This window comes from Micrasema longulum, unplaced genomic scaffold (assembly GCF_059751315.1).
Source record: "Micrasema longulum isolate JH-2025_06_02 unplaced genomic scaffold, ASM5975131v1 h1tg003183l, whole genome shotgun sequence".
Lineage (NCBI taxonomy): Eukaryota > Metazoa > Arthropoda > Insecta > Trichoptera > Brachycentridae > Micrasema > Micrasema longulum.
The window spans coordinates 1-133,244 of record NW_028280274.1 but is presented as its reverse complement, the minus strand read 5'-3'; the positions used below and the strand labels follow the sequence as shown (position 1 = coordinate 133,244).

At 32.2% G+C, this 133,244-nt stretch overlaps 3 protein-coding genes across 5 annotated transcripts; 2 read left to right on the top strand and 1 right to left on the bottom strand.

Moving 5' to 3' along the window:
• The first annotated feature begins 40,953 nt into the window (after positions 1-40,953).
• Positions 40,954-94,097, top strand: Tsf3 (Transferrin 3). Of its 2 annotated transcripts, XM_088241945.1 has the most exons (11): positions 40,954-41,239; positions 79,198-79,306; positions 80,756-80,883; positions 82,323-82,456; positions 83,362-83,506; positions 84,094-84,251; positions 88,379-88,515; positions 89,408-89,611; positions 91,283-91,510; positions 92,679-93,079; positions 93,573-94,097. In XM_088241945.1, the coding sequence occupies exons 1-11, from the start codon at positions 41,134-41,136 to the stop codon at positions 94,037-94,039; spliced, it is 2,217 nt and encodes a 738-aa protein (XP_088098071.1). In that variant the 5' UTR covers positions 40,954-41,133; the 3' UTR covers positions 94,040-94,097. The 2 variants fall into 2 exon arrangements, with proteins under 2 accessions (XP_088098071.1, XP_088098072.1); XM_088241946.1 differs by lacking the exons at positions 79,198-79,306; positions 80,756-80,883.
• Positions 94,098-96,900: 2,803 nt separating this feature from the next.
• On the top strand, positions 96,901-102,892 carry LOC148270993 (uncharacterized). Of its 2 annotated transcripts, XM_088241942.1 has the most exons (5): positions 96,901-99,698; positions 99,860-100,121; positions 100,229-100,892; positions 101,940-102,337; positions 102,639-102,892. In XM_088241942.1, the coding sequence occupies exons 1-5, from the start codon at positions 97,219-97,221 to the stop codon at positions 102,759-102,761; spliced, it is 3,927 nt and encodes a 1,308-aa protein (XP_088098068.1). In that variant the 5' UTR covers positions 96,901-97,218; the 3' UTR covers positions 102,762-102,892. The 2 variants fall into 2 exon arrangements, with proteins under 2 accessions (XP_088098068.1, XP_088098069.1); XM_088241943.1 differs by lacking the exons at positions 100,229-100,892; positions 101,940-102,337; positions 102,639-102,892 and having other exon boundaries at positions 96,901-99,141; positions 99,860-100,027.
• A 6,347-nt stretch (positions 102,893-109,239) lies between these two features.
• On the bottom strand, positions 109,240-127,290 carry fw (CUB and Sushi multiple domains furrowed; the record flags this gene model as incomplete). The annotated part of the gene is made up of 16 exons (XM_088241944.1): positions 109,240-110,268; positions 110,600-110,888; positions 111,369-111,734; positions 112,367-112,606; positions 113,027-113,206; positions 113,491-113,664; positions 115,149-115,383; positions 116,033-116,331; positions 117,715-117,891; positions 118,592-118,741; positions 118,829-118,955; positions 120,968-121,131; positions 121,500-121,622; positions 121,701-121,796; positions 123,787-124,005; positions 127,114-127,290. Coding segments are annotated over 16 exons (3,317 nt in total), but the record flags the coding sequence as incomplete, so codon positions are not given.
• Between the last annotated feature and the right edge of the window lie 5,954 nt (positions 127,291-133,244).

The following is a 133,244-nucleotide window of genomic DNA, read 5'->3' as shown; positions in this document are numbered from 1 at the left end:
ATCGGGTCAATAGCACTTGTTCGTGCAGGGTCCTGGTTATATTTCAATATTTAAAAATACAGTAAAAATCAAACCACCATAATTTTACCGTGGAAGCGTGGATACGTTAGACCTTTGTGAAATAAGCCATACCTACCCTTTAAGGAACGAATTAGACCAAAATAAAATTTTTGGGGGTAATTTAATTTTATGATACTCCTTACTTATTTAAATCGTTTTAAATGTAAGAAATTTTATGACAACTTATGATGTTTCATGGTAACTGCAATATATTTAAAGTGTAAATATTAAAATACCTACTTTCTTTGGAATAGATTGACAAGAAAAAGCTTGGTAAACTTTTATAATTTTGGGTAATTTAGTAATCTGGTTTATTGTTTTTATTCATCATCATTCCCTTTTTGCACATAATGGTACATAGGGCACTGCATTGGTACACCAATCGGAGAGTATCTTGATCATTTTTGTTACATGAAGGTAAGATGATCAGCCTTACGCTTCAGGTATCAGTCCAGGGACTATGAAATATTTTAGTGTGAAAACACCCTTTCAAATAAATATTTCATATCAACCATGTCGGGAATTTAACCCGAGACCTCTTGCATGGCAGGCTAACGTTGCATTGGTAACATTGCACCACGAGGCCGACTAAATATAATATATATATATATATAATGATTCATTTTATATTTAATTCATAATTTGTATTTTATGTTCCCAAATTTTACAATTATTGTTGTGATACTGAACAAATTTAACAAAATGTATTCTTTTTTAAAAATTTAGTTTACAAGTTCATATGAATAAAATAAAATAAAATGATTGAATTGAAAACACTTTATTTACACTTCTTGAAAACCCTAGCAATTACGAGTAAACACAAAAATAATTATTATTTAAATACATTTCTTCAAAGTAACATTTTACAATGATAACAGTTTAATTAGATAATTAATAACGTATATTGCTTGTAAATGATTTATTGTTTTTGTCGGTTGAGCAAAGTAATAGAAAGTATTAAGTCACAATCTCGCTTGTCAATGACCAAAGTTAAAATTGTGATTCAGCATAAAATAATCACGAACAACTTTGTTATTATTCATACATACAAATAGCTTACTTGATTGTTTTTTAAGATGCATAACCGTTGTGCACTATGGATAAAAAATACAGTTCTCTGTGTGAAATAGAACAAAACTCTGGAAGAGTGTTTTCGACTCGATGGCAGCTCTCATGTAAAAATCCTAAATGAGAAAACCGAGTGAAGAAGGGTCCACCTCGTCTTGTAGTGGTTGGCGCGTACACCTACTACTCTTGAAGTCCTGGGTTTGATTGCTGTCAGGGTGGATATAAAATATAGATTTTAAAGGTTGTTTTAACTGCAATATTTCATTGCAGTGACCTTACCTTCATGTAACATATTGAAATACGCTGTATTTGGTTTGAAGAGTCTGAGCCCTATGCACCACTGGGTATATAAAGGGAAAATATGATGATGTAAGGATCGCATCTCGGTCCTTTGCTTTCAGTCTTGTTTGTTGAAATAGAAGAAAATATTTTCAAAATAGACAGTTATTTATTTAACACGGAGATCATACAAAATAAATTTTTAAACATACTCCATTACAGATACTGTAACGTTTCTATTATGGCCACGCTTAAGCGAAGGCGACATTTGTCAGATTTGGTATTTCGTCTTGTTTTTTTTATTTTCTTTCCTTAATAAATTTATTACCACCAAACTCCCTTATCACTGCATAATTTGACTCACGGGTCCTGTCCTCGTGCAAGCCTCCTAAAAGATGGAAGGACATCAGTGAATTCACCTCGCAGAAGAAACAACCACATAGGTTTATAGAAAGGAAGAAGGAGAAAAATAAATTTATATGCATCATTACACCGTACAAGACAAAGGTAAATACGCCTTTGTTTCTAAACCTAAAAAATATATAATCAACGTTTTAAAAATAAACGTAAATTTGTTGGTAGAAATTTTCCCTTCTGGTGTACAAGTCGCTTACGTAGCGCTGCCATATTATTTGACATTTCCTCTCTCGTAACGTATTGTTACTCATCCCTTGCCAATAGTCACCCGAGTACTGGGATTGGATAAGTTAAGATAAAGGCCAAACTAAGGCTGGATCTGAAATCCCACCCCTAATTGGTTATTCATGAATTGGAAGTGCCTGAATAAGAGAACGGACTTTTGAAACTTTTGTCCTAATTCGTGAAGTTCTCTAATGGAAAGAAGTTTTCGAGTTGTTTGATTTATTTCAAATATGTCAATGATTAGCTCGTCCGTAGTTATTAGTACTCGTAAATGTATAGAATATGAGATTTTGTGATTTTCCAGCATGTCCCATAGCAGCATGTTGTAAAATAATTAACTCAATATTTGTTTCTAATATTCGATTGAATATAATTTTGGATAGATGTTATTAGGCGCATGGTGGTTTAATTGATTGACTAGTTTTTCTGGGTTAGTGTGCCGTGTGAGAATATTTTATACACATGGGTAGGGCAAGTTGTCTTCTATTTTGCCTGTATTCGATTTGGATTTATAATATGTTCTAAAAATCCCTAAAAAAATACGATAGTAAAATCGTTTTTGGCACATCGCTTCGACAAAAATTAGAAATCATCTAAAATCAGCTATATTACAGGAGGTTACAATGAGAAGTTAACAGAGTTGTCTTAAATTGTTTTAAAGTAAAATCAAATTTTGTGCGTGAAAAATTTAATATTAACAGGATTTTTTTTTCAGACATGTTTAACTACAGGCAATGGTAGATGAAACTTAAATTTTTCAAACAAATAAACACATTTTCAAACAGAACGTTCGATTTTACTTTATAGACAACTGAAGATAATCTTGACTACTTACCTATTGTAATTTGGAGCCAGGAAACATGAAAATAATTATTCATAGATGGCGCTTTTATAATTTTTATTCAAAAATGGTAATAGCGCCATCTATGAATAATTAATTTAAACTTTTTGTTTAGAATCCAACGGTCAAATTATAAAACCTGACCTGAAATGTCCATCGGGCGGACTGCCAGAAAAAATACAACGGGAATAAAATAAACAGAACTGGGTAATATTTTGTAGAAAAGAATATGGAAATCTTGTAATTTATAGGGCTTATGACCTAATTAAAAGTCTAATAAAAGCAAAACTAAAATAATGAAAGAAACCAGAATCGTAACTGGCAAAGTTATGTCAAGGTAATTGATAAATATAACTTTGTAGCTGTAGAAGACATATTGTACCTGGGCAATGATTATAGTGCAGAGATAAAACGAAGAATCATAACAGGTAATAAAGCATTTTTCTCTCTGGTATTAGAGTTTAAGTCTAGAAGCGTTCATAGAAAAGCAAAAATCATCCTGGACAAAAATATCATCCGAACTATGGTTTCATACGGGTGTGAGGCGTGGACACTAACAGCAAAGCCTGTTGAGATGCTGGACATCTTTGAGAGAAGAGTGCTGCGTAAAATCCTGGGTCCCGTGAATGATGGAGTCACCTGGAGAATTAGATATAACGATGAGCATCTACATAAGCACTCAGGTTCTCTATACACATCGGACTAAATAGGCTGAGATGGGCCGGACATTTACTGATAGTGCTGTCACAAGTACCGAAATGAGTCTTAGATGGGCACCCAGGAGGGAAAGTCGGCAAACCGAGGCTGCTTTGGGAAGACGACACAAAAAACGATGCATCCCAACTACCAGAAGTCTCTTAACCGGAAGGTTGCAGCAGATGACGGAAGGAATTGAATTGGATAATGGAGCTGTAATGTATAGTGCCATTAAAGAAAATGTCATTATTATATTAGTCAAAATTCTATTACCAAACTATTAATTTAAAGAAAAAAAAATGCACACTGCAAATAAATCATGCCTTCGTCATATCAGCTTTTGTTATTTGGTTTTTCTTTTATTTATCTTTTTTTATCATGTCATACCGTATTTATATGCTTTTTAATAATTAAAAAAGGAATAGCCCACGCTCAGACGTTAAAGTGTTTGTGGGCATTTTTTATGATTTATGTTATAGCTTAATTTTAAGATGTATTTTTCTAAAGTGTATTTTTGTATTTATATTTCTATGTAAATATGCACGGAAAAATAGTCAAATAAAAAAAATAATAACTTAGGAAACTATTTATAAATAAATAAATATTTTTTCCTGAATCAACGATCAATGTCCCATATTCATTCAATATTAAATAGAAAATAAATCAATAAAAATGCACTCGTAGGAAGGTGTCCGATACATTTGGAATAACTGCAGTGCAAAATGATTTTCTAATTAACTATTGAAAATGTCTGTCTGGCAATTCTGTGAGTAATTTCGTACTAACTAAAATGTACGGAATTAAAACCAATGAAGTTGTTTTGAAACTAAATAAATAGAAGTGGAAATGTTTTATGAGGAGTATGTTTTGGTACATGGGGTGAAATGTCATGTATGTACGAGTATGTACCTAGTACCTACGTGTATAATCTCCTCAAGGGAAGTAGATACTCGCCCGGTATACCGTGATACAGGGTCCCAGATATTTCTCAAACACTTCATTTTTGACAATGTTTTGATTTTGTCCAAATTTTTGTAAACAAAGACTGGATTTCACCCCCTAGAGAGTTATTAATATTGGAATATTATAAAATAGATGAAGAACATTTCATAGCAGGGAAAATATAAGTCGAGTAATTTGCAGGGCTTATGAAACATAGGCAGAATGGTGAATGTTACGAAGTGTGTAAAATGGCTACTTAAACTGGTCAACGACAGGTCATAAGCGTTGTAAATGCCTAGACATCCATTTTCCCTTTGATAAAATGTTTTTCATCTCTGTTATACGTTAAACTTAATTGTTTATCAATTAAATTTAAGATCTAGAACCCTATCTCTCTCACACACAAACCCTGTTTTGACATACCTAGTAACGAATTCGGGCTCTATAGGAAAATATCACTTTTTTTACATTTTTAAAGTAATAAATATCTATGAAATACTGTCCAGTGTTTTTTTCTTATCATTATAAGCATTAAAAACACTTTACAATTTGTAATTTTGAATTCCCGCAAAAACTGTCATTACATTGGCCACGCCCCTAATACGTCACGATTCATGTTTATTTGTTCCTGGCCATTGGAATATGTTCAGAACAATATCACAAATCTTGACGTCACAACAACCAAGGCCAAACACGTCGCATTTTTCTAGCAACGTTTTTTAAATTAATTTATTTTTTACCTTTATGCATGAAAACATTTCTCCACAATATCCACATTGATTTTGAAAATACAATTAATTATTCTAAATCCTTTTCATACATTTTTATCGGTATTCGTAGTTTGTGATATTTCCTTATTGGTATACAACTAAAATGTCATTTTTACATAATAATTATTCTCTCTATGTTGTGTTTATTTATTTTAATGAACAATACACCCCTTCTGCCAATTACAATGTACATAAATTATATAATTAACAAGAATATAATAACAAAAACGTGGTAAAAAAAGAGAAAAGAATTAATAAGGTCCATGAAAACAATAACGAACAAGGACGAATTAGTCACTAATACGCATTATGATCCATAGTTTGAGAGGAAGAGTCTAAAGCTGGTAATCCCAGCATGGAAAAGATCCACCTCTCTCGGTAGGCTGTTCAACAGACCAATCATTCTCCCACAGGCATCAAGAACGGTAAATTTGTCCGGCATTCTGGAAAAACAAATGGTCTGTGTTGCCTAGCTCTTAAATAGTTGCATTCTGTTACCTTTATAAAATACGTAAAATAAATAAATCAACTAAACGAAAAATTTAATTATTTCTCTTTGTCTGCCTCGTGGTATAATGGTCAGCGCGTTTGCTGACCACGCAAGTCTTGGGTTCGATTTCCGATGTGGTTTACATGAAATGTTTATTTTAAAAAGTGTTTTAACCTTAGAGTCAATACGCCACTGGCTAATGGAGTTGCCCATACGGAGTCGATAAAAACCATTCTATGACTATCAACCATGAAGTTAGCTACAGTTTAAAGCAATACAACGGGCGCAGGTACTCAGGTCGAGAATAACAAGCGCAAACTAAAATCGTCCGTTACACATTTGTTGTTAAACTAAAAACTAAACCAAAAATTTTGTTTTAAGAACGATTTTGTTTTATGCAATAGAGCTTACGGGCTTCTATAGTGAATTATTTCTCTGAGGTTTTAAAACTAAAACTTTGCATAGGCCCCCGCCTAGCACCTAAAATGACTAACCTTGAGACAAAAATGATCAAGATACACTGCGGTTGGTGTACCAATGGAGTGCCCTATGCACCATTATGTGCAGAAAGTAAAAGGTGACGAATTGCCCTTAATTCCGTAAAAAAGAAATATATATAGGTACTATACAGGTATATTGTGTATTTAAAAAAATCTGTATACGAGTTCTTGAAAGTTTAACTGATAAAGATATTTTCACTCGGGAGAAATAACGGATTAAAAATAACTACTGTATTAAGGAGTTTTAAAAGACACTTTTGGTATCTAAAATAGCGCTAATACTCGTAATCAATAGTTTTATTCGTAAATTTCATTTCCAAAATTCGCTATCTCAGAAACGGCAGTTTCGTAAGTTGGCAATAAATTTAGTCACACAAAAGGAGAAGCTTTTCTGGACTCAACCGTGACGGGGGATGAGACGTGGATATGTCACTACACCCCAGAATCCAAGAGACAATCACTTCAGTGGCGACATTCATCTTCCCCGTAAGGGGGTCTTTTCGGTTGATTTATGCCCAAAACGACTACCATTAATACAGAGGCTTATTGCAATACTCTAAAAAATTTGAAAAGAGTAATAGAGAAACGCAGAAGGGGAGTACTAGCCCGGGTAGTAAGCCTACTGCATGACAACGCCAGGCCCCACACCGTGTGAGTTACACAGGAGCTGTTGACATCGGATGGGATATTTTCACCCACTCCCCCTATTCACCCGACTTAACGCCTTCGAACTGTCAATAATTTACTAAACTTAAAGAGTTTTTATGTGGCTAACGTTTTTTCGACGATCATCACTAGCATACAAAAACTGGTGCCTTGACCACAGAAATGTCTCGAACTCGGCAGAGATTACGTTAAAAAGTAGTTTTATATATTTGTAAGTTATCATGTGAATTAAATGCAAACATTTTCGCATCCTACATAAATGTTGTAACCTTATTTTGTGGATGATCCTCGTACATTGTCTTTATGTCACAGATTATTGAAATAATCTGCATTTTGTTGACAAATGCAGTGTCCAATGCACCACCGAGTGCGGAAAGGGAATGATGAAAATGATCAATATAGAAAATCATAGAGGTGATTTCTGTTCGCGAAAATATTATTTTATTAGTATATGCCTTCCAGTTAACCCTTTGTAATGTAGGAATATTTTTAGCATATTATTGCAAGCTCATGTAGTGTATATACTTGAGAACTACATATTTACCTACATATTATTACATAAAGCAAGTAGCAGCTGGCGTACAATGAGGGCGCAATATAGTATAAATAACAATGCTTTAACGATTTCAACCGCTAACCGAGGCGAGGAACAGGACTTGAACAATATTTACGAACTCGTTTTTTCTCTCCCCTGTTGAGAGGTGAGCCTTATTTGGCAAGTGCAGCATCAAATAGTATGAAGGCTGTCTGGTGATGGTAACTTGGTAAAAACCGAATGCCGCCTATTGCCTGCATAACATATATTCTCCTCTACGGATGGGAATCGCGACAGCTCACTAATGACAAAAAAGGCAAGTTATTGAGTTTTGTGAAAAGGTGTCTCAAAATAATTTTTGTTTGACTATAATATAATAAGTATTGAAAATAAGATGAGAAACAGATGCAGCAACCACCAGCGGCGCGGCAGCCTTTATTAAGCGGAGGCGGTTTGGTTTAGTAAGCCAGAATGGGAATGCTAGTGAAAATATAACTACTACTCTTATAATTCAGCGTAAAGCGATTTTTAATTTAAATTTAATTTACTGTAAACATCAAAGAAGTAAAAAAAATTAGGATGGGCATAAAAAATAGGGCTAATTACAGATTTCAGTTATAATTATGATTGTTATAAAAGAAGAAAAAAGATAAGGGAGAAATAGTTTATAAAAATTAAAAGAATTACTCTGTTGCATTCATACATCTTCGAATGCTCGCACGACGATCATTTCTACTTTTAACCTGTCCAATTTCGAGTGTCTGTTGGATTTGGTGGTGCCATGTATTTATTTATTTAAACACGTTATCTACATATGCATAAGGGCGGCCATATTGTTTTAAGGCGATTTCTTCCAACCTACCCAAATCCATTTATTTTGAGAAAACCTTCCTTATTTTCTGCATCCATCAATATTCGCAGAGTAAATCCTTTTAGTCATCCAAACCAACGCAACACTCCTTTCTTAATTTTGTCAATAATGCTAGTCTCAGCTTTAATAATGCACGGATCTCGACATTTGGCCACCTATCATGCATTGTTTTACCACACATTCACCCGAGAGATCGCATTTCGTGAGCACTCAGCCTATCATCATTGTTTTTTCAATTCCATACATCGCTTCCAAACTTAAGGTTCGGCACGAGAAGGTAGATTTAAGTGACCGTTCACCTTGTTCCCGGCACTCACCCTTTCAATATCTTTCCCAATCTTTCCATCCTTAGTAAACATACTTCCCAGACACAAAAATTCTTCTGTCTGACTCAGAATATCTCCGTTCACACTGATCTCTCATTTTTTATACTTTCACCCCCTTCGAATAACGTTACTTTCGATTTATCCATATTCGTTATCAAATCGCTTTTCTCGCGTGCATCGTAGACTTTTGTTACCAAAAATTTCAGATCTTCTTTGTTGCTCGCAAGAAGCACGGCATCATCAACATACAATACTATAGTATGTCTATAGACAGTTAATTTAGCAATTTTTGCTCCCATTCTTAAGCCTTTCAGTTCTTTCTTACAGTTATCGATGTACCTGAAATAATTATTTTGCTGAGGGTTAGAGCTCCTACCGCAGTTAGAGATTGACAGAAGACACGAGGTAGCTGATTAATTTATTGCATGGTGAATAAACAATGCATTGAATTATGTTATGTGAGTTTTACGCCGACGAGGAGTTGAACTGTGTGACTGCGTCGAGCTGAGTTGTTGGGCATACTGTTCGGACATTACCACGCCCTGTGGTCTCTTTATAGACCACGTTACTTTGCTGTTGTCTCTCTGGTAGGAACGATGTTAATGTTCTGCAGGACGTTGCTCTCGCTTTTGCAGAATATAATGTATTATATTCAATAGAAAAAGATGACTTGCTTCATCGGTCGTCAACCTATATTTCAGGTGAAATAATTGTGCGTGTGTTTGTCACCGATCGATGGACTATGAATCCCACACACCTTTACTTTGAACAACCATAGTGACATTACACACTATTGATAAAACAGTTAAAATTTATGGAACTCCCTTTACATTTCTCTCTTCTTCTTGTTTCCATGCACATGTTTATTTATACCGTATAAAAATTCACAAACAAATAATTGAAAGTATTAGGTATGTATAATTGAACTGGTAATTAATAATTTTTAAGACTTCTTTTATGGGCTTACTAAAACCGTAATATTAATAACAATAATTATTCTAATGGTGCACTGCATCGGTACACCAATCGCAGCGTATCTTGATCATTTTTTATATCTGAAGAAATAATGATCAGTCTTACGCTTCAGGTGTCAGTCTAGGGACTACGAAATATTCTAGTGTTAAAACACCGTTTTAAATAAATATTTCCCATCAACCATGTCGGGAATCGAACCCGAGACCTCTTGCATGGCAGGAAAACACGATGACCACCACACCGAGGCCGACTTGTAGATGATTTTAAAACTGACATTAAAAGTAGCCTAAATTCTTTTATTTTAGTGTTGTTTTTCATGTAATTAGTATCCGATCTATGAACATATTTCCGGTAATATGTGGGCTATCAATTTGATTCGTTACTTACTTACAGTATTATTGAGAAAGCTTATGTTTATCTATCATAATACTCTGAGTTGATGATGCCTAGATGCACAGATAATGTGGCTGGCTACTGACCCTATTAACATATAAGAGCATCTAGGCCTAAAAATTTTGCCACAATAAAAAATAAATTTAGTTATTATTTTTTTTCCATCTGTTTTGCTTTCTTTCTGAGTGTACGAATCGAGATGTTCAAAGGGCCGGCTTTGTAATCGCTTAGCATATAATCTTAGCAACTGTCAAAAGTCATATAAAAATCATGTTCAAGCGAACATTTTTTGCTTGATTTGGGACTTATCGGAGTTTATAACCACTTTGAAGTAGCCACTTTTTATCACAGAAGCATATTTAAAATATAAATGAGAATCTTTAATTAAGTAAGAAACGCGGAATTAATTTCCGGGGTCGTTCATTGGTTGGATTCGATCACATGATGTTGAAATGACAAGTCGGTAGAATATACTGAGATAGAAAGAGATAGTACAGAAGTTAATTATACCGTATCGGTATGTACCGATGACGATAACCTTTATAGTCGCGGCCAAGTGTACTTTTTTAAAGAGGTTTTTTGTCTCTGTTAAAATTTATTCTAAACTTTAGAAATTATCATTTTATGAGAGTAACCCTGTAGAGTATCGCGGAGTATTGGAAAAATAAATACTGTAGCAAAACTCTCTGCTCGCGTCCGACATAACCTTTCGGCCCTCCTAAGAGGCCAGATGCCACCCCCGGCTCACCTAAGACGGTATCCACCCCACTCACGCCCATCGCTCGACGCAGACATGTCCATTAACCATTAACTGTCGCCAAGCCCGTCAGAGAGCGAAAAACCCATAGGAACGAACTAGAATTTCTTACACTTCATAAACTTTGACATTTTTGAGCAAAAATTACTCGTATGTATCTACGTAATGCTATAAATAAATGATATTTGAACATCCAGTTTTATTTTGTTTTTTTATAATACTAATGCAACTATACATAACACATTTACCCAAATAACCAGTGCTTTTTTATCATTAACATAACCGGAATAGCGTCTCTGTATTTCTACGAGTTTTGAAATAATGTATAAAATAGGGTCCGAAGTACCCATTGAAGGAAACTGGGGTGCAATTATGAATCTTATCGCGGAGTAGAGAAGACAGAAATTTTAAGATTTTGATTTTTTTGCATACGACAATACTTTGCATCGTATATATTTATTGCGCACTGATAATAGAACGTTAAAAAAAAAGTGAGATCAAACATGATAATTTTCTAAATTTGTTGCAACAGAGGGAAAACATTTTTGAGAAGGAAATATGAAAGTCTTAGCATTTACAGTGAGTCAGTTATCGTGTATCAAACAACGGTAAGTAATTTTTAACTCAACGATATGATTATTTTATTTATTCATATTTTTCCATTATAAACTATAATGAATAATAAAAATAATGTGACCTCACTGGGGTTACCCTTGCCGAGGACACTATACATTTTACATTTTAAAACATATTTTTACATTTGAGAATAAACAAAGAAGACTAATTTAATAAACAGAGATAATTAACATAATGTTCGGACAGTTTCAAACACTACGTATTTATGTTTATAATTTGTTAATGTACATCTATCTTATATTACAAAACGCACAATGAAAGAACAAAAACATAACATAAGCTATACATTTGTGGAGCAGTTGATTCTTATAATAATATACATTTATAGTTAGAAAGTTAAAGTTCATAAAGCGTACATTAAAGAACTGTTACTTACAAGTTTCGGGCCGAACCCGGCAATGCTTTGCTTTTGCTAGATTTGAGTACGTACACACATATATATATATATTTAATGAACATAACCGAAAGTTTGATTTTAATTATTGTATTTAGTTAAAACTAGATATGTACATAAGCATAATTATTATTTTTGAGTTTTGGATAACATAAATTGTGAGGATATGCGGTGACAAGAAATTTTGATAAATAGGTATTTGAACATTGTTTTTCTGTCACTGTCTTGAAGATACTTCCCGATGCTATGTGAAAAAGACAACTGCATTTCGGACCTTTTGTGCCTAACTAACAAAATCAAAATCGATATTTCGTTGTCCTATTTTCCGCACCTCAAAACACAGAGTATCAGAATGAATTTTTATGTATCGGTACGTTTTGTGTTTTTCGAAAATAGTTATTATATTTCTATACCGTGCGCATGAATGCCGCAGGTAAAACTGGAGGTTTTTATGGGTTTTTGAATGGTTCTAGTTTCCATAGTAAACTATTCATCAATAAAGATAAACTATTGAAACACGCCGATGGTAAATATTTAAAGTGCCATAATCCAGGGTGAAAATACGAGAATACGTTTGTATGAAGAAAAGTTAGACCGCATTTCTTCTCAAGATAAAACATTATTAAGTATAACCATATTTGAGTTTGTCCAAATAAGTTTAAACATTGAAAAATTGTTTTCAGGCGTTGCCTAGTATGTGAAATAATTCAGTCAGATGAATCTCTTCGCAAAAGTAAAGGTTTCAGCTCTTTAACTTCACTAAAATCAACAAATGGTAGAATTGAAGAAATATGGATGTTCAAATATAGGCAAAATGGTGAATGTTACACATTGTTTAAAATGGCCACTTAAACTAGCCAATGAAAGGTCATAAGCCCTGTAAATGCCTAGACTGCCATATTCCCTTATTTAAGGTATTCTCCATCCCTGTTTTAATTTTTAAATTATTAAGTATACTTACAAAGTTTGCTTCATTATGATTTTACGTAACCAAAGATACTGGTTGGGTTTTCTTAAATAAAACCATTGACCAGTTGACACATAGACGCTCCTGAGCCCCCGAATATTATGATGCTTAATTCATGCCCAAACGCTCAGTCATAGCCAACGCGTATTTAGCCGTTCTGTAACCGCGAGCCAGTTTTGACGTAAGCTTGATATATATATTTTTTTAAACCGAAATGCCTAATTGTGCGTGAAAGTGTAAAAAAACTATTCGGATAAAACGAAAAAAGATGGTCTAACTTTTCGTTGATATGTAGGAACCTAGGTACTTGTTTGATCAAAAACAAGAACGAATTCCAAATCGAAAAATAATGAGTATTCAAATATACAAGTATGTACCATAAGGTATATAAATAGGTACCTTAGTTATTTGAATTCCAAAACCAAAAATAATTAATTTTCAAATATGGAATTCTTTTTGCAAATGTCAAACTCTGCTCTTCTACCAACAAAAGCGCACTTTATGAAGGAATGCGATTTTCAAAAATGTATACAATGTCAGTTAATATTATTTTATCATTTCTGAAATTATATAGAATTTAAGAAAATAATAATCTTATTGGGATCCATAAAAAGCGAATGTTGTTTGTAAACATTCGAAAACAAACTTTTTTATGCACAAAAAACAACATCCATCTATTTTATTTGTATATGCACTTTCGTCGAATGCAGCCCTGGTGAACTATGAATTTGACATTTACGCTCCCAATTTTTTTTCTACTTAACAGATTGAAGGTTTTAAAAGCTGTAAAAATGCCTATGGCAAAGCTCATCATTTTGCTGAAAACCGCTCGTAAATCAGTTTAGTAGCTATTTAGTCTATCAAAGACACACATACGAACATTGCGTTTTATGTATATAGATATGTACGAGTATTACGTAACAACCAACCAAAAGCGCAAAAATTTTAAGAAATAAATCACATTTATTTTAATGAACTCGTAATGTTTGACAATAAAAACGCCTAATTTTGGGCGTTTAAGTTTCGGTTTCGGCCGAAACTAGAACATAATCCGAAATTCCGTGTCGGTTTCGGCTGTAATTCTTGTTTCGGTCGGTTACTACTAATTTGTCTTCCCTGAAAAGTTGAGTTTTTGGAGATACAGTGATTTATCTTTCGCATGCAGATTTAAGTTGGTACAAAATTGCGGAAAGGACTGTTTATTATGCATATACAAGATACAAGTTTCACACTTTGAGTACCGGCCGAATACACATAGAATTTACCCTGTTCCCGGCCCATTTTTGTGAAATTTCAGGCTTTGTGAAGGGTTTCTTAAAAGTGTCATAATTATGAAAATACTAGGTTAAATCAATCGAAACTTCTCAGATTTATTTTAAAAAATTAAATAAGTAATTTTTGTATGATAGTTTTGCCAACATTAGCCTTTATGGAGAGCCACATTGCGCGTTGCAATGTTCGCACATATACAGCGCCTTACTCCTTTTTTTGTGCTTTGTATCCCGGATCCGTGTAAACACGTGATTATAATAACCATGCGTTGTGTCCCGGTCTCGTGATTTCACGTGGTTTACCAGCAGCGAAAAATACTTATAAATGTAACTAGATGTCAATAAAATGCACTTTTTTAGACAGCTGGTAAACCACGTGAAAACACCATACCGGGACACAATGCATGGTTAGGTTATATAATCACGTGTTTACACGGCTCCGAGATACAGAGTGTTAATGCGTATTTATGACATGGCGAATAAACGATGAATTGAATTATGTAGTGCGAGTGTTACTGTATGTAAGGCATGATAATATATGTACTCCATACACAAGGATTAGGCATCGTTATAAAGGATTGATTGGATGCGGTTCAGCCTAGGACAACGTAATTATCATTCAATTGAAAGAAATTCAAGGCCTATTCACGGAGTCATAACGATGCAAACAATATTTTCAGAGTTCCCGTGTTTTTAATGATTTTCAGTATAGCTGTAAAGTGTATCTGTGACAAAACAAAAACATAGGACTTGACCTATCGTAAAAAAAAACAATATTTTGCTTGTATTCGGCGGAAATTATGGACGGGACGACATGGGCAGAGGCATGAGTGCTAGCTGATACGACGATCGGGTCTCCTGGGCCCGTATTACAACGGAAAATTAACAGTTATTCTCAATTTCATCTATAAAGTAAAATTATGTTTTCTTTATGAAATAAAAGAATTTGCATACAATTACGGACGACGATAAATCAAACTCCATTTTCGTACAAATATACACATTTTCGTTTATAAATTTAAATTTTTCTTTATAAACAGTCGAAGAAAACTCACTTAACTTCCCATTGTAATCGCAGCCCTGGAAGCGTTTAGTGATTAGAGGTGGACATTTCGGTTATTTAAAAAGTATCGTTTATCAGTTATCGAACAGTTATCGTTTCACAAATAAAACCGTTTTGTAAAACTGTTTCCAAATAATAGTTTAAAGCAGCATGTGCAATAAATCTGGTACAAACTGCCGAAACAAAAATTAATAATCATACTGTTATTTAAGAATCAGTTTCATATTAAATAGTTTTATTTAATATCTTGTGAGGCTGTTACAGCTGTTTACGAAAAATACCCTTTGTTCAACGGTTTTTTTTACCAAATAACCGTTGATTTTTCTGTGAAACCGTTTTCATGCTGTTTCGGAAGAATCAAAATTTTAAAATAACTTTTCTGATTTTTTTACCTTCTCTACTATAGGTATTTACCTAAAGGTATCAGAAACATAAAAAATAATTGGAAAAAAACATGTATATGGCAAATCAATATGGTAAACAGTAAACTCAAATATTCGGAAAATCATCAATTATCTAAACATATTGAGGGCATACTTATTATTACTTGTAAAAAAACTCAGACACACTGGTATCAGAGAAAAGGCGCTTATGTGGCTAGAAGATTTTGTTACTTATAGGTCACAATCAACAATACTCCAAACACCACAGGGAGTTGTACGAAGTGAGGATTCCCATATCCTTTATGGAGTTCCACAAGGAAGTGTCTTGGGACCTGTTCTCTTCCTTCTATATATAAACTCTTTGTGTGATTTGAGTAATGGCGGAAAAACTAGCGTTTAAAAACTAGAGTGATTTCCTAGGGAAACGGTGTTAAATGGTGTTGATAACACCGTTTTCCTAGGAAACCACACTCTAGTCACCGTTACGACAGCTGTCCACCGCATCACCGTTCACTACGGCCGTTAAAATACGGGCACCGCTGTCCTAGGAAACTCTAGCTTTCAACCAGTATTTTCATATTTTTGTATATTTTATAAATATGTATGCAACCATTTTCATTTTTATGTAAAAACCAGTACAATACATCGAGATTTTCAAGTATCAGGAATGGTAAAGGTTATTCAATCATAGACTATTCCAAAATAATTTAAAAAGAAACACAGAGACCCGATAAATAACAGTGACACACTATTTCACTAAATGTTAAATTGTTATTAAATATTTGTATATAACTACTTACCAACTTTTCTATGTCTACCGATTTTGGGACATACCCGTCTCTTCGTTAGGATACCAATTAAACTAACATGCAAAACCCACTATACAGCTTAACCATAGTTGATGCACAAACATGTAAAACCAACACAACATGCATTCAATGAGCACATACACTGATTAGGACAAACACGCACTGATTAGATTATGAACATATTTTATGTTGTTTGAGAAATAGTTTGAAAAAAGGAGAGGAGATGGAAGGAGGAGTTTGAGTTGAATAGGTGACCATCACAAAAACTTAAAACATTTTCATAATCTAATCAGTGCACGTTTGTCCTAATCAGAGGATGTGTTTATTAAAATGCAAGTCGTGTTGTTTTTATATTTTTGTGGAACAACTATGGTGAAGGTGTATAGTGGGTTTTGCATGTTGGTTTAATTAGTGTCCTGACGAAGAGACCAGTATGTCTCGAAACCAGTAGACATAGAAAAGTTGGTAAGTGGTTTAATACAAACATTAAAAACATTATTCAAATGTTTGACCCCAAAGTTGCTGCTTTAAATATTAATAACACACTATTTCATTTTTTATCGTATAAAAATATCATCACGCAGCGTAAGTAATTGTGTATGTAAGGAAATTATTTCATTATCCGACTTACGACCAGCGCTGCTATTCCGAACGCTCTCGCGCCTGTAGAAAACACTTTTATCTCACGTATTTTGTATGTAAACACGCTAGAAGAAAGCTTTTTCGACGGCCGCGAGAGCGTTTGGAAAAGCGGCCCAAATCGACTTATTTGACCATTTTGTCGGAATTGATCGCGGTCGTTAGTCGCCGAAGAGCAATAAGTAATTTTGAACATTGTATATCTTAACATTTTTTGATAAGTGGAACTTTTTAAAAAATAAACCTAGAAAATAGGTAAATGAGAAAAAACCTTTACAACTTAATATAAAATCTACGTTCTACAAGCCAGGTCCCCAGGTTAATATGCGCCTCTTTCTTGATAACTTTAAACAACCGCATTGCATTGTTATTTTAATTGGCATTCGATGCCACTTGCGTATTTTTTGCGTTTTTCGTATAGGTAAGTACTATACACAAAAGTACTTTTGTTACGTATTTGTCATTTTTCTATGGAAGAACTAGCCTATCCACGATGAACATTGTTTTCCATACATTCCAATTAATCTATATATACAGGGCGTCCCAAACTTATGGGACATGAAGGGGAAGTACCTTAAATATCGTAGATAGTGTATTTTGCTGAAAGAAGACCTTATGTTACTTTTAAAAGTTAGTAATTCTGCATTCATAGATTTTCTAAAAATTACTTGCTTCGTCTGGGAATCGAACCGACTTAAATGTCAAAAAAAAATCACCCTACTTTTATGATGCCAATCGAAAGAATAGCTAAAAAATAATAACTTTGCTTAAGTAACATAGTATTTTAAAAGGAATGAACAACGTAAAATGATTGAGTCAAATTTCAAGAAAGTTATTTATTGCCGACGACGAAGTTCAAAAAGTAGGCTTGCTCGAAGATCCAAATTTTTTGGATAATATTATTTGGACAGACGAATCTAACTTTAGCAATAACGGTATGTATAACCGCAACAATAATCGTATTTGGTCTAAAGAAAATCCCCTACGAGTCACTGAAACGAATAACCAAGTGCGTTTTTCACTCAACTGTTGGTGCGGACTTTTAAAAAACCGGGTTTTCTTAATCCACTTTTACCAAGGAACCTTGAATTCAGAAAAGTGTTTAGGAATACTTCAAATTTTAAGGGATGAGATAAGAAATCATTCCGCGGAGGAGCAAGAAAACTTAATTTTCCAACAAGATGGAGCTCCGGCTCATAATAGTCTGAGAGCAGCAGATTTTCTAAATGAATGTTTTCCTACATGGATTGGTACAAATGGACCTATTAGATGGCCGGCCAGATCCCCGGACCTTACACCATTGGATTTCTTCTTTTGGGGATACGTGAAAGATATGCTATACAAAAAGCGATACGAGAACTTGGGCGAGTTGCAAACAGAATTGATCCATATCACATCGAGTGTTCACCATAAAATGATAAGAAAATCAACAGGCAGCGGACTCATTAAAAGATTGGCGATTTGCGTAAGACAAAAGGGATCACATTTTGAGCATTTAATTAATTAATTTACAAAAATACTTACTTAATTGACTACGGCACTTTCATGTATGTTTTTAATTTGATTAAAATTATTAATTTCATGTTGTTCCTTTTTTTTAAATACTATGTTACTTAAGCAAAGTTATTATTTTTAGCTATTCTTTCGATTGGCATCATAAAAGTAGGGTGATTTTTTTTGGACATTTAAGTCAGTTCGATTCCCAGACGAAGCAAGTAATTTTTAGAAAATCTATGAATGCAGAATTACTAACTTTTAAAAGTAACATAAGGTCTTCTTTCAGCAAAATACACTATCTACGATATTTAAGGTACTTCCCCTTCATGTCCCATAAGTTTGGGACGCCCTGTATATATAAATGAGTCGCTGTTATTTGTTTCGCAAAAACTCAAAAACGGCTCGACAGATTTACGTACGGTTATTTGCAATTTGTTTTAATTTACGTCCTTAAAGTTTACAAATAATAACATCTTTAATATGTTGAGTGGAAAAAAGTTAGAAAAATATATATGTGTTTTCATCGATTTTCCAGGGTTGCATTAGTCTAAAATGCATGTATTAAAAATTCGGAGGATTGTTGTTTTTTGTATATTAAAAAAGTTTGTATTTTAACTTTCACAAACAACGATTATTTTTAATGGAAACAAATTGATTAATTTCCTCACAATTTCTTAATTTGTACATATTGACTTATTTTAAATGGATTTTTAGTGATGCTTAAATAATTTTAACTGATATTTGATACATTCTTGAAAAACGGATTCTTTCACAAAATGAACCACTGTCGGTAAGTATAGCAAAGTTTTTTCCCCTTTATAGGGCTTTCTATCAAAACATGATAGCATCGGCCAAAAAAAAAATTACATAAATTTACAATAAATATAAGAACATAAGAATTTGACATTTACAAAAATAATTCTATATTTGAAAATCAATTATTTTATGTTTTGGAATTCAAACATAAACAAGTACCGACTTCAATATAATATTTGAATATTAATAATTTTTAGTTTTGCAATTTAATCATACACAAGTATCTAGGCACCTACTTATCAATGAAAAGTATTTTTTCTTTTTTATTGCGATGTTTGCACGATTTCGATTTGAGCACGACGAGGCCTCTTAGCTAATCATATGGGGAGATAAAACGAAAAACAAACCCCTATTACGAATATATAAATAGCTCAAAAAAGACAAAAATGAATAACGTGTGTCCTTATTTACGAAAAAACGTTTGTTTAACAAGCTTATATTGGTAAGCTAACGTTCGGGCAGGACGTCGGCGTCGGTCGGGTCCGCTAGTATGAGATAAATAATAGTACAAAGTCGGATCAGAATTTACGGTGTTTAAGTTTATCAGACGGGTGCAGAGTCACTACCAAGTTCGACAAAAATCCGTTTCGAGTATTGCTCTCTAAAATCTATGAACATTGTTCCTAAATTTTATTATATTTAAAACGCGACTATAGTTTCGTACTAACATACCCATTATAACATTAATTTGTGCGTTACTTTTTGTTTAGAATATAATTGTAATAACGTTAATTACGATATGCGGTGTCAGAACAATTTGATGATTAGGTATTTGAATTTCTATCATTCTCGACAACTGCACGTCGAATTGATTATACCTGACTAAGATCGACAAAATTGACATTTGTTCGCATTTTCTGCACCTCAAAACTGAACCAATTTTGTTGTTTTTTTAAAAGATAGAGTTGAAGTTTTCTGTCAGCTTTTTAGTATTTCAAAATTAATTATCATATTTGAATAACGGACGTCCAAAGATGACATATAAAACGGAGTTTCTTGGATGGCTAGCTCCCATAAGAATCAATGTATTAAAAACGCAAGACGATAGAGACATGCCAACGGTAAATATCAATATTGTGTAAAAAATACTACTCTTGTGTCATAATTCAGAGAGAAAATACGAGAATACACCGTATGAAGAAAAATCAGACCGCGTTTCGTTCAATTTTTTTTAAAATAAATATTTGCGTTCCTATGTTTTACCTAAATATTTAATTTTGTAAGCCATTTTCAACGAGTTGTAAATAACTCACCATTCGAAACTGGGAATCAAGTTGGGGTAGAGTAGGATTCGAACCACGGTCCTTTAGTCCGCGAGTCCGACACAATAGCCACAGGACCACATTCAATGTAGTAATGTTTTGTAACTATTTATAAAATTAGTTTTGTGACACCCATCGATGGGAGGAATACTCTCACGAAACTATAATCGTGTTAAATGTTAGTAAATAATTGTACATAATCTCTTTTCAATTTTTTATGCACACCGGTTTCGAAACGTACCCGTCGAGGACGCAAATTAAACCAACATGGAATTCTCACTATGCGTCTTCTCCATAGTAGTATTTAAACAAAAAATGTAAAACCGACGTGCTGCCAGGACGACTTTTATTCGACGGAAATTTCATCTGATATGCAGACCTTTTTTGAGAAGGGAATATGCAGTTCTAGGAATTTAATAGGTTTTTTTTCCTGAAAATGAGGAAATTCGGTGCTACGAGATATTGGATTTAAAAATGATTTCTGTCAAGCGGTAAAAATAAGGGTATTGAATTGAACGTCGAAGTTTATTGAAACGTATGAAAAAAAATGTAAAACTATTTTCGTAAAAATAAACTACTTTGAACTAGGTCACAAATTTTTACTAATCAACTAATTAACAGCGTTGGATAGATTTCCAGTTTTGGAGAAGCCAACTTACCTATCAGGACAACCCACCGACGACAACTGGTTAAGCGAAATACGGAACTTTAAAAAAATATGGCAATTATAATACGAAACACAAAAAAAAATTGGATGGTTTGATAGTCTTTTATATTAAAAAAACTTCATCAAAGACATGTATTCTGGTAAATATTAAATGAATAAATAAATGTTCCATTCTTATGGACGAATGTTTAAGTTCTATTATTGCGATTACAAGGGCTCTGTGAAGATTGCATACTGCAAAAATGCAGTATTACAAAGCGTCCTATTATAATATTTTTTGCATCGTTTAGTTTCACAAAAGATTATTTCACTATGCGGCTGCGGCTTGGCGGTGCGGCGGGTAATGACAAACGCCTCAATTCCTCTGTGATTAAAAGTCGTCGCGAACACTTTACAAAAGATAAAAAAATAAATAGAAAAACGCTTTTAGTGCTATTAACTATTATTACATTTGGATAGTTTTTTTCAGAAACCCGTAAAGTCTTTTTTACAGGAGATACAAAATAATATCCTTTTGAAAAAAATGAAAGTCTATATTTTTTATTACGATTTTATCATACATTTAGACATTCGGATGTATTGTGTGTTTAAATAATTAATTTAAAAATGGCATGAATTATTAACGACAACTCTTAAAAAACCTAAAAAATGAAAAATATGTGCCGAAATAAACTTAATTTCAAATAATATTACACAAAACGTCAATGCTGATGGTAAGGGCCAAGACACTAATAAGCCCGCCGCTGCCATAGGTATTTTAAGTACTTACACAGTCTTATATATTTTTTAAAATACAATTCTACCTACGTTCTATCAGCTCGACTTTTATCTCCGAGCTGTCGAACCAAAAAATCAGTACGTTGGTCCTGCCGTTCGTAATTTGAATGGAAACATACATTGATTGCATAACTAGTAATAGTTCTACATTATCTCTGGATTGCATTACAGCAAATAATGAATTATTTGGAAGAGGTTTTAATGAATTCAAAGTATTTTTCAATTGAATTAATCTGGGATTATGGAAGAATTTTTTAATAAAATGTCTCTAACAGGCGCATGAAGCATGACAAAAAAGGTATTTTCGCAAATTTATTTATCATGGAACTTAAAAAATTTCAAATTGGGATTTCTATAACCGTATACCTTGGATATTTACGCAATTATCTTTAAAACATTAACAGTTAAATCATTAGTAACATCCTACTTAGGGGATTTCTCAATAAAAGATAATTTTTCATTCGCAATATTTCATATAATTTAGCTGATATGAAGGGTTTCTCTGATAAACCAGCCGCTGGTCCACAATGGCAGCACTTGTCGGTAATTATCGACGGGATAAAAAATTTATATTTATTGAGGGATGGTTAAGGATTTTTAATCGATGCGGTAAACATTGTGATAATCATCTGCGATTGAGCACCTGGGGTGGAATTCTGGATCTTATCTACCCCCTAGAGAGTGATTAATTTGAAGATTTTTATTTTTTTGATGCGATGACACTTAGCTTCATATAATGGCCACACTGATGATTCATCGTCAAATGGTGTATAAAACTGCTTTGAAAACGGAAATAAAACTAATACGGTTTGGTCAATTCAACCAAATGAAGTGTTTTGGGTAATGCTTAAATTCGCAATAATGTTCTAAATGAAAATCATCATGATTGATTTCACGTGTTCATATTTTTGACGTTTAATCACCAGTGTGGCCATATATGAAACAAAAATTAGCCGCTTAGAAAAAATAATTATCCCCAAATTAACCACTCTCTAGGGGATAGAGAAGATTTATAATTGCACCCCTAGGCCCGTATTCCAATGGGAAGTTAACTTCAATTTTATCTTCAAGGTAAAATGAAGTTTTCTGTCTAAAATGAAGAAAATGTATACCCTGTTTTTTTCTAAACATGTTCAGTTACAGGATACTGAAGAAGATATCTTAAATTTTCATACAAATATACAGATTTTCGTACATAAATGTCGATTTCACTTTATACCGTCTCTATATGTACTGATGAAGATAGAGTTTATAATCGCAGCCCTGATGTTAATAAGTAGTTAAAACACGAAAAAAACGTTTGGCCCAAATTAATGACTTGTGGGGTTTCTGAAACAAACTATTCATTTACTGTATACTATAGAGCACGGCAGGAGCAAATAGTCTATATAAGCGATTATGCGCAACTTACTATTGTATTTGACTATCCATAACAATGTTTTACGGTAACTTTATTTATAGAAAAAGAAACAAAAAATATTATTTCTTATAAATCATTGTCACCGTTTGTATTTTTCTCCAAATATTATAAAACGCGCCCAGCGCCAGCAGTCGGCCATGAAACTCGCCGATTATTCCATCTTATTTCTTCAAACAAATAAGTAGGTATACTATATTTTGAACATCTAAAGCCCAGTTGCGGTTTTTTCTCCTGGAACAAGCTTGCAGATTACACAAATTATTAGAAGATTTTCGATTTGAAAAACGGTATTTCAAACATTATTTCTTAAGGGCTATTTTTCCTTGACTACCATTACTTTCATGCAGTCGTATCGTAAGAACTCGACGCGGTTGTTTTTGGCTTTATTCATTTCTGGAACAATTCGGCCGCTTGACATTTCGAATTTCAACCTAATCTCTACTGAATTCATTGCGCTATTTTTTATAAACTTTTATACAAATTATGTATTAAAGTAATGAATATATAGCTATATCACATCACCAAGTTAATAACAATCGTCGTTAGAGTTGATTTCTCAGATAAGAGATGTTGTGTCACACAGAACCACCGAAAAATAACATTTTTCTAGCACAATTTATATTAATCATATTATATCCACTGTGTAGGTACAAATTCATGAAAAAAAATGTGCAGCTCTTTTCGTCAGGACACTCACTACAGCAACATGCAAATACTAAAATAAACTGTCACCTTTACCATCACTGTAGAATTTAAGGAAAAAAAAATATATTACATACAGAGTTAAAGAGGATGCAATCACCACCATATCCAAACATGCAATAAAATTAGGTAAAAAATATTCAGTGTTATATTAACGAACGGGCGGGGGTTGATGTTTGGGAAGAGGAGGGGCTAGGAGATTGAAAGTTAAGCAATTGGTTAATTTCATTAATCAAAAAGTGGGCTTTTTTAAACGATTATTTTTAGATTAGGTATCTATTAAAGGAATATTATATTGAGTTTATGAGTTGATTGGCAAACTCAGAAAAAATATTATTTTTTATACATTTCATGTGTTTTTTAATGCGAATATTATATATACATACGTGACGTTCTCCCAATATACCTCGATGGACACGTATTGCCTGACACCTTTGAGTTGTCAAATATATAACTTTTATCTTTACTATTTACTAGTCATTTTCCAATTTTATTTTTGTGTAAAAGCAGGTTTAATGTGTTTAGTTTTTTAATTCAAAATTAACACTTTGATCGCTCTTGTAATTACTTTGATAGTATTAACTCGTTTTACTAATTGGCCTGTATTCTTTTTAAGTAACTGCAAAATTTATTTACTTCAACTAATTAAAATGTTTTAAAATAAATCTTACTCGAGTACTCGGCCATTAGAAATAACACAGATATTATTTCTTCAGTCTATTTATTTATTTATTCATATTTTTCGCTTACAAACTATAAATTAATAATAAAAATAATGTGACCTCACTGGGGTTTCCCGTGCCGAGGACACTTAACAATTTAGTTTTTTTTATTACATTTGAGAATAAACAAAGAAGACTCACTTAAAAAACAAACATAATTAACAAATATTCAGACAGTTTTAAAAACAAGGTATTTATATACATCTATATTATTTATATTACAAAACACACAATGAAAACAACAAAAACCTAACATAAGCCATACAGTTGTGGAGCAGTTGATTCAGCATTGGTATGGGCGAATGAGACAATCCATTTTAATTCTACCTAGCTCCACTATCCATTTTTACAGTCTATGGGCATTAAATATTCATAAATCTTGAAACGTGCCTGAACGAATTTTCTCCAGATAATAATTTCAATGTGTTCACTTCAATGAACACGTGACAAAGAAATACAATTCAATTATTGATGATACTCGATACCCAGCCTGGTTATGATTACATTAAAACTTGTTTTGAATGCGCAATCATTTTATTTTTGAGATATCTATAAGACCTATGCATTAGGAAATATGACCACATTTTTGATTATCGTAGGCAACTGAAATGGCTCAAAATTAGACAGCAGAGAGACTATCACTCCCTCTCACTTCTGTTTAATGTACTTCATAGTCTCAACGCTCCTATATACCTCCGTGAAAAATTTCAACGCTTATCAGTTCATGGTTTTCCTCTTCGTTCTAATTCTCAAGGCACTCTCTTAGTACCCATCCACAATTCCTCTTTCTTCTCTAACTCATATAGTGTGCGACTTGACTGTGGAATCATCTCCCATCTACCATCAAAGATATTACTACATTATCTCTGTTTAAATCACGTCTGAAGAAACATCTTCTTTCTCTTCCTTAATCTCTCCTCCTTTCCTTTTTCCTCTTTTTTCCTTTTTCCCATTGAGTAATAGTTTTGATTTAAGTTAATTTATAAACAAATACGTTTATTTCTAAAAAAAATTTTCTATTGAATATGTTCTGTAACTTAAATCATAAAAATAAAACATTTATTTTATTAGTTGGTTGGAAAAAATTGCCATTTAGCAATAAGCCCGCCAATGTACAAAAAGTTAAATAAATAAATAGATAAAATTCCAGGGCTAGTATTCCGAACGCAATTATCGCGCGTTTTTACGTACTAGCGCGTTATAGCGCGCTATAAATGCGTTCAGAATTCCAGCCCAGTGGTGGTATTCCGAATCTTCTCTATTCCCGAGAGAGTGATTAATTTGAGGATTTTTGTTTTTTGCATGCATTTACACTTTCCTTCATATCTGGTAATTAAACGGCGAATAAATATAAACATGAAATCAAACGTGATGATTTTCATTTAGAACATTATTGCGACATTAAGCGTTACCTAAAACGCTTCATTAAGTTGAATTAACCAAACCGTATTCGTTTTAAATCGTAAAGTTTTATCCCTCTTTTGACGTTTTATTATCAGTGTGGCCATAATATGAAGCAAAGTGTCGTCGCATTAAAAAATAAAAATCCTCAATTTAATTACTCTCTACGGGAATGAGAACATTCGTAATAACCACCTCAGGGCTGGTATTCTGAACGAAATTGCGCGTGAAGAGATCGCTCAGTTAGCGTGTATAGTACGTAAATATGCGATAAAAATGCGTTTTCTACGCGCGATTTTGCGTTTAGGATACCACCCTAGGGGTGCTATTCTGAATCGTATCTACCTCGAGTCGTAAATTTGTTTTTTTTTTTTTTACATGTGACTACACTTTGCTTTATATATGGTCACACTGATGATTAAACGTCAAATGATGTGTAAAATCGTTTAAAAATCGCAATAATGTTCTTAAATAAAATCATCATGTTTGGTTTCACGTGTTCGTATTTATTTGACGTTTAATCATCATTGTGGCTATTTATGAAGTCAAGTGTAGTCACATGCAAAATAGACCACAAGTTTACCACTCTCTGGGGGTTAGAGAAGATTGAGAATACCAGATTAGATGAACAAGCTGATGTTACCTTATTACTTATTTTGTATTATTTAATGTATTTCATTTAGGATAATTTATAAAGCACCATTTATAGGAAAATCGTCTCAAGGGCACCGTATAGTAAATATCCTAACGCGTCTTGCAGCTACAGAGTACATAGGCGATTGGAATTCTAATTCCCCATTTACATTTATGTTCATTTTATATAATTACTAGCGGACCCGGCAGACGTTGTCCTGCCCAAACGTTGGCTTGCCTGCTATAAGCTGGTTGAACAAACATTTTTTTCGTAATTAATTACACGCATTATTTATTTTGGACTTTTTAGAGCTCTTTATATATTCGTAATGAGGGTTGGTTTTTCGTTTCATCTCCTCATGTGATTGGCCTTGTCGTGATCAAATAAAAAACGTGCAAAAATCAATACTCTCGTACCACAATCCATGGAGATAATACGGGAATACGTGTTGATAAAGAAAAGTCACGTGAATTACAAATTTTTGCAAAATACCGCACCTAAATCTGTCAAGCCATTTTTTATATTTAATTTTCCGTAGCAACGAGCTTCCTCACTCGAGCATGATGAGACTAATACCCGTATGCAGAGACAAAACTTAAGGTGAGGAAAGTACATTCTAATCTCATATGCAGAGAATAACCCAAAGGTGAAGACAATAGAATGTACTTACCTCACCTTAAGGTTTGTCTCTGCATAACGGGATAAGTTTAGTCATATATCTACACTAACTCGGGAATAACATTAGTTATGTTTTCCTCAGGGAGCGGATTGGCTTACATATTTTATATACTCATACCAGTCACTCTACAACTCTTCCTTGGAATACGTAAAATAACAATGCATTCCAGATGAACTGGCTGACCGACGTCTTACATTTAGACTAGCTACATCTACATCTTCGGCGATAAAAAAGACACTTTACCTGTACGCAACCAGCGTACTAAATTCGGTGAATGTGAATTTGCGGTCGCAGGCCCTATGGCGTGGAATATATTTAAAAAAAATATTAATAAATTTTATAAAAGGTACATGTTTTACAAAATTCTATACATATTTACTTTTACACATCGAGTAGATGTTATCACTGTAACTCTCCAAAAAAAGAGACTAACTCTTGTGCTTGGAGAGTGACTTACACTGTTCTAGTTGTTTATTTATTAGTGGTTATATAATTTTTAATACGAGTACATGAGAAAAAAAATAAAAACAAAGGATTTATAAAGAAAAACATAAAACAATAATACTAATTAAAATTTAATGTAGTTTTTATACGTGTTCAAAAAATTTGTTTAGGTTTTGGTTCATTGGGAAGCTTATTATAATTTTTTACACCTTTAAAGACAAAGCTATTTTGACCATGACTTGTGTGAAATTTAGGAATTTTAATATTATGTTGGTATCTGAGTGACTTATTCATCTCAAATTCTTTTATTTTTCCTTTTTTATAAATTTGTATAATTGAATTTTTTTTATAGAGTGTCTACTGTATGAACCTTGAATATTTTATGTAGACTTTCCGTATTCAATGTTGAGGGTTTCTTAAGAATTACTTTGATAATCAATCTTTGTACTATTTTAAAAGGGTTGAATATATTGGCGTATGAACCACCACACCCTACAATACCATATTGTAACAAAGATTGTACAATTGAGTTATAAGCTAGTTTTAAATTATTGATTTTTAAAATATTCCTTAATCAAATAAATATGTATATACATTTTCAAATTCGTTAACTAGTTCACTAATACAGTTTTTCCATTTTAAGTTTTGGTCAATATTTAATATCCAAGATATTTAATTGTATCTGTTGTATCAAGTACTGAACATGTAAGATCGCAGTTGGTTTTGTTGCAATTGCTTTGGTGAATAATTATTTTTACTACTAAATCTAAATTTGTTTTTTTAATAAAAAACGGGGTGATTTTTGCCTTTTCATTCTTAAAGATAATATATTTTTGTCAAACCATAATTTAAATTAAAACAAACGTATCATCGGCATATGATATTATTTTTTAATTTAAATTTTGACAAAATATGTCATTGACATAGAGAATAAATAAAAGCGGACTTATCACTTTTATCTGTTCTCCAAACATAAGTGAAACCGTGAAAATGAAGTTTAAGAAAAATCTTAAAACTTGCTTTTATTTCAATAATTTTAATGAATCCATAGCATGTAATGAAAAAGTCAAAAGCTTTACATACATTTTTAAAAAGTAAAGTAAAATAAGTATTCATAGAATCACTTTGTAAAGCGCCCTTGAGGTATATTACGAAAATTATACTGTATAGTTATGCATAATATTAATAATAATAATTAATTAGTTAATCATCATTAGACATGGGATTTAGGTATAAGGGGTACATATATTTACTGGTTATTTTAAAATCTGGAAGTAGGGTCGCATAAGCATATTCTTACTTGTGTTTTTATAATAATAATATTGTCAAAACACTTTTTGTTTTCACCAAAATAGGCCTCGAGGCCCAATCACAGTGGTACAGGTGGCACAGAATACCTAGGCTTGAGAATAATAACAATTTGGTTTTTGTGGTTTCCTCGGAAATCGAATCCAGAACTTTCCGTGCCTGAGTCAAGCGTCTTAACCACTGCACCACTGAAGCGCCCAAATCTCTTTTGTAAATAGTATAACACATGTGTCTTAACGTTATGTCTTAATTTTTATACAACATGAACCTTTGCCTTATTTATTACTATACAATTTTAATAAATTTTTAAAGGGTTTTTCTTTTGTTTTTATTTTACATTATTTATAATTTAATCACGCTTTAAATATTAATTGTAAAAATAGAAACACCGATAAAAATGATTTAAAAAATATAATGTAGATAGTATTTATTATAAAAATATCATTTTTTAAATGGATATTTACTGCCTTAGCAATTCCTAATTAAAAGTTATAATATAAGAAATCAAACACTGATTTTATTTTATTTTTACAAATATAAAAACAAAAATTTCTTTACAATTGTTTCGCTTTGTTAAGTCATCTTCAAACGAATGTGAAAATTAGATGGATTGAATGTCCTTATATAGTTATATAATTCAAGGTACTTGAGTAACGAATTAAAATAACCTTATGAACTATAGCATGTACATCAATCATAATTGGCGGCCTCCGTGGTGTAGTGGTCAAGACGCTTGACTCACGCACGGAAGGTTCCGGGTTCGATTCCCGGTGAGAATACAAAAATTAAAATTTGATTTTTCTCAAGCCTGGTTGTTCTGTAATGTAATTCACCACTGTAATTGGGCCTCCTGGCCTGTTGTGGTGCAAAAAAATGAAATGAAATGAAAATGTTCAATTGCCGGGAAAATCAATAGTTAAGGGTAAGGCTAAGTGTTTATTAGGTAATGGGGAATTTAGGTATTTATATTTAAATTTCGGAAAAATTTATAACAAAGTAAGTATTTTTTGAAATACATGTATTTATTTTTGCTTTATTAAGTTAGTTTATAACTTCTTAAGAACTAATATAAACTTTTAATAACATTACAACTTTTTTATCAAAATTTCTCAGTAACATATTTTTTCAAAATAATTCGAAATATTTTGATCTTTTCTATCTCCTTTATTTCTTCAGGTAACTCATTGTACAGCTTCAATCCCCTGTACAATGAGATTTGAGATTCTGTTTTTCTCCTCATTGGTAATCTTATCTTTTTTTTGTTGCTTGTTTCATATGTATGACATTGTTGCTTAAATTTTGTTATTGTATGTATTTTAAGAGAATAAATGAAGCTTTATAGTTTTATATCTTTAGATAATTATGAGTTAGTTTTATATCTTAAGATGAAAATTAGGTAGTTAGCAATTCCTAATTGGGTGGTTTTGAAGACTCACTCGCAAAAAAAAACAAATATACTCGTATATTTTTACTACTCATTAAACCTATTGTATGTATAACTAAATATAAATGGTTGTAATAATATGCAACCATAAATGAACAACAAAGAAATATTTTTAATTTACTCGGTTGCATTTTTCAAATATTATTGAATACTGAATTGAATACTGTAGAAACATTAATTTATTAGAAACATTTTTAATACTCTTGCACCCATTTTAAAAGAATTTATTTCATTTTTTTTTTTGGAAGCTTATATTATTTTTTATGGCCATGCATATGGGCCCTCTTTATATAAATAATTTTTTCGCAAATCAAAATTTTAATTTATATGTTTCTGGTGTTATGGGACTTTTATCTCGTTTACTCAAATATTCAGGTATGATTTAACAATAAGACGTTAAATAATATAAATACCCGTCAATATTGATAAACTCAATATAATAAAGTAAATTAAATAAATTACGTCATGGGATAGGATGCGCAGTCCATTGGTCACCTGTACATTCATTTTTCAGGCTGCTTTTGTATGAAAATTATTTATGCTTTGGCGACCAAACTGAGAGAGCATTCGAGTCGTTTATAATACAATCGGTCAAACGTAACTAAAGACAGTCGATGTTTACCGGAATTTACGGTCAAAGGATTAATTCATTTTGTAGGTAGGTGTAGTTAGTACAATGTCATTTTGCAAGTCACACCATCTGATCACATAATAAAGGATATACATATTTTTATGGCATATTGGAATAATGTTATTTCGGTCAGCGGGTTTTGTCGAGTTATTATTTATTTTTATTATTTTATTTTTGAATCTTAAATTAGAGCACACGTAAACATATTCTTATGTCTGCTCAAATAATTAAAATGTACACATGTCCATGTTTATAAATATATTACCAATAAACTGTTTAAAACATATTATGTCTTAACCATATGTTTGAATTGATTTTTTTATATTTTTTTTTCACATGTGTTTTTTCCCATATTACATTTTTTTTTTCTAAATGGGAGTCTGATTTATTCCTTATCTTTGGAATTATGATCATGTTCTTATTGGCTTTGACAATTGTTTTTCAAAAATTCTGTGATTTTTTTAGAGTTAATAATTTTATCCACAAACATCATTGGATTGTAAAATATTATTTGTCTCTATTTCAGTATTTTTAATTCATTTAGCTTTATCTTTGTGTTTGTATTTTTAAATTGATTCTTAAAAAAATATTTTGTAGGTTGTGTATTATTATGAATAACTTACATAGTGACATTTCTGTAAAATAATATTGAGTTTGATTTGACTTGACATTTAACTAAATTTTTTTTTTCAAAACATAACATGCTACGGATTTATTCAAATGATTTTTTAAAGTTTTCTTTTGTAACATCACTTCACGTCAGTTTATAAAGAGGTATAATTTAATTGTAACATCCAAATAATAAATTTAATAAGTAAAATACGGTTTTATATTATTCACCAAAATACTTCAATAACTATGCAAGAAAATCAGAATCAACTTGTGGTAGGGCGGGGTCTGAATCAAGTACCTTTGGTTCGTCAGTTCACGACACAACCAGGGTACCACAATACGATTCTAAAATTTACAAGACATTTCTCTGAGAAAAGACTAAGCGATACCAAAATCGCATTCATTCGTTAAATTTATGCTAATCGAGTTTTGTGAATGATATAATACACGTCACATGAATAACACACACGTGTTACACATTTTAAAATTTTACTTTTGTTATTTGGGATACGAACGAACTTTTCGACCACTCGAAGGTACGGTATATCACGCACTTGGCATTTGCGTTCGTGCTCGTCTTCGGACTTTGGCTGTGTACGATTTATTTTCAAACGAAAACTCGTATGCTAAGGCAACAGAACCATCGACAAGTTTGTTCGGGTGAGTTATGTCGTAATAGTTGACATTACAAATTATAATTATTGTTAGACGAAAAATATCAAATGTCATGTTGTTCAGTCAATTAGGCCAGTACTGAATTTGTGAAACAGTTGTGTTAAATTTTATACATTTATCAGTATTATAGGTAATATGTACCTCTGTGAAATATGATATTGTAAATTGCGAGGAATGTGTAGCCATAAAATAATAGTTATTTTTCAATGAAACCAAAAAAAAAATATTTTTTTTTTGGTGTGAAAATTATATGTACAAATGTTGAATTAATTGAAATATAATTCGATATCATCGATACCATGAGTAGTCAAAGTTTTAGCCACCACGGGCGACCTGCAATTGAAATTTTTGGCGGGAGTCTACTTATACCCGTATGCAGAGACAAAACTTAAGGTGAGGAAAGTACATTCTAATTTCAAATGCAGAGAATAACCCGAAGGTGAAGATAATAGAATGTACTTTCCTCACCTTAAGGTTTGTCTCTGCATACGGGTATTACACTGAAAGTTGTAATTGGGGTTTAAATCGAAAATAAACATAGATAATACCTATACTAATAGACTTATATCTTAAAGAAAATAATAATTATCCATTCTTGTGTCCATCATTATTTCTAGCAGGGGTGCTGGATTACAACACCCTCGAATCTCGTCGTCAATTTTTTTTCGGGAAACATTTCTATAAGCTAAATTCTGGAAGAATATATAATCCAAATATACTGAAAGAGATTAGTTTGCGCGCACTGTTTTACACACCCAGAAGTCGTATCGGATAATATGGATCTATTTTCTGTACATATCGGCAATTAAGTAGCTATATCCTTTTTATTCATTAACTTTTAACTTATTTAACAGTCTGTATTACGTAATGGGTTAATCAGAACGTAAGTAATGCAGACTACAATTTGTCGATTAAATAAATAAATATAAAATAAACAAATTAAATAATTTCGCTAATTTATAAAACGGATCAAACTTTGAATACCCTGTAGTGAATGTGTGTATACTCATAATATCATAATGGACAATAATATGTGGAGAATATTGAGAAACAGTATACTTGATATTAATTACATTTCTAAGAAAATTAAACCGTTTGATGGCTGATTGTAGTTTACCTTGTCAGATATACATACCGTTATGTGAATGACAATTATTATTACTGTAATGCAGATTTATAACAATTAAACATTAACGGTTTCAGAGAAAAACACCGTAGTCACAAAATTGAAATGTAAATATTAATAAAGTAATAATGATTGTGTCTGTCATGTACGGGCCCGTTTTACACGTATTGTGCTAATCCACTCGGTCCGGTAAACTTAGGGTGGGTGGATACTTATTTATTATTTTCTATTTTGGTTTTATTTATTTAGTTTCGACCCGCAGGTGAAAGTTTTGCTAAAAAAATCGAGCAAAGATAAGTCGGCCTCATGGTGTACTGGTTCGTGTTTTTACCTACCAATTGATAAATGAAATAATTAAAAAAATAATTGTTAATAAATCCACCCTATGTTATTTATGGTGTGCCGTGCTATGTTGAATGTTCTTTTAAATTAGCGCATAGGATTTTGAGCTCTATTCTCTGAATAATTTGGATTCATTTTCGTACGTTAAATTTCGTGGTCTAAATCTTGAGGCAAAATTATCATACGCACGACGCGCGACGGCTTAAATCATTCGGTATAGTACCGTCTCTTTCAGTCTTACGGAAACAATGTGTATGAGGGAGAAATAGCTTAAATTCATCTCTAATAACTTTAATGGAACTTATTGAAATGGTCAAAATAAATTGAAATTGGCCCGATGGGCCGAATGAACTAGTATACAACAGTCAGCGATAGCTGACTTTTATTATTTTAAGTAACAGATCCTTCGCTGTTCAATTTTAATCGCTTATTAACCGAACCTTTTGCAAAATGTTTTTGTTTTTATTTATTAAAAACATTTTACATTTATTTATAAGAAACACAGACACAGTTTATAGGGACACAATCAGGAACGAGCTATGCCTGTGAACTTGCCCAGACTCCTTAGAAAATCCGTGTTGAGTCGAGGCACAGTTGAACATATTATATCTGTAATTTTTTTGTGGTTTCGGTAGCATTATTCTGAGTGCCAAATTCTTCTTCATTGCATTTAGATTGCTCTAAACAAAACAAAAAATGTGAGGCCCAAATGGGCGATATTTCAAGGTGCTCGAGATCTTAACCAAACGAGGCCCGAGGCCGATCAACTGAGGCCCGGAGTGCCGATTACATGAGGTCGGAAGGGCCGAATTTTCCAGCATAATCATTTACTGCTAGTATTATACACATCATCATCATCATCATTTCCTTTCCGCACATAATGGTGCATGGGGAACTGCATCGGAACACCAATGGCAGCGTATCTTGATCATTTTTGTAACATGAAGGTAAGATGATCAATCTTACGCTTCAGGTACCAGTCCAGGGATTATGAAATATTCAAGTGTGAAAACACCCTTTTAAATAAATATTTCATATCAACCATGTCGGAAATCGAACCCGAGACCTCTTGCATGGCAGGCTAACGCGCTGACCATTACACCACGAGGCCGATAGTATTATACAACGATACCTTAATATTTTCTACGTATTTTCTCAAATAAAACGATTTTGGTAGGTCCGAAAAAATTGACATGGATATAAATAATACATCGTGAATTTAAAAAAAACTTTTTTTTTTTTTTAGACTTTTTGGTTTTTTATTCTTCATTCTCAAAGGTTTCCTCTCATATCTTTTTGTAAAAACCAAACATTGGTTTAAAATAAAAATTAACGTCAAATAAGGTAACTGAACACCTATTGTGGCATATTTTCATTATGTAATATTATTAAAGTGCTTATTTATTTATTTTTAATTATAAATCATATTACACAAAGTATTTTACAAGTATAATACGTTAATTACATTCACAGGAGTTACAACAACTCAATTCGGGACAAAAATAATATTAACATTTAGAAAATAACACATATTGAGAACAACAAAGAAACAAAGCAAGTTTAGCACCTTTATAACTAAATATAGCACAACAATATATACGCCTAAAACTCTTTCTTACACAAGCAGAATAAATATATAGAAAAAAATGCTTTTAAGAATGAAAAAATAGTGAATCTACTAAGGGAAATAAGGTCATTAACAACACATGCCATGCAGATGATGCTACCATAGTGATGATGAGAACATATCAATTAGATGAATCTCACCAGCATAAATAAAGGTTTCAGCTTTTAAACTTCACAAACATCAACAGATGGAAGAATTGAAGGAATATAGATGTTCAAATATAGACAGAATGGTGAATGTTACACAGTGTCTAAAGTGGCCACTTAAACCAGCCATTGACAGGTCATAAGCCCTGTAGATACCTAGACTTCTATATTACCTTCTCTTAAATGTTCTTCATCTCTGTTGTAATTTATTTATTTATTTAAATTTTTATTCCAGTAAAATGGCTATAAAGTGCAGAGCCAATTCTACCATATAAACATATAGACATGAACATAAATATAAATATGAACAAAAATATAACAATAAACATAAATATAACAATAAACATAAATATAACAATAAACATAAATATAAACATAAAATAATATGTTAATATCCATCTCAGTTAGTAAACATGTGGATGCCTAAGAAATGTCGTATAGTACAATGAACACATGATTATTGGAAACATTATTCGGATACACAAAACGTGTGTCAGACCAAATCATGGTGTATACAACAGAGGATAGATAGAGAGAAAATAAAAAATACGAAAAACCTAGTAGAAAAACCAAATAGAAAAACTAAATAGAAAAACTAAATAAAAAAAATAATATAAAAACTAAATAGAAAAACTTAATAGAAAAACCGAATACCTTCCGAGAGCCTTGTTTACACATGCCAGGTTTACTTGGTATCAGATTTTCTAGTCCTGGACGTTCACTGTAAACAGTTTGTTGGCAGTTCATGTATGAGCTGTCTCTGTTATGCTAAATAATGTATTTCCTTAAATTCAATCCTGTGAAAATAAAACTGACCATAAAATAGTAAACAAATTTTTAACTTGAAAATCGTAATCAGGCCTCCGATTAAAATGAGCAGTTAGACAATACAAAAATGTGTATATTTGCATTATAATTTGAAATATCTTTGCCAGGAACCTGTCATTGACCATGATATAATAATGTTGATTAATATTCCATTTTTCGTAAAGAAAATTAAATTTCATTTCAAGTCTATTAACTTCCCATAGAAATAATACCAGCCCAGGATATGGATTATTTTTGCGGCAGGAGAAGTTATTTTTTTACAATTATAATACAGGAGTTAATAATTATTTCTTTATTTTTTGTCTTTTTCGATTCAATTTCAGTGCCGAAGAAATCGGCGATTATTTTAATTGAGTACAGCTTTATTCATACAATTAATAATTACAAATAATATGGTAGAAAAGGTAGGAGCACAATTAAACAGGTTATGCCTAATATAAAAAGATGTAATAAAATAAATTGTGAAAACAAAACATTTTTTTAAAAATAAAAATAAAATAATGTGAAAACAAATTCAAAAGTCATGAGGATTTTAAATAATTAAATCAGTGAAAAACTAAAATATATATTAATTGGTCTGGGTGTTGTGGTGTATTTTTCATCACCTCCTTCCATATCTCCTCATTCCCACCTGCTGACATGCCCCTAAACAGAGGCTTAGCGGGTTAATCCTTTAAAAAAATACAAAAAAAAAAAAAAGTATTAAATATTAATAGTATTATTGTATTCCGGTCTCGTGGTGCATTTGTCAGCGCGTTTTCCTACCATGCAAGAGGTCTCGGGTTCGATTCCCGACATAATTGATATGAAATATTTATTTGAAAGGGTGTTTTCACACTAAAATATTTCATAGTCCCCTGAACTGGTACATGAAGTGTAAGACTGATCATCTTACCTTCAGGTAACAAGTTATCAATATACTCTGAAATTGTTGTACCAATGCAGTGCCCTACGCATCATAAGGTGCAGAAAGGGAATGATGATGATGATGATATTATTATTACGGATGACTCATATAGCGCCATTTTCGTATTATAATACCTCAAAGGCGCTCTACAGAGTGATTCTATAAACGCTGATTTTTATTTGACTTAAAATTTAAGTAAATCGATCTTATTAATTTTCCCGTGCTACCGATTTATTCGAATGCTTTAGAGAACAGATCGGTTTTATGATTTTTCTGAAAACATCACACATCATTTTACTCTCACAGTTTCTCACTTCTGCTTGCAGAGCATTCCAAGTCATAGAACTGCGATCGCAAATGCATGTTCACCGAATTTAGTGCGCTGGCCGCGTACAGTTATAATTTTTTTTCATATCGCTATAGATGTAGCTGATCTAAGTATAAGAAGTCTATCAGTTAGTTCATCTGGATTGCATAGTTATTTTAGATTTTCTGTAGCAGAGGTGTGCAGTGACTTATACTTAATCCAATAAAGTTTGTATTCCACCCTCTGTGGAAAATGTAAAATGTAAAATCCCAGAATATTATAAACAGTCAATCATATACATTAGCGTTATATACATTTATAATTAAGTAGTTTTATTTTTTTGTCGGCGTCTGTAGTGGTCAGCGTGTTTGCCTACCATGCAAGAGGTCTCGGATTCGATTCCCGACACGGTTGATATGAATTATTTATTTTAAAGGGTGTTTATACACTAAAAATATTTCATAGCCCCTGGACTGGTACCCGGAAGCGTGAGACTGATCATCTTACCTTCATGTAACCAAAAAAATATCAAGATACACTGCGATTGGTGTGCCAATGCAGTGTTCTATGCACCATTGGGTGCAGAAAGGGAATGATGTTAATAATGAAGTAATTTATTAGATGAATCCTCATCCACATTAATAAAGGTTTCAGTTCTTTAACTTTACAATGATCGGGTTATGGTCCTGTGGCTAGTGTCTCGGACTCACGGAGTAAAGTGCCGTGGTTCGAATCCCACTTCAACTCAACTTGATTCCATTTTGTAATAGTTAGTTATATCATAAGAACGCAAATATTTATTTTTATAAAATAAAAATAAAAATATGTTACTGACAGTATAGCCAATGTGCTTAAGTAACAAAATATTATAATAACATTTGGGACTGTGGGAAAAATAATGAAGCATTTATTCAACAAGAAAAACAAGAACTCTGCGGGAACTGAAGCTGTTTACAAACTGAGCTGCCATGAGTGTGATAAAGTGTACATTGGATAAACAGGGCGCACAGCAAAGAAAATAATTGACAAACATAAAACAGCGTTAAAACTTGGACAATCTGAAATTTCTGCAACAGCGGAACACTTTGTAGACACAGAACATATTTTCGCCTTCGAACCAAATATTTTGCATAAACCTAGAAATTACAGTCCAAAAATAATAAAAGAGGCAATTGAAATACACAAACACTCAAAAACATAAACAATGACGACCGACGGGCTGAAATTAAATTAACGTGGTTCCCGGCACTACACATTACAAAAATGACGCGGAATGAGCCTACTACTGACTGCGACACGGTACAAATTACTAGTACATAAACACATTTTTTTTCTACAATATACACAGTTTACCTTGACGATGGCTCCTGCAATGTTAGCCGATACGTCGAAACGAATCCAACTTACACGGGAACCTCCTAAAATACATGTTTCGAAAATAGTAAATGCTACTTAGTGTCCATAGCGGCCACTTAAACGCTTTATAAATGCCTAGACTTCCTCCACATTTACTTTTACAAATAATGTTTTCCATCTCTGGTGTAATATGTTAATTAGTATATAATGTATAACTTTGCTATTTATGCTGTTTTGAGTTTATTTAAATTACTTCCAAATAAAAATAGAGCCTGAAAATTCCATGCGTATTCTTGGAACTATACACACATAGAGGTGCTATAATACTCGATCATATAAGTAGTATTTTTTACCCTTTCGGTCCGGGTGTTCATTTAAATAAACACGAATTTTAAGACTTTTTTACTCTCTAACCTGGAACCTAAAGTCACTGGAACCCTCAAGCACGTCTTTATTTTGATGTGTACGTCGGTAATCAGCGTTACACAGAAAAGTTAGTTTTTAACTTTGACACATATATTGTAAGATAAAAACACGCGTTAAATTAATTTTGTCAGTTGATTTATAAAATAGTGATTAATTAATTATTGTATTTGGTAAGCTTTGCATTTATATTAAAATAGTTTTAGTTTTTTTGTTGTTGTTATTGTCATATAAGTATAAATCTATTTATACTTTAAAACATAAATAAAATCTCTCTTAGAACAGGCTGATCCATTTTAGATGATGAATATGTTAACCAGTGTTTGCTCCGTATTCATTTTCTAATTCACTAGTTTTATATAGATTTCCTGGTATTAAATATGTATTCTTATATAAATCGGGCTGTGGTCTCGAGGTAGTATTGCGGACTCACGGGCCAAAGGTCCGAGGTTCAATCCCACTCAATCATAACTCGATTTTCATTTTTCCCGCACAATTTACAACTTTTAGGAAATGGTCTTTAAAAAAAAAAAAAAATAATTTTAAAAAAAACAGTTTTGAGTCCCACTGTTTACAAAAAAATGAACGTGAAGATTTTTTAAAGTATAAAAGATTGAAAAAAAAACGTTAAAAATACAAAAAAAAATACAAATAATGCCTTTAGTACACTAAAAATATTTTTTATATCCACAGGAATAGAGAAATAATAATACGAGTACGGTACTACGAATACCGATAAAAACATCTGAAATACATTTTATAAAAAATAATTCTAATTTAAAAATCAAACTAATTTTATTTTTGAAAATAAAATTGTTAAAAAATGTCTTTACCAAAACGCGACATATTTGGACTTAACAATTGTGAAATCAAGATTCGTGTCGATGTTCTATTTAAATTTAAATGGTAACAAACAACGAAAAAAAAAACGAATCATAACGTATTAGGCAATAAACCGTTTTCGTGTGAAATTTTAAATATTTTCACAGACCATTATTAATTAAAAATGGTAAAAAACAGCATATTTCTCTATTAAATTAGGCCTGAAATGGTTAATGGCGCAGCCATGACAGACAACAAGGCCGGATAACGAGTTTGAGACGTTTCAATGTATCGGGGAAAACCACTTATAGTACCTCAACGAAGACATGATGCTAAAATATAATCCCACTCTTTTTTCGTTGGCCGAGGCTTTACAGACACCTCTACCACCTTCTGACCACTCTCAGTTTTACATCAGAAATAGCCAGCGCCGGTGCTGGTCGAATTAGGTACAATACACCCAAATTATATTCCCATCAACATAATTGAGGCTTCAAACAAACCATTAAGCAATCGAATCTGATGACATCGAGTCAACAATAAGCTGAAACAGTGTACTTCTCTGTGTTCAAATAACAGTGGAAAATGACATTGTTAGTGAAAATATTGAGTGTTTTTTTGACTGTAGCTATTTTTTGTGGAAATTCAATTCAACAAAAAGCTGGATACGGTTCTGGAAGTAATGGAAATTGTAAGTTGAAATTATTGGATATTTTATTTTCATATTTAATTGTAGAAAATGCAAAATTAACGATTTTACGTAGAAAAACGCAAAATTCGCTGAATTAACAAATAATATTTTTTAAATGTATCAAAAATGCGATATTATAATGCATTTGTAAAAGTAGCTACGCGTGTTTTTTAGTTATGTATTTCACTCACTACAAGAAAGATCATTTTATTTTTATTTACAATCATCGGTAACCTTAGAATTTTCATTTTGTGGTTTCACAAAAAACACACAGAAAACTTAAGAAAAAAAGGATTTTACTTCAGGGTTAATTCCATTTATTTATTCGATTCCCGTCATAGTGGACATGAAATATTAATATAAATTTATGTTTTTACACCAGAATATTTCCTGGTTCCTGGACTGGTACCTAAAGCGTAAGGCTGATCATCTAACCTTCATGTAACATCGAAGTACGAAAGTAAATGATCGAGATACGCTGCGATTGGTATGCCAATTCAGTGCCCTATGCACCCTTAGGTGCGGAAAGTGTTTTATTCAATAAAAATTCCAAAACGTATGGCGAGCAGGTACATAAATAAATAAGTTTGTACATAAATAAATCATGAATACATACGGACTTTGCGAATTGCGGCATTCAATAAATTATTTAATTAGATACCTTATATATATTTTATTTAACATCTATTACATCAAAAATTCTAAAGACAGAGTTTTTATTTTCAATTGTAATGTTGGTTTGTTTAAGAAAAACATTGACAATTTAAAAATATATTATCACGTTTTTTTTCATCCGTTACTTTATACTATTTTTTTTATTTTTTTTTTGAAACCAACACAGGCATAGTAATGAACAATACATAAAGAATAACAATAAATAACAAGACCAATTTTGGGTTTCATATAGGAACAAAAATATAAAAAAACAAAACGTACAGATCGCTAGGGGGGAAATGAAGTGGGATGGGAAAATAAGGAAGGAAGAGAAAAAGGAAGAAGAAATAGTAAGTAAATATAAAACAATGAAAAACTAGTAAAAATTAGTATAAATGTACGCATAAAACATTACATATGGTGTAATACGTGTTGTAACTTACGGGTGGATTTATTTTCATTGCATCCTTTTTTATTTTTTAAATTTATTAATACGTTATTCTCAGGCAAAAGTCCTGCAAAAATAAATCAAGTGGAGATTTGTCGGCCTCGTAGTGTACTAGTTAGTGCGTTTGCCTACCATTAAATAAATTTAAAAAAATAACTTAACCCTACGTAAATTTATCGTGCCGTGCGGATTTTTGCGAACGTGTGAATCGGAATATCTTTTATTCTCGACACGGAAGGACACTTTCTACAAATATGTGAAATAATGGAGGTAGCAAATATAATTAAAATTAAGGAATTTTCGTGCATCTTTATAAAGGCTAAATACATGGATCGACTGATCGTATAATAACGACGCGTGTGATTTTCTTCGACTTTACACGAGGCGGCTTAATTATTTTCAACAGTGGCATTTTTTGCATATTCGTCGTTGTTCTGCGATAACGTTTGTGCAATAGTGACGGGGTTTCTTCGTGACCGGCATCGTCGCACTGGTCACATCTGATGAAGAAATAAAAAAATAATGAAACTGAAATCCCCAAATTTTCTTTAACGAGTATCACTCGTAATTTATTTACAAAAATTAAAAAAAGTATTTTGAAAATAGAGTTGAGCAATTTCAGGAACGTCATCATCATTGTTCCCTTTCGGCACCTAATGGTGCATAGGGCACTACACTAGTACTACAATCGCATCGTATCTTGATCATTTTTGTTACATTAAGGTAAGATGATCAGTCTTACGCTTCAGGTACCAGTCCAGGGACTATGAAATATTTTAGTGTGAAAACACCCTTTGAAATAAATCTTTCATATCAATCATGTCGGGAATTGAACCCGAGACCTTTCTCATGGCAGGCTAACGCGCTGACCATTACACCACGAGGCCGACAATTTCAGGATCGCCCTTTCAAAACACGGTATTTGCCCCAAATGGCGATTTGAATTAGATTTTTTAATTAAAAATTATTAGCGAGGCGTTTCGACAACCTGAAAATTTACCAAAACACGCTAATAATCAGGTTAAAAAAATATCCATGTCTTATAGTTTTTTTTAAAACATGATATTTTATATATCCCTAATTTCAATAATTTATATTCAGTGCTAATGAAATATAAATAAAATTATAAACTCAACATAAATTACAAATAAGATTATCTTCAGGCTTAGTCGTAAGGTGTAATTTTTTCTAAAATATTGTTCACGCGATTTGTCGCAAATCACCAAAAATCATCTGCTGAAAAATTAAGTTTCATGCGAAGGCGGTCTCAGTGGTTTAGTGGTCAAGACGCTTGACTAACACACGGAAAGTTCTGAGTTCGACTCCCGGTAAGAACAGAAAAATTAAATGTGATTTTTCTCGAGCCTGGGTGTTCTGTGATGTAATTCACCACTGCAATTGGGCCTGTTGTGGTGCAAAAAACAAATGTTTGTTAAAAAAAATGGTCCTCAATTGTGTTAAATTTGTGGATTACACAGGATGTGAATGATGAATCCTGTTATAAAAAAAACTCAAGATTTAATCAGTTACATTGCCATATGTGATCACCAGGGGCGTGCGGTGAGGTTTTCGATTAGGGAAGCAGTCACTTGTTTCTAAGTACATACATTGCTAAAATTGATGCCTACTGCTAACACAGAAATTCGGATTTAGTGCTTTTAAATAACATGAAAATTAATTTTATGCCATAATTTCAGCTTAGGAGAGTTATAATACTATCGCGTCTACCGATTTAAGTACTAAATTTATTATCAAACCGTCATAATATATAAAAAATATACATGGATTGGTTCGTTAGAATTGCTTCCACAGAGATATTAAAGATCTCAATTTACGACTTGTGTAATCAGTGCTGGGCGACCGTCAGACTTACTCAATTCTATATTCTGAAATTAGACGGAGCGCAGTTTATTTTACTTCAGTCCGCGCATAACTGCGTATTCGAAAGGTTGCGTGTGAACTTGTCGCAATATTTTAGAAGTTATTAATGAATGAACATTGAACCCATCTCAGGTCGCCACGATTAACAACTAATAATAAAAATATATTAGTTGTATTTACTTAAGTGATTAGTTAACTCACAGTTGATTTTATTGAATTTAAAAAAAAATAGGTGGTTTAGAAGTCAAATTTTTACGGGAGCATTGGTTGCATCCAATCTATGGATGGACTTTGCATGGTGATCACTGCTGTATTTGTGAACGTTGTAGGTTTTTTTAGTAAACGTTTTCTCGACTGTGCTGAATTAAAACGTTTATTATTTATTTATAAATTTATTGCAAAAAAAATAAAATATATATACATACTTAATAACAGGGAATCTATATAAAACCAATTAATGTCAAATGAAAACGGAGTGTTCTCTGTTTATGATAGTCTCCATCTAACATGGCACAGCCTGTTCTAAGATTGAGATTTTCTATCTTTAGAGCATAAGTAGTCCTATACTAATAAAACAATAACACAAAAAAGAAAAACTAAGACTATTTAATTATAAATGCCTAGTTGATCAAATGTAAGAAATTAAAAATCGTTATTATATAAATATATAGTAAATATATGTGCCAATAATACATGTTACTTAAACATAAATAATATAGTATAATATATAAAAAAACAAATATAAAGCAATGAAATACCTAAAAATATAAATAATATGTGTACCAATTATATAAAGTATTACGTTTTTTTATTTACATACATTTTTCAAAAAAATCTCCCGCTATACTATTTATATGTGCAGTTATTTTTATTTTAAAATTTGTTTAACATTTTGAGTCTATTATATTTGGCAATAAATTATTAAATATTTTTGGAGCAATTACATTATATTGCTTTTTAACAAAGGCGGTTGATACAAATAGTACAATACAGTTAATTTGTGTTGCTGAACGAGTGTTTATATTTTGTTGGGTTCTTTTGACCTCACTTAATTTATCATAAAATTTAAGTAGTAGGCACCTCACAAACAAATGTCTTACATCCAATGTCATATTGTAATACAAAAGGTTTGCTGGGGATTAGGGCAAGGGATTGGTGTACGAATTACTGGAGAATAATAAGGTGATTTTTGTGTAATAATCAAATGAACAAGCAAACGTTTGAATTCAACACACTCGAGATAATGTGTATTCAACAATCATTTAAAAAAAGTATAAATAGCATGCTACATCATTGTAATAAAAAAACAATTGATGCGTCAATTGACAAACAACCGCAGAGCATGTTTTTGCCTAGAGCAAAAATAAAAGATGTCGTTAATATAGTTTAAAAAAATTAAAATAGTAAATCTGCTGGATTTGATAATATTAGAATGTATGATGTAAAAAAACATAGATTTATTAGGACCAGTATTAACACATTAAATTAATTGCATTATACTTCAAGCGGAAATACCAGAATTACTTAAATATAGTATAGTGAGACCCATATATAAAAGTGGTAAACATTCAGACATTAGTAACTATCGACCAATAAGTATTTTACCTGTTTTTGAAAAAATATTAGAAAAATACATAGCTCAAAAATTAATTAATTATTTATCAAAATTTTCTATAATTGATCAAAATTAATATGGTTTCCAAAAGAAAAATAGTACGGAATTATTATTACAAGATTTTTCAAATGGAATAAATAATGAACTAAATGAAAAATATCATACCCTTGTTCTATTTATTGACAATTCAAAGGCATTTGATACAATTAACCGTTCAAAATTCACAGATACATTAAATGACATTGGAATCAGAGGAAACCTTTTAAAACTTTTCAAAAATTATTTAACTAATAGAAAAATATGTGTCAAAGTATTAAATGAAAATAGTGAAATAGAACACGTTTCTTCGGGGGTGCCACAAGGATCAATATTGGGCCCTACCTAGTATATAATATATGTGACAGTCATGAATAAACTATTTGACAATGTCAAACACTATGTATACGCCGATGAAACTGCTTTAGTTGTGTCTCACAAGGATCTCAAAACTGCAGAGAAATCATTGCAAGAATACTTTTTAAGACTATTTTGTAAATATTTTTGAAAAATAAAAAAAATTCACTCACACTCATACAGCAGTGATCACGTCTGACATTTAAAACGAAATTAATTAAATTTCCAATTCAACGTTCGTGTCGGTTTGTTTTTTGTTTTCCTCGTAAGTAAGTACAGTTATTTGGCGAAAAATCGGCGTTTACTATAAAAAATAATACTATATATTGCATTTGCAAAATAGTAAGAAGTATAATATCTAATACAAAAAAGTGAAATATAAATTACAATAAATTGATGTTCCGTTGTGATCGCGAATATGATAAACAACCATGGTGAGAAATTGTTATCACGTCGCTTATTAGTACGTCGATAGTTATTTGTGATTGAGTTACAGGGAGCTGTCAATACTAACATACTACAACAGAGATTCAGAACATGTTGGATAAGGAAATTTAGAAGTCTAGGCATCTACAGGACTCTTGACCAGTCTTTGGCTGGTTGAAGTGGCCATTTTACACCCCGTATAACATTCAGCATTCTGTCTATATTTGAACATCTTTATTTTTTCAATTATTTCAAATGTTGATGTTTGTGAAGTTAGACAGCTGAAACCTTTATTGATGTGGGTGAGATTCATCTGATTGAATTATTTTACCCACATACTAAGCAAGGTTTCTGGTCTTTTACTTCACAAACATCAACATAAATTGAAGAATTGAAGAAATATAGATGTTTAAATAAAGGCATAATGCTGAATGTTATACAGTGTATAAAGTGGCCACTCAAACAACCCAATGACTGGTTATGAGCCCTGTAGATGCCTAGATTTATTTATTTTCTAATCTTAAATGTTCTCTATCTCTGTTGCAGTATGCTTTCTTAAATTTTTTTATATTTTTTTAAAAGTAATAACCCGCTAAGTCTGCACCCAGACCAATTGAGAATAAAATCTTTCTTAATTTTTTTCTTGCTACTGGCGGGAATCGAACCCGCGACGCCAGTTTCACAGTTGGCCGTCTAACCAACTGCGTCACGGCGCCTATTATTTAATTTATTTATTTATATCTGACAATATCAATGAACCGTAACTTCAAGGATATTTTGAATGTGACAAAAAACTCAATAAAGCCCTAAAGACTCTACGGAATTTATCGAGATTTATAGGTGTTTCATAATATTGTCATTCAGACCAACACTCAAATTAAACTCTGAAGAGTCGGTGAAAAATGCCTCGCAGCATTAGTCTCCCGCCTACAGGACTTTTCAGCGAAGGCATTCACTGACTAATATTAAAATGGTAAAACTGTGTGGATACTATGGGACTAGATAAGATAAATTAAATATGTAGTTTTGGTACATAAAAAGGATAATTTTTTAACGCAAAACGGTAATTTCATTTCCAATACCTAATATTATGTAAACTTAAATCTCGTCATTATTGTGTCATTTAGGATTTTGTGTTTTTAAAATATGCCTGTAGGCTTTTATTTTAATAGAATATAGCGGGCGACGTCATTTAGAATTTAAAATACGACTGTATTGTTTTTTTTAGTAGGAGGGGCATCAAGAATCCTTGTAACTAAAAGCTTGAAAACCACTGATCTAGATAGTTAGCAAAAACAAAATAGATAGACTCCGTCGTAGATTAAAAATACAGATTTACCAAATTTAGCAAATATTTTCTTGGAAATAATATTAATACAGGTAATAATTGTGTTATTTATATAGGAAATAAGTGTGTGAGTAACTTGACTTTAGTTATTATGTGGCCAAAATGAGTGTGTGAGTAACTTGACTTTAGTTATTATGTGGCCAAAATGAGTGTGTGAGTAACTTGACTTTAGTTATTATGTGGCCAAAATTAAAAATGTTAATTCAAAATATGCATTTATTTAATAAGATAATTTTTTTACAGAATTCACGGTACAAGTTCCTTTAACATACACAAATTATTCTGATACTTATTCTTAGAGTTAGGGGTCAGCGTGGCGTCTCTGTGGCATATGACCTATTCTCGCCCTTATAGCCCAGGTCTATAAAGATCCTGGCTACTGTGTGGAAGGCGAAAGTTTACATTTTGTTAAATCTCCCCCTCCAAGCCCAGGTCCGTAAGTATCGGTCTATTAGGTAGGAAGCAAGCTCTTTCATTTTCCTCAGGTTTACCCAGTGGTCCCCCGAGGATGAGGTTCCTTTTATGATGCAAAGCATCATACTCACATATAATGTGTATAGGTGTTTCCTCATCTGCGCTGCATAACCTACATCTATGTAGAAGTTTCGGAAAGGTTCATTCTAGCAAGGTGTTTGTTCAATCTGCAGTGCCCTGTGAGGGCTCTACATACACACATACATATATTTTTAATATTATATGGTAATTTGATTGTTAAGGAAAATTTGATTAAAAAGTTATTAGGTTACTAAAAATACGTTGAGTAAATATTACGCTCGTAGAAAATGTGTTTCGCATTTAAAATACAAGAAAGTATTTCAAAAGTATTTTATTAATATTCATATAGGATCAAATTTAGTAGGTTATTTATTATTTTGGCAGAAAAATGTTTTAAATTCATAATTTAATTATATGTTTTATAAACATACACAATAATTAATAAATTTGAGATTATTACTAGAACAGAACCGTGCATCGAAAAACTTTCTCGGAAAAAAATATAAATGTCCAAAGTAATATTGTTTAAGAGGTAGCTCTCCCAACAGACATAACTATTATCAGGTTGGTGAATATATTATAAAAAAATTCTAATAATGGAGAACGTAGAAAATAAGTTTTTTGGACTTTTCTACTCCAAAAAACTGCGGAGAGATTGCGGATATTATACGTGCCCCTATTCCACCTACTTTTTAAGGGTATTCTTGAGTTCAACAGTTGGACTAGAGGGGTTGTGTATGTTACTAAGCATTTCTTTAGATTGTTGCGCAGTATTGTCGACAACCCTGAAATTATGCGTTACGTTTGTTTTTATGATCCTGGGCCGCGATTCCAATCATCATCTTCATCGGTACATATCGAGACTGTATAAAGTAAAATTCGTTTACTTGTATAAAAAGTACAAAAATGTGTATATTTATATGAAAACTTAAAGTTCCTTCATCAGTTACCTGTAATTAAAGTTTTAAAGAACATGTCCTACTTTTCATACAGAAAATTTAAAATCAAAGATAATTGTAAACTTTCCTTAGCAATGAGGCTTGATCACAGAATTTTCTACATTCCAATACACAGGACCAACATGCCTCTATTGAACAAAAACAATATTTGCGTTGATAATTTTCATGTCTCTGAGGATGTTTTCAGATGCAAGGTTCTCTCGCTCTTTAAACGAAACTTTGATGGTTATAATGGGCCTACCACACACTCGACGAGTAGCATGGGAAGTAGCGAAGAAAAGAGGCAGAGACGTAGTGTGGCAACATTACTCGTCATGCCGCACGTCATGCTCCTCGTCGTACCCGCCGCTCCCTATTTTGTCGGTTTTTGAGCGCGAGTCAAAGGACCGGCAATATGAGCGCGAGTAGCTGGCCACATAATCGTGCGGTTGCAGTACGCATGTGGTACGCATTGAGCGTTCACACAAGACACATGCGTCATTTTTGAATGATGTATATTTCTTTGTATGCCATTTTTTTTATTTTTTTATTCATTTTTTTTGTTTTTTTTATAATGAACATAATAATAAAACAGAGTATTAAAAAAATAAAGCATAATTACATATCAACGAAATACATATTAATATAAAAATAGGAAACAAAAAATCCCACTAAGGCATGGCCTGTTCGTGGGTTTACAAGAAAATGTTAATGAATTTTCGCTCCTATAATAAATAATGGACAGTTGAAATATTTTTGTATGACATAAGAAAGAAAAAATAAAATATTCTGGAAAAAATAATATGTTTTTTTAAATTATTTTTTATAGGAATTAAAAGAGGAAATAAAAAATATTTTTAAAAAACACCAAAATATTCCTTATTATTAAAGGGCAACAAAATAAATCATAGAAAAAAATAGTTCATATTTTCAGTTTGAATCCAGGATAGTGCATGTTTTTTAAATGAAGGCAAATTTTGAAAGTTTGGAATCAATGAAATATTATCAGTAAAAAAAGAATTAAAAATTTTTGGGCCTATAAAATATGCATGTCTCTGTGCGAGCCTCGTTTTGATATAATTAGCTATACTAAAAATGTAGAGCGCGCACGCTGTCACAGTTTCATCATCCATTGTATAGAAATACAAATGACAATTGCGGAGCGTCGCGATTAATTGCGCGAGTAGAGCAGTGTGTGGGCGGAGAGGGCGACATCGGGCGAGAGGCCGGCACATCGAGGAGCATGAGCATGAGCAGCGCAAGGAGCATAGTGTGGCGGGGCTATAAATATTTAAATTCCTGCTCGTCTAGGGGACAAGCTCATACACAACCTATGCGGGGACCCGAGGTGCATAGGGTGCTCGCCTTATCCGGGGAGCTACCCTCGAACCAGTGCTAACCTGCATGAGACCTCTCGGTGTGTTCTTTTACCTTATCGGCGGACTCTCCCAGGGTATTTTAAACGAGATGATTTATGGAATGGGCATTAAGGTGATTGAAACAGACCAGAATACAGTGTTGAACATATGGGGGCAGATTATACAGTAAAGTTGAATTGAAAACTTACCTCTTGGGATTCGCTTCTTTAGGCTTTTCATAAAATCGTAACCTACCCTAGGTCAAATTTTGGTCACTTTTTATTACAATTAATTAGGAATTTTACTTCCTGATAATAAATTTGTGTAAAATGTACTTTTGTCATTAAATTTCGTAATGTACGTAGGTCCATACTTTACGATACCAACGAGAGAACCCTTTTAATACCCTTTCAGCGCTCTATTTTTTTACCTCCTCTTTCACGGTAGTAGCTGCTTGAATGTGGAATAATCTACTTACTATTCTTTATTTACATTTAAGTCAATATTGAAATGTCACTATCTAAATATTTAAGTTGTTCCTTTATCCTTCTTTTTCCCTTCCTATCCCCTTTATAGTTTAGTGTTAATTTTTAAAATATATTTCTATTTTGTTAATCTTTGTTTTTAAAATTAGTATAAAATTGTAATATTCAATATGTCCATGTACTTGTAATTTTCTCAAACTGAACGGTTTGGGTAGGTAGAAAGAAATTACCTTAAGGCAATATACCCACCCTTGTATGTATATAAATTGTATATGTATATTAAGTTTAAAATATAGATGGAACAGATAAATAAAATATAAACAATATATAAAACAAAATATAAACTTACTCGTATACAGATATTGATACACATATATATATATATATACACACAAACATAAACTTATGCGTCATGCAAATACATACACATACATACGTAAGAGATAGACAATTTATTTAATATATGCGAAACTTCATGATTGCCATGCATTTTTTAAAATCATTCTTTATTTTCATATTTTATTTTTAACATCCAGTTAGAATCTCCAATCCGCGGCATGCATCAAACTCTCTGACTCCCACGACCAATGTCATTAAAGATAATATTTTAATATAATAAATTGAAAATGATATTTTTATAACATGTTAACAATACCGGCAAAAAAAAAACAGTTTGCACAGTCGTCTTCAAAACAGGATAGCGAAAGAACTCTTAATAAAATTTGGATTAAATGTTATTTCGTTCTGAAGGCAATTTGATAATTATGACCCCTCGTTTTGGTAAAATAACTTTCACCTGCCACTATGAAAATGCCCATATAATAAATTATTTCTTAATATGTAAGGTAAAAGTGACGTAACCCTTTCAACCTACGATTATAACATGCATATTGTATATTTATTACGTAATACCATAGGTCATGGTGAAATGGTCTTATTAATATAACCGGATTGTGTTGTTTTATTGCGAAATAAGCCCGGCGATTGGACATCTGATGGATAAGTACACGTTACAGAAGAAAGCAGTAAAAATGGTTACTCTTACTTTTATAACGGATTTTCTTTAAAAAGTATTCAAAAATCTAAAAGCAATGATTTTCTGTTTGTTATTGAGTACAATTATGAATCTTCTCTATCCCCTAGAGAGTGGTTAATTTGAGGTTATTTATTCTTTCCATGCGACAAATTTTTGTTTCATATATGACCACACTGATGATTAAACGTCGAAAAATAAATCTGAAGTGCTTATTTTTCAATTTTTATACTTCTTTGTGGACCATGTCATTGAACATTTATGTTTCTTCAACTCTTCTATCAGTTGATTTTTGTGAAGTTAAAAGGCTGATACCTTTATTGACGTGGGTGAGATTTATCTGACTGAATGATTTCAGCTACAGAGGCAACGGTATTTTTATCGATCTTCGTAAAGCATTTGATAGTTTATCGCACGAAAAACTATTGGAAAAACTTGAACACATTTGTTTGGGAGGAAAAAGTTTATTGAGGCTAATACCATCGCTAAAATTGTATTTAAAAGGTCTAGGACTTACCCTTCAAATTTGATTTTTAATGAACTACATATACCCTTAATTGATGTCATCTTTATTAAAGCATTTATTGTACAAACTTTTTAATAAAAAAAACCCACTCATTTACAAAATTCTCGAAACCCTAAATTTCAAAATAATTTAACTTTACACATATGAAATGCAACTGTAGCTTTAAATCATTCTTCATGTGCTGGGAAAAAAAACTTTAATAATCTTCCAAGAATCTTAAAATCAATAGAAAATATAAACACATTTAAATCTAAATTAAAAATACACACGAGGCCCACCCCATTCTAAAATCCATACAGTAGAAAAATATAATATCTGATTTTAAAGAATTAGTGGAATAAACGAAAATCAACATGGGTCCAAAAGGGCAAGGATTTTCACTTAAACCAGCCAATGACAGGTCATAAGCCCTGTAAATGCCTAGCCTTCCATATTCCCTTCTCAAAAATGTTTTCCCTCTCTGTTGAAATAAATTTAGATAATATTATTGAAAACAATAGTGCATATTAAAATAGGTTTTTTGCACTAAAACAAAGTGGACTTCAGATTTTTATTTCAACTTTAAAATGCATTTTTATTATGACAAAAGTGAACGTCGGTGTGTTATTTACGTATATAAAAGCTTATTGCGATAATTTCTGCATTTTTCCTTCACTTCAAGGCGGCAAAAAGTGGATTTGATATTACAGTACATTCATACGCGTAGATAATACAATAACATGTTATTCCTATCTTATACTTCTTAGTAAACAAGTAAAAAAAATATTATAATATGTTTACTGAGCACAAGTGTTATCACATTCATTTATTGACCGCTCGATACAGTCGGCGATCTACTAATCTTTAACCCTATTAAAGTCTGTACCTTCGATGAATGTTACAATTTGCGTTAACGTTCATTGAAAGGTCATTTATTTATTTATTTGTTTATTTTATTTTATTTTATTATCATAAGCGGCAAATCTGCCTTTTACAAAAATGTATAATACTAACATATTTGGCTTAATGTATTTTTTTTTAAACATAAATTTCCTCTTACCCAAGGTCTATAAAAAAAAAATAAACCTAAAAATTATACAAGATTTATATTTAAAAAAAATAACCTAAAATTAATACAACATATTTAGTAGAAAGTTTAAGCAATTCAAAATTAAATGTAAAAAACAAATTGATTAATAAAATCTTTTAAAGTAATATAACAAGAAAATCATAAGTACTGTTTCATACAGCTGAGCAAAGTGAACAAAAAATTGTGTTTATTATGAAATGCATAAATAAATAAATATAATTACCATCTATATATTTCTATTTTAAATAATAGAGGTGGAGCAACTCTTTGATAATATATTATGGAAGTCAAGAATCAACAGACATTATGATGGGTAAATGGTGTAAATCGAAGTAGAATAATTGAAAATTATTTTCGGGCGTTGCCCAGTAGGGGATATAATTGACTATCAAGCTAAACCTTTAAACTAATGATTTAAAATATTTCTATTTAGTTTTGTGATTTTGAAATTACTCCGCCTGGCACGTCTCAATTTGATGAGTTGTCCTTATTGGTGGGCTGGCTCCCGGTAACCGTAAATGTATCACAACACTCTGCCATTGGTTGATTCCGGATGACGGCATTTTTGATAAACATCGCCGCACAATTGTCTATGATCTGATTTTTAGCGCGCGTAAGAAAACATTATTTTATTTCCAATTTCCCTTCCTCATTAAACTATTATGAAAATCCAACTATATGCGTGTAAGGGTTATCTACTAGAAGCACGTGGTTTCAAATTAGCATTTTGGTTTTATATTTTTATTTTATGGTGAAGGTGTGTATACAATGAAAGCATCCACCCTTTTCCCGAAACTGTTCATGAAGACTTGAGTCTTTCTTCAGTTTCGCATATTAATATCATTTTTAAAAAAAAAACTAATTAAGCGAAAATTTAATATTTCTTTACAATCAAACCGCGAAAATATCAAAACAAATAAACTTTAAAAACTTTCATTGTACCCCTCACTGCAGTATTGTCAGTTTGTGATCAATCAAATACACATGGTCAGCACAATCACCTTTTTCTAATTTCTCACTAAGACAGTGGAGGAATACAGTGTTAGTTCCAAATTGAGACCGCGGCCGCACGCTCCAGATCCCGCATCGGAAAGGAAGAAGAACGTAGTAATAAAAACAAATCAATCAAACGACACGAAACCCAAATACATATAGGAAACATTGGAATAATTTACCCTATACAACATGCACTCAATCAACAGAAGAAAAACAATACGTATCTATAACAAATCACAGAGGAACATCAAATTATCAAGACACTACCGGCAAAATCCTAACACAGATCCTAACATGATCCCTATCGAACTCAGGCGAAATTACTTTTCGTCATAGTACTGAATTCCTCGCAAAAACCATTTTTCTAATACCAACAGTAGAAACAATCCTATGCAAAGACCTTAATCGTGGTAACAATCTCACAGACCTTAAAGCAGACGAAACGGGTCCTAGAGCATGGTCAGCGCGTGGTTCTCTTGAGTTAGTCCCTTCTATGTGACAAGAACAACACAGACGGACAAGAGTTCAGTTCAGACAACCAATGCTAGTACCCAAGTATGCATCCTTTCATCCTAAACTGATTTAGTACTCATGATAGGCCTTTACCCAGTTCCTCCCATTTTTCCACCCATTCGCTCACAAATGAAAAAATGCTTTAACGTTAGTTAGATTAGCCAATAAGCTTGGATTTCACATCGGCCTCGTCACCTCTGTCAAGCCGTTCAGCATGTTTTCCCTTTCAGTATCTAAAATCGGGCAATGCCATAGGATATGTTCAGCCGTCTGACGGGGCTCCCCGCAAGTACATTCGTGAAGGTGTGTATAGTGGGATTTGCATGTTATTTTAATTGGTGTTCTGACGAAGAGACGGGTACATCCCGAAACCGACAAACATTTAATAAAATATATGACCACAAGGTTCTTATTTTAAATATTAACAATATTGATAATTTCAAGTAAAACATTATTTTTTATTTGTAGCCAAATTGCTGATGTGTCAATAATATTATTGGTTAGTGTCGCGAGATACTATCACATATACCCGATTTTTGACGATCGAGATTATTTTTCGCAGCTTGACGATCGTCAAATGTTGGGAATGTCTGTAGGCACCTCGACGTCGGTATGGACATATTTATAATAATGACGTGCCTGTTGGTTACGATTGTTGCCGACACGACGCGACGCGATGTAGACAACAGGTACCTACGCTTGAAATTTGGCGATCGTCAAGTGGCGACAAATATCGAGTACGTTTGTAGGCACCTTTGATCATAATTATGTTTGTGCATATTATATTCAGCTATTTGAAGCGAGTCGGTGTGAATGTACCTGATAACCTACAACAGTGACTGGCTTTTGAACTCAATATTTTCGAAATACCTTGTTTATTTTTTTTTAAAAACATGCTAGGTTTTTAACCTCAGAGTAATAACTCTTAAGTTTTGAACACATATTTATGCCGATATTTTTTATTTATGTGAATGCAAAGTAATAACTTCTAGTTTTTCTGTATGAAAACTTTACTGGGCACAACGCACAACGCACAACCCGTGTCAAGGCATTTATTTGCACTATTACCATAATTTTATCTAGTAAGCAATTCTGCCGTCATGAGAAAAAAGAACGCATTTAACATTTTTTTCCGAAAATGAGTTAAATACGCATTCGGAATCAAGAATACGCATCTACTGGTACTTGAATTATCTTTCTAAAATAATCACAACCCTATTATTTTCACTAATAAATGAGACTAAACTTCAAAAAGTTTTGAAGATTACTAAATATAAAAGGCTGTTCTGACTTATATACTTATAAAAGACTGATTAAATGCTTATTTTTTCTTCTATTCCGTTTTTAAAAAACATCTGAAATGAATGTATCTACTCGTTTTCAATTAAATTTAAGATCTGCTGGTAATTTCGAAGTAAATTGATTATTAGGTCTGCGTTACTAGTTTGAAAAGCAGTAAATGGCCAGTAACGTCTATTTAATTTGGTTGAATAGAATCTATTGGCATATTAACACTAAGAAAGAAAGACATTTACTTAATTTACTAAATAAAAAGGGCGTTTCTAGCCAGAAACGTCTTTTCATTGCAGTATAACATATTTTCTTGTATTTTTACTAAAAAGAGCATGAAAATGTTAATTTTTAAATATATAAAACGTAAAATTGATTAAAATTAATGTATATATTCCGTTAAGGCAAACCATAATACATACTGTCGCATAATAATATACTTAATTTTTGTAGTATTTTTCACACAGCGAGTTTTTCAATTTCCGAGTTATAAAATATTTATTTTCTCCGTTTTTTGTTTTATGTAGAAACGTCCTTCTTTCTTATGACGATGACGGCAGAATTATTATTGACTGACCGACTAATTTAAGTATTATTTGAAGTGACATGAATATAAGATGATCAGCTTACGCTTAGTCCAGGGATGCGATTACAAACGCTATCTTCATATGTACATATCGAGTCTTGGTCAACGCGTTTGCCTACCATGCAAGAGATCTCGGGTTCGATTCCTAATACGGTTAATATGAAATATATATTTAAAAAGGTGTTTTTATACAAGAAAATTTCATAGTCCCTGGACTGGCACCTGAATCTGAATCCTGATCATCTTACCCTTATGTTACAAAAATGATCAAGATCAGGTCGATTGGTGTAGAATTGCAGTCCCCTATGCACCATTAGATGCGAAAAGGGAATGATGATGATGACTTCTATAAAATATATTTTATACATCTTAAATTATAGGTTTCCGATAACAATGCTTTGAATTTTGATACACAAACACATTTTCGTAAATGAAATTCAATTTTACTTTATAGTTAGTTGAAGGTAACTCCGTTGATTTCTGCTTGCATTTACAGGGTTTATGGCCGGTCGTCGGTTGGTTTAAGTGATTACTTAACACACTGTGTAACATTCACCATTTTGCATGTTTTCGAACATCAGTATTTCTTTGATTAGCAAAGCGGCGACATTATCGAGTCTTTTTTTAAAAATCAAAAATTTTGTTCCAAAAAGAGAAAAAAAATATGATGTATGAAGCAAAACTAAAATATGTTATATGCAATTACTACGGGGAATAGCAAATCAAAATGACATAAATAGACTACAAAGACAGAGAAATAAAATATGAAAGTTAGTATATTCGTATGACCTCCCCTAATAGCAAATAAAGAACTCTAACAAACTAAGCAATTAAATGTAACCAAACTCAGTAAACTAGAATCCTTAAAGTTTATTTATAAATTAGCCACTGATGTAATTGTAGAAGAAGAACTAAAACATGAAAAAAATTGCCGTAAACATGGACACAATACGAGAATATCAGAAAAATATCATAAACAACGTTCTAAAACGAGACAAGGACAGTCGAGACTAATAAACCAGGGACTGAAATTGAACGTAGTTATGTAGAAAGCAGCCAGTCCACAATTTCGAAAAAAATAGATATTTATGTTATCAGGTGCAGTAAGGTCCATTCTATGTTCTGCTAAAAACAGCCAGACCGCTTTCGTACAAAAAACTGTAATTATCACTTTCTGAAAATGGTGTCGATCACAAAAACGGCAATTCTCAATTTGCAGAAAACACCCACAGTATTAGAAAAATCTTATGGTATTTTAAAAATCATTAAAACTGATGAAATACATAGTAAGATTCTTCTTTGTTATAGAAAAAACTTATGTATTCATTGTTTATCATTTGGGAAAGTCAAAAACATTCCAACTGTTGTGTAGATTAAATAATTCACTCACTTCACAAAAGTGCTATTATTTCAGTTTCACTTTTCTATGGCTGTCTGCTTTCTGCATAACGACGTTCAATTATACAATTATACAATTAATGATTCATTGATTCATTAGCATTTTTTTTTTGCACCACAACAGGCCAAGAGGCCTAATTACAGTGGTGAATTACATCACAGAGCATCCAGGCTTGAGAAAAATCACATTTTTATTTTTTGTGTTCTCACCGGGAATCGAACCCGGAACCTTCCGTGCGTGAGTCAAGCGTCTTGACCACTACACCACGGAGGCCGCCAATAAACTACCCGACAAAACTAAACAAAAGATTCAGATAAACTTTTCAAAAGATGTAAAAAATATTTTTATCAACAACAGAGTATGAATTAGAAATTATACATTTTTTTTGTAAAATAAATGTAAGGGTCAATGAATAAATTTTCAAATAAAAAAAAACATATGTATTTATATTTCTTTAATTATTCCATCAGTTGACTTTTGTGAAATAACGCGTGAGATGCTTCCAATTATTTCGCTTTCTGGGAAATGTCTGAACACATCTGTTGACATTCGCACGGTTCATTCATACTTTGTATTTAACGGGTGTAGGTACGCAAAATTAATATTTTTGGGTTCCGCTCTGATATTGTGTGCCACCCGCCGTGCTGGCCTCATCAGGAGCTGACTTGCATCTGGAAGATGTAAACTGGTTTTAGTTATATAAGAAGTGACGGTTGGCGCATGTTGAAAGAATTGCAAAGAAAAACTCGAGTGTAATGGAGACGGATGGGTATTTACAAACTGCGGTTCTAGGAAATCACTGGCCATTCGCAATGCGCTCGCAATAAAAATGCTCGATTAACTTCCTTAAAACGGATATTGAAACGGTACACGTTTAAGTCGTCGTTTTAATCTACTGCAATATACATATATATAGTACATATGAATGTGTATAAACAAGGTGGTGCAAAAGTTGTCACGTTCAAGTTCTTTGACTGTAATTTTTTTTATGAATGAAAAATTTTGCTTTTGGATTGTGTTTATTTGATATCTTAACTTTTTTTCAATTAAGTTGAAAAATCTACTTTGGCAAACAAATGTTTATCGCAGGAGGCTAAACTAGCAGTTCACAACGGAGTTCTAGTTCCAACTCTAATGTATGGGAGCGAAGTATGGAATTGGAAAAATAATGATGAAAGTAGGTTGAATGCTGTCGAAATACGATCCCTCAGGCGAATGTGTGGTAAAACGATATATGATAGGTGCACAAATGTCGAGATCCGTGAAGTGTGTAAGGCTGAGACAGAATCAAGAAAGGGGTGCTGCGTTGGTTTATACATGTAGATCGAATGGACAGCGAAAGAACGGCTAAAAGGATCTACGATGCAAATGTTGATGGATGCAGAAAACGAGGAAGACCGAGAAAGACATGGCACGATCAAGTCCATCAAATACTCGAAGATGGACATGTCAAAAGTAGGAATAATCGGCGTGCGTGCATGAGAAGATGTATGAATGTAGAGGAAGCGAGGTCTGTATGCCAAGATAGAGTGTTATGGAGTTCTATCCTCTCTGCCTACCCCTACGGGGAAACGGCGTGATGGTTTGTTGTTGTTGTTGTTGTAAGTTGAAAAAATGAAATCGGCCAAGGGGCCGCCGCAGGAGTTGAAGACCACACGGACCCGATTTTTAGCATTTTTCTTCACTCTTTCCAAAACTTCCGACGTTAGGTTTTCGCATTTTTTAATATTTTTTATTAAATCATACAATTTTTTTTGTACTCCCAGGAGTTACAGCAAACTCATTTTGGGACAGAATAATATTTACATAAAGGCATGGTAATAATAATAATATAGAAACAAGTAATAATATGTACATAAAACTGAAAATAAGATAGCAAGCCAGTATAAAATACAAATAAATTAAAACAATTCATTATAAAAAAAATATATGAAATATTTACATACTGTAAGAAAGAAATATCCGAGGAAAAAGAAGAACTTGCAACTAAATTTCGCCTTCCGCATACCTCCTTAATAAGTAATTTTTTTAATGAATACAGTTATTTTTTGGCGTTCTATGGGAGTCCGGTAGCCTGTTGTACTCGTTACAAGCACGGTACAGCAGAGACCTCAGACCATACCTTGTCGCGCGTGATCCAGGTACGTTAATATTTTGACTCTGTCGCGTATTATACTGGTAGACGTCACGATTGAAGGTATACCCAATATTAGTGAGAGAGTCTTTATTTACACCTTAAAGCACCGTTTTTACAATCTCATAATACATGACCAAAATGGGAGAATGTCAGTAAGATTGTAAATGTCTTTGACATTCTTGACGGATATTCTCTTTGAGGGCTTCAAGAGTCTGAAACTTCTCAACATAGACTCTTGACTTCAAGAAACACCACAAAAAAGTCAGGAACGGTTAAATCGAGTGATCTTGCCGGCCAGTGCAAATCACTAAAGCGAGAGATTAAGCGACCCGGAAATACAGCCCTCAGAATATTAGTTATGGCTCGTGCAGTGTGCGCCGTTGATCCATCCTGTTGGAATCACATGTTCTCCAATCCCAGAATACCCTGTAAAGACCGCCGCTTGATGCTCAATTACGTGGCACGTCATCTGGTCGATACTCCGGGATCCTCTGCGACATCTTTAGCCAGAGCCGTGATATTCTCAGCAGAACGGTTGCTCCGGGGCCGGCCAGACCTGGCAGCATCTCATGTTGTCCCAAACACTTCTAGGCGAGCGGCTAAACGCCGCAGTGCTTATCCAGTTGGTGTCGGAAGACCAGGAAATCTACGCCTAAATTCACGATGCGCCAACACCACCGAAGAATTATTCCGCAAAAAAATCGAAACAGTTTTTCCGCGTTCTTAGAGGAGTATGGCGATTCATATTTTGAAGACGTGTATTTTGTATCTGTTAACTTTACAAATGTCAAAGCAGAACTAACATTTGCCAAAGTTATGGCATCTTCCGATAGGGTGATGACTTTTGCGCCACCTTATATAAGTCAAAGGATGTTACAATATATCGATAAGTTGCAGGCATAAATAAATCGTTACTACATTTTAATATCCGTTTTAATATCTTTTGACTTTATTTGGTGGAACAAAGGGGCGCTGAATTGACATGGGAAGAGGCGAAAGTACTGACTGGCGATAGGGTCTTCTGGAGGCAACTGGTGATGTCCACATGCTTCACTTAGGAGCGGATGTGGCAAAAAAGAGGAATATTTATTTCTTCCACATAATAAATTTTTTGTACAAAGTTCCATTAGTTTATTGGTTTGGACATGTAGAGCGAAAGAAGGGATAAAAAGATGCGAATGTTGATAGATGCAGAAATCGAGGAAGCCCGATTAAATAAAGAATAATTACAAAGCAATATTAAGCTATTTTTTTTACTATTTTTACTTTTAATAGAAATACAAATTAACAGTAAAAATAGTAAACAAAAAATCCCACAAACGCATTGGCCTGTTCGTGGGTATACAAAAAATGTTTATGAATTTTTTGCTTCTATAATAAATAGACCGGTATATTATTTTTGTGTAATTTATATGAAAGAGAAAAGAAAATATTCCGTCAAAGATATGAAGGTACTTTTTTATTTTAAAGCAATTAAAAAAGGAAATAAAAAATATAAAAACACATTAAAATATTCCCAACAAAATATATCATAGAAAAAAAATGTTTATATCTTTAGTTTGATTGAATCTAATCTTACCTCAATGTTCAAATGATCATGATACGCTGCGATAAGAGTACCACTGTAGTGCCCTATGCACCACTGGGTGAAAATATTAAACATTATCATCATCATTCCCTCTCCGCACTAATGGTGCATAGGGCACTGGATTGGTATTCGAATCGCAGTGTATCTTGATAAATTTTATAACATGAAAGTAACGTGATCAGCCTTACGCATCAGGTACCAGTCCAGGGACCATGAAATATTATGGTGTTAAAACACGCTTTTTAATAAATATTTCATCATGAAAATATAATTTTATTGGGAGATCAGAAGTTGACGTTTTATGTGACAATTAAAAAAAAATCCTGATAAAAAATGGACGTTTCCATTTCTTCAAAATTTATGGTAGTTTTATTTTTGTACGAGATATTTAATATAAAAAAAATAAAAGAAATATTTAAAATATTTTATTATATGGGTATGAGGGTTAACCCTCGGTGGTGGCGTAGTGAAGCATGTGTCTAACCTGCATGTCGATTTTATATTTTTGCAAATCTACTATGGCGAAGGTGTGTAGTGGTATTTGCATGTTGGTGTAGTGTTGTTGTCCTGACGAAGAGACGGGTTACGTCTCGAAACCGGTAGACAGATAAGTCGGTGAGTGGTTTTATACAAATTTTATTAACATAATATTAAAATGTTGGACCACAAAGTTAATGCTTTGAATATTAATAGTAAAATATTAACTTGTTTGAAAAATTTTATTACGTCATTTACAAAAATATTAAATAAAAAATAGGTATACCTATTTACTGAGTGTGCTTCGATTGTAACACTGGTGGGCTTGATGCTCTTTTTTTTTTCTTTTTTCAACAGTATTCCGAATTGTTATAGAGGACATAAAGGTTAAATAAATTCATCTTATTTGTGATATACCATGCCGATTGTAAAATCAGCCAATAAGGACCGATTGGCAAATGTTGCACTCATTTGACCTTGAACGGAAAGGTCACCTCTTTAGATCGCGATAGAATACATAAATGGTGTTAACCCTTTTCGGATTTGTTTTTCTATGAGGTTTATCATTTCGAATTAAAAAACAAGAAAAAAAAGCATCTATATGAGGTGATTTACGCAAATAATTTTGGCCCCATTGTGTTTTAGTTATAATAATGTTCGCCTCGTGGTTTTCGCCGGCCTCGCGGTGTAGTGGTCAACGCGTTTACCTACCATGCAAGAGGTCTCGGGTTCGATTTCCGACATGATTGGCATGAAACACTATTTAAAAAAGGTGTTTTTACACTAAAAAGTTTTCACAGACACTGGACTGGCATCTGAAGCGGAAGATAGATCATCTTACCTTAATGTAACAAAAATGATCACGATACGCTGCGATTTGTGTACCGATACAGTGTCCTATGCACCATAAGGATGATATTTTATCTATGGTAGTTTTCATATATATATAATCCTTTTATCATTAAATTTATAACATAATATAGCAAATTAAGTTTTTTTTTGGATTCCCGATATATGAAATAAGGCGAAATAAATGGATCCATGCGAGGAGAGGGAATCATGATGATGATGACGTGGTTTAAAGTCCATTTGCGTACCGTGCAAGATATCACGGATTCGATTCCCGACATGGTTGACACGAACTATTTATTTAAAACCGTGTTTTTACACTGGAATACTTCATTGTTTCTGGACTGGGACGTGAAGCGTAAGAATTATCATCTTACTCTCATGTAACATAAAATGATCAAGATACGCTACGATTGTTGTGCCATTGCAGTGCTTTATGCACCGTTGGGTGCGGAAAGGAAACAATGATGTAAATAACCGTGTTTGAAAATGGAAAACAAGTCAGTTGTGGTACAGCGGGGTTCGAACCTCGGACCTCTAATCTGTGAGTCTTCGACATTACCACAGGAATTCAACCCGTAATCAAATTGAAGTGGTGACTTAAGACGCAGTACGTGTTTACAAATACATGTTTAGTAATGCTCAGCATGATAAAGAAATTCATCGCTGTCTTACGAGGGGAGGTGAAGCGTTCAGATTGCACAAAACAAGAATCCAGGCAACTCAAAACAATCTGTATCATAAAGGATGTTTGATGAGTTGCCTAAAGAGATTAGGAATGCTGTGTCTATCGCATCGTTTCGGGGGATGGCGATGGCTTTTGTTAAAAACAAATATCCACATAGGTAGATAGGTGTTATCGGAAAGCGTCTGGATTTCACAATGGTTTGTTTTTGAAATTATTATTTTTTGTGTATTGTTTCAACTGGGTTAAAATTTTATTTGTTCAACTATCTAAAATAAATACATTATAATTACAGCGCACCCAGGATTAAAAACATTCTCATTATTGTGATTTATACCTGTATTTGAACTTGAAACCCCAGTGCGTAAGGCAAACGTGTAGGCCTGCCATACGCGGCCCGGCAAGATTTTATGCGCGGCTCGAAACACATTTATTGTCAGGAACGTGATTTAAAAAAAAAAATTGCGATCTAAGATTTGAATATCATGAGATTTGCGCTAACAATTATCACTCACTTCGAATTGATCTTGCATTCTAAGATTTGAATATCATTAGATTCGGGTTAACAATCATCATTCGCTTCGTACTGACTGAAACTGATGCCAGCGGCACTTACCTACCCTACCTGGGCCAGGACCTCGCGCTTAACTATAGCTTAATCACAAATAACTATCGACGTGCTAATAAGCAACGTGATAACAAAATCTCATCATGGTTGTTTATCGTATTCGCGACGACGGTGGAGCATCCATGAACACCTAATATTAAATGTCAAATAATCCAGCTGCGCAATCACATATTTGAATTTCACCGGTGTAAATATGGAAAATATTACAAAACTGCTCTTTTTATTTATTTATTTATTATGCTAATTATAGCATTTAGCCAGCGGTTGGCAAGCCGAATTTCAAGAAAAGCAGTCGCCATAGAAATTGTAATTTAATTTTCACTTTTTTGTATTAGATACAAATGCAATATATTGTATTATTTTTAATAGTAAACGCCGATTTTTCGCCAATAAACTGTATTTATTTACGAGGAAAACAAAAAACAAACCGACACGAGCGTTGACTCATTGTGATCGGTGAAATGCTTAGCATGTTTTTTAGCACGTCAATAGTTATTTGTGATTGAGCTGCTGGGGTAGGCATTGTAATCATAACGTTTTCAACATTGTTTAGCGCCGGTTGTTTCAAATTGACTCTTTGTCCAAAATAGTTTTTAAATTACCGCAGTATCAATAATTATACAAATATTTTTTTAAATGCTTGGATATACGTTAGTTTGGAGATTTTTTTAGGGGAATTGAATATAGATATGACAAAAAATCCTTCGTACGGGAAATAGGCAGTTGTTTGAGCTGGTATTGGCTGGTATGCTGATAAGCGATATGTATTATTATCATTCTGTTTTAATTAAAAAATACATTTGTTGATTTATCAAGTAGCGGCGCCCTAATCTTGAATCAAACGGGTCTCACCAATGCTGTTTTTCCCTTTATGAATATTATCATATCAGTATACTGTTGCGACCCGCGTAACTTAGCAAACACATGTAATGCAATGTATTTATTTTAGATAGTTGTACAAATAAAATTTGAACACCTAGTTATACCTTAACTAATAAAAAAATTCAAAAACAAAACATTGTTATAAAATCCAGACGCTTTTCGATGACACTATATCTACCTATATGGATGTTTGTTTTTAACAAAAGCCATTACCATCCAGTCATGGGCCAGGAAACAGAGCTTAAAAGTACCTGGTCAGCATCATGCAAAGGAACTGATAAAAAGGTACTCGCAAAGTTTTGGTCTTGACCTAATAAAGCTAAGCCGAAACCAAGTGAGGGTTATCACTAGAGCCCGCCCAGGGCACTGCAGATTGAACAAACACCTTGCCAGAATGAACCTTTTTAAAATTTCTAGATGTAGATTTTGTGGTGCAGATGAGGAAACACGTATACATATTCTATATGAACGTAATGCTTTACATCATAAAAGGAGCCCCATCCTCGGAGGACCACTGATTAAACCTGAGGATGTTAAAGAGCTCGCTCGCCCCTTACCTAATAGCCCGATACTTTACGGATCTCGGCTTGGAGGGGGAGATTTAGCAAAATGTAAACTCTCGCATTCCACACAGTAGCCAGGCTCTTTATAGACCTGGACTTGCAGAGCGAGAACTATTCACGGGGACACGTCACAATAGATCTTCACAGGTCGCAGTGACGTCAGAAGCTTGTATAGCACTAACCCTCTCCTCTAGGAATAAGAATAAGAATACTAAATATATTAAACATGTATTCGGGCAATAATTTACCGAAAGCATGTTCAGAACCGTCAACATATTATGTTAAATTTTTGTATATCTGCTACATTTCAATATTGTCCTCATTTCTCTATTCTGAGCTTTCTGCTTGAAAGTATATTGAATTTCAGTGCTCAGAAAGAGAATACTAGAACAATAATTGAAATACGGAAAAACAATTTTATGTTTTTTTAGGTACCTATTGATAAGCGCATCTACATCTGAAATTGAATGAAATTTGAATACTTAAAATAAAATATTCATCGTGTGCTAAAGGATTGAATCACAGTGATTGAGAATTCGATACGGCATTATTCGTCTGTATGTTTGAGTTTTATTTGTATTGTAAATAAAACATCATTCTAATTTAAAACTATTGAAAGGTCCATCGATTAAAGGTCCATTAAAATTTCACTCCGTGAAAAATTTCAACACTTATTATATCATAGCTTATCTTTTCGTTCATATTCTCAAAGCACCCTCTTCAGAAACTCCTAATTACGACTCATCGATATTCATTAAGTACACAAATTTATTCCACACAATCAAACAATTTCATTTTTTAAAATTATTCAATACTTCACGAAAATACATTATATGATTGAATTTTCAATGATTTCCACATTGGGAAAACCCAAATATAATATACACATATATTCGCCCTCTTACAATTTAAATTTAACACTAGTACGTTAGCTTACGTTGAATATATTATATGAAGTTTGTAATATACAATTATTGAATATGACTGTGTTGTTTTACCGTGTTGTCCTGGGCTGGTGGATTCTGCGATTTGCGGCAATGGTGTCCAAAATGTCGGCAAATAGGACGAACAACAAAACATGACATGACAACTCAGTAAAGCTCCTTGAGTATCTGAAAGGCAGTGAAATCTTTCAAACATTTTCCCCGACTATCCCATTTGAGACACAGCTCCAATTCGTGAAGGCACTGGATATTAGACAAATGTTTATAAAGGCGTCAGGGATGCATTTCTGGTCATGCGAATACAAGAGAAGACCTAAGCAGGATGTTCGTGCAGGGTTTTCCTGTAATTTGTATTATTAGGTCTTAATGTAATTAGTGTATAATATGTGGAAACGTAGTGATTTTGTATTTATTAGCATTTACGGGTATTTCTATAATGAAACTGTACCTTTTTGTGAAAACAAGACCTAAATATTTTTGTAAACAGGAAAATAGTCACGTTCACAACACTAGAAACGAAAAAAAGCAAATTCCTTTGGTGAAAAAAACGTTTATTCAAAGTATCTTGTTTTTTTTTTTTAAATATATTTTTTATTATTAATAAAACATATAATACATATGGTAGATATTTTACTCACAGTAGTTATTAAAAATAACTCATTTGGGACCGTACATAAAAGGAAAAAAATGTGACAATACATAATATCATACATAGTTAATACATCCGAAATAGTAAGAAAACGTAATAAAATAAACATAAAACACAGTACTTTACACAATCTATATAAATTACATGAATAACTATCACTATCAAAAAGATTTAAGTAATATTTTTTAATTGCGACACTTTCCGATTTGCTATTCGACTTTTCGGGGTTTAGCTCATCGGGCAGTTTATTAAATTCGGAATGGCCAATATCTATTTTTATTTTATAATTTTTCATTTGTAAGGCGCAAATGTATTTAAAAAACTTAAAAAAAAAGAAAATCACTTGTATCGAACTTTTTGCAAGAGTGAAGAGTTTTGAAGAGATTCAATGGAGTATATTTAAATTAATATTAACTGGACACCTTACCTTACCTTACATTTTTTATAATTCTAAATATAATATGAATTATAACTGTATTTTTTATTTGTCTTTAATCAAACAATAAGAAATTGCTAGCGATTATAAGTCTGCTCTCTACTATATACGAGAAAACCTTTGTTTCATTATTTCGTATTTAACACATTGTAAATATTATTATGGTTAATAATGATTTATTTGTACTATTATTGTTTTTTTAATTTGTTCTGAAAAGTCCAATAAATTACGAAGATGCTGTAGAAGCTGTTAAATCACTTGGTTCAAAAATTAAGACGTGGATTGGCTTTATGACAAGACCAATAAGTTGAAGCATATATATATTTTTCATCAATTCATCAATTAATTCATTCTATTTTTTAGCATTGTCGGTTGATTTACGATGGATTCAGTTATTGACAGTCACAAATTTCGACGCACAACCGAAAACGATTGGGATTTTTTTATCGATCCCTATTTATTAGTCAAAATTTTAAGGAACGCGTTTCATCCTCAATGGAGAAATTATGAACAATTTAATAAAATAAATAAAACAACTCGGTTTTTAACCAAATTAGTGGTTAAAAACAAAGTTGTTTTATTTATTTTATTAAAATGAATAACCAAAAAGTTAATGCTTCAAATATAAACTTTATATGAACAATTTGTTCAATTTCAGATTGAATCTGCTTAGCAGTCGACATGTCGAAGTTAGAGTTCATGAGGAAGTACAGCGACTTTTTGTTTTGTTAATAGGCTAATTAATAAACAAAGCCGAAAAAAATTCTAAAAATTATTTTGGGCATTACGCATCAGCGCTATGATATTTTAAAAGTTTTGTATTTCTGAAACTACTCCGCGTGTAACATTTTGAGTTCTCTTCCGCTACTTCTCGATCAGTTCTGCCAGTTGGTCCGTTCTTGATAAGCAAACCGGAAATCTTACACAACTCTTTTATAATTGGTTGATTCACACGAACTAAGGACGTCGTTCAAAGAGGATCGCTTTTATAAAATAATTTTTAATACTTTTTTTACATTTTCAAGAAACTTTGCCGAATAATTTAATGCTCTAATTTTTACCGCGCGTAAGAAAATATTTTTGTATCCAATTTCCCGTAGGGCTGAAGTTCCCCAGTGTAAAGATTAATAATTATAATATGCCATGCCAAAATTTTTTAGAACGCCAGATGGTGATATGGAATTGGTATTAATGTTAAAATTGAAATTTTTAAATATTAAAATAATATGTATGCTTCCAATTCTCATTATGTTGTATCCCAACTTAACACGGGGCTTTTGGTGTCATGGAGTTTGGGATACGTTAATATTTAATAGAGTATAAAATATAAACACAATAATTTAAGAATTTTACTCACAAGCATTGTTGATTGTACATTGCGGAAATGTATTTTTGTTTTTATAAAATAAATTTATAAAAGTAGAAATAAGAAACACTGTAATAGACCCTTTAGAGAAAAACGTTACCGTAAATGCTTTCAGATTTTCGTAAATCGAATTGTACCTAAGTATAATATATTTTTGTATTATATCTATCTAATATCCGACCCATCTTCTTTATTTGGTTCATAATAGAGATGTGTGGAGCCCGTGAAGGTAACCAAAACTATCGGATATCCGAATAATTTAATATTTCCAAAACCGAAACTTACTATTTACGTTCTTATCCAGATAGATGAAACATAATTATTAATTTCTTTGTGAAATATTTTAACCTGTTTATAACTTTTGTACAATTTTGTACAATGCAACAAAATGAACGGAGCACTAAGCACAGTAATTTCTAATAAAAATATGTCAATAGAAGCTAAACTGGCAGTGAGCAACGGAGTTTTAGCCCCAACACTTATGTATGGAAGTGAAACATTGAACTGGCAGAGGAAGGATGAAAGCCGAATGAACGCGGTTGAAATGCGATCTCTTAGACGAAGGTGTGGGAAATCAATGTATGACAGGGCAACGAATGGTGAAATCAGGGGAGAGTGTAAATCTGAGTCAAGTATAATAGATAAGATTAAGAAAGGGTCTCTGAGATGGTTTGGTCACGTAGAACGAATAGACGACGAAAAAATGGTAAAACAAGTAAATATGGCGAAAATGAACGGCAACGTGAGACGAGGACGACCGAGGAAGACGTGGCATGATCAGATAAACCAAAATCTTAAGTCTGGTCATATCTAAAGCAGACAGAACCGAAGGGCATGTATGACAAGATGTATGGATGTGGAAGAAGCTAGGAATGTATGCCAGGATAGACGTGTGTGGTGGTCAATTCTCTCTGCCTACCCCTACGGGGAAATGGCGTGATGGTAGTAGTAGTACAATGATACAGCTGTATGGTAAACCCTGTCACATCCGAATGCACGATGATTGGTGTGAGCACAAAGACATATCGGCGTATTGAAAAAAAAAATTGAAGCGTGTCAAAGCTAAAAAATCATTTTTTAAACCGAATGGTTGCTGACTTCTGCAGGGGAGAAAACAGGAGTGCGGAAGGGGAAGCTAGCTTTGCGCCTTGCAGAAGTATTTCATTTGGTTTTTTAATGTTTTTTTTGCTAAATTTTGAAACACTTCTTTATTATTATTTTTAAACAACACATTACAACAGGTATGGAGAACATTTTTATGGGCGTGGGGAACAATCACACATTGAATCACATACAAGAAAGAATGTCCCCTTTTTTCCATACTTACAGATATTCAATTATTGCTAATCATTGTCGACTGTTTGTTTCAGTAAAATAAATAAATGAACAAAATAGAAAAAAAATATTCTTATCCACATCCGAAATGTTATGTATCTAACAACACTATTTCTTAATGCTATTTTTTCCTTCGTGTGAGGCAGGTACCTTTATCAAATATTTAATCCGCATTTCTCACGCGATCAGATATAATTATTTCCCCGCATTTTCCTATTTCCTCGCATTTTCCAATTTCCTCTCTTATGTCCTGTTTTTCTTCCGCAGTATTCACAATAAATAACTTTAATAAATAGGGCTTACCTTAGTGAATGCCTACTAAGTATGATGTGTACTAAATTCTCGTCTAAATAACAACATAAAGTAATTTCGATAAAGGCTCAATTAAATATTTAAAAAAAAACATGTTTGTGTAGTATAAACAGATGTCTCAACTTAAACGAAGAAATATAGACGATAATTATGCAAAAAAAATCGTCCTAGACGTTTTCAACTGACAATTCGGCGGCAGATTAGATCACTACATAACGCGGACTTGGATGGGAAGATGCACAAGAGCTTGCCACCGACAGAGGGGCCTAAATGATTTGTGGATACCATATGCTCTTCTCAAGGAGCAGACATGGATAAAGTGTTAAGTAATATATTTACGAAAAATTCAGAATGTTAAAAAAGTATGTACTTATAAGGAAAAAATGAAATAACGTATTTCATATCATATGAAATAACATATTACATTATAATTTAAATTACCTACCTTATATTTAAAAAAATGTAATATAAGCAGCTAACAAGCCTCAATTTTACGGGAACAACAATACAATTATGTATGCTATTTTATTGTTAAAATAAAAAAATAAAAATACAAAATCGGTGAAATTCAGATCGGAAAATCCACGATTCAAATGAAAAATACATATGACAGTATAAAGAATTATTTTATAAATATTTTGACAGAGATAAATAAATTATTAAGAGTTATGGATGTCTAGGCATTTACAGGGCTTATTACTTGTCACTGTAAAATATTGAATCAAATTCTGTCGTCTGGCTGAAGCCATCTATGGGTTTATTGTTAGTCTTCTTTCAGCCATCAGTCTCCTATTTTCTTAATACAGCCATCAATTAAGTCCACAAGCAAGCAAGCATGTCTGGTTTACGGCAAAAATGATTGTTAGCATCACCCGCATAGCAGTGAGACCAAAGTACACATTTTTTGATAATGTTCTCTATAATTTGGTAATATATCCAAAATAAAACAAGTTTATTGGATTAGATTCTACTTTATTTTTTATAAAATATACAAAGGGTATATTGTGACGCGTTTTGTCTTGTTATGACATTTGCAAACATACTTGTATAGAAATCCACAAACATAAAATAGCAATTATTTTTAGTATATAAGGAAACTTTGTAAACATTTAAGTTAGTTTGTTTGAAAATGTCCTAACAAGACGAAACGCGTCACAATATACCCTTTGTATATTTTATAAAAAATAAAGTAGAATTATAATCCAATAAACTTGTTTTATTTTGGATACATTACCAAATTAAAAATATGGAATTCTACCAATTGTCTGCATACACAATAAACAATGTTCTCTACATCTATTGGAAATAGAGGAGTGGTCCGATTACTGAGCCTTGAGGCACTCCAGTAGACGCTTGAAAGTTGAATAAGCTTTTAACCTGGAACACAACTGAATATTATCTTTAATGAAGATATGAACTGAATTACCCAGGCGTTTAAGCAACATATTATGGTTTACAGTATCAAATACAGTACTCATGTCCAAAGAGCCAACATTATTCCATGTCCATGTCCGCTTCCTAGTTGGAGCATATGGTGTCCACGAAGATCCTGCAGGCATCTCTGTCGGCTGCCAGCTTCTGTGCATCCCCCCTAGTCAGGTTTGCGTCCTGTAGTTCTGACATGAGCTGCCGATGAACAGTCAGCAGTGAATGAAGTCGACAACTCGATGGCTTGTAAAGTAGGCAAGCGTGGTTAAAGTTCTTAAGAGGCATCCGCAGTACATGGCCAAGCCAACCGTATCGCCTCCGCTTGATAACAATTGTCACCGGAGTTTGTTGTTGTCCGTTCTCTTATTACTTAATTCCGCGCAAAGTCAAACCAAGAGCCAACAACACCAGATAACCAGTCTACCGCCGTTATTATGTCAGACAATACTCTTATCGCCCCCGTCTCCGTGGAATGAAAATGTCGGCATGCTGATTGCCTTCCCAAAAATAGAGGATGATATTCGATATAATTAACGAGCCTACTCCGTTTATCCGAACTCCAGCCATCCGGATCGCCAAATATCCAGATCGTTACGAGGAAATAAAAAGTAAAGAAGATCTTTTTAGTTTTAATTTAACTGTGCAATTTATTTTGCTGGACTTTTTCAAGTGAGTTTTTAATGTGATTCCAATTCGCTGTATTAATTTAAAAGAAATAACATCTGGCACTCAACAATCTGTAATTGGAGTTTCAATGAATTTTTAGTACGGTGGCGGTATAAAAATTAGAAATAGACCAAAAATTAGAAAGATTTTGCCGATCTAGATTTTTTAAACGCAATGTTGTGCTTCATGGATTTATTAAATACGTCTGTTTAATAAGTAATGCGTTAATGCATTTTTTCAAAGGCCATGTTGGAATTGGATCTAATGTGCATCTTTGGGAGGCGTATGATTTGTTTAACCTTATTTGTAAAAAAAGGTGGCAAAATCAGTAGCAGTAGCATCTGTATTAGGTGCCTCAGGGGTAGTGTTATGGTATTCTAGCGTGCGTAGGAAACGCCATCCGAACGCGTATTTAATATGTACTAAATACAAGCTAACAGAGCGATGTCTTCGCGTGCAATTCCATTCAGAATACCAGCCCTGCTATATGCTGCCACCACGAAAAGATTGAAGCTTTGCCAGCGTTGTTTTGGAGACTTTCTCTGTTCAGTGATATTTGTGCACCAGAAACTTGATTCTGATAATAAGAAACTTTACTACTCATTTTGAACTCGTCACGTTTCTAGTCTTTAGCCTATCTGTAATCTGTACACGCCCAGAGCTAGGCCATTGAACTTTGGAAAATTACAGAAGCCGGTCTAATAAAAAATTATAATCTATATGTAACTTTTCAGTCTCGTTAGTCTAAACAATTTTTTTGTTATGACTAACTTAATAGCGAAAAGGTTTTCAAGGGAGATTCAGCACACTATATTACCATTTTATTGCATGTTAGACAAATTATTATTATGAACGCTTTATTCTAAATTAAACCATGTGAATAACAGAAATATTCAAACATAATTTTATGATTGTGCTGCTTTATAAGAAAATTAAAATTTATACGTTTAGAAAAGTATATGAATCTATTTACTTGTGACTCAGAAGCACTACTCGTCATAATAAATTATTACAACAGTGCTAATATATCGCGAACAGCTTTATTTAAAATTAGTCCACGTTTATTCATGAATATATAATATACAAAATGATAAAAATATTAAACCTTATTCACACGTTCGGCAAAAGTACAAAAAATACATTCAGAAATTTTGAGCGGGAATGTCGCGTCCTCTATTACATACATTCTACTCTATACCTACCGTTAAACTACTGAGAGTTTTACTCAATTCTGACCTTTCTCTTAACACTCAAATTAGTATAACGATAAGTTCATGCTTCTATCAGCTGAGACAAATTAAATGCATACGCAAAAATTTGCCGCTTGATGCCGCCCGTCAATTAATAAATGCGTTTGTAGTGTCTAGAGTCGATTTTTGTAATGGTATCTATGCAGGTCTACCAATGAACAAAATGACTCGCCTACAATCTGTATTGAATGCCGCAGCGAGACTTATTTACGGAATCTCTAAGTTCAGTCATATCACTCCACTACTTCGGGAACTACACTGGCTACGTTTTCCACAGAGGGTCGAATACAAACTCTGTTGGCTTATGTACAAGTCACTGCACAACTCTGCTCCGGAATATCTAAGGAAACTATGCATTCCAGATGAACTAGCTGACAGACGTCTCACGCTTAGATCAGCTACGTCTACGGCGAGAGGAAAAGTTATTATACCTCTACGCAAACAGCGCACTAAATTTAGTGAACGCGCATTTGCGGTCGCAGGCCCTATGGCATAGAATGCTCTCCCAACAGAGGTGCGAGGCTGTGAAAGTGAAGTGATGTTTCGGAAAAAACTTAAAACCCACTTGTTGTCTAAATCATTTGAATAAATCCGTAGCATGTGACAACAAAATAAATTGTTTTTTTATTTTTTTTTTTATTTAAATCTTAAAGTAGGGCACACATATCATACATATTGTTATGTGTGTTCTAATAATAACATTGCAAATATATTTAATTTATAAATTGTTTATCACATATGTCTTGACCATCATTTTAAATTTTGTTTTCGTTTTTTTAAAATTGTTTTTTTCTTCATAAATATTTTATTCCATTTCGTAATACTTTTTAATTACTTTAAATAAAATTGAATTTTGTGACTTTGCCTTTTTCCTAAATGGAAGTCTAATTTTGTTCTTTTCTCTAGTATTGTGATCGTGTTCATGCTGGTTCCGATAATTTTTTTTCCAAAATTCTGTTTTTTATTAGAGTTTATAATTTTATGAACAAATATCATTGTATTGTAAAATATTATTTGTTTATATGTTAATAATTTCATTTCATTTACCATCGACTTTACCCTCGTGTATCTGTTTTTTTTCAAAATGATTCTAAAGGCTTTATTTTGTAATACAGTTAGTTTATCTGTTTTCTTTGTTCGAAAAATTTAATTAAATTAATTAAATTACAATTTTAAAAGCTTCAATTAAATTAATTCAACAATATAATCACTATGTAAAGTGCCCTTGAGGTATTTTATTACGAAAATGGCGCTACATAAGTTATCCAAAATAATAATAATAATAAAGTTGCGCCTCAAAATTGACACGAAGCCGATGGAACAATAGGCGTCATCCCTTGGTGCACATGTGGATCGGATCTACCAGGAATTACCCAAAAAGATGTGGCTAACATGTTTTCGGTTACCAGGACCCCTCCCTCGGACATCTGTAGTAGCTTTCATCTCGTGAACAATAATGTAATATGTGAAAACAGTGCTTGATTTATTTGGTTCTTTATTGTTTACTTTTTATCATGAACACTCGGCTAACTTACTACTCTTGCTTACTGCTAATGTATATTTTTATGTAAATCTTTGTAATAAACTCTCAAATTATTTCAAACTTTAAATTCATAATTAGGGTTTAGAATTCCAACTGTCTTTGCGCTCTGTAGCTGCAGAATGTGTTGTAATCCAGCTCTTATTTGTTAACTTGAAAATAATGAGGAAGTTCAGTGTTTTTTTTTAAATTTTTTATTTGTTAATAGACTGTTAAACTAAGTCAAAAATTATTTTTTTAAATTTTTATATATCGTATTATCGGCGCAACGATTTTTCAAAGTTTTGTATTTCTGAAATAACTCCGCGTGTAACGTCAGAGGTTCATTTCCGCTTATTCTCATTCAGTCCTTCCTATTGGTCCAGAAGCGACAAGCAGACCGGAAATCTTCCATAGCTCTCAGATCATAGGTTGATTCACATGAACCAGTGACGTCATTTAAAGTGGTGCGTTTTTATCAAAGTATTTTTTATTATTTTTTCTGTACATTTTCAAGAAACTTTGTTTTACAATTTAATGCTCTAATTTTTACCCCGCGTAAGAAAACACTTTTTGTATCCAATTTCCCGTAGGGCTGAAGTTCCTCATTAGAAAAAGCTAATTTCATTTTTTAAATCATGTAACTTTATACCGTCCATGCGCTATCTAGCTGCAAGACATAATGCAAGACAAGACATGAAGAAATTTCTTAGGTTTCTCTACACGAAGTAGTGCGGATATTATCCATCCCAGATAGCAATTTAAACTTGCCTCAAGCTTGTATCAACTTTGAAGTATCAAGAGTTCAAGCTTGACCCAAGTTTGAGATTGCAACTCTGTAAACTTGAGGCAAGTTTAAAGCAAACTTCCTAGTTACCATCCAACAAATTATTCATTTTAAAGCATTATTTCGCGCTTTATTCTTACTTAAATACGTGACAAGTAGTGAATAACGGAAACTTTCAAACAACAGTGCGCCTACTTTAAAATCATAAAAAAGTATTAACCCATTAAAATTGTTAAAGAATGTATTATTTTTTTATGCTAATGTAATGTATTTAACTATCTGGAATTCTACCTCCCACGATAAATTACAACAGTGCTACTAAAATTGAACTTATTTCTTTCCAATATACTCCACTCGTACATACAAAATGAAACGTCAATCCTCAAACCACTCTCATACACACCTTTGTTAAATAATAATGTTAAATATAAATAAAATTGAGCGGGAATTTCATACTCATTATAAAACGAAATAATACAGACTAAAATGGATACAAAGTTGTTGGAACAATAGGCTTCTTTTCCCCCTCCGGCAACTACACGTGGACCGGACCATCTTCTAGGAATTCAGCAAAAACATGTGTTTGCACATGTGCGATACTGCGACAGTGACTATAGTCACTATAGTGACTACAAAAGCTACCCTTCGGATATTTTTATCTGTAATGTTATCCACAGTGTTAAAGTGCTTTATCTGTTTAGTTTTTTATTGTTTACTTTTTAGCACGAACACTTGGCAAATTTTCTATTATGCTCAATGTTTGTTTGTGTAAATTTATTGATAATTTTAAGTTGCCATAATTTCACTCGTCCATGTACTTTGTAGCTGCAAGACGATTAGTAATCTAGCTTCAATAGGTAAATGTTATCAACTATCAAATCTCCAAATTTAGTAAGTGAGGTCTAGAATTCCAACCGTCCATGCGCTCAGTAGCTGCAAGACTTGTTGTTATCTAACTTCTATTTTTATAAATTTGTTTTTTTTTTTTTTTTTTTAAATATCCCGAAATCTCTAAACTTTATTGTCAAATAAAACGTGTAAATAGGGGCTAGATTTCTTATTGTATATGCGCTCTGTAGCTGCAAGACGTGGTGGGATATTTATTTATTGTACGGCGCCCTTGAGGTGATTTTCACAAAAACGGCGCTATAAAAATTATCCACATATATATATATATCCAAAATAATGATAGTAATAATAATCAATATTAAAATTTTGCCGCGTATCTACTACCTACTGAGGCGGATTCATCTCATGCTCAATAATAATGATTGATTATTACTCGTTTTAATTAATTTGATTGAAGATTCTTCAACATCAACTTTATAACTTGATAAAAATTTCAACAGAGATGGAAAAAAAATTGAAAAGGAAACATGAAAGTATAGGCATTTGCAAGGCTTGTGACTTATTAGCTTATATTGCAAAAATACTTTGCGGTTTTATGAGTTTTATTTGTGTTCGTTCTACCTAACCGTTTCTGGTACTTTTATTGGCTTGTTTGATGAACCCTTTACACACTGTGTAGCTATCACCATATCTATATTTAAACATCCATATTTCTTCAAGGATTTTTCGTACAGTAAAATAATTGAAACCTTTATCGGTGTGAGCGAGATTCAGCAGTATTTTTTTTAAATGATTTATTTATTTAATTAAAAAAATACACAATTTTACCATAGAGCATATTTTTAAAATTATTTTAGAAGTTAGAAAATTCCGTGTTAAGTCGGGACTCTTCTGTATATAAATCAAAAACATTTATTAACACATTCAAACAATATACAAAATAATCAAAACAATATACAAAATAATAATAGAAAAATATAAATAATCAAAATTTGAAAAAATTTGAAAAATTTAAAAATTATTTAACCTACATGCTTGTCAGTTGAGTAGATTGACTTTTTTGCGAGTGTTTTATACATTTTTGTATCTTATGTACATATATAGACATTTATATGCGTGTTATTTAATTTACTGTTTCTATTTCTATTTTTACAGTGAGAGTATGTATCGTCGAAGGAAAAGGATTATACAAAAAAGCTGGAAGATATTGTCCTATTTTGGATAAAAATAATAGTGGAATTGAATGTGTCATTGGAACTGATAGGTGATTATTTTTACTATTTCCAATATATATATATATTTTACTTTGACACAATAACTCTGATGTACCTATTTTTTTTTTCCGAAATTCAGGACACGAAAATAAGATTTAAGTTAATGATCACCCAAATTGTGACAATAGGAAAATAATATCTTTTTTACAAGTTTAAATTAATAAGGGTCTATGAAATACTGTCAGAATTTTTTTATTCAATATTTATTAGCATAAAAAATGTTTTTAAATTTATAATTTTGAATTCCCGCAAAAACGATCCATTGCATTGGCCACGCTCCTAATACGTCACGATTCGGTTAGATTTTGAAGTTTGTTTGTGACCGTTTAAATTCAAATAGAACATCGTCACGAATCTTGACGTAACAATTATCAAGGTCAAACATTTCACTTTTTGTAGGGACGTATTTTTTAAAGTTACGAATGAAAGCATTTCTCCATAATATCCATATTGATTTAAAAAATGCATTTAATTTTTTTAAATACATTTCACATATTTTTATCGGTATTCGTAGTATGTGATATTTCCCTATTTTTAAATGATTATATTTTATTAGCATGACCATAATAGAATTTAATTTTATCTGTGCCAGGTGGACGAAAACACAGTTTGTGTATGAAATAGAACCAGAACCTTGGATGAGTGTTTTATACTCGATAACTACTCTCATGTAAACATCGCAAAAAAAGTTGATAAAGTGGAAATAAGTCCGCCTCGTAGTGTAGTGGTTCTCGAGGTCCTGGGTTCGATTCCTAGCAGGGTGGACGCAAAATATGGATATTGAAGGTTTTTTTAAACTGCAAAATTTCATCGTGCCTAGACTGCCTGAAGCGTAAAACTGATCCCCTTACCTTCACGTAATAGATGATCTAAATATGCTGCATTCAGTTTATCAATACACTGCCCTATGCACCACTGGATGCGGAAACGGGTATTTTTTATTTATTCATTTAACTTTTTGAACATAATGTTATTTATACATTGGCGGGCTTATTGCAAAATGGCAATTTCTTCCAACCAACCAATTAAATAATTGTTTTATTTTTATAATTCAAGTTACAGAACATATTCAATTGAAAATAAAAGTTAAAAAGCTAAATATATATATAACAATAGAAATAAACGTATTTGTTTATTAATTACCATAAACTAAAACTATTACTAAATAGAAAAAAGGATAAAAGAGGAAATAGGAAAAGGTTAAAAGAAACTTAAGCTTTGTACATTTTTACGAGTTTTGGAAGAGTATATATGTTTTCAAATCCCTAAATACTCAGATTTTCAAAAATTCACCGCTAAACAATACGAATGTTTATGAGACAAATTTATGTAAACTTTATGTGAATTATGGGAACCCAATTTCACATTTTTATGATTATTTTACGAAAGGTGTAAAGAAAAAAAGGGTAGTCAAATATGTTAAATTTAATCATTTTCAGGTTAGATTGTTTACGAAGAATATCGAAAGGAAGTGTTGATTTTGGCGTTTTTAGTTCTGAGGATTTATTAGCAGCTAGGTGGAAAAATATAGATGTTCTTGTAACAGATCAATTAAGATTTACTGATGGTAAGTTAAAATATACGCACTTCATACAAGAGTAATTTTAAGTATTTCTTGCAAATATGTAAAAAACATAGGTACGTAGGTACTTATTATAGTAATTAGTTAATTTTTACAATATATTTATGGCTATAGCACATTGCCGCCTGTCACCTTGTCTATGGCGCATTGAACTGTTTATTATTTTTTATGTCATTGTCATTTGAGACTTTTATGGTTAGTTTTAAAACATAATCATTGTAGATTTACATTTATAATGGGAATCAATAACTCCGCCTTTATTTTTCTGGGTCTGGGACGGATGAAGAATACAGTTCTGTGTAAAATAGAACCAGAACCGATGAAAATCCTGTAAAAGGAAATACGTCGAAATAAGTGGAGATAAATCGCCTAGTAGTGTAGTAGTTGGTCAGCAACCATGCTTGAGGTCCCGGGTTCGATTCCAGGCTGGGACAACGTGAAATATTGATTTTAAAGGTGGGTCCCTGTAATATTTGACTGTCCCTGGACTGGCACCTGAGGCGTGAGACTGATCACCTTACCTTTATGTAACTGGTGGAAAAACACTGCATTTGGCGTACTGATACAGTGCCCTATGCATCATTGGTTGCGGATAGGGGAATGATGATGAAGATTATTAATAACACAGTTGTTCTGATAAAAAAAAGAAACAAATAAATAAATTACAAATACACGTACATATCGGCAAAGAACGTTAAGGGCTCTTACTCACTGTCGACTGGTCGCCTGAGACTTGGTCGACGTCGACTGTGACTTTCGACTGCGACTCGCCACGCAGTGGCGGTGCACAAGCGACTGCTGGTCGCTGGCGACCAATAGGAGCACGGGTTCAAATGGAAGCGTGCACACTGCGAGCAACTGTTGAGACTACCTGACGTTTTTTTCCTTATAATTAGTAACGCTACTATTGCAGCTTTGACGTTACTACACTCGGCTTGGTCTCCTGGCCCTAGCTGCCTATGTTTTAGTCGCCGAGAGATGGAGTCTCCAGCGACCAGTTGACAGTGCGTAGTGTCACTAAACAATACCGTGATATTTTTGTAAAAAATACCTATTAATTTGAAATAACACATATAAAAAAAAAGTTTATTTAAGTCATCTTCAACATGATTATGATACGAGAGAAAGGGTAAAAATCAGACTCTCATGTGGAAAAAAGTCAAACTCACAAAATTAAATTTTATATGAGGCAGTACAAAAAACATTTATAAAAAAAAAAAAAATTCCAAAAATTCAAACTTGAGGTTAAAAACATATGCGTCAAACAATTTATAAATAAATATGCACACAATGTTACTAGTAGAGCACTCATGTGAGTATGTTTATTCAAAACAAAAACAATTTAAGCGAAATGTATGTTTTCAAAATAAATGATACTGCTTTGGTTTAAAATTGTTATATAAATTCGCTATGCAATTTTTCAGTTCCATTTGAGTACGAAGTTGTAGCACTAGTAGAAAATGAGTCTGGAATTAATTCTCTCGGTGAACTTCGTGGGTCAAGATTATGTCACCCAGGTCATGGGTATGAAGCAGATTGGACCGATACCCTGGCTAATGTGAGTATTTATCACTCTGCCATAAATATTACATACATTGTCGTGTGATAAGAAAAGCATACAAATTGCAATTTAATTATTAAGTTGTATGTTGGTACTGTCAAGACTATCGCTCTCTGTCTGGCATTAAAAAAAACATTTTCTGTTTTAACATTATACAAGTAAGCAAAACAACGACTTTAAATCAATTTTAGACAATTTAAAGGTTTTTAAAATTGGTCTAATTCAGAACCAATTAAACCAGCTTAAAATTAGGAATGTATGATAATTATAAGAAATGAAAAGATCATGTTATGTATGCATGAATTAATACAAAGTTGAAAACTAAATACAAAGTTTTAAATGTTTAAATTTACATTTCAAGAAGTTGAAGTTTTTGCGATGAGTTTATTTGATTTAATTCACTTAAAAGTCCTGAAGTTTCTTTGTTCTAAAAATATTTATGTGAACTACTTAACTTTTTCAAAATATTAATTTTAAAAATGCTCACCCTACCGGTATTATTTACTGAAAGTTCTAAGCGCAGATATGCTGCACTAAAAATTTGTAGTAAAAGTTTTGTAATAATATTATTAGTTTTGTTATAGTAATACATAATATGGTTATCCAAAATTTATTAATTGGAGAAGAATGGGACATTTTTGGAAACCGACTGGATACCTTTAAAAGCCTTACGGTCCCGTTCAAAATGGAACATATTGCCACCCTACATTTTACAGTTGTGTTTGTGGCTATCGTTTGATATTTCAAACTATCGTACCCAAACTTAATTGAAATGTATAATTATCAGATTCAACGGAGGCCGCGTTATACACAGTCATACAGTCAAACAGAAATACATACATTATGGATTATGTGGTTGGAAAAACTCCTTTTAAAACGCTGTGTTTTTTATATCCTTTCAGTTCTTCGAAGCTAAGATAATACCACGAAGCTGTGATCCATCACTGTCCCTATTTGAGAACAGATTACGAGCATCTTCTGAATTTTTCAGTGGTGCTTGTAAAGCAGGACCCTGGGTAGCTGACAAAATACGAGATCGTACTTTGAGTGAGTTGGTTCTGTTTTAATAAAATACACCAAATGTCAAATCTGCTGTTAGTTAAAAATGGTTTAAACATATTGAATAAACATATGAGAATAACTGGTTTAATAGGAATATAAAATATTTAAGGTATTTGAGGAGCAAAATATCAAAGTGTATTAACTCCGTGCATATCACTTTTAAGATATAGGCTGAAATCTGATATTAAATGCGTTTTGAAGTGCTGTTATGATTGGATTAAATATTATTTGATTCGTTAGGCAGATTTTGATATTTTAAAAAATATATTAAAATACGGTTTGTTTCGGTGTTTTTGGGATACGTAAAGAAAAATTAAAAAAATAAGAATTCGCTTAAATCCAAATTATTTGGATATGCAGAGTTTGTACACTTTGATCTGTTGCTCCTCATTTATTACCAGGGCCACGATTACAAACACTATATTCATCGATGAGTATCGAGACGGTATAAAGTAACATCGATATTTTTGTACGAAAATGGGAATATTTGTATACAAATTTAAAGTATCTTCTAAATGAAATAATATAGGATAAAGTAACAAATGGTAAAATAAAATATTTTTTTGTTTTAGAATCCCTGTACCCCAGTTTGTGTTCACTGTGCTACAATCCAAGCTCCTGTTCTTCAAGTGACAAGTTTTGGGGAAGAAGAGGACCACTCCACTGCCTGACTGAGGAAGCTGGTGATGTTGCCTGGGCCAGATTAGATGATACCAAAATACATTTTGGGGTTGGATACCATCTATAAATTTATAATGAGGAAGTTCAGTGTTAAAATTTCACTTTTTAGCTAAGTCAGAAGTATTATTGATTTTTCGTGCTATTCTAAATACACTATAATGTATTAAAGATATATGTTTTATAAATCTCCATTGGAATTCGACGCTTGTACTTGTGATGTCATTATTTTTCTGAGGCGGGATACATTCATTTGTGATGTTGTAAAATAATGAAATCTGAACTGCTCAGTCAACAGAACTAACTAAAACTTTGTTATTTATCGTCAATATTTGATGAAATTCCATAGTAATATAAAAGTTTAAAATTGAGTATAAGTTATAAATTAAGAATACTCTGTACATCATCATCATCATCACCATCACATCATGGTACACTTCCACTTATTTATTTGACCAATTAGCTCTTTCAGTATAATTAACATTTACCAGTATAAAGATGCCTGTTCGAGGGTGAAAGCGCAAATTGGTCAAATAAATAAATGTACCTAGTCTTTTTAATATATAACTTGTATTCAAATACCCGTTGCTAGTGTAGCGTACTCACGAATCAATGGTACCAGGTTCCAACCTTACTACCAAAATTTGATTCCGATTTTCTAGTAGTAAGTTATTTACACCTCGTTGCAAATGGCCCCAAAATTGAAATATTTGGTTAAATCATAAGAAAGCAAATATTTACTTTTTTAATTAAAAAAAAAAACTGTATTAACTTCTTAGTTCAACGTTCTATTATAACGTTCTATCTATATGCCATGTTAACTTCATTCCGCTTGAGGTGTGGTAATTAAATTTTTATCCGTCTCGTGGTTAGCGTATTTGCCTACCCTGCAAGAGGTCTCGGGTTCGATTCCCAATATGAAATATTTATTTAAGATGTTTTTACATTTTTAGTACCTAGACTGGCACCTAAAGCATAAGACTGATCATCTTACCTACATGTAGCAAAAAATTATCAAGATACTTCGTGGTTGGTTAACCAATGTAGTGCCCTATGTACATAGAATTTATTGAAGATCAAAAACAAATTTCAAATTTAATAAACGCAATTAAGATTGGAAAGCGGTAATGGGAAATCAACAAGTTGAATGATAGTGAAATTTTTTAATTTTCAGTGTTAAATTGTTTATTTCTCAATTTTTTTTAAATGAATTTAATAGATGTTCCACCACGCAGTAAAATAAATGCTCTCCATTTTGTTATCGTGTCCAAGAAATCAATTTTCAAGTCTATTTTGAATAACACTAAACTTCCTCACTCTGCACTACAGCTCTTGTGCAGTTTCTTGTACAATAACTCTTGTGCCAAATCTTTGGCTGTTTTATTTGCTGGGCGGTCTCTGGGCTTGAAAATTGCAGTGTAATTAAAATGTATGCATGCGCAGTATGTAGATATTTTTGCCTTTATGACAGTTTACAGGCAGTTTGAGAGTCAACAAAACGAGCCATCTTGTGACAATGCAACTACTGACAGCTAACAGTATGTTATTCTGCGATCAACAACCAACATAAAGTTTCTAAAATAGCATGGATTGTGAATCTTATTGAAACTCAGTATTTCCAGTAAAGAACAGCCAATGTGTAGCGATAAAGTTCAGTGAAACAAATAAGGCAGAGATAGTTAACAGTTTTACAGGCATGGGATATGCGCATCTTGGTTAAAATATTTGTATAAACATACAATTTATTGTAATTTTTCTGAATTTGACCACAAATTGCACTCAATTTGAGTATACGACCCAATATTCATTGGGTCAAATCTTGCACAAGATCTTGTACCGCTTTCCCATGTAATACGAGCTTTAGTCAAGTCAAGTCAAGTAGCTGTAAATATGAATATGGCTAATCAACACACAGCAAATAAAGTAAACTGATTTCATCATAATAAAAATGTAAGAAAAATCATCTTCAAATATTTGGTAAGGTATTCAAAATAAGATACTGTTTTTGGATTAAATTCTACTTTAATTTTTAAAAATATAAACAAGAGTGTATAATGTGACGCGTTTCATCTTGTTAGGACATTATCAAACTAACTTAAATATTTGCAAAGTTTCCTTAAACACTAACAATAATTATTTATGTTTAATGATACAGGTGCGTAACGGTGCTAATAATTTATAAGTAATCTTTAAACTTTAGCTTCGTCATCTTTAAAATTTTTGTTATATCTGACATTAAATAATACATTTGGCGATACAGAATATTGTTAATAGTATTAAATTGAATGTGGATAAATGGCGGTTTTTTGTGCGTATGTTATTTTTTTATAATTGCATTGTTTTTTATGTTTTATCACTACTCAATTTCCTTGTCACCACTCGTATAAAACATTTAGTTTTTATTTGTAGAAGTTTTGTTATAATATTATGATATCGGATATTTATAGTGAGGAACTTCAGCCCTACGGGAAATTGGATACAATAAATGTTTTCTTGCGTCCGGTAAAAGTTGGAGCGTAAAATTGCACTGCAAAGTTTTTTGAAAATGCACAAAAAAAAGAATAACAACGAATTACTTTGAACGACGTCCCTAGTTTGTATGAATCAACCCATGATAAGAGAGTTATGGAAGATTTCCGGTTTGCTTTCCGTAAACGGACCAATAAGCAGAACAAATGTTAGAGAATAAGCGAAAAAGAACCACCTACGTCACACGTGGTTATTTCAGAAATAAAAAACTTTAAAAATCATAACGCTGATAATAAGATACATATATATCGAAAATAAAAATTTTTGGGCTTAGTTTAATAGTCTGAACTTAAAAAATACTGAACTTCCTCATTGAGGACTGATTTTTCAAAGAGTCCTTACTCAAAGTTTATGAAGAATTTCAAAGTAGGAATCCCATTGTAATTATGTCAAAAGCTGCATAACTAGCAACAAGTGTCACTAAATCCGATATTATAAGGCTTTAAAATTTTACATATTTTTTCAAAAATCCTCATTTTAATACAAATGTTGATGATGGCAAATAACCGAAGTGTATGAAAGTGATCTGATTGCATGACTCGAATCTAAAATCACTTTTACATGTCATGCAGACAGATAAAACGGACACAACAAAAATAACTGTTTTTTCTCTGATTTATCGTTTTTTAAAGCCACTTTGAAAAATCACTCTTCAATTTATTATTCTAGGCATTTTTTTTAGCTCCATCACCCAAGTATTTTTATTTCACTTTATTAAAACAAAAAGATTTTATGCCTCTGATGTATAGTTGCAGTATGTAAATAGTATAATTTATTTATGTATTTGCCTTATTTAAAATACTTTTTTAAAGACAATACTGGTTAATGTTGTTATCTTCGCTATTACTTTATTATAATGTAGATATAAAGTGTTTATGTAGAAGAGCTTTTATATTGTTAATTCTTTTGTATCAATTGTTTAAAGGGTCTGCCTGGAACTTTTCCTTTCAATTTGTTTTTATACGTCATTATTTTCCCCTTGACTAAATTCATTAATATTGTACAAAACTATTAAAAATATACATAATTTCTTATAGCCCAAAGAACGCTATATCATAAAACAAATCCCATTTTATGGAAGTCTAGGCATTTACAGTGCTTATGATCTGTCAATTTACACACTGTGTTCACCATTTGCCTATGTTTAAATGTCCACATTTCCTTAATTCTTGCATCTTTTGAGTTTTTTGAAGTAAAAGAGCTGAAACCTTTATTGAAATGGGTGGGGTTCATCTGGGTGAATTATTTTGTTTCATGACAGGTCATGTAGGATTAAGGTTGTTGAGGGTTGGAGCTCCTACCACAGCTAGAGATTGACAGAAGACACGAGGTTGCTGTTTAATGCGTATTTATAACATGGCAAATAAATAATGAATAGTGTCGCACGAGTGTTAGGGCGATGAGGGGTTGAACTGGCCGCACTTTGACTACACGCTGTTCAGGCTTAAAAAGATGACTTGCTTCATCGGTCGTCGCACTATATTTCGGGTGAAATTATTTAGCACGTGTGTGTGTCATCGATCACGGACTATGAACCCCCACAGTCATAAGCCCTATAAATGCTTAGACTTCCATATCCCTTCTCAAGAATGTTTTTTTCTCTTTGTTGCAATAAATTTAGATACATGTTACATTGAGTGTTTGTTACAGATAACAGGGTCCATTGGTATTGCAGACCCAACTAGATATTCATACCTCTGCAAAGATGGAACAAAACAGCCATTAGTTAATAACACTTCCCCGTGTGTTTGGATCGCGAAACCATGGCCTGTGATTGCAGCTAAAAGGTGATTGTCAATTTAGTGGGTAGTTCATTGAGAAAGTTCAGTGCCTAGGGAATTAGATACAAAAATGTTTTCTTACACACTATGAAAATTAGAGCATTTAATTGTTCTGGGAAGTTTCTCGAAAATGTATGAAAAAATCATTTCAATAAAATGAACTACATTAAACTACGTCACGAGTTCTCTTAAATCAACCAATGATAGATTTCCGGTTTCCGGGAAGCCGATTCGCCAATCAGAACAACTCTCCGAAGGGATCTAATGACGTCACGCGCAGAGTAATTAAAAAATTGTAGCAATAATAATATGATACATTAAAAAAATGATAACTTTTTTTTTCAACTAGTCATAATTAACTATGCTGGAACATGAGAATCAAGTTTGAATCCTGTATCTCTAATCTGTAAGTCTACAACACTACCTCGGGACCACAGTTCGGTTCAATCTACAAGACATAAAACAAAATACAATATATAGGACTTTCTCACATTGTTTCTCGATATTATATTTATAAAATTTCGTAAGTGTTGTATCAAATTTAGAATATTATATTTAAAAAATATATATTTACACTTTACATTTCTGTTCAAAAAATACTTTAACTGCTTAACTTGTAAAACTCGTAAATCCCAAACTTATTTTTGTTCAGGGAAGACTATAAACAGATTTTACTTCAGTAGCGAATGATAACAAAGTGTGTTTTAAATAATAGAACACTGTACGAATACATACAGACGAATACATACAAATTTTATACTCATAGATTATTTAAAGTCCTTACAGAAAACACCAAAATATAATTTTTGACCATTTGTGGACTTACGAGTTTTACAAGTTTGGGTGGCAATATCTCCTGGCCAACTAGGGTACAAACTTATATTAATATTTTTTTCAGAAAGTCATCTGCTAGTGTTTCCGCCTTAGCGAGTCTTCTCAGTCACCAATACGCCGACTCCTGGCAGTCAGCTCTTCTCAGCTTGATAGAATTTTACCATGTACATGTTCATCCTGTACAACCACAGCTTCCAGTACAAGACTATCTACAGTCAGCTGTTGGATTTCAATCTGCAAACAGTTTTGCTGAATGCTCTCCACCAAGGTTATTTATACTTTTAGCTACAAGTATACTATTAATTTCACACTTACAAATTAAAATAAAATAATATACCTACCAAAAGAAGCCGTTGACTTCATGGCGTAGTGGTCAGCGCGTTTGCCTACCATGCAAGAGATCTCGGGTTCGATTTCAGACATGGTTTTATTTTCTTTCATGGTTGAGATGAAATATTTATTTAAAAATATGTTTTTACACTAGAATATTTCATAGTCCCTGGACCGGTACCTGAAGTGTAAGACTGATCATCTTAACTTCATGCAACAAAAATGATTAAGATGCACTGCGTTTGGTGTACCAATGCAGTGCCCTATGCACCATTAGGTGCAGAAAGGGAATGATGATGATGACTAAAAGAAACCTATAGCTCAATAAAGCAGCTTTGGAATCTAGATAATATAATATTTCAACTTGGAAAATGGATGACAATAATAATTATTTCTCATAAAACATGGCATTGTCTTTGCTTATATTTCAAATGATTCACTGAAAAAATATATACATTATTAGATTTATGTACAGGTTGAGGCGGAGCTGACTAAAGAGTTTTGAGAGGCTATAAATAGAGAATGGCATAATTGAAAGAAAAGTGGTTTATTTTAATCAAATTTGTAGATAATTTAATTTTTTTGATAATTGAAAAAAAATATACATCAACAAGATGGCGGCTGTCAGCAGCAATACACTGATAAAGGCGATTTCTGAAGTTTTCGCATGGTATGGTCGCGATTTCGACGGAGTGGACTTTGGTGGAGTTGCCGTGGGTTATTTTCAGTTTGATGAATTATTGACAATAATTGACTGCTACAAAATAAAGTTATTCTGGGAAAGGGATTTGCTGAAAAGTTTCCTGACAGTGATTTTAGCATTTTGCCTAGTCAATAACACTCAATTCTTGAATAAGCATTAGTTTGTAGAGATGATACGACCAAAATCTTCATGAAGAATTCTCCTCAAAGAGTGGTGTGATATCCTCGAAGCAACCGCGTGCTAAGCATTTTGATGATTGCTCAAATGCTGCTCTAACGGACTACTCATTTTTGGGGGTTTTAACTGTTCTGGGTACTAAATGTCCACCTTCTCTTAGGGTACTTTCAGTTTCTTCCAATTGTCAAATTTAAAATTTGATCTTGTTAGCAGAAGGGATGGAAATGGCGCGCGGAATACCGAAGTGTTGAAAAAAAGCGCTTTGCACGACGAGCACTGAACAGTTATTTTTGCAAAACGCGCGCATGACAAAACCCCAATGCACTCCTATCCAAATCATGATAATTACTAAACACGGGAAAGTAATAGATATACAATGAGACTACTCGTATTTGCCTATCTAAACCCCAATCTGAACAGTGATCCTTTAAAACTACTCTGTTGCCTCTGCCCCACCCTGTATTAATACCTTTTTAGTGTGCTTAATCCTACCAGAAAGAAATAGGTGCCTACTAAACGTGCATAGGCATCCTTAGGCTGATGGTGATTCTACTAAATAATGTATTAAAACATAGAAAATTGGTGTTCACTTTGTAATACTTAAAATAAATTTTGTTATCAGTGTTAGGTAGCTGCGGTTTCAAACTAATATTGGAACATCCATCAATGTGAGGAATACTTTCCGGAAAGAATGGTCATGTGATTCTTATTTTCTAATTTGGTTTATAGATCGATAGTAGTGTGCACTAACAGTGTAATTGAGAGGCACAAGTGTGACTGGTTAGCTGAAACTGCACGTGCATTTGGCTTGGAACCCCAACTTCAATGTATCCTGAAGATATCTAACAACACTCAAAATAGCGCTCCTTCACCTAATTCCATGTGTTTTGAAGCACTGAGCAGTGGTATTGCAGAAATCACAGTGGCTGATGCAGATTGGCAAGTTGAAGCGAAAAGGTAATATAAGAAAATATTGTATTATAGAATTAATTACAGTTTTCACCCTTCTTTACCCAAAATCTTCATGTTTGCTTAGTATTTATTATTTTGTCTACAAATCATCACAAATTATCACTTACCCTTAGTATTTATTATTTTGGCTACAAATTATCTTCCTTCATGGCATAATTGAATTTCTTATATTAAATTTCTTAGATTTTCACGGCCACACAGATGCAAAATGAAATTTTCTGGGCTATTATGGTTATTACATCAATCCTGATAATGGATGCTGTAATGCGATCCGAACTGTTGAAAAAAAGTGCAAATGACAAACTGCATAATAACCCAGAAAAACTCATTGTGAAACTTTGTATGCCTTCTTATTTTTCCTTCTAAGTTCATGTAATTTTTTCTTCAAAGATTCTTCTTAAATACATTTTTAATGAATTCTGATTTTAGTATCTATGTTCGTTTTGTTTTTAAAAAATTTAATTCTGTAATGTCTGTATTATACTGGTGTTGGTGTACCTATGTCCTTTTTTATATTTCAACCCTGTTAATATATGTTATGTATTTATTGTAATTTGCATTGTATTTATTGTAATTGGCATTGTATTTATTGTAATTTTGAACAAATAAATTGTTAAAATTGTTTGGTTCATCATGAATATTACTTATATAAATCTTGTTTTCTATACATATATAATATTATCAATTTGTTTTTGTATTTTGTTAGATTTCTAAAGTTCAAGATCATCCCTTTTATCTTAATTCATGTAAGCAAACATTACTTTTGTCAATTATTGTCAACATGGTGTTGCAGTTAAGAGATAATATTAAACATTTATTTTAGACTATGCCGTAACAGCTTTTATAGCATTTTTACAGAAATTAACATGTCAGATAAAATGGTACAATTAATACATAGAGAAATAAAATAGAATAACAAATCTCATTTGTCTAATTATATTTTTATTGGAAATAAACTCGAAAGCAATAGCTAAAAGTTATCCTCTTTTATAATGCTAAAAAATGATAAAATATACCTCTGATCTACTATTCTTATTGCTCGCAAGGAGTCTTCAATTACAATTAATAAATTGCATTTATGTATGTATATATAAACATCTATGTGCTTTATGTACAATTATTCATATCAATTCTGATTTATTTATTTTTCCAGAGATTTCAATCTTATACCTGTGCTTCATGAAACAACTCCCATAATGAATGACTTGCATATAGTAGTAGCAGTTGTGAATAAGAAATCTACTATCACGTCATTCAAGGACATGAAAGGGAAGAAGGTGTGCTTCCCAAAGTATGACGGTGTTGCGTGGCATTCTGTTATACATTACCTTAATTCACAAAAAATGTTTCCCAAACCGCTATGCCCCTTTGAAGATGAAATGGCTGAGTTCTTTGAAGGTGCCTGTGTTCCAGGATTACCTAAGGACCATAAATTGACTGATCTATGTGGGTATGATGGGGAATATAATGGAGATATTGGAGCACTAAAATGCTTGGTTGATAATAAAGCAGATGTTGCTTTTATAAAACTGTCTACACTTATGAATATATCAGGTACACATTTATTATAATCATACTTATTTGAAGCATAGTTTGAACGATCAGTATTTACTTAACTTTTCTATTAATACTTTTCGATAGATACATTTATATAAATATCGGCAGAAGCCCTTATTGATGCATCCCTAATTATTAATTAAAATAATGCATGAGCGTAATAAGTATTGTTAAATCTCATAAGTTCAATTAAATAATAGAAACTGTTAAGAATAAAGTATGATTTATGATTTTCTTTTAATTAAATCTTGATGTAATAAAAAATAAATTACATGATAGAGTATGGATACTACCCATTGCCGTACTCAACATTGTTATTTTTAGGTATGCTTCATATCACAAGTTTGCGGGCCAAAAGGAGCATTGCCTATCTATAATGATCTTTAAACTCCTGAATGGATTAATTTATAATCCCTTATTAATGTGCTTAAAAAAAAATATTGTTTATCTCCATTATGTTTTTGATTTCCTTATTATTTTTGCATTTCAGATTCGAGTGTAAAGCCTTGGACTCGGAATGTTAAATTCGAAGACTTTAAAATGATTTGTCCCCAGCAAAACGCTCAAAACTGCTTCATATCTTGGTCAACCATTGGCCAGCTCTATATTCGTAGTAACACGGGTGAAATGCGAAAACAAGAAATAATCAATACTTTCAAACAGTTAGATCAATTATTCGGGAAGAATTATAAATCTCAAACAAGCGCTTTCACCATGTATGGGCCTTTCGATCATAAGAACAATATAATGTTCAGAGATAAAACAAAGTATATGAGAACTCTTGCAGAATTATCTGAGAGTAGACTGCCTTTTAGTTTTGAAGTAATGGCTGAGGAGTATAAATTTGGAAAATGTGATATAGTTAATATTGGTGTTATAAATTATGCGAGAAATTCTTTAGTGATAAGTGTATTTAGTATTATTTTATACTTTTCTATTGTGTACAGAATATTTTAAAATACAGATGCTCAGCTGCACATCGAAGACAAAATAAATAAAACCCATAAACTAGCAATACCTTTTTTTAATTTACGATTTGACTCAATTAAAATACTATTGGATTTATTATATACACAAGTACAGCATGAATGAGTAAGCTAATAAAAAAAATGTTAATTCAGAATTCTAAATAAATCATTTAAAAACATAAAACATGATGTTATCTATATTTAGTTCTTTAATAATAGAGTTAGGTTAAGTTCAAATATATGGGAATGGATCACTGTGATAGAATATGGAATAACTGGTGAAAGTAATATGGCGATGCCCAATGTAGATATAGTTATAATATGTAAAATATAATAATTTTTGGGGACTTGAATAGTTTTTGTGGTTTTTTCATGAAAACTAGTGTTTTATTTTTAAAATTAGTAAATAAATATCATTGAGAGTATTGTCCATCGCTAGTGACTACTTTCTCCCATCTTTCTGGCAGCATATGAATACCATCTTGAATGAAAGACTCGTCTTTTGAGATTATCCACACACCGAGCCATTCTTTGTGCATTTTCACAAGAATGGAAGTGCTGCTCAGCTAGGCCATGAGTCATCGATATGGGTAGGACTTCCCATTTGAGCGTTTCCAAGTATGTTTTGACTGGCCTTGCAACATGTGGCTAAGCGTTGTCAGGCTGCAAAATTACTTGGACGTGTCTCATCGTATTGCGGCCGTTTTTCCTTTAATGCTTGGCTCAAAACGTCAAGTGTAGTTGATAGCGATCTCCTGTGATGGTTTTGTTGGATTTAAGGAGCTCATAATACACTACACCCAGCTGCATAGATGATGATGTTTGGTGAAGTTCTGTCAGAGGATGGTCACTGTAGGTCTCCGCAAGAATTCTATATGCTTCAGCTGCAGATTTAAAAAAAAAAGTATCACAGTAAAATTCCCCACAAATACTCTTTTTAGCATGAAATATTACATGTTTAATAACGCTATGAAAAAATATGTTTTTTGCACCTCGGCAGAATAACATATATTGTCATTTCAACTCTAATGGTGAAGCTTCACAATCATGTTGGCTGTAATGTGTAAAAAGGCTAAAATAAAACAAACTGTATTTATTGTTATTTAATAAAAAATCAATTCTGTATTTAGCTGACGATAAGACACATTGGACTCAGAAAGTTCGCGCTCAGCCACCGTATGGGCTGGGCGTGAAATATAGTTCCTCTCCAACCATATCTTAAAATTTGAAAATAATTTGTTGACTGTTAGAAAATATTGATTTATAAGTCGTTAATGTTTTTCATCTTATAAAACAAAACAATACGGACCAAAATGGACACCAAGTCGTTGGAACAATAGGCATCATCCCTCTGTATCTACACATGTGCATCTACCATCTTTCAGGAATGGTCAAGCAGCCACATCGCGGCGGTATCTACCTGCTATCCACAAAAGCAACTCTTCGGACATCTATCTTTATTTTGCTAACCATAATGTTGAAACAAGGTTTTATTTAAAAAAATAAAAAATTAAATAGTTTTTGCTTACTTCTTGGCATGAACACTTGACAAATTTGCTACTATGCTCTATGTTTACGTTTATTTTTTCTAAATTTATTGATATCATTTACTAGAATTTCACTCTCGTCGATGCGCTTTGTAGCTGCACGACGATTGATAAAATCTAGGTTCTATATGTAAATGTTATCGACTATAAAGTACTTAATTTTGTAAAACTATAATTCCAACCGTCCATGCGCTTAGTAGCTGCAAGACATGTTGTAATCTTACTACTTTTTATTATTATTATTTTCTTTTTTTAAATAAATATAAAATTTCATTAATACAATGAATTTCTTTGATGTGTAAATGAGGGCTAGATTTCTTACCGTCCATGCGCTCTGTAGCTTCAAGACGAGCTGTAATCAAGCTCTTATCTGTTATAATTTTAATTGATCTTAATTGAAAACGAGGAACTAGAATCCCAACGGGCAGCGCCCTTGACATGAATTAATCCAGCACAAGTTATTTACGACTTTTAGGAGTGGTCTGAAAATTTAAATATTTGAGTAAATAATATGAACTCAAGTATTTATCTTTTTATTTAAAAAATAAATTCCTTATTGGAAACGAGGAACTAGAATCCCAACTGTCTGTATGGACAGAGCGTATGCTCTGTAGCTGCAAGATGTGCTGGGATATTTTTCACAAAAATAGTGCTGTATAAATTATATATATATAAGACACACCCCAAAATTTATCTATCAATTTTTAGAAAAAAAAAATGTTTTGAATGATAAGACGCATCGGACCATAAGATGTACCCAAATTTTTCGTTTAATTTTCATAGTAAAATGTGCGCCTTAAAATACGGTAAATGTTTTACGTTTTTGCAGTGATTCATATTTACAGTTGAATTACGTAAGAAAATACATAATAACCAGTGTAAACATTTGAGTAATAATTTTTACAAAGAATAAAAGTAAAATATTTTAAATATATTAATTTGAATTGTAAAAAGTGGTCACTTGAACAAGTCAATGACAGGTCATAAGCCCTTTAAATGACTAAACTTCCATATTCCCTTCTCAAAAATATTTTCCCTCTCTGTTGCAATAGATTTTAATTTCAACTTGTAAATCAAAAATATATTTAAGTGCATATACTTTCAAGCAGATATTTATTTGATCACTAGAAGTGTTCTGGTAGGATGGGTAGGGTAGGGTAGGGTAGTTGATGATAAAAAAGTATTGACAAATAAATGAGAAACCAACTGTCTCGCATGTTTAATAGGTTTGTTTTGAAATGGTCACCATGGTAACCAAGTCAATATGTTTTTTTCCCCCTACATCGTGACACAAATTCTTTAGCAATGAAGTGTGCATGAAATCATTGTGCACAAGTGAACGTTTGTTTTAAAAGACCACAGTTTCAACCAAATTTTTTTTGTGATATGCTTTGGATAAAAATTGTTTTCATGTATTTTTTATGTAAATATTCTGAAGGTGTTTTTCAAATGCGTGTGAAAAAGTGTTTGCAAAAAAACATGATTTTCATTGTTACTGGTGTTATAAGCCCCATTCTCTTTAAACACTAAAAATATTTATTTTCAAGAAAATCAGAAAAATGCTTCTATAAAAATAATTTGTAAAGAACAAAAAAACTTTTAATTAATAATATTTCATAAAATGGAATCTCAAATGGAACAAGAAAATAAAATAACTAGGGCAACCGAAATAACTAAAAAGGTCAAAAAACAGTTGCCGAAAACAAGTGAAATTATGAAAAATAGTTCCCAACTTGAAAATAAAAAAGACAGAACAGTTGTAACAAAGTCGTTTAGAGTGAAAACTGATTTTGCTGGAAAAAATTCTTCAGATGAAAAGAAAATAAAGTCATTTAAAGTTAAAACTGAAATTGCTGGAAAAAATTCTTCAGATGACACGAAAACAGAGTCATTTAAAGTTAAAACTGATATTGCCGGAAAAAATTCTTCAGATGAAAAGAAAACAAAGGCATTTAAAGTTAAAACTGATATCGCTGGAAAAAAATCTTCAGATGAAACGAAAACAAAGTCATTATATACTTTAAATAAAGATAAACATGATGATAAGAGTAATTCAAAGACTAGCAAATTTAAAGACCCTCTGACAAAAAAAATAAATAATTTGTTCCATAAAATCGGTGAACAATCTAGCAAAAATTCTAGTGGTTCGAAAGATGGTGAAATAAGGAAAGGAAATGTCCTATTAAAGGAAAAGAAATTAACTAAACGATACGAAGATAAGAGTCTCCGATCAAAAGAAGACAAAAGAGTTAAAAATGCTATTGCTGCTATTGATAACAATCGTATCACTAATGTTACTGTAAATTCGCCTAATCTTAAAAGAAAACGAATGGTTACACCCACTAAAGTTTCACAGGATAGTTCTATGTTAAATGAACTAACGAAACAGACTACAGAAATTCTCGTAGATAATTTAGATTTGGCTGATTCCGAAAAAATTAAACATAATCGATATCGCACCCGAACTTTGGAACCACAAGAAATTAAGGTAATGAAAGAAAGCAATGTAAGTAATACTAACAATACCGAAATGACAAAACTTTTAAAAAACTTCAGTTCTGACCAAAATCATCCATTAATTGGTAAACCTAAAGCTTTTTTTGTAGAATTAAACGAAAGTACATTAAACCTAAGAAGTGGTTCATTATTGAAAACTAATAAACCAATAGATAAATCACCAGCTGATTCAGAAGCTGAATCCCCTGATTATGAAGATGATTTTGAATCATATGAATCAGATTTTGAATCATTTAATTCATCTTTACATAGTGAATCATCCAACGAATCTAATCATTCATCGAAAAAAAGAGAATTCTGTTCAGACAGCAGGAAGTCCTCTATTAATGATGATGATAGTTTTAGCACTAGAAAAACACAAATACACGATGAAGAGTCAAATTTAGATTCTGGAAATTTTGATTTAAGGGAAATTAAATCATCTAAAACATGTAATGTAAAAATGGGTGGCATAAAAGAAGATATCCTTGAAGTAAATGAGATACCTTATACTTTTGTTAATATGAAAGTAAATGATTCGATGAAGCAGATTTCTTACACTGATGAGGGTTTTGACGAAAACTCTGGAGGATTTTCTAGTACTTCAAATTCTGCTCTTATTAAAGGAGAAGATGCGCCAAACCCCTCTAAAAGACTAAATAGTTTGTATGAATTTAAAGCCAAAAGAAGTGCTCTTTCAAACTACTACGCACAAAGAGCACTGGATCTAAGTAATTTAATAACATTAGACAAAGTGAAGTTTTCTCTTTTTGAAATACATCCTGTTCCTTATGATGTTTTCATAAAAACATTTGGAAAATCAAATTTCATACAGAATTCATGCCAAACTAATGATGATTATGTTGATGAAATAACTCAAACTGATTTAATATTTACAGATAACAAATGGACTCAAAACCCGATAGCATTTTCAAAGTTTGATATATGTATAACAAGACCAGAAGAAAAACCGAAAGTCAAATACCAATCCTTCAATTTTGAAATTCTGAATGAAGTTCAAAATAGAATGCTTCCTAATGATTCCAATGTAATAACTATAAAAAATATAGAAAATCCTTTAGAAATTTATTATAAGCAACGACTGGGCTCTAATATATCATCCAACGAACTAAAGAGAAATATTGAACTAAATATTTTATCAAGGGATCACAATTTTTTTTCCAAATTTTATAAATTTATGAAAAAAGTTGGTAAATTCATGATCGAATATCTTGAATATAGATCTACTGACACTCATGAAAATTTCACTGTTAAATCTGATTTCAAGATAAGTAAAAGCTTTACTGAACCACTGCGAAATATACCCAAAATTGATTATTTAAAAGATAGGCAGCCTATGCTAGTATCATTTTCCAATGTTTCTGTGAATAGTTTTTTAACAGTTCATGGAAGAAGAATTCTTCAGAATAACAAATTTAAAGACACGGAAGACAATATTTCATCTAAAACCCTAATATGTGTTTGGTATTACCAACTCACTATACCTTCTGAGCCATCTAAGGTGTTATTTTGTATTGGAGATGTGACTTGTTGTCAACTCTTGGGAGGAATGTTTGGAATAGTTGTTGCTGGTTTATCAGATGGGTAAGAAATGTGTTCACATCTGTTTCACCTTCACTCGTTGTTTCAACATTTGTTTTACATTACCAAGTGTCTTAAGTATTACACAATTTTTAATATCTTTATTAAAACACAAATCTTATCCACGCCTGTTACATTTTATCATTGGTGTATGTATATTTCAGTACTATATCTGCTTGGGATTTAAAAGAAGATGATATATGGCATAATTTACCTAAAGATATTGATTTATCACTTGGTAAGGTGAATGTAGAAAATGGTCATGGTGATTATCCCATACTACGACATAGTTCATTCAATTCTTGTAATATTTTCGTAAAATCAAACACCGATCTCTGGGCAGGGCCAGTGGTTGATATTTTATTCTTCAAACCCGCCTCACAACAGAGAAATGAATCATTAGAAAAACAAGAACCAACTAATCAGGTATTTGAATGAATTACACAATATATACATTTTTTTAATACCGTCTAGTATTTATACTTCTAACTTGTGAAGCTCGCAAAAAAATATAAAACGTTTCTTTATTTTAGTTTTGTTCATTACAAAAATATGGAATTTTGACAATCTGGACAGTTATGAACCAAATGAATATTATTTCTGATGCACTGAATGAAATGAATTTTAAAACTACCGACAGCCAGTACTCATACTGGTCGAAAGTTACTCTTCATAAAAGTTTGGTAATAAATATGGCACGTGTTGACGTAGATCGTAGGATCAATTTAATGCCTGGTACTAAAACTTCAGAGTCCAAGGAATTTTTGTATCCATTATTTCCACTCACATATATCCACCGAAGGAATTCACTGAAGAAGTCATTGTGTTTGAAAAATGAAAACCCAAAAAAGAAAAAAGAATTAGATATATCACGAAACATGTTTCCGATTAAAATAATGACAAATATAAATGACCCTTCTCTCAGGAATAAAATATTTGGCGATGTTGAAATAGACAATAATGAGCAAGACAGTGCTGCTACATCTATTAAGAATAGTTTGGAATCTAACTCTAAAAATGCCTCATCACTAGTTTCAGAACAAAGCATTTGGCAAATGAGATTGATTTGCACAGAGGTAAAGTTTATGCAAGATCATAATAATGAAGGACACTTTCTAATTGCATGCAATGGAGGGAAGGTTGCGCATTATTTACAAGAAGGTTACATCAGAGATCCATGCGTATTTTTCTGCAGTGGTAAGTAACAATATAAGCGATTTAATGAACGTTGTAATCTCATTTTGGATAACACTAAAAATTTGCAATCACTATGCGAGCGATTTTCACCACAAATAAATAAAATGTGTTGCTGAATACTTAAACTATTGTGCAAAAATATTATTTTGAATATTAAGAACCTGTTAAAACTAACTGTCAATATATTGAATTTACCAAACTACTAAATTTATTTTTTTAATTAAATAAGTCAACTACATATTTAGACATTATTATTTATGGTTGTAAATCACAAGTGTATTCACTATATCCTTTTCAAGGTTGAATTAAAAAATTTAAAACTTAGGTAAATATATAAATTCCTATTTTAGGAACTAATCTTTTGAACCATTATTTAAAATGTTTGTATTTATTTTAGTCTATTGATTTTGCAACAAATTTCAACACGAATTTCAAAAATGTTTCAAATATATCAAATATATTAAAAACAATTTTGGAAAATTCTGTGATGAAAACTAGACCAATTTCATTAATTATGTTTACTCATGTGTACTAAAAAAAAAACCACATATTATTTATTAAAATAAATCAAATAGTCACAACACTGAATAATGTAAGTCTGTACCGCTGGCTCAGAAGAAGTCCATCTACATATTAATACATTAATATGTAGATGGACTTCTTGATAGAAGATTATTGTTTTGATTACCTACCTACCTAATATGTATGTTTCGAGTAACTATGATTTTTATGCTCACTATGCAATTTTACAAGCGTTCATTGTGCATATCGTCAGCCTGACTTGTAAAACTCAAGTTTCTAACTTGTTTTTGTTTATGGGAGAGTAACAGTTTTTACTTCAGTAGCGAATGCTAGCAGAGTTATTTTTAATATAAAAAATAAAGAAAAATGGAACACTAGGAATATAAAAGTTTTACAAGTTAGGGTGGCAATATAAGATGCGGTTTATATTAAAGTTCACTTTAACTTGATGTAAAATAATTTTAAATTATAAAACAGTTTAATTTAGCCTATGATTCTAGCTATCGGTGCTTTTTATAATTTTAGATAATACTGCTACAGTAAATGCAATTGAAGTATGTCCATACGAGTTGCTGTATTTCTTAGTCAGCTGTGATGATTACAGTATATATCTATGTAGTCTGACCAATGGGAGGCCTTTGAAGACTTTCTTTAACCAACATGGTATAACAGAACTTATCTCTGGGCAAAATTTCTTGGAGAGGTACCAAAAGGAAGATATCATCAGTGTCCAGTGGTCTAAAATAAGGCCATGTTTGTTTATTGCCCTCAGCAGGAAGGGAAGAGTTACTGTATGGGACTTGATGAAAAGCGATTTGGTTCCTATTATTATTGAGAAAATTAATTCCGATAGTGATGCAGTAAAAGAAATCAAATTAGCCAGTGCACCCGAAAGGAAACATGGATTTGAAAATGAATTATTGGTGATTATTTTCCTAATTTTCTTTAAAATTATTGTAAAGATATTAAAAAACAAATTAGATACTCTTAAATTTATTGATACATTTTTCCATGGAACAATAAGATTCGAATCAAGCTGCTTTGCCAATTTTATGGTGAAACAAGTTAGCTACTTACCTAAGTTTACCATGTGTATTTAAATTTGTTACAAGATACGATATTACAGTTTGCAAGAGTAAAATTGGTCAGAAAAATGAATATTTTCAGTAACAACTAGCTATTATGCAGCTTTACATTAGATTACATTGTTTTTTTGCATTTCAGATATTGATGTACGCGTCTGGAAAAATAGAAATGCACACACTAAATGAACAGTTACTTTATTCTAGTAATATTAGCAGTGGTCAGGAGAGACAAATCCTGAGCAAATATTTTGGGCTACTGTAAACAATGAAATAACATAATATCACTTAGTACCTTCTACTTTATTACTCACACTTTTCCTGTTTGCGTTAACTAAATTATAAATATTATTTTTTGAAACTGAACTCAAATGAATAAATATTTATTGAAATTTTTTTATTAAATTTATTTATGAATTAAAATTGTGATAGCATAAATTCAAGCAGCCAGCTAAACTTTTCAACGTATTTTCTTTGTAAAAATGACACGTGGAGAACACAAATTTGAATGACAAAAATATATGCATATTTAAAGATATAATATTTAGGAAGTAACCGGTATATTTTTTATTGTTTGTATAGAAATGTTTATATCTTATACCTCAGGCTTGGCTAAAATCACTTCAATGTTAGTGATCAGGAATCAAATACCTAATATGGAATTTTGCATGAATGGATAACGGAGGCATATTTTATTTTTCTTTGCTGTGGTGGTAAAGCAGAATCAATATTTTTATCTGTCCTTTGACATTTTTTGTATTCTATGTAATCCGATTCAAGAATATTGTATAGATCGGATCCCTTGTTGCAATAGCAAGGTAATTTTTAAAGAATACATAGGGTAAAGCACTTAAATGTTAGCACCGCACCAATTATCAGTACTGCAAAATTTAAATAAAAATAGAAATAAAAGAAGTTTGGAAATTTTCATCGATTGCCTGATTCATATATTTTACTGTTGGTAGCACAAAATCAGAAAAAACATATAGTAGCACATTTGAGTTAGAAGTGAGGCTGCTGCATTTTTAAAGCTTGTTGGCTATTTTGATTCTCAGCAGCGTAAGGCAAGTGTTCAACTTATCTTCATATTTTGAATATATGTGTTTTTAAAAAAGTCGTTTGTATATTAGTAGTATTAAGATTAATATAAATATGTATGTAGAAAAATGCTTTATTGCTAATTTTCTGCATTTATTTCATTTTTACATGGGGGCCAATATTTGGACTTATAAAATACAAATTTCCTATTATTAGTATGTGTGCTAATAATTAGGGTATTTTGAGGAGAATGCACTTCAATTCAATTCTTACTTGTATCATCAAACTTTTTATGTAATTTGAATTCAGTTTAAAATTGTTTTTCCAAATGTTAGCCCAGTGCCAATGTTCCTTTTACCTGTTATTAGCAGTGCTTATGATTGGTATAAACTAGCGGCACATGTTGTGAACATACATGTCAGAAGTTGTGTTTGTTATATATATTAAACAGCTGTAAACAATAATCAGTCGTAATACCAACACATATCGCAACGAAAAAATATTTATTTTAACAACAAAGATGTCGAATTTTGTGCCAAATAAACCGTATTTGCAGGAAGCTTTGCTTTTCTGCTTTAACTTTTAAAAAAGTGCAGCTGAAGCGTGTCGTTTGCTTGAGGAGGCCTACGGCGAACATGCACAGTCAAAATCTACTTGAGAATATTGGTTTAAACGTTTGAGAAGTGGCTATTTCGACACTGAGGACAAGACGTGCTCCGGAGCACCAAAAACAATTGACAAAGCTGATTTACAAGTGATATTGGATGAAGATTATACACAAACACAAGATCAACTTAAACGTCTTTACAAGGTATTTCCAAACGTTTGAATTCCATGGGAAAAGTTTGAAAGGAAGAGAAATGAGTGCCACATAAGTTGACCGAGAGACACGTGGAAAATCAAAGAGCCACCTCTGAAATTTTGCTTTTGCGGCATGAAAGAAAAAGTTTCATGCATAGAATTATTACTGGCGATGAAAAATGGATATGTTTTGAGAATCCTAAACGCAAAAAATCGTGGCTTTTACCTGGCGAACCATCAACATCGACAGAATAGCCAAATCGCTTCGGAATGAAGACAATGCTCTTCGTTTGGTGGGACTAGAAAGGAATCGTGTACTATGATTTGCTGAAAACAGGTGAAACTGTAAATGGGCATCGCTACCGACAATATTTGATCAATTTGAATCATGCATTGCTCTTGCACGACAACTCTCCGTGCCATTGCACTTTCATTGTCCAGGACACCATCAAAACACTGAAATGGGATCTGCTACCGTACTCGCCGTATTCGCTAGATCTGGCCCCTTCTGATTATCACTTGTTCCGGTTGATAGCCGATGGCTTAGCTGGGTTACATTGGCCAATTTCATAGAAGTGCAAATTTGGTTGGAGGAATGGTTTCGGTCCAAAGATACATAATTTTATCATCACGGTATTCATGTATTGCCAGAGAGATGGCAAAAATGTATAGCTAGTGAGGGGGATACTTTGAAAAAGCAAATTTTTGTATTTCTATTAATTTTTTTTAAATTTTGCAATTTTTTATTAATAAAAAATCCAGAAACTTAGTTAGAAACCTAGTAATTAGCATTATTTTATTTTATTAATTTTACATAAAAATCAGCATGGCCATTTAAGGATAAGATTATCATATAACAAAAGATGCATCAAGAGTGTTATATATAAAATATTTTAAAAATTGATACTCAAAACTTAGTAAAATCTCTTGAAGCAGCTTACTCAACACATACCACACACTGCATCTCAGTACTTAAGTAGACTTGGGGGTGCTCACATACAAATAAAAATTGCTCTTTACTGAGTGAGAAAAGCTGTCTGGAGAAGTTCCCTAGTAGCATTGGCATCTTTGTGCAAAAAAATATAATCCAAAATATGTACTTAAGTGAATTGAGAAAAATAATTTAATTATTACAAAGGCTTGAAAAATTTCGGAAGCCACCAAATCTTTCTATCCGTCATGACCTATATAAGAACCACGGATACAAGCGAGATCCTGCATTTGGCATTCACAGAGAGAGTGAAAGTGACAAGACCACAAAATGTGTTCAGAGGATTGATTATTATATCCGCAGAACTAAGAAGGGGAATCAACATTATTAAAACAAATTGATGCTTTGAAAGCAGTCAATAATGGGATGAGCGAAAAACTAGCCGGGAGAACTTTTAATGTACCATGATGAATTATTCAATTCAATGGATTGTGGAAAACTGCAAATATATAGATGCCAAAACTTTAAACCAAAAAATTATTCATATTACGACTGAACATATTTTGAGCACAAGTGAGAAGCAAGCAGTTAGCTAAATTACAAAAAGACTCATGAAGATTACTTCTCAGAAATCGACATACACTACAATTTCATTTTTAGGCGATGCAAAATGATAATACATGTATTGAATAATAAAAAAATGTTGTAAAATAGAACAGAGCAAATGCGCTGATGGAAGATGTAATTTTAAATATATTTCAAAGGAACTTGACAGGGGATTAAACAGCGAATACCTGATTCTGTAGTGTAGATTGAGTAGTGTCCTTGTGTGGAATGACGAACAAATTAAGAAAAAAGTGAGTGTTTTAAGAAACGTTTTAAAATGAATTTAAAAAATGTTATACTGTAACAGAACTGGAAGAATTATTAGAAGAAGAAGATGAGGTTTTGAGAATTATTTTTATGGAAAATATTTGTTTGTGATAAACAAAATGACAAAATGCAATAGTTGCCGAGTGAGAACAGCTGCACGGAAGACAAGTTATTTTTCAATATACTTTTTTTGCTTCAGGGCCATAAGTTTTATTAATGAGAAAATTATTTGACAAAGATAACAATGGGTAAAAAGTATATTTAAATATAAAGCAATAAGATTCTTCATAATAAAAGCACCTGTTGGCTTTATCAATTAAATTTACCAGCAGCGCTTTTACCGTAATAATGTATAATAATTTTGTTTTTTTATAAATTTAATATAATACAATCATACAAAATTTCAAGACACCACTCATGTTTGTTTCAACTCCCCTCGTTTTCTTTCATATTTTTCCTTGAATTTGTGTTTTGAGATTTTACCAGCAGTACTTTCAGTACGTCCCAATTTTTCCCAGTTTTGTTGCTTTTATTTTAAAATTAAATTGAAATAAAGTCATATTTATTTATATTTATTTTCCATACAGTTTTTACAACAAACATATTTACAAATCTTTATTAGATAAAATAATATGAAATTATACGATATATTTATTTTGTTTGCTTTGGTTTGTACCTCAAATAATTAAATATCAAAATAATACAGATATGTATATTGATTCCACAGGTTATAAAGGAGCTCAAGAAATGTATTTTATTTTCATGTATATAAATATAATTGAATATCGTACTAGCCCGAGTATAACGCAGCCTCGAATATAACGCGGCCTGCACATTTGGAGCAGGAATGATAGGAAAAATTCACTAATCTTAACCACGAATATAAAGCTAATAATAATAAAAATATTTTGAGTACAAAATATTGCGTTGTATTCGGGCTAATAAGGTAAGTTGATGTTCTCGGATATCTCAGAAAATACTTTTTTCTTGACAAAACATTTACTTATAAATTTGTAGGTAAAAAATAAAAGTCTTAATTATAATAATCATACTTTAAGAACTAGTTTTTCAAAAACATTGAAAGGCACAAAATCTTACTCTTCAGTTCTCACTTAATATATTTATTGTTTAGACCTACAAGATTGGTATATTTTCTCATTGTTCCATTTTTTATTATACATATATATATATATATATATATATATAACAAAAAAATGGTATGAAACTTTAAAAACATACCATACCTAAAAAAGATTGAAAATACACACAATAGATTATTATTATGATAATAAATTAACAGGGTAATTTGGCAGCTGCAGCATATTTGAATGAAGGTGTTATGAGCCAAAAACAAAAAATAGAGATATCTGGGGTTAAACCAGTATAATTATCGATAACATATCACCTTCGTTTACTATTGAAATAGTTTTTTTGTTAATTTTTGATGGTGTAGTTGGCTTTATGTGAAAGGGTACATAAAATCTTCGCCTATGTAAAAAAACACGCGACATAGCCTTCATCCACTCACGTCATCAATTATCTCCTGGAAACTAAAAAATTATATGTTTTTCCCCCTAAAGATAATTAGCAGATTGTGTAAATGAAGTGTTTGCCATATTATTATTCTTGATCTTTCGTAGTTTTGTTCTAGTATCAAGATTTCACTGGAAGATAATGAGAGTGTATACTGTAGATATTTCATAGAATAGTAGTTTTCACACATGGAAAACATTGGCTTAATGTATGATGACTCACAAAATTTTAATGCGGTGTTAGATTTTTACATAGGTAGTTTATTTCAGCATACATTGGCCAGAAATAAGGAAAAGTAATTTGTGTACATAGTTACATGCTCTATAAGCAAAAACCCAGAGGTTAATTCTTTGAGTTAATATTATTTACATACACTAGCTAGAAAAAGAGAAGCTGCGAAAGTTTAATTAAACTACATACATATTTGGAACATTGCAAACAGAATCGAATAGTTCTCTACATTAGGATAACCCGTTCTGAGGAAATCGAGGAGTTTTATTACAATTGTTAACTTTGTATTGTAGATTGAGAAATATAAAAAAATTGTATTATATGAAAATGTCACCTGTACCCAAAGAAAAATGAGCACCATTAACAATTTAATTTATGGAATTCAATTCAAGCCTTAACCACTTTATTTATAAAAAGAAGGAATTTTTAGTGCATACTAATTAAAAGCACTAAGCCAATGAAATCTTTACATGTTGATTAGCCTAAAAATATTTTTAATTATCACGACATAAATTATATTTTACATACTCTGAACTATCCAACTGATAGTGCAAATTTCATTTTAAAGTTTGGCAAATTTAGAGTTTAAATGGCAAATTTTGATTGACATGTGCAAAATAGAACTCAATCACATATTTAATTAGTCGAATTGAAAGTTTATCAAGGTATACTGAAATTCATATAACATAAAACCAAACATAAAGAAGAGTATCATCAGTTTTACGAGGGCCAGTCAGATAAGATACAAGCATAATATTACAATATATTATTGTTAGAAAAATTACAAATAAATAACTCCTTCCATCAAATACATTCACATTTATTTTTAAAAATATGAAAATATGGTAATTTAAATTGAAATGAATTATTTACAAAAGAGATTTTATTTACTTATAGAAGTGCACTAGAAAACGAAATGTTTTCACACATTTGTTCATGACAGTTATAATTCATAGAAAAAGTATGATTATTAGTGGCATCTCTCTAGTTCAGTGGTCAGCACATCATACTAGCATACATACTAGATTCAAAAAAATATTGAAAGGAATATTGCGGAGTAGATTTTTCTAGATGCTTAATGAGTGTGATGAAATTTTAATTATTATGTGAAAATTAAGAATATAACAAAATACCTACACTAGTTTTATTATATATAAATATGATAGTAATATTTATTTTTAATTTAAATGAAAATTTTGGTACATATTTTAAGCAGTTAGATATTCCATAAAAAAACCATATTTTTGTTCGTTTATATTTCAGTAAACAAAAATTTTTTAAAAATATTTTTAAAAAAATATTTATTTCTGTCATTCACCTGGAACATTTAGTATTATTTTTCTGAATTTATCACTCGGATGAAAAATACATTTCTTTTTAACTTAATTCACTCATCTTATAAGTCTAAGTCTTAAACCCAAAATGTAGCTTATTTGCCATAGTATGCATGTACATATTGTTGCTTACACTATAACTGAACGTATGTCAATTTAGATGGGTTTTTAGGAGAACAAAAAACCTTTTAATTTAAAAATTAAATTTTAGAATCAGAGATCTTGAAAAATAAAAACAAAACATTTTTTTAACTACATACCTGGGTTTTATAATGTAAGCGACGATATGAGAATGTGTTTTTTGCAGAAATACACAAAATTGTACTTTTGCCTAAAATTGTCAGCTCTTCTTTTCAAAATCACCGTTGGTTAGAATTTGCGCAACAATTACATTATTATCATTATTGGTTGGTGAAAGAGTATGACAGAGTTGAAGCGGGGTCATTACATCATATAATTAAGTTTGGGAAAACAAATTAATCGGCACGGTAATTTCTTCTCTGTACCAATATTGCATAAACAAATATATATCTCTGTTTTTTTTTAACTCAAAAAAACTGTTACGATTGTAATTGACGGTATTGCTCTGCGAATTCTGACCACTAAATATATATCACTAATAGTCCATAAGATTAACATGCTTCAAGGAGAAAGGAAGTTTATTTTAAAGCACAAGTCTTACATTCAACGTAAATACATTAACTTTGGAACTTTTTAATCGAGTGTTTTTTCAACGTACAGCGACTCCATTAATTGTCACCATTGCACCAGCGCCGTGGACTCCAGGCTCCGGTTCATAGGTAGTGTCTGAATCTCCACTCTGGCTATGGTTATACGCATTGTTATCAGTCAGATGATCTCCATAAGGAGCGTCATAAACGTTGTCCTGTACGTGATCATACAGGTGATTTCCTCTGAACCCATTCATACCATCATGAAGAGAGGCGTAACTCATCACTGCTGCATTTTGGTCCTCTTTTCTTTCTGCACCTTCAATATTTTCCGTATTTTTCACCGGTGTGGCTTTTCGTCTAGAGAAGAAAATGAAAATGTAAATATAGATGTACATTTATATCAGATTGTAAGTTATGGTAGGCTGCATAGTAATTCAAGAGGAATCTGAATTCATTTACTTAAAAAAGTTTGATATTAAAATAATCGACATATTATATATATTACCTACATGAAAATAAATTACTGAATGCGTTTGTAAAGATATATATATATTTTCGAGACTTGTTTTTTAAAAATTTATTCATTATTTTAAATAAAATATTATGGTAAATCTAAATTATAGTTGAAAATTAAATTTACTAATCCAATATCTATAATATTAAGCATGAGCGATGTTTTAATACTTACAATCTCAAGTAGATAATTCCCAACAGAATCAACAGGAACAAAACTAATCCGCAACCGATTCCAATACTCAGTGCTAAATTACTGGAGTCTTGTGTTTCGTTGGATATAAGTTCGCAGGTTGGCTCTTCACCAGACCAAGTACCGTCATCCATACACTTCCTTAGATATTGGCCAACGCGTTGGAAGTGCGGTATACAGTGATATTCGACACCACTTCCGTAGAACGTTGAGCCGTTAGCTATGATTACTCGGCCATTTTCAATTGTACCAGGGTGTTTGCAGTTAATGGCTAGAAAAAGAAAAACATCGCATATATAACATATTTTTTTGATGGTATTCCAAAAGCACATATTCAGTTTATGTTCATAGTTATTTTGCCCACTCCATGTTCCTGAATATCTAACTAAGGTGCTTTACTGCATCTTGCTAACTACAACTCTTAAGGTCTATCTGGATCTTTTAATATTACCATGCCTAGTTATCATATTTAAAAAATAAACAAAGTCAACAAATTTCACTTGTCTTGAAAAGCTGGCAGTAACAGGTACAGTTAAGAGTAAGCGAGCAAAGACAGTCATCTACAAAATGGACTGACTAAATAAAAGAACTAATGGGACCAGGAGGAATGGAGATGTATTAAGATACATCACCATTCCTCCTGATATAAGTATCTAGTGCCTGGTATCCCCGAAGAGCACAACACTCAGCATTGAGCAAGACAAAGAAGGAGAAAAAGAAGACGATTTAGTGTCCTTTAATATGTACTTACGTGTACAAGATGGAGTTGTGCCACTCCACATCCCCTTAGTAGAACAAATTCTGGTAGTGTTTCCACCAATGGAAAAGCCTTTCTCGCATGAGTAATGTGCCTTTCCCCCGACACTAAACGAGTTGACTGCCACAATAAGTCCAGGACCCAGCTGTTGATTTTCTGAAGGATGTCTGCATGTTATTTCCACGCATTTTGGTTCCTCCGAGCTCCATGTGCCATTATCTTGGCATAATCTTCTTGACACTCCATCCAGTTGATAATTTTTGTCACATTCATAAAGAACCGCAGCTCCGTAATATGTTGCATTCGTGGCCAGTGTAACTTTTCCATGGGCAATATCGCCTGAGTTTCCACAATCAACATCTGAAAACATTGCATGATTTAGTCATTCAAATTGCACTGATAATATTAAATACTTCAGATTAATCTAATTTGATAGTCGAAAGGGACCCAGATTCAAAATTGTGATTGTATAAGGGTCTTTTTAAAACTAACAAGAATACAAAATATAAGTACATAATATACAAATATTTACATTTAAAAATGCAATATTTGTGCTGGAATACTGAACAAGAAAAAAACATTGAAAATACCACATTACTTCGCTTTAATTTGAATATTGAATAACATATGTATATCTCTGTCATTTAAAGGAAAAAATTGTTGACAAAAAGAAATAAAATACAATTTTCTAATAAAGCGTATCTCAATGAAGATGCATATTCCTTGAAATACAGGGTAAGTCAGTAGGTGGTCTATAGTACAGTAGTTTTCACATTTGTTTGGATAAAATACTTAAAAATCATGTTTATTTCAAAAACAAAATATTTGGTGAAAAAAAAAACCACTAAAGTTTCATACAAAATTGCTGATTTATAAAGTTTTTATTGTCTCCAGTAAAGTTATTATTTAGTGACTTACGTTGTATTAAAATGAAGGTTGCGAATAAATACTAATAAAATGATAATTATGAATGTTTAGGTAATTTTACATACATTGACAGTGCGGCGTGTCACCACTCCAAAGACCAGTATCTTCGCATGTAGACAAACTCTCTCCCATTACTTTGTAGCCTCTCTCGCAGCGATATTTGACAAGAGCGCCAATCTTGTATGTTGTTGATGCAGCATTACTCGACTCCAGGGTACGGATTAATGTACGCCCATACATTCTGTCATTTCCAGTGACTGATAGAATACTGTGTTCAGCGACAATCGGCTCGGGGCAACGGATTTCTGAGATAAATTATTACAACATTGTATTATAAGAAAAGATAAATATTGAATTTGTAATCTTACAATACTATATATTTAAAACAGTAATTAGTTACGATGGACTTAGTGATTTAAAGTTTTTAAATGCCGTTAGGCAGGCGACAACATTTTCACTAATAATAAAACCTAATATATGTAGATACATACTCATTTAAAAAACTTATCTACAAAAACTATCATATATCATAAAAACTTACCAAATAAATGTTTCTGAGTATATACAGTCCAAAAGATTTCAAAATACTTGTTCTTGGCCAATAAGTACGTAAAAGTTGGCTGGCTCCTCTGAGCTTGAAAATGTAGACCAAGCTAACACGGTCTACATTTATGGCATACAAAATTTTTAAATAAAGAAAATTATAAATACATGTTATATACTACCTTCACATTTAGGGGAGTTATCACTCCATTGGTGATTTTCCAGACACTCTCTTATAGGTGAACCAACGAGTCTATAATTATGTGTACAGGAATATCGTATAAGGCTTCCGAGGTGGGTTGTTCCATTGACATATTCAGCTACTCCATATAACATTGGAGGGATTTTGCCACAATCGACATCTGTAAAAATATCAATAATAAAGGGTCCCATTATAGTTAATTTATCAGTCAACCAGCTCACTTAAACCTAAAAAAATATTACACGAGCTTTCAATTATTCACTATAAAATAAATCTGCATCATTAATTTCGTTTTTTCACACTCATCTTACTAATGAACTGGATTATCGATTTCTAACGACACATCACTAAACGCTGCTAGCAAATAAATTAAAACACACTATGCAGTACATAAATAAAGAAATTAACTAAGTACGATTATTACAGTTTTTTTCAATTACTTACATTCACATATGGGTGACTCCCCAGACCATTCTCCATTATTATTACAGGTGAAAGTGTTTTCTCCAATAAGTTTGTGACCAATCTCACAGTGATATTCTATAGAAGAGTGTACATTCAAGTCGTATCCCACCACAAAACCCCCTGGTGGAGCATCTGGCTCATTACAGGTTATTACTGAAATAAAAATTTGATATTAGATTCTAATTAAGGAGAGGTATTAGGGTAGCGAGCACGCATGTGTTAGGTATTTTATATGATGCACAAAAACACGTTTTTCATAGGTAGATGTAATAACAATACCTCAAGCGACGCCACGTCCGTCTGACTCCGATGTTGATCTCAGGCTGAGATATTAAATACTAAGTTTGCGTTCATCAGAAAATAATTATTCACTCCATACAAATTTATACGAAAATTGGGCACGGTAAAATCAATGAAAATTAAGAATGCTAAAGTAAATTACTGAACAAATACACATGTAAATAAAAAACATTATTAGCTTTATAACTTTCTTCAAATTATCAGCTTTAGTATTAAAAAAGAAGTTTGAAGTTAACAAGCAAGTAAGTAAGTCGTAAGACATTTTTTCCCATATTTAGATAGGATTATCTTATATTACACAGAGAAATTATTTTTCTTATTTTAAAAATATTTCAATACATGTCGGCATGTCAGTATTGACGCTCACTGTACACCTTGTTTGCCTATTGCACGCCTTTAATGGTTATTACTTAGATACCTTATGGATATTTTGTGAATTATTAATGTTTTTTATCATTTATCATTTATTTATTTATTCATATATATGTACATTACAAAATAAAATATCTTAATTCATACATATAGAAATAATTAGGTAAAATTAGGTATATATAAAAAAAAACACATTAGCATACATAATATCCAAAGAATAATATGTTACAAAAGTAAGAGAATCTTGTAACGAAAAACTCCCTCAGAGACGTGAAAAATGTCAATGTCCAAAGTGATATTGTTCAACATAGAGATAGCCCTTCCAACAGGCATAACCATTGGCAGGTTGGTGCAACACGACATTATGTATCTATCTATTTGTTTTCTCACTTTTATATTTCGAATAATGCATTTCAACGCGTAATTAGTTAGATATTATATATTATATATTCCGAAGGTGGGTCAGTTGACCCGAAACCATTTGATTTAATTTTACAATCTAAATGGTGTAAACAAGGCATGTAATATGTATATAAACATAATGAATAAATTTAGTTGACAATTACATAGTTTGTATAAGGTGATTTGTTTGTATGAATGAATACACTGAATTTTCATAGTTATAAAAAGTGGATGTGTTGAAATACATGTATTATTGCTCAGGCTTTACAGAATTATAATATCTGTATGCAAGAGATAAACTACCGTAACTCCAAATATAATGAAATTGAGTTATCACTTAATTATTTTTATTGACTTATTATGAATTTTTTGGCTTACATAGTTTGATAATCTATTAACAAAAAAGCCACTGAACTTTCTCATACAAGATCATCAAAACCGTACATAATATGTTTGTGTTTAAGGATAATATTGTCAGTATCTTTTAAAAGTGAGTTATGAATATGAATAAAATATTAATTACTAACATTAACTATGATTTATACACGGAATAAAATTCTTACAATCACAAGATGGTGTATCATGAGACCATTTTCCTTCTCTGGTACATGTGAGCGACTCCACACCGTCCAACCAATGGTCAAGATCGCATGTGTACTGCGCAACACTTCCATAAGTCGTAGTTCCATTGACGAGGCGGAAAGATCCGTGGTCTATCTGAGCTGGTGTTCCGCAATCTATATATTTGCAGGATGGCGGAGTGTTTGACCAATTACCACCCAGGTTACATATTACATTCTAAAAAAAATATTATCCTTTTAGTGTTTGATCACAAGTATAAAACTCTATGAATGATAATATTAAATAATCTAACCACTAAAAATACGAAAGTAATGTTGTACACATTTTTTTTAGTTGATGTAGTCACTTCACCTCTTTCACCTAGTGTTTCAATTATCAGTGCGTTTGCCTAAATGCAAGAGGTCTCAGGTTTAATTACCGACGTGGTTGATAAAAAATATTATTTAAAAGGGTGTTTTTACACTACAATATTTCATAGTCCCTGGACTGGCACCTGAAGCGTAAGATCATCTTATCTTCACCTAAGAAAAATTATCAAGATATGTTCCAGTTACTGTACTAATGCAGTGGCCTATGCGCTATTAGGTGTGGTTAGGGAAATGATAATGGCAATGATGTTGAGCTATTTCACTGGCCCATAGGCACATTCCAGAGTGTCAAATGTATTAAAGTGTATCTCCTACATTACAATTCAATTGCAGTTTTGATAATAAAAAAATGAAATATAATGAAGAAAAAAAACAAAAAGGAGAAGAATTTCAATGCACATAATTATACTGACAAACGTGTAACTCAGTTTCCTGTCTAGAACTGTTGTTATCTGTTTATAGACTAGAGTTTTGAAAGCATTGTCATTTTTTCTTACCGGTTGTCCAAAGAGAATGAATCCAGAGTAACACTCATATGTTGCAACAGATCCTGCTTTATGTCCATTCACAGTGACAGTAGCTCCAGAAATAGATGGTGGGTCAGGGCACCAGTCAAATAGACATTTGGGAGTCTCCTTTGTCCATTTTGCATTATCCCCGCACTCTCTTCCCGCATCCCCGATGAGTGTGTAGTTCTGTTCACAGCTGTACACTGCTACTGCTCCGTGGGTTGTGCGCCCTTCTGGTAATGTTACAGACCCATGGTCCAAGGAAGACAGCGGCCCACAATTTACATCTTAAAAAGAACCAGAAAGTGAAACATTAGAAATTTTCTTACCACATGCCTTTTTTTACGTCAAATTATTTTAATTTCTTTTTGTCAAATGTATTTTATAATAACAATTAGATTTCCTCTTAAAAAATAAAATAAAAAGCAAAGTGACATGAATTATAAATATTAAAATTAAAATGTAAACCCATCAATTAGGATACATCATTTTTATTTCGAAGACAGCCCATGTTAGCTCGCTCCGCTTATTTAAAGTGTGTACATAAATATTTAAATACAGTCGAACTTGGTTATAATGATCACGGAAATAGCGAGATCTCGGATATAATGAGGAAACCTCCGTGGTGCAGTGGTCAAGACGCTTGACTCACACACGGAAGGTTCCGGTTCGATTCCCGATGAGAACACAAAAATTAAAATGTAATTTTTCTCAAGCCTGGGTGTTCTGTGATGTAATTCACCACTGTAATTGGGCCTCCTGGCCTGTTGTGGTGCAAAAAAAAATAAGAAAAATAAGAAATAAGAAAAATAGTTGACATTTTAGTTTGTGGTTTTTTCCATACATTTATTCACTTTTATAACGAGCTTCTTCTCGGACATACTGAACTAAATATTGTCAACAGTTGAGCAAAAACTCTTCAATTGTTTGAAAACATAATTTTCTAAATAAGAACCCAAGTAATAAAATCCATATGGGAGACTAACTTATTACGGATGCTGCTGGGCGTTGGTATCGGTTTGCGTTTATGATACATTACAATTTACAACTTCTTTTGTAGTTTATGAATGACATCCTTGTTTCGGGGGTTTATAATATGTTTTTTTTTAATGTTCTATGGTCAGTGCATAATAAACATAACAAGTGCGTGATTTTAGATAAGTTAAAACCTTACCCTTGAATTGTAAACATGACTTCTAACAGAAGTGTATCAATTTGCAAAAAAGTGGCCGTTAATTGTAAAATAGAACGTGGCTCGAAATATGTTAAAGTGTGTAAAAAGTTTTCTCTATTCTTATCACATTGTCAACATTGTGGACAAATACAAATGTTTATTTATCTGAATTTGAAATTTAGAAACTGGTTTGTTTGTAAGCATTTATTATAATTTTCAACAGTGACAATATGCAATGACGATTGGATTTAAAAAACTTTTCACTGGTATAACGAGTAATGCTTATAAGGAGCAAATTCAGTCGTCTAAACAACCAAGTTTGACTGTATAACCTAATAATGATACATTTGTTTGTCCAATATTGACACTTATAGTGTGGTTGACAAACAACTAGATTCTACAACTTTAATTTGTTGTCATTCACTCTCCTTTTTAATTACCTTTATAGAATTATCAATTAACAATGAAATAAATGGATTATGTGTTTTGTACTCACATTTGCAAGACGGAGCCCTTGAACTCCAGAAAGCATCTTGTTCGCAAGTCCTCATTTTGTCACCAATGAGCATACTACCCGACGGACACGAATAGGAAATTTGTGATCCGATCGAGTAGTTTTTCCCTTCTAGCGTTGTGTTAAGCTGTTTGTCAGGGCTACCACAACTTGCCGGAGCTAAAATGTTAAATTTATTATCTCAACACCTAATCCGTGCATACAGTCTCTTGTACTCTCTAAAATTATAAATTTCACATAAAGTAATGATTGCCATTCACTATTTAATACGCATTCGCATAAAAATATAAAATACGCAGGTGAAAATATATTTCATTAAAGTAAATAAGACGCAAATCAAAAAAATACAAAATATAGCAATATCAATAATCAGCGCAACACAACAATTATGAAAGCAACATACCGGATAATAATGTCTATCTGTCCGCAAATCTAGACTAAAAATATTCAGATTTTTAAATACAATGAATTCCGATAAAAAAATCTGAAATGGATTTAGAAAAATTAAATGTATTTTCAAAATCAATATGGAGATTGTGGAGAAATGTTTCAATAATAAATTTGGGATTTAGATAAGATTTTAATTAACAAAGGTTTGCTTGCTTTAATCCGAAATAAAGACTATCTCATTAGAATTACACAATCTAAAGAAAATCGTAAAGTGTTGGAAATTTACAATCAAAACACGATTTTCAAGAGAAGGTTAATTTTAATTGTTAAATACCTAATGATTTATTGTTAAATTAAAAGCGCTAAACACAAATTTATATTAGACAACAGTTATAAAATTAAAAATGTATTGGATAAAACGTAGGTTACAAATTATTCAATGAAAGGAATGATTATCTAATAAACTCACTATATTGACAAATCCAATGTAGGTAATCTAGGTTACACCCAACATCATTCCAAAGCCAGAGTCTTCCTCCGTCAAGAACAGCACAGTTCTGTTCTCCATTGTAATTATTAGGTTGGTCTTTACCCCAGGATGGTTTCTGAATGACACTTCCTAGAATAATAATTGCGATGATTAAAACCACAAATATTTTTTTAGTTACATATTTTATATGGAGGGATTAATCATTAACACACTTACCATTAACCCACTTCCAAATTCTAGATGTGAGTCCAGGTTCTTTTTGTGCTCCGACCCAAACTAGTTGAGTCTTTAATGACGGCCTTCGCCTCTCTAGTCCTTGTAGAAGGAAACTTGATGTGGCACCCTGAAATAAATTAAAGGTGATAAATATTTTTAATCATTTCAATAATTTGAAAACACAATTTTTTTACAAGTTAACATGTTTATTTTCTGTCTGTTTAATTACCTTCTTAGGATTTCACACGTAACGAGTATTTTTAATGTTGTGCTGGTTTCAAATAAATAAATTAATATGACATTTTCGTGAAATAAAGTAATTTTGTTTTATGAACCACTTTATTCGTTTACAGAATCGACTAGTTTCGGCAACAACATGTGGCCCTCTTCAGGGATTTTCAACAACTTTTTTGTCAATTTGTTAAATAACCCTGAAGTGGGCAATATCTTGTTGCCGAAACTAATCGGTTGTATAAACGAAAAAGTGGTTCATAAAATAAAGATGTTTTATTTCTCAAAAATATTATATGTGATATAACAATGATCCACAAAGTTAGTGCTACAAACATCCAAAATAAAATAAATTAATGACTGTTCTCTCTGTTTATAAATAACTCAAACTACACTAAACTTGTAAAATGTATTCCTTGGCATGGGGTTTCCCAGCGAGGAATCATATTGTTAATTCAATCATATAATGTATTCTGGTGAAATTTTTGATGAATAAAAATGATTTATCACTATAAAAGTATTTAACTAAAATATTACCTATTTAGAAAATCTCTGAAAGAGTCTCAGTTTATTTTCTTTGCTCAAAGACTTGAATTTATTCTGTTCAAGTGAGCAGAACTCTTATTCTGTCACTAATTTTGCTACGTAAGTTCATTCGTATCGTACGTAGCAGGAATGAAAGCGAAATATAATTTAGATTGCATTAGAGTGAGATGTATATGTTGTCTGCATATTGATAAAACCATATAAGTGACAAAATCTGAGAAAAAAAGTTATAAACGCAGTTGTATGTCATTTTTTTAGATTTATCAACTGATAAAATTCTCTACATCCTCCGAGGTTTAGTTCCAAAGTTATCATGTATAAAGTAATTTTTCTCAGTATAGTCAATAACGCATTTAGAGGGTTTTACAAGTATACTGACGATTTGAGATACAAAAAAACTTACCGAACAAAGTAGTGACAGAATAAGGGCTCAGTGGCCTTGTTCTGTGACTAATTCGTTTTATAAATTCTATGAGAGGGAACGAGAGAAAAATACAATTTTGATTGCGTTAGAGTGAGATGGATATATGACAAACGAACGAACTTACAAAATGGAATTGTAACAGAATAAGCCTGCAGTTTAAAGAAAAAAAAAGAAAAAAATGAAGTTGTTTCTATTTAAATTATTATGGAAATAAAACTTTGTTATTGGTGTTAAACAATTTTATTATTTTACAAGAACACTACTACAGTTTTGGGAGAGCACTCCTCCCATCGAGGTGATATAAAAGTTTTATAGTGTTCTTGTAAAATAATAAAATTGTGTAATACTAATAACAAAGTTTTATTTTCACAATAATTTATAAAGAATTGTCAATGCCGATTCAATTCATAATATTGTTTATATCGGATTATTTTGTGTATCTCATTTATTTTTTATATAAAAAAATGTTTTTATTCATTATTATAAAACTTTATTTTTCCTTTACAGTTTTTTGTATGGTTTTATTATTATTATTTTTGGTAACATAATTTGGAATATATAACGAACAAATTAAATATCATATTTAATATTGTATTCTTTCTTATGTATAAATTTCCGTTCAATGCGGGTTTTTACCTAAATAACTGAAAAACATTCAAGTATATAAAGAATCTTTGATGGACATTTTAAACAGTAAAACCTATTTATGTACCAAAAAAAATGTCTTGGGTAGGTAGGTACTCAGCACTGGATTGTTAGATTGGATTATTCCTTCAAAAAAAATATATATTGCTGCGTCAACCCAGTCTCTCTACAGCATACTTATTTCTTTATATTTAGATAATGTTTGTAATTATGCACGCCAGACACTCTTAAATAATTTGTCACTTATTGAAATTTTCAATTTAATGAGTTTTTTAACAATTTATTTGCTTTACCTGGAAGCCATGAGCTAAATCACCGCCTTGCTTAATGCAGTACTTTCTTGCTTCGTCAAAGGAACCCCCTTTGTTCACACCAAACTCATAGCAAGTCCTGTCGTAGGCAGCCAATTGAATGTCATCAGAGGCACTCGGTGGAGCACAACGATCATTGGAAAACTCTAAAAAACATCGTAAATGTAAAGATTAAATATCAGAATTTCAAAGACAGTAATCATGTTAAATTTCAGCATTTTTAAAAAAGAGTTATAAGTATGGGGAATAGGCATACATTTTGAAATAATATGCTAATTTTGCCATACTAGTTTAAATAATACAAAAGGAAGTATTGCATTTATTGACGATTGATTCATCCATTCATTGAAAAACTCAGTATTCAATTTGAAAGTTTAGTTAGTGTCAAAGTGCAAGAAATCCTATATTAGGTAGGTTTTCGTAAACCCAATGACCCTTTAATCTTGTATTGTGAACAGATATCTCTTTTTTTGTTTAATACGCTGAATACTTCAGATACAAAAAAGGGTCATACCTTCTGTTGTAAAAACTTCTACCTCGCATAGAGAAAGTGATCCTTCAACTCCGACCAACTGTAAGAAAACATGTTGTCCAATCAAGGGTCTGGCACAGGAAAATGTTTTTGTCACGCCTTCGTCTAAAAATGTTAACAATTCATAATTAATAATGTGTTATTTAGACATGTTTTACTGGAGAATTAGGAGAAATTATTTACCTATTGTGCCAGGAAACCATGCGCACAGAGGATTCCTTTGAAGATCAGAGCTGCTGTTACCTACTCTTATCTCTAAGTCTTGAAGAGGCTGATGACCTGTGATAAGAAAAATAAAGTTGATTGAGTTTTTTACATTATTATATTTTTTAATTATTCCATGTCCGCTCCCTAGTTGGAGCATATGGTGTCCACAAAGATCCTCCAAGCATCTCTGTTGGCTGCCAGCTCCTGTGCATCCTCCCAAGTCAGGTTTGCGTCCCGTAGTTCTGACACGAACCGCCGACAAACAGTCAGCAGTGGACGTCCAGGACGTCGAGAACCTGATGCCTTGTAAAGTAGACAAGCGTGGTTAAGGCTCTCAAGAGGCATCCGCAGCACACGGGCAAGCCAACTGTATCGCCTATGCTTGATGACAGTTGTCACCGTAGACAAAATGATTCGGGAATTAAAACAAGTTTAAGTTTAAGTTAAGCAAAAGTTTGTTTTGCAACAAAGTTTGAAGGGAAATAACGTAATATTATATATAATAATACTCCATAGCTTTCAACCAAAAAATATGTAGGTGATCTATATTTGTATATAAATCAAAGACCGTCACAAAAAATATGCTTATGAAGAGTTGAACTTTAATTTAAGGATGTCAGTGACAATTTGAAGTGACCGTGTATTCTACAGTGAATAGTGACGAACATAAAAAATGAAAAATTTAATAGTTAAAAACATGTTACACTTATTTAGATGTTTACCTTTTGGATAAACCACTTTAATTTTGAGTTACACTTCGACCGGTTTCAAGGTCTTCGTCAATAAATTAAATTAAACAGTTTAATTCCTGACGATGAGGTAGTAACCTCGAAACCGGTCAAAGTGTAACTCAAAATTAAAGTGGATTATAGAAATTTATAAACATATAAATAAATAAGTGTAAAATGTCATACCGCAAAGTGAAAAATGTTTTTGATAACAATAAAAACATGTTACTTTAGGAACTCAAAAGTTCACGCTTTATTTTAATACGGTACGCGATATTTAAAAATTATTGTTTTGACATTTGACTTGACAGTTGAAATTTTGCCTCCTGATCTTGTACTATTAATCTGTGCTCCTGATTGGCTACTTGAATCATAGACAAATAAACCTAAAAGAAGAAAAAAGAAGAAGGGCAAGTAGTTTACCCATTGAGTAAATGCATTGTTATTTTTTGCTCTACTTATGTAAATTTTAAAAGAAGTCATTTTAGGATAAAACGGAAAGAGTAAGATGGTTTGAGTAGGAGGACTTTCAACAAACAACACTATTATCATAGTAACTTGAATGATGTAGCTTTGAAAGAGTGCATTATTTTGTTGATTGATTTGGTGTTTATTTTGTAGAACTCTATATTTAAACTTATAAAAAAAAAATAGAACACTGATTTGAGTCTACCGACTACTGTCTACTGTTGAGTAGACTCAAATCAGTGTTCGATTTCTTATATTATAAATTTAAATGCATTATTTTGGCTAACATAATGCAGGGTGTTCTTTAAACCCAGTCACATCCGAAACCACGATGATCAGTATAAGAAAGAAAATATATTAGCATATTAAAAAAAATGTTTAGAACGAAGGAAGTTTTTGAAAATAAAGTATTTAAAAAAAAACAAATGGTTGCTTACTTCTGCAAGGGAGAAGCATGGGGGGCGCGGCCGTGCGGTTGACGGTGTATCAGACTCCCCCTCTCCCCTCCTCGTTTCACTCCAGCAGAAGTAAGCAACCATTAATTTGTTTTCCATTTTATTTTTTTAAAGATTTTAGTCGTTCTAAAAATTAATTTTAATGTGCCAATAAGTCTTTTTGCTCATACCGATCATTGTGGTTTTGGATGTGACAGGGTTTATGGATCACCTTGTATATTATTTATTTGAAAGCTCATAAATTGGTTTTCTGACTCGACAATCTAGAATTAACGCATTTTTTTTTATTAAAAAAAGGGTTTTGTAGCCAATAGCAACCGGAATTCGATGGAACCACTCTTATAATATGGGTATATTATATTTCTTCGCATCTTCTGATGACGCCGATGTGAAGGTTGGTCTACAACTTACCACAGCAGCCTCTGGTAGTTATCCTCACCACCCTGACTGGGTAGTGCCTCAGCAGGTTGACCTGCCACCAAGGAGAAGCTTCCCTCTGCGTCTCCGTACAGCGAGGGGCATCTTCTGCAGCGCCGTTACTGGAGCGAGCGCCGTCATTGCCGTTCCCCGCCCCTCCTCCACGCACTGTCGTTGACTGATTGGCTGGCTTCATAAATGCCACGTTCGTCCCTAAGAGAGAATACAGACTGATGAAAAAAACTCGATTTATAAGGCGAATTGAGGATACTACTTGCAAACCCGGCAGAATCCATTTTTCTTTATTTTGAGCAAATCACAAAAAACTGATACAATATACTTAACTTTAACTTTTTTTTAAACTTATTTTTTAAAATTATAATCAGTAAATATTTTATACGTAAGCAGTGAGGAAATAAGCTTAATTATGTCAAGAAACAGTAGTGAAATAATAAATGTAGTTTTATACATTACTAACTTTAAATTAAAGGTTTCCATGTTTGCAACAAAGCCGATAATTTAAAAGTCAAGTCTTACAAATTAAGCCTTATTTTTAACTGAAAATGTTAAAATTATTGTAAAAAATTGTATTCTGAATAAGTTTCAATTAATCTCTTACTTTTTTTAAATTTTTGATTTTGCCGGGTTTGCAAGTAGTACCCTCAATTATTTTATTATTCTTGTGTGTATTAATTACTGTTTTATAATATATTTGACTATATAAGTACTTATTTAGCTATAATATTGTACATTCAAGAAATAGTTGGTTTAGTCAGTATTGATTCGCGTTTAATGGGAGGGGACAGCAAGGTTAGTAATTTGTAGGGTGTGAAAAGTTAGCCTTGGAAATATCAGACAGGAAATCAGGATAACCATGATTTAGTGGGCATTCGAAAAATTCGATTTAGGTTAAGGCTTCCTTATAAATTAGGGTAAGAATGAACAATATAGTTTGTATTTCTATCGACACTGTCGCTAAATGACGCTTTTTAGTGGAATCTTTAATTTGCTTTCTGATTGCTTAATGTACCTTTTTATCAATTTTCATAACTATTTTGTTTTAAGCAGTACAATTCCTAAATAAATCGCTCAGTATAGCCGGTTAATTATATATTACATTAAATGTTATGTTAGAAAAAAAGGATTGAAACCTAAGTCTAGATTGAATGTAGGTAATCCGTCAAAAAAAGTTTATTTGGAGAACAGATTATTGCAAATATGTAATTCCAATTTAAAATAAGTGCGTTGGCAATATTTTTTTCATAATTCCATTGCAATGTTCTATTGTCGGCTTGTATGCTCTAAACCAGTTTTGATAATATTTCTAATTGATCAGATAAGTTGGGAAGTATTGCGCACATAGTCCAAGAATGCAATCATTATGAAAACGGAAGTTAAAAGTATTTCGTTATAAATGATTTATAAATAATGTGCATATTTAATATTTATTATATTTTTGTTACGTGTTTTGGATGCTCATTAAATTATTGTTCGCTTCCAATGATTAATTGATAGCACCTTTATAACCTAATTATTATATATTTGTAAATGGATAAGTAATTTATTCATTAAGGATGTTTTAGTTCCGTATGAGATACCGCCGAGGTAACAGCAGAATGAAAATGTAAAAATCGATATCATAATATCTATTGTATTTTTTATTATGATGAATTAAATAAGAATTAAACGTACGATGTATATTTATTAGGTAATATTTAGTAATCACGGTTAAAATAAGAGAGATAAGATTCATTAGTTCAGTATACCCTATAGCTTGTGTATCTTTGAAACCGGTCGGTAGAAAAAAAAAGTGGTTAAAAACAAAGTTTTTTTTCTGGTGGTTACTCACTTTACATTTAACTCCGAAACTGAGTCTTTTCAATGTGTTCTATCCGTACAATGCAAAAAAATAAATTGTGTATATCACTAAACGTAGAAGAAACATTCACATTCTATCACTTCTTCACAATATTTTAAATAATCCCATTTCGCCTGTTAATCTGAGAGAACTCTTTCAACCTCCATCACAGCACGGGCTAACTCTTCGTTCTAGGAACGAGAGAACCCTTTCAATACCTATTCAACGCTCTAATTTTTTTGCCTACTCTTTCACAGCAGTAGCTGCTCGATTATGGAATAATCTACCCACTAATGTCAGAGACGCCCCCTTCTTTATTTGCATTCAAATCACGTATATTGAAATATTTCCTTTTTACTTCCTCTTTCCATCCCTTTTTATCCCCTCCTCTCTTCACATTAAAGTATGGATATTTAGTCAATTTTTACTTCTTAAAAAAAACTGTTTTTATCAATATTTTGTTAAAAAAATATTAATAAACCAATAATATGTTCGTATACCACTGATTTTCTCAAATTGAACGGTTTGGGTTGGTATGAAGAAATTGCTTTAAGGCAATATACCCGCCTTTATGCATATGTATGAAAACTGTATGTGTATATAAAATGTTTAAATAAATAAAAAAAAATAAAAAAATAAACATCGATTAAGGAAACATTTTCAGTGAAACAATAATTCAATTTAGGTGAAAAAGTATTTTTTTAAAATATTTATTTTGCTTTGCTAACGCACATTAAATTGTGCGACATGAAGTTCTATGGGCAGGTATATAATGTTAAAACTCTGTTCTAATTGAATATGCAAGAAAAAATATAAATAACCAAAACTTTAAGGGATTCTTGTTTATTTTAATAACGGTAAACAAATTTTCCTATCTACTCGTATACAGAAAAAAAAAACAATCACGTTACATTATTTAAGAAGTCATATTTATATATATTTTCCAACAAAAAGGGTAGGTATGCTGCGGAATAGAAACATAATTAATTTTAACATTTGGACAAACTCAAATATTGTAATAAAACCAACTGGTCCAAGAAGAAGTAAAAAAAATGGAAAATTGTTTTCAGGCGTTGCCTAGTATGTGAAATAATTCAGTCAGATGAATATTTTCACAATAATAAAGGTTTCAGATATTTAACTTCACTTAAATCTTTAAATGGAAGAATTTAATAAACATGGATGTTTAAACATAACCAAAATGGTGAATGTTACACAGTGTGTAAAGTGGCCACTTAACCCAGTAAATGCTTAGACTTACATATTTTCATCTTTAAGGTATTCTCCGTCGCTGTTGTAATATGTTAACTTTATAGTCCATTTACAATAATATTTACGGAAAAGATTCACTCATCTGAGCCCTTACTTAATAATGGAGTATCATCTGAGGAATTTCAGACGAGGAACCACAAACCTAATACTATTATGAGGGTTTTATCAGCATTCCGACGACATTCTCTTACCGCAGAATGGAGGTTCGCCGCTCCAAGTTCCTCTGGGTGTACACGTCAGGTTAGAGGGGCCGAAGAGCTCGTAACCCTGGTCGCAGGAGTAGGAGACGGTGGTTCCGGTTATGGGCGGCTCCGAGGATAGGCGCGCCACGCAGTTGGGCGCCACAGCTGGCCACGCGCATTGCACATCTGGAAACAAAGAAATTATTAAATTCTATTTCTTATGACCATTCTTTACAGAATAGGCCTTTTTCAGTACTCGCCAAAAGTTTTGAAAAACTGTCTTGAATGAATGATTGGACGAAACATATACTGTTTTAACTTAATAAGATAAAATCCAACTGTGAATACCTCTATAGGACGATAATTAGTACATGGTCTTAAGAGGAAATGCGGTGGCAGAAAAATTTTTAGAATAGGTATTCAAACAAAGTTTTGATGAGTCTCCCATCGCCTGATTTTTTTGTTGATAAATTATTTTTTATGGGAGATAAAAAACCTCTAAAAAATTCTAAAACCCTTAAAAGTGCTGAAAATTGTGGTTCTATCAAACAGGCAGAATGGTGAATGTTAAAAGTAAGTAAACTGATCATTCAAACCAGCCAATGGCAGGTCATAATCCCTGTAAACGCCTAGATTTCCGTGTTCCCTTCTCAAAAATGAGTTGACTCTTTGTTGCAACTGATATATGTATTTTTATTTTTTTTCGTATTATTTGACAATTTTTTTTACGGAACATAACGAAAATGTAATATTCTGCAATACATTGCATTTTGGTTTTGAAACACAATAATGTATAATGGACTTCTGTCATTTTGTTGGCATGTTTCGTAATTACAGTTTTGATCCCAAGTATTCGTAAAACCGCGTATTTGTTTATCCTCAAATAAAAAATATTAATTTGTTAACAGATCCTACTTCAAAGATATTCCCACGATGTTGCGTGCTTGTAAATATTATAATCTTATATAATATTTGGTTGCGTGATTCTTTCTGGTTAAGGATTATCTGCTTTTTGTTACCCATTATTTTTTCATAAACAAAAATCTTATTATCTTTCTGCTAAGGCCCAATCGCGTCGTGCATTCAAAGTGGTAATAACTACATGACCACTCTCGTTTGTGTCTAATAATAACAACTTGTAAAAATATTTAATCCCAACTAAGGAACTAGATATTAGGTAGAAGGTCCCGGACTGTTTTTTGAAGTGATAACTTCTTTAGGCGCTCCGCGTACGCATTTTTTATTGGGCAGAGAATATACACGGTGTTAAGGGCTATACCGCGAAACTACAAAGCCTCGTGGTAAACTTAAGATGAATAAAAATTAATTTAAATCAACCAATTACATCAGGGATGGAGAATACCTTGAAGAAGGGAATATGGAAGTCTAGGCATTTACTGGGCTTATGACTTGCCATTGGCTGGTTTAAGTGGCCAATTTACACACTGGGTAACATTCACCATTTTGCCTATGTTTGAACATCCATATTTCTTCAATTATTCAATTTGTTGATTTTAGTGAAGTTAAAGATCTAAAACATTAATTTTTGTTAAGAGACATACATCTTCAACTTCACTAAAATCAACAGATGGAAGAAATTAAGAGACAAAATGGAGAATAGTATACAGTGTGTAATGTGGCCGCTTAAACCAGTCAATGACAGGTCATAAGCCTTGTACAGACTTCCATATTCCCTTCTCTAGAGTGTTATCCATCCGTGTTGTAATTTGTTAGCCTTTTAGTCGTTAATATGTGAAAACAATATTTAATTGGTATGACGATACCGAAAAAAAAACCAATTCAAATTGCTAAAGTGTGTAGATAATCATTTTAGTGGCTCAATCACAAATATCGACGTGCTTAAAAACATGCTATGCATTTGAGCGATCACAATGAACAATAATAAACACGCTTAAGGTATCGCGGTCATAAGTCAACGAGTGTGTAATCTCTAAGTAAACGCTCGTGTCAGTTTATTTTTTGTTTTCCCCGTAAATAAATAAAGGTCACTGGCAAAAAATCGGCGTTTACTATAAAAAATAATATAATATATTGCATTTGCAAAAAAGTGAGGAGTATCTAATACAAAAAAGTGAAAAGTATCACTCGTTTTTTATTTACATAATAAAAAAAAGTGAAAATTTAATTACAATTATAATGGCGACTGCTTTTCTGGACATTTGGCATTCCAACCGCTGGCTAAATGCAATAAATAGCATGATAAATAATAAATAAACAAATAAAAATAGCAGTTTTGGAATATTTTCCATATTTACACCGGTGAAATTCTAATACGTGATTGCGCTGCAGATTATACGTCGCGAAACGTAAATATTTTGACATTGAATACTAGGTGTTCACGGATGTTCCATTGTGATCGCGAATACGATAAACAACCATGGTGAGAAATTGTTATCACGTCGATATTTATTTGTGATTGACCTACAAACGTGTAAATCTGAATGAAGTCGATAAACTTTATGGATGAATATAAGCTTCGAACCTAAATGTGTCGATTCCATTCGATCCATGAAACTCCTGATAGATTTTATGGAAAGTAACGAATTATTTATATATATATATATATATATATAAATAGCAGTGATCCGGATGGGGCGGGAGCGTTCGCGGGGAAGGAGGAAGGCGTTTCACATGCGTCGATCGCCGCGTTTGTTTTTCTGTTTTAATTCATGTTTTTTTAGCTTCATTTTAAACGCGCAGCCTTTCTACAGGTTTATTATTTACTATTGCACGGTCGATGTTGTCAAACATATATGTTTTATTATCATTAAAGTGTTGCAGACCACAATCCGGACGCTTTGGTAATCTGCCAAGGTCCTGTTATTGCCTGACCGGTATTTCGAGGCCCTACTGTAGTATTACTTGGTATTGCATAGTAAAACGTATACCTACATTTTAGGGGAACTTTAGTCGGGGTGGCAGACAATGTTATTGATTTGATCTGACAATGAATCCGTCTGTAAAAACATGCACTGAACCATGCAATGGATAGTCAAATTGTTAAAAATATTTAATTACGGGAAAAATATGCGTTTTTTACAATATGTAATTACAATTAATTGTATTTTATTCTCTCAAAAAGATAAAATTTGTTTAAATGTAAACGTGAATACTCGTACATAAATAGAGTTTGAAAACGTATTTCTTAGCTTACGTTTTTTTTTGTGATTAAGGGTCTTAATAAATATGCATGTTATATTAGTGTATCAGACGCTGAGGTCATAATATTACATATTTTACATGATCAAATTGTACGTATTGTCCAATGTTTCTGGTTACGAACTGAACTTGTTTTTTTTCCGTCCTTTCCCATCAAGGGTAAGGGGTGTTGCTAACCCTTGGTGTTGAAATTGTCAAACGTAGTACCTACCTACTAACAATCCTTTCACTGTGACTTGATTAAATTTATGTACTTAATAACCTTTAAATCAGCGGTGCTACATGCACGATTACGGGATTTATCTTTTAGGGACTTATATGAATGGTGCCGGAGATAGGAAATAAAAAAATAATGATGATTATAATCTAAGCTGACGTGATTGAATTAATCTTCCTCTTGCGGTGCCTTATCAGGTCCCCCCGACGTTGGCGATCTCTACAGCGAAAGCATCTCGGCCCTGCGCTACTCCGAGACCAGGACAACTGCTTATTGGATGGACTCGCCATGGTGATTCCTGAGAAAAGATGACGAGAGTTTTCCCATTGCCTCCTCTGATGGATCTTTCTGTCGGGGTTACTTTCCCTTAGCAGGTTGGTTCTGGTTTGAAGGCGCCAGAAACTCGCCTTTCACCCTCTCGTTATCTTCTGTGATCGCACCGTTATGAGTGAGATTCCATTGCCCAGGGTTCGCGACGTGGACGCTAACGAGTTGGACTAGTCAGTAGTGTTGCCGGTGGAATGCAACTGTGCTTTCGTAGCATTTAATAGAATCACACCCTCCAGCAACATGTGACTCACTGCGACCCTACTGACGGTTCGAACCCGTTAATTAAATTTATTGAATTACTTTAATGGACATAGGCTATTGTGACACAAGTAAATATAGTTTTTGCTACCATTCGTGTTTGCAAAATGGTCATGAGGATGAATGACAATATTCGACAAAGGCTCTCCACATTGTTTGCCAAACTCACACTGAAAGGGGCAGTGAAAGTAAGAGAGTAAAATGAAATTGAAAATTTAAAAAGAGTAACTCGTTTATTGACAAAAAAAGTGGCTTTTTTGTAAGAACCAAGTCAATAGGAAGACCCTCGGTCTTAAAAACGGTTTCGGGTATGTCGAGGAATGTACTTAAACTGAGGTAATAATTTAAGCAAACATGATTGTAAGAGTATTATGTGATCTTCAGAAGTAAGCCTAAAACCATGAATACGGTAAACTAACATAATAATATTTTTATAGATCTGTTCTATCGACTCGATGCCTACTCTCAGATAAAGGTCTCGAAAAAGGAAATCAAGTGGAAGTAAGTCCGTCTCGTAGTGCGTGGCTGGCGCGGGTTCGCCTACCATGCTTGATGTCCTCGGTTCGTCCTGGCAGGTAAAGTTTCGGTGGTTCCATACTGCAATGTTTCATAGTTCCTGGACGAGCATCTGAAGCGTAAGACTGATCACTTTACCATATATTTAACAAAAATGATCGAGTAACAATTGTGTGCCCTATGCATCACTTGATACAGATGGGGAAATGATTTCATGTTTGATTTGAAAAAGATTAAAAATATTATTATTATTACGCAAAAGAAGCAACAATATATTGAAATGAGTTTTTCAAAACAAATATCAGTATTATTAATTTTATTTTGAATTTAATAATTTATTTATTTTACTAAACCGTGGTTAAAATAATTGAGCCTTCTATTTTCTAAAATTTAATAAAATAATTATGACTTTTGCACTTAAAATTTCAAATTAGGAAGTTCAGATGTTTTTTAAATATTTTTTATTTAAAAATATACTCAAATTAAGCTAAAAAAATATTTTAAAGTTTCGCTATGATTTTTTAAAGTCTTGTAATTTTTAAATTACTCCGATTGGTGGGTTGGCTTCCCGATAACCGGAAAATTTTCTACTATCATTGGTTGATATCTGACTACTAGTGACGTCTTTCAAAGTAGTTAATTTTTTTTTTTTATACATTTTCGAGACACTTCGCGGTACAATTAAATGCTCTAATTTTTACATTTTTTTATATCAAATTTCCTGTAGCACCGAACTTCCTTATTGGTAGCAATCAGCACCCATTGTACAAGTATGCAATTATAAATTTAGTAATTTCGTATATTTTGACGTGGGTAGGTACTAGAAAATATTCAAAAGATGTTGCGTAAATGTAGAAAGTAAACGTTTCATCTACTAAGTAATGTAAATAGTTATATGGAGTACTGAGCTCTGCGTTTTCCGGGGGCCAACATTATTCTTATTCTTGGTATGCCATTGTCTCCTACAAATTTAATAACAACAATAATCAACCTGTCCTAGGCCTTCCGAGGTTACGAACCCACTCAGCCCGCCCACACAGCGCATGTGCTAAACTCACAGGCTAAATTATACATGATTGATTACTATAATTACCTAAAATTCCATGCATTCCTCAGTTGCTTATGTCAAATGTAATAGAACTCACTAGATCTTAAAATAAACATATAAAAATCCTGTACATTTGACGATACATCGCAAATTTAAAATGCTAAAAAGCTTATTACCCACGCATTATCCGTCTTTATTAGATAACTAACTAAAGTAAATATAACTGAGCCGTTTATGTATTTAATTAAAAGTTTTAAGTTACTTTTTAAAATAATTTTAATCAAAGACACAAATACTCTCAGAGTAATAATTCCTAGAGAAGCCCTTAAGATCTATTGCATAGAACAAAAGCGTTCCAAATTTTTGGTTTGGTTTTAGTTTGGTTTTTAGTTTATCAACAAACGTGTAACGGACGGTTTCAGTATGCACTTGCAATTCTTAACCCAAGTACTTACGGCCCGTTGTATTGCTGTAATATGTAGCTAACTTCGTGGTTAATAATCATGTAATGTTTTTTCTCCATATGGGCAACTCTATTAGATTATATTAATCATAATCACAAAATAATATCTGTACCTCCAGAGGCAGACA

Excerpts from the sequence above, each read along its gene's own strand:
- LOC148270993 (XM_088241942.1), top strand. The coding sequence starts at position 97,219 with ATGGAATCTCAAATGGAACAAGAAAATAAAATAACTAGGGCAACCGAA. Across the intron at positions 99,699-99,859 it reads GTTGCTGGTTTATCAGATGG|TACTATATCTGCTTGGGATT; the intron begins GTAAGAAATGTG and ends TGTATATTTCAG. Across the intron at positions 100,122-100,228 it reads AACAAGAACCAACTAATCAG|TTTTGTTCATTACAAAAATA; the intron begins GTATTTGAATGA and ends TCTTTATTTTAG.
- Tsf3 (XM_088241945.1), top strand. The coding sequence starts at position 41,134 with ATGACATTGTTAGTGAAAATATTGAGTGTTTTTTTGACTGTAGCTATT. Across the intron at positions 79,307-80,755 it reads TGTGTCATTGGAACTGATAG|GTTAGATTGTTTACGAAGAA; the intron begins GTGATTATTTTT and ends AATCATTTTCAG. Across the intron at positions 80,884-82,322 it reads TCAATTAAGATTTACTGATG|TTCCATTTGAGTACGAAGTT; the intron begins GTAAGTTAAAAT and ends GCAATTTTTCAG.